The sequence below is a fragment of the Mytilus edulis genome, chromosome 7 (genome assembly GCF_963676685.1).
Source record: "Mytilus edulis chromosome 7, xbMytEdul2.2, whole genome shotgun sequence".
Lineage (NCBI taxonomy): Eukaryota > Metazoa > Mollusca > Bivalvia > Mytilida > Mytilidae > Mytilus > Mytilus edulis.
In genome coordinates this window covers 85,512,924-85,642,112 of record NC_092350.1, presented here as the reverse complement: position 1 = coordinate 85,642,112, position 129,189 = coordinate 85,512,924, and the positions used below count along the sequence as shown (strand labels likewise).

The window sequence follows — 129,189 nt, the reverse complement described above, 5'->3', positions numbered from 1 at the left end:
TTGTACTGAACACGACATGTGACATCTGATCATACAACATTCATTTACCACTCTTGTACTGAACACGACATGTGACATCTGATCATACAACATTCATTTACCACTCCTGTACTGAACATAACATGTTACACCTGATCATACAACATTCATTTACCACTCTTGTACTGAACATGACATGTGATACCTGATCATACAACATTCATTAACCACTCCTGTACTGAACATGACATGTGATACCTGATCATACAACATTCATTTACCACTCCTGTACTGAACATGACATGTGACACCTGATCATACAACATTCATTTACCACTCTTGTACTGAACACGACATGTGACATCTGATCATACAACATTCATTTACCACTCTTGTACTGAACACGACATGTGACATCTGATCATACAACATTCATTTACCACTCTTGTACTGAACACGACATGTGACATCTGATCATACAACATGCATTTACCACTCCTGTAGTGAACATGACAAGTGACATCTGAGCATACAATATGCATTTACTACTCATCTACTGAACATGACATGTGACACCTGATCATACAATATTCATTTACCACACCTGTAGTAAACACGACATGTGACATCTGATCATACAACATTCATTTACCACTCCTGTAGTGAACATGACATGTGACATCTGAGCATACAATATTCATTTACTACTCATCTACTGAACATGACATGTGACACCTGATCATACAATATTCATTTACCACACCTGTAGTGAACATGACATGTGACATCTGATCATACAATATTCATCCAACACTCATTTACTGAACATGACATGTGACATCTGATCATACAACATTCATCCACAACTCGTCTACTGAACATGACATATGACAACTGATCATATAACATTCATTGACCACTTCTGTACTGAACATGACAAGTGACACCTGATCATACAACACTCACTGACCACTTCTGTACTGAACATGACATGTGACACCTGATCATACAACATTCATTTACCACTCCTGTAGTGAACATGACATGTGACACCTGATCAAACAACATTCATTTACCACTCCTGTACTGAACATGACATGTGACACCTAATCATATAACATACATTTACTACTCCTCTACTGAACATGACATGTGACACCTGATCATACAACATTCATTTACCACTCCTGTACTGAACATGACATGTGACACCTGATCATACATCATTCATTTACCTCCTCAGTACTGAACATGACATGTGACACCTGATCATACATCATTCATTTACCTCCTCAGTACTGAACATGACATGTGACACCTGATTATATAAAATACATTTACTACTCCTCTACTGAACATGACATGTGACACCTGATCATACAACATTCATTTACCACTCTTGTACTGAACATGACATGTGACACCTGATCATATAACATACATTTACTACTCCTCTACTGAACATGACATGTGACACCTGATTATACAACATTCATTTACCACTCCTGTACTGAACATGACATGTGACACCTGATCATACATCATTCATTTACTTCCTCAGTACTGAACATGACATGTGACACCTGATCATACATCATTCATTTACCACTCCTGTACTGAACATGACAATTGACACCTGATCATACAACATTCATTTACCTTATGGTACTAAACAAGACATGTGACACCTGATCATACATCATTCAGTTACCACTTCAATATTAAACATGACATGTCATATCTGATCTTATCATATACATTAACCACTCCTGTACTGAACAACATATATTTACTACACCTGTACTAAACATGACATAGGTAACCTGGTAACATGTGACATAGCGATGACATACTTACACCAACATGTGACATAGCAATAACACTCGTATACTCAACTCCGACATGTGACATAGCAATGACACTCTTATACTTAACACCAAGACTTGACATAACCAAGACATGCTTATCCTCAGCAGCAACATCTGCATAGCACTGACACTATTTTACTAAACACCATCATTTGACCTAGCCATGACATTTTTTTTCTTAACACCAACATGTGACATTCATGGACACTCTTATACTCAACACTAATATGTCACATAGCAATAACACTCTTATACTAAGCACCAACATGTGACCTAGCAATAACACTCTTATACTCAAAACCAGCATGTGACATAGCAATTACACTCTTATACTCAACACCAATATGTGACATAGCAATAAAACTCTTATACTCAGCACCAACATGTGACATAGCAATAACACTCTTATACTCAACACCAACATGTGACATAGCAATACCACTCTTATACTCAACACCAATATGTGACATAGCAATAACACTCTCATACTCAACACCAGCATGTGACATAGCAATAACACTCTTATACTCAACATCAACACGTGACATAGCAATAACACTCTTATACTCAACACCAACATGTGACATAGCAATAACACTCTTATACTAAGAATCAACATGTGCCATAGCAATTACACTCTTATACTCAACACCAACATGTGACATAGCAATAACACTCTTATACTCAACACCAACATGTGACATATCAATGACACTCTTATACTCAGCATCGACATGTGACATAGCAATAACACTCTTATATTAAGAATCAACATGTGACATAGCAATAACACTCTTATACTCAACACCAACATGTGACATAGCAATAACACTCTTATACTTAACACCAACATGTGACATAGCAATAACACTCTTATACTCAACACCAACATGTGACCTAGCAATGATACTCTTATACTCAGCATCGACATGTGACATATCAATAACACTCTTATACTCAGCACCAACATGTGACCTAGCAATGACACTCTTATACTCAACACCAACATGTGACATAGCAATGACACTCTTATACTCAGCATCCACATGTGACATATCAATGACACTCTTATACTCAGCATCGACATATGATATAACAATAACACTCTTATACTCAGCACCAACATATGACATATCAATGGCACTCTTATACTCAACACCAACATGTGACATAGCAATAATACTCTTATACTCAACACCAATATGTGACATAGCAATAACACTCTTATACTCAACACCAACATGTGACATACCACTGACACTCTTATACTCAGCATCAACATGTGACATAGCAATAACACTCTTATACTCAACACCAACATTTGACATAGCAATAATACTCTTATACTAAGCATCAACATGTGACATAGCAATAACACTCTTATACTCAACACCAGCATGTGACATAGCAATAACACTCTTATACTAAGCATCAACATGTGACATAGCAATAACACTCTTATACTCAACACCAACATTTGACATAGCAATAACACTCTTATACTCAACACCAACATGTGACATACCACTGATACTCTTATACTCAGCATCGACATGTGACATAGCAATGACAACTCTTATACTCAACACCAAAATGTGACATAGCAATTACACTTTTACTCAACACCAGCATGTGACATACCACTGACACTCTTATACTCAGCATCATCATGTGACAGCAATTACACTCTTATACTCAACACCAATATGTGACATAGCAATAACACTCTTATACTCAGCATCAACATGTGACATACCACTGACACTCTTATACTCAGCATCATCATGTGACATAGCAATAACACTCTTATACTCAGCACCAACATGTGACATAGCAATAACACCCTTATACTCAACACCAGCATGTGACATAGCAATAACACTCTTATACTCAACACCAGCATGTGACAGCAATAACACTCTTATACTCAGCACCAACATGTGACAGCAATTACACTCTTATACTCAACACCAATATGTGACATAGCAATAACACTCTTATACTCAACACCAGCATGTGACATAGCAATAACACTCTTATACTCAACACCAATATGTGACAAAGCAATAACACTCTTATACTAAGCATCAACATGTGACATAGCAATAACACTCTTATACTCAACACCAGCATGTGACATAGCAATAACACTCTTATACTAAGCATCAACATGTGACATAGCAATAACACTCTTATACTCAACACCAAAATGTGACATAGCAATAACACTCTTATACTCAACACCAACACATGACATATCAATGACACTCTTATACTCAGCACCAACATGTGACATACCACTGACACTCTTATACTCAGGATCGACATGTGACATAGCAATTACAACTCTTATACTCAACACCAATATGTGACATAGCAATAACACTTTTACTCAACACCAGCATGTGATATAGCAATAACACTCTTATACTCAACACCAGCATGTGACATAGCAATAACACTCTTATACTCAACACCAATATGTGAGATAGCAATGCCACTGTTATACTCAACACCAATATGTGACATAGCAATAGCACTCTTATACTCAACACCAGCATGTGACATAGCAATAACACTCTTATACTCAACACCAATATGTGACAAAGCAATAACACTCTTATACTAAGCATCAACATGTGACATAGCAATAACACTATTATACTCAACACCAGCATGTGACATAGCAATAACACTCTTATACTAGCATCAACATGTGACATAGCAATAACACTCTTATACTCAACACTAAAATGTGACATAGCAATAAGACTCTTATACCCAACACCAACATGTGACATATCAATGACACTCTTATACTCAGCACCAACATGTGACATACCACTGACACTCTTATACTCAGGATCGACATGTGACATAGCAATTACAACTCTTATACTCAACACCAATATGTGACATAGCAATAACACTTTTACTCAACACCAGCATGTGACATAGCAATAACACTCTTATACTCAACACCAGCATGTGACATATCAATAACACTCTTATACTCAACACCAGCATGTGACATAGCAATAACACTTTTACTCAACACCAGCATGTGACATAGCAATAACACTCTTATACTCAACACCAGCATGTGACATAGCAATAACACTCTTATACTAAGCATCAACATGTGACATAGCAATAACACTCTTATACTCAACACTTAAATGTGACCTAGCAATAACACTCTTATACTCAACACCAACATGTGACATATCAATGACACTCTTATACTCAACACCAACATGTGACATACCACTGACACTCTTATACTCAGGATCGACATAAGACATAGCAATGACAAATCTTATACTCAACACCAATATGTGACATAGCAATAACACTTTTACTCAACACCAGCATGTGACATAACAATAACACTCTTATAGCAATAACACTTTTACTCAACACCAGCATGTGACATAACAATAACACTCTTATACTCAACACCAGCATGTGACATAGCAATAACACTCTTATACTCAACACCAACATTGACAGCAATTACACTCTTATACTCAACACCAACATGTGACAGCAATAACAATCTTTTACTCAACACCAATATGTGACATAGCAATAGCACTCTTATACCCAGAACCAACATGTGACATAGCAATAACACTCTTATACTCAGCACCAACATGTGACCTGGCAATAACACTCTTATACTCAGCACCAACATGTGACAGCAATTACACTCTTATACTCAGCACCAACATGTGACAGCAATAACACTCTTATACTCAACACCAACATGTGACCTAGCAATAACACTCTTATACTCAGCATCAATGACACTCTTATACTTAACACTAATATGTGACATATCAATAACACTCTTATACTTAACACCAACATGTGACATAGCAATTACACTCTTATACTCAACACCAATATGTGACATAGCAATTACACTCTTATACTTAACACCAATATGTGACATATCAATAACACTCTTATACTTAACACCAACATGTGACATAGCAATTACACTCTTTTACTCAGCACCAACATTTGACATATCACTAACACTCTTTTACTCAGCACCAACATGTGACAGCAATTACACTCTTATACTCAACACCAACATGTGACAGCAATAACACTCTTTTACTAAACACCAATATGTGACATAGCAATAGCACTCTTATACTCAGAACCAACATGTGACATAGCAATAACACTCTTATACTCAACACCAGCATGTGACATAGCAGTAACACTCTTATACTCAGCACCAACATGTGACATAGCAATAACACTCTTATACTCAACACCAACATGTGACCTAGCAATAACACTCTTATACTCAGCACCAACATGTGACAGCAATTACACTCTTATACTCAGCACCAACATGTGACAGCAATAACACTCTTATACTCAACACCAACATGTGACCTAGCAATAACACTCTTATACTCAGCATCAATGACACTCTTATACTTAACACTAATATGTGACATATCAATAACACTCTTATACTTAACACCAACATGTGACATAGCAATTACACTCTTATACTCAACACCAATATGTGACATAGCAATTACACTCTTATACTTAACACCAATATGTGACATATCAATAACACTCTTATACTTAACACCAACATGTGACATAGCAATTACACTCTTTTACTCAGCACCAACATTTGACATATCACTAACACTCTTATACTCAACACCAACATGTGACATAGCAATAGCACTCTTATACTCAACACCAACATTTGACATATCACTAACACTCTTATACTCAGCACCAACATGTGACATATCACTGACACTCTTATACTCAGCACCAACATGTGACATATCACTAACACTCTTATACTCAACACCAACATGTGACATAGCAATAGCACTCTTATACTCAACACCAACATTTGACATAGCAATAACACTCTTATACTCAGAACTAACATGTGACATATCACTAACACTCTTATACTCAACACCAATATGTGACATAGCAATGACACTCTTATACTCAACACCAACATTTGACATATCACTAACACTCTTATACTCAGCACCAACATGTGACATATCACTGACACTCTTATACTCAGCACCAACATGTGACATATCACTAACACATATATACTCAACACCAACATGTGACATAGCAATAGCACTCTTATACTCAACACCAACATTTGACATAGCAATAACACTCTTATACTCAGAACTAACATGTGACATATCACTAACAATTTTATACTCAACACCAGCATGTGACATAGCAGTAACACTCTTATACTCAGCACCAACATGTGACATAGCAATAACACTCTTATACTCAACACCAACATGTGACCTAGCAATAACACTCTTATACTCAACACCAGCATGTGACATAGCAGTAACACTCTTATACTCAGCACCAACATGTGACATAGCAATAACACTCTTATACTCAACACCAACATGTGACCTAGCAATAACACTCTTATACTCAGCACCAACATGTGACAGCAATTACACTCTTATACTCAGCACCAACATGTGACAGCAATAACACTCTTATACTCAACACCAACATGTGACCTAGCAATAACACTCTTATACTCAGCATCAATGACACTCTTATACTTAACACTAATATGTGACATATCAATAACACTCTTATACTTAACACCAACATGTGACATAGCAATTACACTCTTATACTCAACACCAATATGTGACATAGCAATTACACTCTTATACTTAACACCAATATGTGACATATCAATAACACTCTTATACTTAACACCAACATGTGACATAGCAATTACACTCTTTTACTCAGCACCAACATTTGACATATCACTAACACTCTTATACTCAGCACCAACATGTGACATAGCAATAGCACTCTTATACTCAACACCAACATTTGACATATCACTAACACTCTTATACTCAGCACCAACATGTGACATATCACTGACACTCTTATACTCAGCACCAACATGTGACATATCACTAACACTCTTATACTCAACACCAACATGTGACATAGCAATAGCACTCTTATACTCAACACCAACATTTGACATAGCAATAACACTCTTATACTCAGAACTAACATGTGACATATCACTAACACTCTTATACTCAACACCAATATGTGACATAGCAATGACACTCTTATACTCAACACCAACATTTGACATATCACTAACACTCTTATACTCAGCACCAACATGTGACATATCACTGACACTCTTATACTCAGCACCAACATGTGACATATCACTAACACATATATACTCAACACCAACATGTGACATAGCAATAGCACTCTTATACTCAACACCAACATTTGACATAGCAATAACACTCTTATACTCAGAACTAACATGTGACATATCACTAACAATTTTATACTCAACACCAACATGTGACATAGCAATGACACTCTTATACTGCTCACAAACATGTAACCCAATACCACTCTTATATTTAACAGAAACATATGACATAGCACATTGTAGCAATGACAACTCTTATACTCAACATCAATATGTGACATACCAATGAAACTTATACTCAGCATCAATGACACTCTTATACTGCTCACAAACATGTGACATATCAGCAACGCAAACAAAAAGTAAAAACACGGCTTATTGAAATTCTTCACTTATACTCAACACAAACATACACCACTGCTATATTACCATAATAAGCAACAGCACATATAATTTGAAGTAACTGTTCTACACCACACAAACATTTTACATGGAAATACCACTGAATTCTTTTTAAGCTTTGATCATTATTCTGAATCAACACAAAATACTGTTAATCAGACAGGTTTTAATGGACAACAAATATTTGTTAGAATTATATAAAGTAGGATCTCATTTTTCCTGTTTCATTAATATGAATCAGAAAATATAATTTGTTTTTATTTTTCTTGAAATTATTTTTTTTTAACTTCGATCATCATTGTTAATCAGACACTGAGACAGATTTAAAAAAAAAAACTTATATAAAGTGGGGTCTCATTTTATTTCTAACACAGAGCTGAATCAGAAAGTAAAGGTTTTATTTTGTTTCTTGACAAAAAAATTATTTTGTAAACATTTGATTTTAATGAGAAGTTGATGAGAATAAGTTGTGTTAACATCTTTAGTCAGATAATGTTTATTCTACAGATCTAATGTAAAAAATAACAAATAGTTGACAGAATTATATAAAGTGGGGTCTTATTTTACTTGTCTCTTTGATCTGAATCAGCAAATATTACTCGTTTTTATGTTTCTTCCAAAAAAGTTTTTTTTTTTAACCTGACAGTTCTGATGGAAGTTCTGACATCTCACAATAAAACATGTTGTTTATTTGTTGTTTATGTAGAATATAAATACAAGTGTGACTGGTCATTTTATTTAGTTTTGACCACTGATTCATGTGATATATATTTTGTTTATATTTATTACACAACATTGTCCAGTTTATGACACAAGTTTTGATGTCTGTTATATGTTGATATTACAGTTTGGAGAGACACCATTAATGTTGGCGGCTGAGGGAGGACACCTGGAGGTAGTGATGTACCTCGCCAGTCACGGCGGTCAGTTAGAGGCCACATCCACCAGGGTAATGATAGATATAATGACCTTACTCTGACAAAACACCACTTTATACAGAATCTACACAAAATCATGTTGTTAATCAGACAGGTTTAATGGACAACAAATATTTGTTAGAATTATATAAAGTGGGGTCTCATTTTATTCGTAACACAGAATGGAATCAGATAGTAAAGGATTTATTTTGTTTCCTGACGAAATTTTTTTTGTAAACATCTGATTTGAATGAGAAGTTGATGAGAACAAGTTGTGTTAATATCTTTAGTCAGATAATGTTAATTCTACAGATCTAATGTAAAACATCTTTTAAAAATAACAAATATTTGACAGAATTATATAAAGTGGGGTCTTATTTTTCTTGTCTCTTCGTACTGAATCAGAAAATATAACTCGTTTTAATGTTTCTTCAAAAAAAGTTTTTTTTGTTAACTTTGATTATTCTACAGAATCTACACAAAATCATGTTGTTAATCAGACATGTTAAATGTAAATGAAAAACATCTTTTAAAAATAACAAATACTTGACAGAATTATATAAAGTGGGGTTTCATTTTTCTTGTCTTTTCGTACTGAATCAGAAAACATAACTCGTTTTTATGTTCCTTGAAAAAAAGTTTTTTTTTTAACTTTGATTATTCTACTTAATCATTGTTAATCAGACAGATTTAATGGACAACAAATACTTAATAGAATTATATAAAGTGGGGTCTCATTTTAATTGTCTTGTCCAGCTGAGTCCATTGATATAAATATTGTTTATGTTTCTTGATAAAAGTTATTTTTTTAACCTGACAGTTCTGATGGAAGTTCTGACATCTCACAATAAAACATGTTGTTTATTTGTTGTTTATGTAGAATATAAATACAAGTGTGACTGGTCATTTTATTGAGTTTTGACCACTGATTCATGTGATATATATTTTGTTTATATTTATTACACAACATTGTCCAGTTTATGACACAAGTTTTGATGTCTGTTATATGTTGATATTACAGTTTGGATGGACACCATTAATGTGGGCGGCTCAGGAAGGACACCTGGAGGTAGTGACGTACCTCATCAGTCAGGGAAGTCAGTTAGAGGCCACAGACCCGGTAATGATAGATATAATCACCTTACTCTGACAAAACATCACTTTATACAGAATCTACACAAAATCATGTTGTTAATCAGACAGGTTTAATGGACCACCCATATTTGTTAGAATTATATAAAGTGGGGTCTCATTTTATTCGTAACACAGAACTGAATCAGATAGTAAAGGTTTTATTTTGTTTCTTGTCAAAAAATTATTTTGTAAACATTTGATTTTTTAATGAGAAGTTGATGAGAACAAGTTGTGTTAACATCTTAAGTCAGATAATGTTAATTCTACAGATCTAATGTAAAACATCTTTTAAAAATAACAAATACTTGACAGAATTATATAAAGTGGGGTCTTATTTTTCTTGTCTCTTCGTACTGAATCAGAAAATATAACTTGTTTTTATGTTTCTTGAAAACAGTTTTTTTTTTTAACCTGACAGTTCTGATGGAAGTTCTGACATCTCACAATAAAACATGTTGTTTATTTGTTGTTTATGTAGAATATAAATACAAGTGTGACTGGTCATTTTATTGAGTTTTGACCACTGATTCATGTGATATATATTTTGTTTATATTTATTACACAACATTGTCCAGTTTATGACACAAGTTTTGATGTCTGTTATATGTTGATATTACAGAGAGGATGGACACCATTAATGTGGGCGGCTATGAGAGGACACCTGGAGGTAGTGACGTACCTCATCAGTCAGGGCAGTCAGTTAGAGGCCTCATACGTGGTAATGATAGATATAATCACCTTACTCTGACAAAACAACACTTTATACAGAATCTACACAAAATCATGTTGTTAATCAGACAGGTTTAATGGACAACAAATATTTGTTAGAATTATATAAAGTGGGGTCTCATTTTATTCGTAACACAGAACTGAATCAGATAGTAAAGGTTTTATTTTGTTTCCTGACAAAAAATTATTTTGTAAACATTTGATTTTAATGAGAAGTTGATAAGAATAAGTTGTGTTAACATCTTAAGTCAGATAATGTTAATTCTACAGATCTAATGTAAAACATCTTTTAAAAATAACAAATACTTGACAGAATTATATAAAGTGGGGTCTTATTTTTCTTGTCTCTTCGTACTGAATCAGAAAATATAACTTGTTTGTATGTTTCTTGAAAAAAGTTTTTTTTTTAATCTGACAGTTCTGATGGAAGTTCATACATCTCACAAAAAACATGTTGGTTGTTTATGTAGAATATAAATACAAGTGTGACTGGTCATTTTATTGAGTTTTGACCACTGATTCATGTGATATATATTTTGTTTATATTTATTACACAACATTGTCCAGTTTATTACACAAGTTTTTGATGTCTGTTATATGTTGATATTACAGGCTGGAATGACACCATTAATGTTGGCGGCTTTGGAAGGACACCTGGAGGTAGTGACGTACCTCGTCAGTCAGGGCAGTCAGTTAGAGGCCACATCCACCAGGGTAATGATAGATATAATCACCTTACTCTGACAAAACAACACTTTATACAGAATCTACACAAAATCATGTTGTTAATCAGACAGGTTTAATGGACAACAAATATGTGTTAAAATTATATAAAGTGGGGTCTCATTTTATTCGTAACACAGAACTGAATCAGATAGTAAAGGTTTTATTTTGTTTCCTGACAAAAAGTTATTTTTATAACATCTGATTTTAATGAGAAGTTGATGAGAACAAGTTGTGTTAACATCTTTAGTCAGATAATGTTAATTCTACAGATCTAATGTAAAACATCTTTTAAAAATAACAAATACTTGACAGAATTATATAAAGTGGGGTCTTATTTTTCTTGTCTCTTCGTACTGAATCAGAAAATATAACTTGTTTTAATATTCCTTGAAAAAAAGTTTTTTTTTCACTTTGATTATTCTACTGAATCATTGTTAATCAGACAGATTTAATGGAGACCTAATATTTGACAGAATTATATAAAGTGGGGTCTTATTTTTCTTGTCTCTTTGCACTGAATCAGAAAATATAACTCGTTTCAATGTTTCTTGAATTTTTTTTTTTTTCAACTTTGATTATTCTACACTACAGACATTACAGAATCAACATAAAATCATGTTGTTAATCAGACATGTTAAATGGACAACAAATACTTGTTAGACTTATATTAAATAGGGTTTGCTATTATTTTTTCATGTTTTGTAGAACTGAATCAGAAAATATATATTTAGTTTATAATCTTAATCTACCATTTATCAGTTTATACACAAGTATAATTGGATATTTTCTTCTCGGATGTTATATTTCTTACATTTTGATCAATTGTTTGACACCTCTCTTGATTTATTGTCACACACCATTAACATGTTTATATTTTATATTGTTATAGTATGGAAAAACAGCTTTACATTGTGCTGCTCAGTATGGACGGATTGATGTAACAAAATGGCTAATAGATCAAGGATGCAGTCCGTGGGTGAAATCAAACCAGGTAACAATCATTTTTATTCTTATTCACTATCTTTATTAATGAAAAATGTATACACTTTAAATTGATATTAGAACAAAAATTCACTTGATATTATGTGAACCAAGTATTTAACATGGTGTAGTCACTTGATTAACAAACATTAATCATACCAACCCACAGACCACACTTTAAATCACCAATCAACACGGACAAATAATCAAAGTATTTAACATGGTGCAGTCACTTGATTTACAAACATTAATCATACCAACCCACAAACCACACTTTTAATCAACAATCAACAAGGACAAATAATCAAAGTATTTAACATGGTACAGTCACTTGATTTACAAACATTAATCAGACCAACCCACAGACCAAACTTTAAATCACCAATCAACACAGACAAATAATCAAAGTATTTAACATGGTACAGTCACTTGATTTACAAACATTAATCAGACCAACCCACAGACCACACTTTAAATCACCAATCAACACAGACAAACAGTCAAAGTATTTAACATGGTACAGTCACTTGATTTACAAACATTATTCAAACCAACCCATAGACCACACTTTAAATCACCAATTAAATCTTAACACACAGACAAATAATCAAAGTATTTAACATGGTGCAGTCACTTGATTTACAAACATTATTCAAACCAACCCACAGACCACACTTTAAATCATCAATCAACACAGACAAACAGTCAAAGTATTTAACAAGGTGCAGTGACTTGATTTACAAACATTAATCATACCAACCCACAGACCACACTTTAAATCACCAATCATATCTTAACACACAGATAAATAATCAAAGTATTTAACATGGTGTAGTCACTTGATTTACAAACATTAATCAAACCAACCAACAGACCACACTCTAAATCACCAATCAACACGGACAAATAATCAAAGTATTTAACATGGTGTAGTCACTTGATTTACAAACATTACTCAGACCAACCCACAGACCACACTTTAAATCAGCAATCATATCTTAACACACAGACAAATAATCAAAGTATTTAACAAGGTGCAGTCACTTGATTTACAAACATTAATCAGACCAACCCACAGACCACACTTTAAATCACCAATCAACACGGACAAATAATCAAAGTATTTAACATGGTGTAGTCACTTGATTTACAAACATTAATCAGACCAACCAACAGACCACACTCTAAATCACCAATCAACACAGACAAATAATCAAAGAGTAAACATGGTGTAGTCACTTGATTTACAAACATTAATCAGACCAACCCACAGACCACACTTTAAATCACCAATCATATCTTAACACACAGATAAATAATCAAAGTATTTAACATGGTGCAGTCACTTGATTTACGAACATTACTCAGACCAACCCACAGACCACACTTTAAATCACCAATCATATCTCAACACACAGACAAATAATCAAAGTATTTAACATGATGTAGTCACTTGATTTACAAACATTAATCAGACCAACCCACAGACCAGACTCTAAATCACCAATCAACACGGACAAATAATCAAAGTATTTAACATGGTGTAGTCACTTAATTTACAAACATTACTCAGACCAACCCACAGACCACACTTTAAATCACCAATCATATCTTAACACACAGACAAATAATCAAAGTATTTAACATGATGTAGTCACTTGATTTACAAACATTAATCAGACCAACCCACAGACCAGACTTTAAATCACCAATCAACACGGACAAATAATCAAAGTATTTAACATGGTGTAGTCACTTGATTTACAAACATTAATCATACAAACCCACAAACCACACTTTAAATCACCAATCAACATGGACAAATAATCAAAGTATTTAACATGGTGTAGTCACTTGATTTACAAACATTAATCAGACTAACCTACAGACCACACTTTAAATCACCAATCAACACAGACATATAATCAAAGTATTTAACATGGTGTAGTCACTTGATTTACAAACATTAATCAGACCAACCAACAGACCACACTTTAAATCACCAATCAACACGGACAAATAATCAAAGTATTTAACATGGTGTATTTACTTGATTTACAAACATTAATCAGACTAACCCACAAACCACACTTTAAATCACCAATCAACACGGACAAATAATCAAAGTATTTAACATGGTGTAGTCACTTGATTTACAAACATTAATCATACAAACCCACACACCACACTTTAAATCACCAATCATATCTTAACACACAGACAAATAATCAAAGTATTTCACAAGGTGCAGTCACTTGATTTACAAACATTAATCATACCAACCCACAGACCACACTTTAAATCACCAATCATATCTTAACACACAGACAAATAATCAAAGTATTTAACAAGGTGCAGTCACTTGATTTACAAACATTAATCAGACCAACCCACAGACCACACTTTAAATCACCAATCATATCTTAACACACAGACAAATAATCAAAGTATTTAACAAGGTGCAGTCACTTGATTTACAAACATTAATCAGACCAACCCACAGACCACACTTTAAATCACCAATCAACACAGACAAACAGTCAAAGTATTTAACATGGTACAGTCACTTGAATTACAAACATTAATCATACCAACCCACAAACCACACTTTAAATCACCAATCAACACGGACAAATAATCAAAGTATTTAACATGGTGTAGTCACTTGATTTACAAACATTAATCATACCAACCAACAGACTACACTTTAAATCACCAATCATATCTTAACACACAGACAAATAATCAAAGTATTTAACAAGGTGCAGTCACTTGATTTACAAACATTAATCAGACCAACCCACAGACCACACTTTAAATCACCAATCAACACAGACAAACAGTCAAAGTATTTAACATGGTACAGTTACTTGAATTACAAACATTAATCATACCAACCCACAGACCACACTTTAAATCACCAATCAACACGGACAAATAATCAAAGTATTTAACAAGGTGCAGTCACTTGATTTACAAACATTAATCATACCAACCCACAGACCACACTTTAAATCACCAATCAACACGGACAAATAATCAAAGTATTTGACATGATGTAGTCACTTGATTTACAAACATTAATCATACCAACCCACAGACCGCACTTTAAATCACCAATCAACACGGACAAATAATCAAAGTATTTGACATGATGTAGTCACTTGATTTACAAACATTAATCATACCAACCCACAGACCACACTTTAAATCACCAATCAACACGGACAAATAATCAAAGTATTTGACATGATGTAGTCACTTCATTTACAAACATTAATCATACCAACCCACAGACCACACTGTAAATCACCAATCAACACAGACAAATAATCAAAGTATTTGACATGATGTAGTCACTTGATTTACAAACATTAATCATACGAACCCACAGACCACACTTTAAATCACCAATCAACACGGACAAATAATCAAAGTATTTGACATGATGTAGTCACTTTATTTACAAACATTAATCATACCAACCCACAGACCACACTTTAAATCACCAATCAACACGGACAAATAATCAAAGTATTTAACATGGTGTAGTCACTTGATTTACATACATTAATCATACCAAACCACAGACCACACTTTAAATCACCAATCAACACAGACAAATAATCAAAGTATTTAACATGGTGCAGTCACTTGATTTACAAACATTAATCATACCAACCCACAGACCACACTTTAAATCACCAATCAACATGGACAACCAATCAAAGTATTTAACATGGTGTAGTCACTAGATTTACAAACATTAATCATACCAACCCACAGACCACACTTTTAATCACCAATCAACACGGACAAATAATCAAAGTATTTAACATGGTACAGTCACTTGAATTACAAACATTAATCATACCAACCCACAGACCGCACTTTAAATCACCAATCAACACGGACAAACAATCAAAGTATTTAACATGGTACAGTCACTTGAATTACAAACATTAATCATACCAACCCACATACCACACTTTAAATCACCAATCAACACAGACAAATAATCAAAGTATTAAACATGGTGCAGTCACTTGATTTACAAACATTAATCATACCAACCCACAAACCACACTTTAAATCACCAATCAACACGGACAAATAATCAAAGTATTTAACATGGTACAGTCACTTGATTTACAAACATTAATCAGACAAACCCACAGACCACACTTTTAATCACCAATCAACACGGACAAATAATCAAAGTATTTAACATGGTGTAGTCACTTGAATTACAAAAATTAATCATACCAACCCACAAACCACACTTTAAATCACCAATCAACACAGACAAACAATCAAAGTATTTAACATGGTACAGTCACTTGAATTACAAACATTAATCATACCAACCCACAGACGACACTTTAAATCACCAATCAACACGGACAAATAATCAAAGTATTTGACATGATGTGGTCACTTGATTTACAAACATTAATCAGACCAACCAACATACCACACTTTAAATCACCAATCAAAACGGACAAATAATCAAAGTATTTAACATGGTGTAGTCACTTGATTTACAAACATTAATCATACCAACCCACAGACCACACTTTTAATCACCAATCAACACGGAAAAATAATCAAAGTATTTAACATGGTGTAGTCACTTCATTTACAAACATTAATCATACCAACCCAAAAACCACACTTCAAATCACCAATCAACACGGACAAATAATCAAAGTATTTAACATGGTACAGTCACTTGATTTACAAACATTAATCAGACCAACCCACAGACCACACTTTAAATCAGCAATCAACACAGACAAACAATCAAAGTATTTAACATGGTGTAGTCACTTGATTTACAAACATTAATCAGACCAACCCACAGACCACACTTTAAATCACCAATCAACACGGACAAATAATCAAAGTATTTAACATGGTACAGTCACTTGATTTACAAACATTAATCAGACCAACCCACAGACCACACTTTAAATCACCAATCAACACGGACAAATAATCAAAGTATTTAACATGGTACAGTCACTTGATTTACAAACATTAATCAGACCAACCCACAGACCACACTTTAAATCACCTATCAACACAGACAACTAATGAAAGTATTTAACATGGTGCAGTCACTTGATTTACAAACATTAATCAGACCAACCCACAGACCACACTTTAAATCACCAATCAACACGGACAAATAATGAAAGTATTTAACATGGTGTAGTCACTTGATTTACAAACATTAATCAGACCAACCCACAGACCACAGTTTTAATCACCAATTAACACGGACAAATAATCAAAGTATTTAACATGGTGTAGTCACTTCATTTACAAACATTAATCATACCAACCCAAAAACCACACTTTAAATCACCAATCAACACGGACAAATAATCAAAGTATTTAACATGGTACAGTCACTTGATTTACAAACATTAATCATACCAACCCACAGACCACACTTTAAATCAGCAATCAACACAGACAAACAATCAAAGTATTTAACATGGTGTAGTCACTTGATTTACAAACATTAATCAGACCAACCCACAGACCACACTTTAAATCACCAATCAACACGGACAAATAATCAAAGTATTTAACATGGTACAGTCACTTGATTTACAAACATTAATCAGACCAACCCACAGACCACACTTTAAATCACCAATCAACACGGACAAATAATCAAAGTATTTAACATGGTACAGTCACTTGATTTACAAACATTAATCAGACCAACCCACAGACCACACTTTAAATCACCTATCAACACAGACAAATAATGAAAGTATTTAACATGGTGCAGTCACTTGATTTACAAACATTAATCAGACCAACCCACAGACCACACTTTAAATCACCAATCAACACGGACAAATAATCAAAGTATTTGACATGATGTAGTCACTTTATTTACAAACATTAATCATACCAACCCACAGACCACACTTTAAATCACCAATCAACACGGACAAATAATCAAAGTATTTAACATGGTGTAGTCACTTGATTTACATACATTAATCATACCAAACCACAGACCACACTTTAAATCACCAATCAACACAGACAAATAATCAAAGTATTTAACATGGTGCAGTCACTTGATTTACAAACATTAATCATACCAACCCACAGACCACACTTTAAATCACCAATCAACATGGACAACCAATCAAAGTATTTAACATGGTGTAGTCACTAGATTTACAAACATTAATCATACCAACCCACAGACCACACTTTTAATCACCAATCAACACGGACAAATAATCAAAGTATTTAACATGGTACAGTCACTTGAATTACAAACATTAATCATACCAACCCACAGACCGCACTTTAAATCACCAATCAACACGGACAAACAATCAAAGTATTTAACATGGTACAGTCACTTGAATTACAAACATTAATCATACCAACCCACATACCACACTTTAAATCACCAATCAACACAGACAAATAATCAAAGTATTAAACATGGTGCAGTCACTTGATTTACAAACATTAATCATACCAACCCACAAACCACACTTTAAATCACCAATCAACACGGACAAATAATCAAAGTATTTAACATGGTACAGTCACTTGATTTACAAACATTAATCAGACAAACCCACAGACCACACTTTTAATCACCAATCAACACGGACAAATAATCAAAGTATTTAACATGGTGTAGTCACTTGAATTACAAAAATTAATCATACCAACCCACAAACCACACTTTAAATCACCAATCAACACAGACAAACAATCAAAGTATTTAACATGGTACAGTCACTTGAATTACAAACATTAATCATACCAACCCACAGACGACACTTTAAATCACCAATCAACACGGACAAATAATCAAAGTATTTAACATGGTGTAGTCACTTGATTTACAAACATTAATCATACCAACCCACAGACCACACTTTTAATCACCAATCAACACGGAAAAATAATCAAAGTATTTAACATGGTGTAGTCACTTCATTTACAAACATTAATCATACCAACCCAAAAACCACACTTCAAATCACCAATCAACACGGACAAATAATCAAAGTATTTAACATGGTACAGTCACTTGATTTACAAACATTAATCAGACCAACCCACAGACCACACTTTAAATCAGCAATCAACACAGACAAACAATCAAAGTATTTAACATGGTGTAGTCACTTGATTTACAAACATTAATCAGACCAACCCACAGACCACACTTTAAATCACCAATCAACACGGACAAATAATCAAAGTATTTAACATGGTACAGTCACTTGATTTACAAACATTAATCAGACCAACCCACAGACCACACTTTAAATCACCAATCAACACGGACAAATAATCAAAGTATTTAACATGGTACAGTCACTTGATTTACAAACATTAATCAGACCAACCCACAGACCACACTTTAAATCACCTATCAACACAGACAACTAATGAAAGTATTTAACATGGTGCAGTCACTTGATTTACAAACATTAATCAGACCAACCCACAGACCACACTTTAAATCACCAATCAACACGGACAAATAATGAAAGTATTTAACATGGTGTAGTCACTTGATTTACAAACATTAATCAGACCAACCCACAGACCACAGTTTTAATCACCAATTAACACGGACAAATAATCAAAGTATTTAACATGGTGTAGTCACTTCATTTACAAACATTAATCATACCAACCCAAAAACCACACTTTAAATCACCAATCAACACGGACAAATAATCAAAGTATTTAACATGGTACAGTCACTTGATTTACAAACATTAATCATACCAACCCACAGACCACACTTTAAATCAGCAATCAACACAGACAAACAATCAAAGTATTTAACATGGTGTAGTCACTTGATTTACAAACATTAATCAGACCAACCCACAGACCACACTTTAAATCACCAATCAACACGGACAAATAATCAAAGTATTTAACATGGTACAGTCACTTGATTTACAAACATTAATCAGACCAACCCACAGACCACACTTTAAATCACCAATCAACACGGACAAATAATCAAAGTATTTAACATGGTACAGTCACTTGATTTACAAACATTAATCAGACCAACCCACAGACCACACTTTAAATCACCTATCAACACAGACAAATAATGAAAGTATTTAACATGGTGCAGTCACTTGATTTACAAACATTAATCAGACCAACCCACAGACCACACTTTAAATCACCAATCAACACAGACAAATAATGAAAGTATTTAACATGGTGTAGTCACTTGATTTACAAACATTAATCAGACCAACCCACAGACCACACTTTTAATCACCAATCAACACGGAAAAATAATCAAAGTATTTAACATGGTGTAGTCACTTCATTTACAAACATTAATCATACCAACCCAAAAACCACACTTCAAATCACCAATCAACACGGACAAATAATCAAAGTATTTAACATGGTACAGTCACTTGATTTACAAACATTAATCAGACCAACCCACAGACCACACTTTAAATCAGCAATCAACACAGACAAACAATCAAAGTATTTAACATGGTGTAGTCACTTGATTTACAAACATTAATCAGACCAACCCACAGACCACACTTTAAATCACCAATCAACACGGACAAATAATCAAAGTATTTAACATGGTACAGTCACTTGATTTACAAACATTAATCAGACCAACCCACAGACCACACTTTAAATCACCAATCAACACGGACAAATAATCAAAGTATTTAACATGGTACAGTCACTTGATTTACAAACATTAATCAGACCAACCCACAGACCACACTTTAAATCACCTATCAACACAGACAACTAATGAAAGTATTTAACATGGTGCAGTCACTTGATTTACAAACATTAATCAGACCAACCCACAGACCACACTTTAAATCACCAATCAACACGGACAAATAATGAAAGTATTTAACATGGTGTAGTCACTTGATTTACAAACATTAATCAGACCAACCCACAGACCACAGTTTTAATCACCAATTAACACGGACAAATAATCAAAGTATTTAACATGGTGTAGTCACTTCATTTACAAACATTAATCATACCAACCCAAAAACCACACTTTAAATCACCAATCAACACGGACAAATAATCAAAGTATTTAACATGGTACAGTCACTTGATTTACAAACATTAATCATACCAACCCACAGACCACACTTTAAATCAGCAATCAACACAGACAAACAATCAAAGTATTTAACATGGTGTAGTCACTTGATTTACAAACATTAATCAGACCAACCCACAGACCACACTTTAAATCACCAATCAACACGGACAAATAATCAAAGTATTTAACATGGTACAGTCACTTGATTTACAAACATTAATCAGACCAACCCACAGACCACACTTTAAATCACCAATCAACACGGACAAATAATCAAAGTATTTAACATGGTACAGTCACTTGATTTACAAACATTAATCAGACCAACCCACAGACCACACTTTAAATCACCTATCAACACAGACAAATAATGAAAGTATTTAACATGGTGCAGTCACTTGATTTACAAACATTAATCAGACCAACCCACAGACCACACTTTAAATCACCAATCAACACAGACAAATAATGAAAGTATTTAACATGGTGTAGTCACTTGATTTACAAACATTAATCAGACCAACCCACAGACCACAGTTTTAATCACCAATCAACACGGACAAATAATCAAAGTATTTAACATGGTACAGTCACTTGATTTACAAACATTAATCAGACCAACCCACAGACCACTCTTTAAATCACCAATCAACACAGACAAATAATCAAAGTATTTAACATGGTACAGTCACTTGATTTACAAACATTAATCAGACCAACCCACAGACCACACCTTAAATCACCAATCAACACAGACAAATAATCAAAGTATTTAACATGGTACAGTCACTTGATTTACAAACATTAATCATACCAACCCACAGACCACACTTTAAATCACTAATCAACATGGACACATAATCAAAGTATTTAACATGGTGCAGTCACTTGATTTACAAACATTAATCAGACCAACCCACAGACCACACTTTAAATCACCAATCAACACAGACAAATAATCAAAGTATTTAACATGGTACAGTCACTTGATTTACAAACATTAATCAGACCAACCAACAGACCACACTTTAAATCACTAATCAACACGGACACATAATCAAAGTATTTAACATGGTGCAGTCACTTGATTTACAAACATTAATCATACCAACCCACAGACCACACTTTAAATCACCAATCAACACAGACAAATAATCAAAGTATTTAACATGGTGCAGTCACAAGAATTACAAACATTAATCAGACCAACCAACAGACCACACTTTAAATCACCAATCAACACGGACAAATAATCAAAGTATTTAACATGGTGTAGTCACTTGATTTACAAACATTAATCATACCAACCCACAAACCACACTTTAAATCACCAATCAACACGGACAAATAATCAAAGTATTTAACATGGTGCAGTCACTTGATTTACAAACATTAATCATACTAACCAACAGACCACACTTAAAATAACCAATCAACACAGACAAATAATCAAAGTATTTAACATGGTGCAGTCACTTGATTTACAAACATTAATCAGACCAACCAACAGACCACACTTTAAATCACCAATCAACACGGACAAATAATCAAAGTATTTAACATGGTACAGTCACTTGATTTACAAACATTAATCAGACCAACCCACAGACCACACTTTAAATCACCAATCAACACAGACAAATAACCAAAGTATTTAACATGGTGCAGTCACTTGATTAACAAACATTAATCATACCAACCCACATACCACACTTTAAATCACCAATCAACACGGACAAATAATCAAAGTATTTAACATGATGTAGTCACTTGATTTACAAACATTAATCATACCAACCCACAGACCACACTTTAAATCACCTATCAACACAGACAAATAATGAAAGTATTTAACATGGTGCAGTCACTTGATTTACAAACATTAATCAGACCAACCCACAGACCACACCTTAAATCACCAATCAACACAGACAAATAATCAAAGTATTTAACATGGTACAGTCACTTGATTTACAAACATTAATCATACCAACCCACAGACCACATTTTAAATCACTAATCAACATGGACACATAATCAAAGTATTTAACATGGTGCAGTCACTTGATTTACAAACATTAATCAGACCAACCCACAGACCACACTTTAAATCACCAATCAACACAGACAAATAATGAAAGTATTTAACATGGTGCAGTCACTTGATTTACAAACATTAATCAGACCAACCCACAGACCACACTTTAAATCACCAATCAACACAGACAAATAATGAAAGTATTTAACATGGTGTAGTCACTTGATTTACAAACATTAATCAGACCAACCCACAGACCACAGTTTTAATCACCAATCAACACGGACAAATAATCAAAGTATTTAACATGGTACAGTCACTTGATTTACAAACATTAATCAGACCAACCCACAGACCACTCTTTAAATCACCAATCAACACAGACAAATAATCAAAGTATTTAACATGGTACAGTCACTTGATTTACAAACATTAATCAGACCAACCCACAGACCACACCTTAAATCACCAATCAACACAGACAAATAATCAAAGTATTTAACATGGTACAGTCACTTGATTTACAAACATTAATCATACCAACCCACAGACCACACTTTAAATCACTAATCAACATGGACACATAATCAAAGTATTTAACATGGTGCAGTCACTTGATTTACAAACATTAATCAGACCAACCCACAGACCACACTTTAAATCACCAATCAACACAGACAAATAATGAAAGTATTTAACATGGTGTAGTCACTTGATTTACAAACATTAATCAGACCAACCCACAGACCACAGTTTTAATCACCAATCAACACGGACAAATAATCAAAGTATTTAACATGGTACAGTCACTTGATTTACAAACATTAATCAGACCAACCCACAGACCACACTTTAAATCACCAATCAACACAGACAAATAAGCAAAGTATTTAACATGGTACAGTCACTTGATTTACAAACATTAATCAGACCAACCCACAGACCACACCTTAAATCACCAATCAACACAGACAAATAATCAAAGATTTTAACATGGTACAGTCACTTGATTTACAAACATTAATCATACCAACCCACAGACCACACTTTAAATCACTAATCAACATGGACACATAATCAAAGTATTTAACATGGTGCAGTCACTTGATTTACAAACATTAATCAGACCAACCCACAGACCACACTTTAAATCACCAATCAACACAGACAAATAATCAAAGTATTTAACATGGTACAGTCACTTGATTTACAAACATTAATCAGACCAACCAACAGACCACACTTTAAATCACTAATCAACACGGACACATAATCAAAGTATTTAACATGGTGCAGTCACTTGATTTACAAACATTAATCAGACCAACCCACAGACCACACTTTAAATCACCAATCAACACAGACAAATAATCAAAGTATTTAACATGGTGCAGTCACAAGAATTACAAACATTAATCAGACCAACCAACAGACCACACTTTAAATCACCAATCAACACGGACAAATAATCAAAGTATTTAACATGGTGTAGTCACTTGATTTACAAACATTAATCATACCAACCCACAAACCACACTTTAAATCACCAATCAACACGGACAAATAATCAAAGTATTTAACATGGTACAGTCACTTGATTTACAAACATTAATCAGACCAACCCACAGACCACACTTTAAATCACCAATCAACACAGACAAATAACCAAAGTATTTAACATGGTGCAGTCACTTGATTAACAAACATTAATCATACCAACCCACATACCACACTTTAAATCACCAATCAACACGGACAAATAATCAAAGTATTTAACATGATTTAGTCACTTGATTTACAAACATTAATCATACCAACCCACAAACCACACTTTAAATCACCAATCAACACAGACAAATAATCAAAGTATTTAACATGGTGTAGTCACTTGATTTACAAACATTAATCATACCAACCCACAGACCACACTTTAAATGACTAATCAACACGGACACATAATCAAAGTATTTAACATGGTACAGTCACTTGATTTACAAACATTAATTAGACCAACCCACAAACCACACTTTAAATCACCAATCAACACAGACAAAAAATCAAAGTATTTAACATGGTGCAGTCACAAGAATTACAAACATTAATCAGACCAACCAACAGACCACACTTTAAATCACCAATCAACACGGACAAATAATCAAAGTATTTAACATGGTGTAGTCACTTGATTTACAAACATTAATCATACCAACCCACAAACCACACTTTAAATCACCAATCAACAAAGACAAATAATGAAAGTATTTAACATGGTGTAGTCACTTGATTTACAAACATTAATCAAACCAACCTACAGACCACACTTTAAATCACCAATCAACAAAGACAAATAATCAAAGTATTTAACATGGTGTAGTCACTTGATTTACAAACATTAATCAAACCAACCCACAGACCACACTTTAAATCACCATTCAAATCTTAACACACGGACAAACAATCAAAGTATTTAACATGGTGTAGTCACTTGATTTACAAACAATTATTGCACTTACCCACAGACCACACTCTAAACCACCAATCAACATGGACAAATAATCAAAGTATTTAACATGGTGTAGTCACTTGAATTACAAACATTAATCATACCAACCCACAGACCACACCTTAAATCACCAATCAACACAGACAAATAATCAAAGTATTTAACATGGTACAGTCACTTGATTTACAAACATTAATCATACCAACCCACAAACCACATTTTAAATCACTAATCAACATGGACACATAATCAAAGTATTTAACATGGTGCAGTCACTTGATTTACAAACATTAATCAGACCAACCCACAGACCACACTTTAAATCACCAATCAACACAGACAAATAATGAAAGTATTTAACATGGTGTAGTCACTTGATTTACAAACATTAATCAGACCAACCCACAGACCACAGTTTTAATCACCAATCAACACGGACAAATAATCAAAGTATTTAACATGGTACAGTCACTTGATTTACAAACATTAATCAGACCAACCCACAGACCACACTTTAAATCACCAATCAACACAGACAAATAATCAAAGTATTTAACATGGTACAGTCACTTGATTTACAAACATTAATCAGACCAACCCACAGACCACACCTTAAATCACCAATCAACACAGACAAATAATCAAAGATTTTAACATGGTACAGTCACTTGATTTACAAACATTAATCATACCAACCCACAGACCACACTTTAAATCACTAATCAACATGGACACATAATCAAAGTATTTAACATGGTGCAGTCACTTGATTTACAAACATTAATCAGACCAACCCACAGACCACACTTTAAATCACCAATCAACACAGACAAATAATCAAAGTATTTAACATGGTACAGTCACTTGATTTACAAACATTAATCAGACCAACCAACAGACCACACTTTAAATCACTAATCAACACGGACACATAATCAAAGTATTTAACATGGTGCAGTCACTTGATTTACAAACATTAATCAGACCAACCCACAGACCACACTTTAAATCACCAATCAACACAGACAAATAATCAAAGTATTTAACATGGTGCAGTCACAAGAATTACAAACATTAATCAGACCAACCAACAGACCACACTTTAAATCACCAATCAACACGGACAAATAATCAAAGTATTTAACATGGTGTAGTCACTTGATTTACAAACATTAATCATACCAACCCACAAACCACACTTTAAATCACCAATCAACACGGACAAATAATCAAAGTATTTAACATGGTACAGTCACTTGATTTACAAACATTAATCAGACCAACCCACAGACCACACTTTAAATCACCAATCAACACAGACAAATAACCAAAGTATTTAACATGGTGCAGTCACTTGATTAACAAACATTAATCATACCAACCCACATACCACACTTTAAATCACCAATCAACACGGACAAATAATCAAAGTATTTAACATGATTTAGTCACTTGATTTACAAACATTAATCATACCAACCCACAAACCACACTTTAAATCACCAATCAACACAGACAAATAATCAAAGTATTTAACATGGTGTAGTCACTTGATTTACAAACATTAATCATACCAACCCACAGACCACACTTTAAATGACTAATCAACACGGACGCATAATCAAAGTATTTAACATGGTACAGTCACTTGATTTACAAACATTAATTAGACCAACCCACAAACCACACTTTAAATCACCAATCAACACAGACAAATAATCAAAGTATTTAACATGGTGCAGTCACAAGAATTACAAACATTAATCAGACCAACCAACAGACCACACTTTAAATCACCAATCAACACGGACAAATAATCAAAGTATTTAACATGGTGTAGTCACTTGATTTACAAACATTAATCATACCAACCCACAAACCACACTTTAAATCACCAATCAACAAAGACAAATAATGAAAGTATTTAACATGGTGTAGTCACTTGATTTACAAACATTAATCAAACCAACCCACAGACCACACTTTAAATCACCAATCAACAAAGACAAATAATCAAAGTATTTAACATGGTGTAGTCACTTGATTTACAAACATTAATCAAACCAACCCACAGACCACACTTTAAATCACCATTCAAATCTTAACACACGGACAAACAATCAAAGTATTAAACATGGTGTAGTCACTTGATTTACAAACATTAATTGCACTTACCCACAGACCACACTCTAAATCACCAATCAACATGGACAAATAATCAAAGTATTTAACATGGTGTAGTCACTTGAATTACAAACATTAATCATACCAACCCACAGACCACATTTTAAATCACCAATCAACACAAACAAATAATCAATGTATTTAACATGGTGTAGTCACTTGATTTACAAACATTAATCATACCAACCCACAGACCACACTTTAAATCACCAATCAACACAAACAAATAATCAAAGTATTTAACATGGTGTAGTCACTTGATTTACAAACATTAATCATACCAACCCACAGACCACACTTTAAATCACCAAACAACACGGACAAATAATCAAAGTATTTAACATGTTGCAGTCACTTGATTTACAAACATTAATCGTACTAACCAACAGACCCCACTTTAAATCACCAATCAACACAGACAAATAATCAAAGTAATTAACATGGTGTAGTCACTTGATTTACAAACATTAATCAGACCAACCAACAGACCACACTTTAAATCACCAATCAACACGGACAAATAATCAAAGTATTTAACATGGTGCAGTCACTTGATTTACAAACATTAATCATACTAACCAACTGACCACACTTTAAATCACCAATCAACACAGACAAATAATCAAAGTATTTAACATGGTGCAGTCACTTGATTTACAAACATTAATCATACTAACCAACAGACCACACTTTAAATCACCAATCAACACAGACAAATAATCAAAGTATTTAACATGGTGCAGTCACTTGATTTACAAACATTAATCAGACCAACCAACAGACCACACTTTAAATCACCAATCAACACGGACAAATAATCAAAGTATTTAACATGGTGCAGTCACTTGATTTACAAACATTAATCAGACCAACCAACAGACCACACTTTAAATCACCAATCAACACGAACAAATAATCAAAGTATTTAACATGGTGCAGTCACTTGATTTACAAACATTAATCAGACCAACCAACAGATCACACTTTAAATCACCAATCAACACGGACAAATAATCAAAGTATTTAACATGGTGCAGTCACTTGATTTACAAACATTAATCGAACTTACCCACAGACTCGTAGATATTTTTGATTTGTCATCGTAGGAAATTTGCAGTCCTGGTGGGTCATATCGAACCTTCGATCCGGCGTAGTGCAAACCAATGACAATTATCATGTCATCGATGTCGTGATTTATACTAAACACAACAGAACAAAGTGAAAACCAATGCATGCAAACTTTATAAATGTATTATCATAAAAATGTACACTTGAGTGTCGCTTATCGTGGAAAAAATCTGTGATGGAATGTTTCATCTTCAACAACAAATGTTTTTAGCGACCTTGACATGGCACGACTTTTGCATATACTCGATATCTCTCGGGATTTTCCAAATAAGTCTCTTACGATGGATAACGGCCGCGTGTTCTGATAGAAATACAAACTGGAACTCTCAAACGTAAATAAAACCTAGATAATAATAAAGTTACGACGCATAAAATAATCGTATAAGTAAAATATGCACCCAAATTATTTTGACTGATGACGATTGCACCGGCCAACAAACTGCTTGAAATGGTCAATTTGGCCGGCGGCCAGTTCTAATGGAAAACACTGTTTGATATGCTGAATCTAAACCTGTATTTAGATTTTTGATTATAGGCCCAGTTTTCTAGTTGGTCCAAATCGGGGTCCAAAATAAACTTTGTTTGATATCAACAAAAATTGAATATATGGGGTTCTTTGATATATGCTGAATCTAACCATGTATTTAGATTTTTGATATTTGGGCCCGGTTATCAAATTGGTCCACATTGAGGTCTAAAGGGTCCAAAATTGAAATTTATTTGATTTCATCAAAAATTGAATTCTTGGGGTTCTTTGATATGCTGAATCTAATCATGTATTTAGATTTTGGATATTGTACCATAATCAAGTCAGGGGCGTTACTTAAACAAGTTATTTTTTTAAGTTACTTATATAAGTAATTTTTGTTTCTAAAAATAAAAAAAATTACTTAATAGAGTTATTTTAATTTTTAATAGAAACATAGACTAAATGTAGTTTTCATGAATTTTTACATCACTGTATATCATAAAACAAAGAATTTATTCGATTTGAGAGGAGTAAAGAAATAAAGGGTTAATTTAAAAATAATGACAAAAATATGACTTGAGTAAGTTATTTTATACATTTTTGAAAAAAATTAGTAATTACACTTATTTTAGGAACATATGTGATTGATTTTGATTACAAATTATAAATAACTTCGTCTTAATTAATTCTCAAGTATCTATCTATTTATATCAGTCTACCTTCAAGATTTTGGAGGAAAATGATAATTTAATAGTCCCAAGTGACTAATCTTTGACCAAAAAGCGTCGGTATGAAAGATAAGTGCGTCAGAAAGTTAATTAGTGTTTCAGAAGAATTAGATTTTATATTTCATTGGAAAAATAACCAGATGACTGTGAAAATTTGTTAAAGTTAGTAAAATCTGTATTATTGGACACCTATAAAAATATTATTCAGAAAAGTTACTTATATAAGTTATATTTAAAATAGCCTCGTTTTCAACATTACTTGTATAGGTAATTTTAATTGTTACTTGTTTAAGTAATGCCCCTGACTGATAATAGGTAAATGTCCAATTTAAAATGTTTAAGTTTTTAAGTTTAAGTTCTTAGACCACATTCTTTCTGTGTCAGAAACCTATGTTGTGTCAACTATTTAAACACAATCCAAATTCAGAGCTGTATCAAGCTTGAATGTTGTGTCCATACTTGCCCCAACTGTTCAGGGTTCGACCTCAGCGGTCTTATAAAGCTGTGCCCTGCGGAGCATCTGGTTAATGATTAGATTTATTCTATTTCCACCCAATCAGTTACAATTATTTACCATACTTTAAGTAGTGAAGTTACCACTGTCTTGCAGCGCTAATTTGTGTTGACGTTTATTAAAGCGGCCTTTTATCTTTTTTGCAATTCATTATACAAATTATCATAATCTCTGTATATTTCCTTATGCAATCATCTGAAAAAGCTGATAACCACAACATAAGATTTCAGTAAACAGAAATATAGTTTTTAAACAAAATGAATTCAAGTGATCCATATTTTGGATTATATTTTTGCAAAATATGTGCATTAGGTTTACATTAAGGATAGAAATTTTGGCAGAGAAAAATTGGATCGTCATTAAAGTCCACGACGTGCTAGGGGTCAAAGGTCAAATGATTGTCTGAAACCATGTACGTTAAATTTCTTCTGCTATAGGGATCATTCAAATAATACATGGATATTAAATATAAAGTACCTCTACATAAATCCCACAGAGTCCCTAGTACACTACCAGTTTTATAGTACCACTACACCTACATACACTCATACTACCAGTTGTGTACTACCACCACACCTACTTACACCCATACTACCAGTTGTATACTACCACCACATCTACTTACACCCATACTACCAGTTATGTACTACCACCACACCTACTTACACCCATACTACCAGTTATGTACTACCACCACACCTACTTACACCCATACTACTAGTTGTATACTACCACCACATCTACTTACACCAATACTACCAGTTGTATACTACCACCACACCTACTTACACCCATACTACCAGTTATGTACTACCACCACACCTACTTACACCTATACTACCAGTTGTATACTACCACCACATCTACTTACACCCATACTACCAGTTATGTACTACCACCACATCTACTTACACCCATACTACCAGTTGAATACTACCACCACACCTACTTACACCCATACTACCAGTTATGTACTACCACCACACCTACTTACACCCATACTACCAGTTGTAAACTACCACCACACCTACTTACACTTATATTACCAGTTGTATACTACCACCACACCTACTTACACCCATACTACCAGTTGTATACTACCACCACATCTACTTAAACCAATACTACCAGTTATATACTACCACTACACCTACTTACACCCATACTACCAGTTATGTACTACCACTACACCTACCTACACACCTATACTACCAGTTGTATACTACCACCACACCTACTTACACCCATACTACCAGTTGTATACTACCACCACATTTACTTACACCCATACTTCTAGTTGTATACTACCACTACACCTATACTACCAGTTGTATACTACCACCACATCTACTTACACCCATACTACTAGTTATGTACTACCACCCCATCTACTTACACCCATACTACCAGTTGTATACTACCACCACACCTACCTACACACCCATACTACAGGTTGTATACTACCACTACACCTACCTACACACCTATACTACCAGTTGTATACTACCACCACATCTACTTACACCCATACTACCAGTTATGTACTAACACCACAACTACTTACACCTATACTACTAGTTGTATACTACCACCACATCTACTTACACCCATACTACCAGTTGTATACTACCACTACACCTACCTACACACCCATACTACCAGTTGTACACTACCACCACATCTACTTACACCCATACTACCAGTTGTATACTACTGTGGATTCATTTTTATTCTTGGTATACCAATTTTCGTGGATTTCGTGGGTAACAGCAAACCACGAATTTAATAATTCAACGAAGAATAATCCCGAGAAATGTGTATTGAGTCGGATGTTCATTTCCGGTTATGTTATGCAGTTCTAGTATAGTGTTGACTAGCGATAAACATATATTGTAACATAACACGTGTTTTTTATTGAAAGAAGATACAAGTATTTTGATTAAATCTATAATAAAAATATCTAATATCAGTGATAATTTACTTTTTAAAATTGATTAAAACTGTGAATGGAAAATAACTGCAAGTTGTTAATTACCGTGTCATAGTTTGGTTTACCAGTGATTAAACATCAATAGGATTAAGTACTGGGATATTGCCCGTAGGTAATATTGTTTATGACAGGAACATTTATTTTCACACCTTATACTTATATCACTGTGTATTATATCATGATTAGGGAAATGAGCTTTCAATCATTAAGTTTTGAATGCCTTATAGAATTCAGACCAGAATTTATAAATTGTAAAACAAACAAATAATTAGTTGTCTCTGTCCATTATTGTAATCGAAGTTATCAATGAACACTTTAACCTAGAATGACCAAGCGAGCTTTTTCAATGAATTCCTTCTTTTTTTGTTTTGTTTTATTATTGATCAAACCAAGGAGGTTATATGATCTCCTAAATCAAAAAGAAATCCACGAATTACGTATCTAATTTTTTGTTGTTGTAATCAGCGATCCACGAATTTACATATACCACAAAACGTCTTTTTTTCTCTATCCACGAAAATTGATACCCACGAAAATAAATGAATCCACAGTACCACAACATCTACTTATACCCACACTACCAGTTGTATACTACCACTACACCTACCTACACACCTATACTACTAGTTGTATACTACCACCACATCTACTTACACCCATACTACCAGTTGTATACTACCACTACACCTACCTACACACCTATACTACTAGTTGTATACTACCACCACATCTACTTACACCCATACTACCAGTTATGTACTACCACCACACCTACATACTCCCATACTACTAGTTGTATACTACCACCATACCTACTTACACCCATACTACCAGTTGTATACTACCACTACACCTACATACACACCTATACTACTAGTTGTATACTACCACCACATCTACTTACACCCATACTACCAGTTGTATACTACCACTACACCTACCTACACACCCATACTACCAGTTGTATACTACCACCACATCTACTTACACCCATACTACCAGTTATGTACTACCACCACATCTACTTACACCCATACTACCAGTTGTATACTACCACCACATCTACTTACACCCATACTACCAGTTGTATACTACCACCACACCTACTTACACCCATACTACCAGTTGTATACTACCACCACATCTACTTACACCCATACTACCAGTTGTATACTACCACCACACCTACCTACACACCTATACTACCAGTTGTATACTACCACCACACCTACTTACACCCATACTACTAGTTGTATACTACCACCACATCTACTTACACCCATACTACCAGTTGTATACTACCACTTCACCTACTTACACCTATACTACCAGTTGTATACTACCACCATACCTACTTACACCTATACTACCAGTTGTATACTACCACGACATCTACTTACACCCATACTTCCAGTTGTATACTACCACCACACCTACCTACACACCTATACTACCAGTTGTATACTACTACCACTCCTACCTACACACCTATACTACCAGTTGTACACTACCACTGCACCTACTTACACCTATACTTCCAGTTGTATACTACCACCACACCTACTTACACCCATACTACTAGTTGTATACTACCACCACACCTACCTACACACCTATACTACCAGTTGTATACTACCACCACACCTACTTACACCCATACTACTAATTGTATACTACCACTACACCTACATACACACCTATACTACTAGTTGTATACTACCACCACATCTACTTACACCCATACTACCAGTTGTATACTACCACTACACCTACCTACACACCCATACTACCAGTTGTATACTACCACCACATCTACTTACACCCATACTACCAGTTATGTACTACCACCACATCTACTTACACCCATACTACCAGTTGTATACTACCACCACATCTACTTACACCCATACTACCAGTTGTATACTACCACCACACCTACTTACACCCATACTACCAGTTGTATACTACCACCACATCTACTTACACCCATACTACCAGTTGTATACTACCACCACACCTACCTACACACCTATACTACCAGTTGTATACTACCACCACACCTACTTACACCCATACTACTAGTTGTATACTACCACCACATCTACTTACACCCATACTACCAGTTGTATACTACCACTTCACCTACTTACACCTATACTACCAGTTGTATACTACCACCATACCTACTTACACCTATACTACCAGTTGTATACTACCACGACATCTACTTACACCCATACTTCCAGTTGTATACTACCACCACACCTACCTACACACCTATACTACCAGTTGTATACTACCACCACTCCTACCTACACACCTATACTACCAGTTGTACACTACCACTGCACCTACTTACACCTATACTTCCAGTTGTATACTACCACCACACCTACTTACACCCATACTACTAGTTGTATACTACCACCACACCTACCTACACACCTATACTACCAGTTGTATACTACCACCACACCTACTTACACCCATACTACTAGTTGTATACTACCACCACACCTACTTACACCCATACTTCTAGTTGTATAATACCACCACACCTACCTACACACCTATACTACCAGTTGTAAACTACCACACCTACCTACACACCTATACTACCAGTTGTATATTACTACTACACCTACTTACACCCATACTACCAGTTCTGTACTACCACCACATCTACTTACACCCATACTACCAGTTGTATACTACCACCACATCTACTTACACCTATACTACCAGTTATGTACTACCACCACACTTACTTACACCCATACTACCAGTTGTATACTACCACTACACCTACCTACACACCTATACTACTAGTTGTATACTACCACCACATCTACTTACACCCATACTACCAGTTGTATACTAACACAACATCTACTTATACCCACACTACCAGTTGTATACTACCACTACACCTACCTACACACCTATACAACTAGTTGTATACTACCACCACATCTACTTACACCCATACTACCAGTTGTATACTACCTCTACACCTACCTACAAACCCATACTACCAGTTGTATACTACCACCACATCTACTTACACCTATACTACCAGTTATGTACTACCACCACACCTACTTACACCTATACTACCAGTTGTATACTACCACTACACCTACCTACACCCCTATACTACTAGTTGTATACTACCACCACATCGACTTACACCAATACTACCAGTTGTATACTACCACCACATCTACTTACACCCATACTACCAGTTGTATACTACCACTACACCTACCTACACACCTATACTACTAGTTGTATACTACCACCACATCTACTTACACCCATACTACCAGTTGTATACTACCACTACACCTACCTACACACCCATACTACCAGTTGTATACTACCACCACATCTACTTACACCCATACTACCAGTTATGTACTACCACCACATCTACTTACACCCATACTACCAGTTGTATACTACCACTACACCTACCTACACACCCATACTACCAGTTGTATACTACCACCACATCTACTTACACCCATACTACCAGTTATGTACTACCACCACATCTACTTACACCCATACTACCAGTTGTATACTACCACAACATCTACTTATACCCACACTACCAGTTGTATCCTACCACTACACCTACCTACATACCTATACTACCAGTTTTATACTACCACCACACCTACCTACACACCTATACTACCAGTTATGTACTACCACCACACCTACTTACACCCATACTACTAGTTGTATACTACCACCACATCTACTTACACCCATACTACCAGTTGTATACTACCACCACACCTACCTACACACCTATACTACCAGTTGTATACTACCACCACACCTACTTACACCCATACTACTAGTTGTATACTACCACCACATCTACTTACACCCATATTACCAGTTGTATACTACCACTACACCTACTTACACCTATACTACCAGTTGTATACTACCACCATACCTACTTACACCTATACTACCAGTTGTATACTACCACCACATCTACTTACACCCATACTACCAGTTGTATACTACCACCACACCTACCTACACACCTATACTACCAGTTGTATACTACCACCACTCCTACCTACACACCTATACTACCAGTTGTACACTACCACTACACCTACTTACACCTATACTTCCAGTTGTATACTACCACCACACCTACTTACACCCATACTACTAGTTGTATACTACCACCACACCTACCTACACACCTATACTACCAGTTGTATACTACCACCACACCTACTTACACCCATACTACCAGTTGTATACTACCACTACACCTACCTACACACCCATACTACCAGTTGTATACTACCACCACATCTACTTACACCTATACTACCAGTTGTATACTACCACCACACCTACTTACACCCATACTACTAGTTGTATACTACCACCACACCTACCTACACACCTATACTACCAGTTGTAAACTCCCACACCTACCTACCCACCTATACTACCAGTTGTATACTACCACTACACCTACTTACACCCATACTACCAGTTATGTACTACCACCACATCTACTTACACCCATACTACCAGTTGTATACTACCACCACATCTACTTACACCTATACTACCAGTTATGTACTACCACCACACTTACTTACACCCATACTACCAGTTGTATACTACCACTACACCTACCTACACACCTATACTACTAGTTGTATACTACCACCACATCTACTTACACCCATACTACCAGTTGTATACTACCACTACACCTACCTACACACCCATACTACCAGTTGTATACTACCACCACATCTACTTACACCCATACTACCAGTTATGTACTACCACCACATCTACTTACACCCATACTACCAGTTATGTACTACCACCACATCTACTTACACCCATAATACCAGTTGTATACTACTACAACTACCTACACACCTATACTACCAGTTGTATACTACCACCACATCTACTTACACCCATACTACCAGTTGTATACTACCACAACATCTACTTATACCCACACTACCAGTTGTATACTACCACTTCACCTACCTACACACCTATACTACCAGTTTTATACTACCACCACACCTACCTACACACCTATACTACCAGTTATGTACTACCACCACACCTACCTACACACATATACTACTAGTTGTATACTACAACCACATCTACTTACACCTATACTACCAGTTGTATACTACCACTACACCTACTTACACCCATACAACCAGTTTTGTACTACCACCACACTTACTTACACCAAAACTACCAGTTGTACACTACCACCACACCTACTTACACCAAAACTACCAGTTGTACACTACCACCACACCTACTTACACCAAAACTACCAGTTGTACACTACCACCACACCTACTTGCACCAAAACTACCAGTTGTACACTACCACCACACCTACTTACACCTATACTACCAGTTGTACACTACCACCACACCTACTTACTCCAAAACTACCAGTTGTACACTACCACCACACCTACTTACACTCATACTACCAGTTGTTTACTACCATCACGCCTACTTACACTCATACTTCAAGTTGTATAATACCACTACACCTTCTTAAACTCATACTACAAGTTGTATAATACTGTTACACCTACTCACACCTATATTACCAGTTGTGTACTACCACTTCACCTTACTACACCCATACTACCAGTTATGTACTACCACCACACCTACTTACACCCATACTACCAGTTGTACACTACCACCACACCCACTTACACTCATATACTACCAGTTTTACACTACCACCACACCTACTTATACCCATACTACCAATTGTATACTACAACCACACCTATGTACATCTATTACTAGTTGTACACTACCACCACATCTACTTACACCCATACTACCAGTTATGTACTACCACCACACCTACTTACACCCATACTACCAGTTGTATACTACAACCACACCTATGTACATCTAATCATAGTTGTACACTACCACCACACCTACTATTAATCACCATTAAGTACAACTACCAACTATGAGAACAGACACTCAAACCACCAACCATTTACATTTTAATCACCATTTACAGGAGACACCTCACCAACCAATCTTGCATAGTTTTCACAACAAAAATTAACCATATATACTACACTGAATATTACCACCAACCATGACTAGACACTCCAACAACCAACTATTTACCATATACACCTTTATCACGGTTTACAGCATACACCTCACAAAACAATCTTGCACAGATTTCACAAATATTACACATTCTATACTGCAATCAGCACAACCACAAACCTTGACTTTGGACACTCCAACCACCAAACCATTTACATCAATGGTGTATGTTAATCTTGAACAGCCTTCACAACAACAAAAAGCCACATACCTAAATCAGCACAACTACCAACAATTAATGACCACAGACACTACAACCGCCAACCATACAGAACAATGTAATATTTAAATTTTGATTCATTCACTATTTAAAGAGGTTTATTTGGAAAACATAAATTAGAAGAGTAACAAGATATGATTTGTTTGTATTGTCTGTCCTTTCTTGTAATAGAGGATGATTTAGAATTGGATGATAGATATCAGTCCTAGAATGTTTGATTATATTTCAGGGTGATACTCCATATGATTTGGCGGCTTCAGTACTAAATTTTGATGGTAAGAAAAAGGATAAGAAGAAAGTAGCAGACATACTAAAGGTACATTTTATGTTATAATTAACCAGTAGATAACCTTTATAAAATATTTAAAAAAAAACATCCATTCATTATTTGTTTTTTGTGGGTATCAATTTACGTGGATTGAAGAAAAGTTGCTTGACCAAAGTTGAACATCAAATTCATGGTTGACCTTTATGCACTAATTTGAATGTTGGTATTCATGATGAATTAATCAACAGTACTGGATATTTTTTTACAAACATCTTAGATTAATTAGAGAAAACAAAATAGAAAGCAATAGAAAGCTTGTCATTGAATAATTGATTTCATGGACAGATGCCTTCACATACATGAAATATTTGCAAGGTGTTCTCTCATAAAATCATACTGATGTCAATATAACAATGCAGTGTATTGAATTCGTTTGAATAAAAGCGATTATAAGATAAACGTCAGTGAGACACCACTCTACAAACATTACTAAACAAAAACAAACCAGTGGCAGTCAATGATTGCCTTCATTAGTTGACAAAGTGTCCGTAGAGTATGATAAGATGATATATTTAGGTTGATTTTTTTGTTTGATAACTGTCTCGTATGCTAGTCTGGATAGTAAAACATAAACTTATCAAATGATTGTCGAAACACTATATTATTTATTTGACAGACTGTTCAAAATATAACTTCTTTATGTGGGTGAGGTCTTCTTATGGGGATTACATGATTCAGCTGATCTGCGGAACCAAGTAAGAGGTTCTCTTTGCTAAGCGTCAGTCGTGTGTCCTTTTAACTTTTACAAAAAGTTCATCTTAAGCAAAGGGGCCAATTTGAGCAAACATAGTTGTCGTCCCTTAATTTTTAGATTCCGAATAATTCAGTCATTCTATTCTGATACCCTGCGGTAGCTAAATTAACACCTGAATGCCTAGTAAATGAAGAATCGTCGATCAATCTTTCTGAAGTAACTTAGGATTTACTCAAAGAGCGCCAATTAACCAGTAAAGAGCGCCAATTAACCTCCAGGAATCATGCCAAATTTTAATTGAAACTAACTAAATGGATACAGACTTGGCCACAATCATCATATTTTTGTTTGGAGACATTGGTATAACTATCCGACTGTGTTGGCGGCGTAAACTATTTGTATAAAGCTTTATATTTCAGAAGGTAGAACACTTGGATGCTTCATATCTTGTATGCAGATACCTTATGTTACGAAGTTTTCGTCAACCAGATGTCCATAATTTGTCCTTGGCCTCAATTTCATGGTTCAGCGAGTGCTTGAAAAAAAAATTGAGTAAATTTTGTCATGAGAAATTCTCATTTATTATGAGTAATTGGATAACTATATTTGGTATATGGGTTCCTTGCAACGTTTATATGTCTGTCAGTCAGAGTTCACCTGACCTCGACTTCATGTCATGGATCAGTGATCACGGTTAAAGTTACATGATTAGGTCTGTTTCTCAAATACTATTAGCAGTGAGTCAACTAGTTTTGGTGTATGGAATGATTTCAGTGGGTACATGTCAGTCTTCAGGTTTCATCTGACTTTGACTTCATTTTCATGGCTCATTGGTCAATGTTTAGTTTTTTGTGTTTTCGTCTGTTTTTCAAGTACTGTAAGCAATAGATCAACTATATTTGGTGTATCGAATGATTGAAAAGTGGACATGTCTGTCTGGTGGGTATCATCAGACCTTGAACTGTCTGGCAGATATTATCTAAGCTTGACCTAATTTTTATGTGCATTGGTCAATGTTAAGTTTTTGTGTTTTTGTCTGTTTTTCAAGTACTATAAGCAATAGAGCATCTATATATGGTGTATTGAATGATTAAAAGGTGTACATGTCTGCCTGGCAGGTATCATCTGACCTTGACCTCATTGTCATAGATCTTTAAAAATGTTCAGTTTCTGTAATCCTTTTAGTAAAATGTTATCTTCAAGACTTTCAACATATAATCAATGGCCAGTAAAGCAGGCGAGACATTTCAGCGTTGGCACTCTTTTTTGTTAAAATGTCCATGCTTTCCAATGTCCATTGAAATACATAGGCCAAAAATGTTACATAGAAAACAAAGTTAGTGTTACCCAAAATTGTTAATATAAATTTATACAGGAGATATTACATGTATCCTAAAATGGTGATCTTAATACATTTTTCACGTGTTTTGCTATAAACTTGAAAACTTTAATAGAAAGAGAAAATCTGTAATCAGGAGGAGATATGTTTTAAGTCAATATTGTAGAAACTGTCTGTCGTCTACTTAAAAAATGTTTGCCCTTTATAGAGGGATATAACAATGTTTACCTGTTGTGATGTTACACTATTGTTTCAGATAATGGTGAAGGTTTGGTACCATTAAAACGTTTAAACCCGCTGCAATTGTTTGCACCTGTCCTAAGTCAGGAATCTGATGTTCAGTAGTTGTCGTTTGTTGATGTGGTCCATAAGTGTTTCTTGTTTCTTGTTTCTCGTTTTTTTTTATATAGACTAGACTGTTTGTTTTTACACTAGTAATTTTTTGGGGCCCTTTATAGCTTGTTGTTCGGTGTGAGTCAAGGCTCCGTGTTGAAGACTGTACCTTGACCTATAATGGTTTACTTTTATAAATTGTCACTTGGATGGAGTGTTGTCTCATTGGCAATTATACCACATCTTCCTATATCTATTGACACTCAATTATTATGCCCCCGCGGTAGCGGAGGGGGCATTAAGATTTACCCTTGTCCGTCTGTTCGTACGTACGTCCCGTACGTCCCTTAATTGATTTTCGTTCTCTTACTTGAGTATGCCTTAACTAAATGTTATTAAACTTATACACAATGCTTATTACCACTTAATACAGATCAAGATTGAATTTTGGTAGCGTCACTCTAACCATTATAGAGTTATGCCCCTTTATAAATGGAAAAATTGCAAAATTTTAGTTTCCGTTCTCTAACTTAAGTTTGCCTCATTCAAATGTTATGAAACTTATACACAATGCTAATTACCATAAAACACGGATCAAGGTTGTATTTTGGTGGCGTAATTTGAAAGGTTCTAGAGTTATGCCCCTTTATAATTGAAAAATTGCTTAATTTTTAGTTTCTGACCTCTAACTTAAGTTTGCCTCAACCAAATGTTATGAAACTTATACACAATGCTTATTATCACAAAATATAAATCAAGGATGAATTTTGGTGGTGTCATTCAAACCGTTCTAGAGAAATGCCCCTTTATAAATTGAGAAATTGCAAAATGTTTAGTTATTGTTCTCTAACTTAAGTTTGCCTCAACCAAATGTTATGAGACTTTTACTCAATGCTTATTACCACATGTACCACAAAACTCAGATCAAGTTCAAATTTTGGTAGCGTCACTTTTACCGTTCTTCAGTTATGTCCCTTTATAACTATATGATATGCAAATATATATAAATCCACATTAATTGTTTTTGCGAAAAAGTAGAGTAGGAAAACAAATGTTCCGGTAAATGACAAAAATAACCATCAAAATAAGATCTATGATAATATAAAGATAAAGAGATATGATATGATTGCCATTGAGAATACTATCTACTGGAGGTCAAAGGACACTAAGGATCAACTGTAAGTAAAAGTATGGCCTCCAACAATGACCATATTCAGCTTAAATCAACATATCAAAATGTAAAACTAATCAAAAGAGAAACCCAATAGCCCATCTGATGCTAACATACTAAGCATAAAACAACTATCATATACAGCAAAAAACAACAACAACTGAATTGATGGTTCTGGACTTGGAACAGGCACGTAAAGCATATTTTTGGGTAAAACATGCAACTGGAAGCTGTACTCCAATCCTAACATGAAACAGTGGTCTAAAAGAATAACATGGAAACACACGGTAAACATATGTTGAAAAGGACCTAACTCAGTGTTGGCAGTAAGAAGAAAACACAACATACACAAAGACGGAATATACAAACTGCTGATGAAAGAATATTGGCCGTAAATACAAAATGTTTTACAACTAAATACCAACAATACAATCATTGAAGATAAAATTAATCAGAATAATTAAAGACCCATTAATGTTTTTGTCACTATCAAGCAAATTAAAAAAATAATCATCAGGCTCAGACTCAGAGGTATCGTTGTGAAATTAGAAAATAATTATAGTACTTACATGTATATTACAACTTCAGAGGCAAACCACATCCTTGATTTGGATCAATGTTCACTAATAAACATCATGAATCCAATCAACTACAAACATAATGATAGTGGTCGTGACAGGAAATATAAATGACTATCTTGGTTTCTTGTAGTGTGTGCAGATACAATTATAATCTTGTCCTAAGACATTAATGTATACATATTCACACTAATTGTCTGTCTTTCCCAAACTCATCAATACTCAGAGACATTTTAGACATGAAGCTTAAACACTTAGCATGCTTAGTATGATTATTTATCGTCATACTTTCTTGACCATGCTTTATCGTCAATTTTCTTTGAGACTTTGACCCTTGTTTAAGTATCTCTGAGTCCGTTCATTTTACTGAAAGTTTTATTGAGATATTTTTGTATTTTCTATGCCGCAGTCACAAAAAAAAACCACTTTCTGGAGTTACGGTTTACTTTTGGGTTATCGGCAGAACAAAAATACCCCAAAAACAATATTCAGGAAGGGTCTTTGAGTTTCAATGACTGCGAAGAGTAACTATAAGCACTTCTTAACAATTCAAATTACAGAATGCATACATTAAGAATTCATTTTGAATTCAGGTCTTTAAGTAAACTATGCAAACTGTAAACTGTAAATTTATGCTGAGTCATCATAGTTAGAGCCCAAATTTTCTCAATCTTCATGAAATATCTTAAAACTTTGAATTTGATTAAATTTCATTTAAATCTCTCAGATAAACAAGATTTAGTGAACTTATATATGTTTTCTGCTTTCCTCCTATATAGGTTGCAATGTTGTTAATATAGACAATGCAATTTCCCTTATGAACTCCCTTTGTGGCTAAAGCTGTGCCACTTTTACTAGGAAGTTTCGTGAAAAATTATATCCCAAAACGGAAAGTTGATATGCACTACTATTTTATTCAAAAGTCAAAATATAGGGCTGTGCGGTATAAGAGTTCAAACTTGTACTAAATTTCTATACTACCCCTCCCTCCACTTGTTGACCTCCTAAGAACTAAATGTTAGGCACTTTCCTTTTTTCCATACTGATAACATTCTCAAGTCTTGTCCTTATGAGATGAAACACAGATATCATATGTGGTAACCAGTCCATTAACAAATTGACATAACTATGAATATTATATTTCTCCCCTAAGGAGGCGTTGCTTGCGAAACAGCAGTATTTACAAAGTGCAACCTATATAATATAAAAAAAGAGGATGTGGTATGATTGCCAATGAGACAACTATCCACAAAAGACAAACATGACACAGATATTAACATATATAGGTCGCCGTACGGCCTTCAACAATGAGCAAAGCCCATACCGCATAGTCAGCTATAAAAGGCCCCGATAAGACAATGTAAAACAATTCAAACGAGAAAACTAAAGGCCTTATTTTTGTAAAAAAAATTGAACGAAAATCAAATATGTAACACATAAACAAACGACAACCACCGAATTACAGGCTCCTGACTTGGGACAGACACATACATCAATAATGTGGAGGGGTTAAACATGTTAGCGGGATCCCAACCCTCCCCCTAACCTGGCACAGTGGTATAACAGTACAACATAAGAACGAACTATCAAAATCAGTTGAAAAAGGCTAAACTCATCAGATGGACAAACATACAAGTGGACATAAGTCAATATTTTTACCATTTTTTTTTTGTTTATAAGAAAATGATAGATACAGAATTTTTTTTTTAACATAAACAAATTATCAGCAATACAAAATCAACAAAAAATGAAGTTTGCAATGTTGGGTGAGTGGCAATTTTTGAAGATGCTCATTGATCAATGTGAGCGAGACATGCTTTTTAGAGCCTCTACTTTTAGAAATCTAAACGTTGTACTTGAGGGGGGGGATCCATCTTACTGTTATAACGATTTAATAAAATTATTAATATATTTGGTATTAGAACTCTTATTGAAACCAACAATCTGCTAAAATAATATCTTCACAAAGTGATCCGATTCTCAGATGGCTAAATTCCATTACAGGTCTTTCTTATTCAATTTTCAACAATGATAGTTTGAAATAATAGTATTGTTTGATTCTGTGTTTGTTTGTTAATATTTGTCTTCACGTAAAGATGTTTCTTCTCATTTTTTCTCAAAAACATTATTTCAAATGTATCAATACATAAAACCATTTTTTTTTAATATTTCTAGGATTATGAAAATTGGTTGCGATTAGGTAAGTGTTCCTGTGATAATGCTTTTACCTTAATTTGTTGTATTGTTTGTTTCACCTGCTTGATAACCTAATGACTCGTTCATTTATGATATTTGTGTTATCTTACTGCTTTCTGTGCTTTTTAATTTCCTGTATCATGTGTTTATGGTTTTAATTATTAGCTCACATGGCCCGAAGGGCCAAGTGAGCTTTTCTCACCACTTGGCGTCCGTCGTCCGTCGTCATCGTCGTCCGGCGTCGTCCGTCGTCATCGTCGTCCGTCGTCGTCGTTAACAATTTACATTTTGAACTTCTTCTAGAGAACCACTGAATGGAATGGAACCAAACATGGCATGAATGTTCCTTATGAGGTGCTGACCAAGTGTTGTTACTTTGTAGCCGATCCATCATCCAAGATGGCCACCAGCGGGGGACTTAGTTTAACATGGGACGCTATGGGAAATGCATACAAATGACTTCTTTAAGAGAACCACTAAATGGAATAAAACCAAACATGGCATGAATGTTCCTTATGAGGTGCTGACCAAGTGTTGTTACTTTGTAGCCGATCCATCATCCAAGATGGCCGCCAGCGGGGGACTTAGTTTAACATAGGACCCTATGGGAAATGCATACAAATGACTTCTTTAAGAGAACCACTGAATGGAATAAAACCAAACCTAGCATGAATTATCCTTATGGGGTGCTGACCAAGTGTTGTTACTTTGTAGCCGATCCATCATCCAAGATGGCCGCCAGCGGGGGACTTAGTTTAACATAGGACCCTATGGGAAATGCATACAAATGACTTCTTCTAGAGAACCACTAAATGGAATGAAACCAAACATAGCATGAATGTTCCTTATGGAGTGCTGACCAAGTGTTGTTACTTTGTAGCCGATCCATTATCCAAGATGGCCGCCAGCGGGGACTTAGTTTAACAGAGGACCCTATTGGAAATGCATACAAATGACTTCTTCTAGTGAACCACTGAATGGAATGAAACCAAACATGGCATGAATGTTCCTTGTGTGGTACTGACCAAGTGTTGTTACTTTGTAGCCGATCCATCATCAAAGATGGCCGCCAGCAGGGGACTTAGTTTAACATAGGACCCTATGGGAAATGCATACAAATGACTTCTTTTAGAGAACCACTGAATGGAATAAAACCAAACATAGCATGAATGTTCCTTATGGGATGCTGACCAAGTGTTGTTACTTTGTAGCCGATCCATCATCCAAGATGGCCGCCAGCGGGGGACTTAGTTTAACATAGGACCCTATGGGAAATGCATACAAATGACTTCTTTTAGAGAACCACTAAATGGAATAAAACCAAACCTAGCATGAATTATCCTTATGGGGTGCTGACCAAGTGTTGTTCCTTTGTAGCCGATCCATCATCCAAGATGGCCGCCAGCGGGGGACTTAGTTTAACATAGGACCCTATGGGAAATGCATACAAATGACTTCTTCTAGAGAAACACTAAATGGAATGAAACCAAACATAGCATGAGTGTTCTTATGGAGTGCTGACCAAGTGTTGTTACTTTGTAGCTGATCCATTATCCAAGATGGCCGCCAGCGGGGGACTTAGTTTAACATAGGACCCTATTGGAAATGCATACAAATCACTTTTTCTAGTGAACCACTGAATGGAATAAAACCAAACATGGCATGAATGTTCCTGATGTGGTGCTGACCAAGTGTTGTTACTTTGTAGCCGATCCATCATCCAAGATGGCTGCCAGCGTGGGACTTAGTTTAACATAGGACCCTATGGGAAATGCATACACATGACTTCTTTTAGAGACCACTGAATGGAATGAAATCAAACATGGCATGAATGTTCCTAATGTGGTGCAGACCAAGTGTTGTTACTTTGTAGCCGATCCATTATCCAAGATTGCCGCCAGCGGGGGACTTAGTTTAACATAGGACCCTATGGGAAATGCATACAAATGACTTCTTTTAGTGAACCACTGAATGGAATGAAACCAAACATGGCATGAATGTTCCTTATGTGGTGCTGACCAAGTGTTGTTACTTTGTAGCCGATCCATCATCCAAGATGGCCGCCAGCGTGGGACTTAGTTTAACATAGGACCCTATAGGAAATGCATACACATGACTTCTTTTAGAGACCACTGAATGGAATGAAATCAAACATGGCATGAATGTTCCGAATGTGGTGCAGACCAAGTGTTGTTACTTTGTAGCCGATCCATCATCCAAGATGGCCGCCAGCGGGGGACTTAGTTTAACATGGGACGCTATGGGAAATGCATACAAATGACTTCTTTTAGAGAACCACTAAATGGAATAAAACCAAACATGGCATGAATGTTCCTTATGAGGTGCTGACCAAGTGTTGTTACTTTGTAGCCGATCCATCATCCAAGATGGCCACCAGCGGGGGACTTAGTTTAACATGGGACGCTAAGGGAAATGCATACAAATGACTTCTTTTAGAGAACCACTAAATGGAATAAAACCAAACATGGCATGAATGTTCCTTATGAGGTGCTGACCAAGTGTTGTTCCTTTGTAGCCGATCCTTCATCCAAGATGGCCGCCAGCGGGGGACTTAGTTTAACATAGGACCCTATGGGAAATGCATACAAATGACTTCTTTTAGAGAACCACTGAATGGAATAAAACCAAACCTAGCATGAATTATCCTTATGGGGTGCTGACCAAGTGTTGTTACTTTGTAGCCGATCCATCATCCAAGATGGCCGCCAGCGGGGGACTTAGTTTAACATAGGACCCTATGGGAAATGCATATAAATGACTTCTTCTAGAGAACCACTAAATGGAATGAAACCAAACATAGCATGAATGTTCCTTATGGAGTGCTGACCAAGTGTTGTTACTTTGTAGCCGATCCATTATCCAAGATGGCCGCCAGCGGGGACTTAGTTTAACAGAGGACCCTATTGGAAATGCATACAAATGACTTCTTCTAGTGAACCACTGAATGGAATGAAACCAAACATGGCATGAATGTTCCTTGTGTGGTACTGACCAAGTGTTGTTACTTTGTAGCCGATCCATCATCAAAGATGGCCGCCAGCAGGGGACTTAGTTTAACATAGGACCCTATGGGAAATGCATACAAATGACTTCTTTTAGAGAACCACTGAATGGAATAAAACCAAACATAGCATGAATGTTCCTTATGGGATGCTGACCAAGTGTTGTTACTTTGTAGCCGATCCATCATCCAAGATGGCCGCCAGCGGGGGACTTAGTTTAACATAGGACCCTATGGGAAATGCATACAAATGACTTCTTTTAGAGAACCACTGAATGGAATAAAACCAAACCTAGCATGAATTATCCTTATGGGGTGCTGACCAAGTGTTGTTCCTTTGTAGCCGATCCAACATCCAAGATGGCCGCCAGCGGGGGACTTAGTTTAACATAGGACCCTATGGGAAATGCATACAAATGACTTCTTCTAGGGAAACACTAAATGGAATGAAACCAAACATAGCATGAATGTTCCTTATGGAGTGCTGACCAAGTGTTGTTACTTTGTAGCTGATCCATTATCCAAGATGGCCGCCAGCGGGGGACTTAGTTTAACATAGGACCCTATTGGAAATGCATACAAATCACTTTTTCTAGTGAACCACTGAATGGAATGAAACCAAACATGGCATGAATGTTCCTTATGTGATGCTGACCAAGTGTTGTTACTTTGTAGCCGATCCATCATCCAAGATGGCCGCCAGCGTGGGACTTAGTATAACATAGGACCCTATGGGAAATGCATACACATGACTTCTTTTAGAGACCACTGAATGGAATGAAATCAAACATGGCATGAATGTTCCTAATGTGGTGCAGACCAAGTGTTGTTACTTTGTAGCCGATCCATTATCCAAGATTGCCGCCAGCGGGGGACTTAGTTTAACATAGGACCCTATGGGAAATGCATACAAATGACTTCTTTTAGAGAACCACTGAATGGAATAAAACCAAACCCAGCATGAATTATCCTTATGGGGTGCTGACCAAGTGTTGTTACTTTGTAGCCGATCCATCATCCAAGATGGCCGCCAGCGGGGGACTTAGTTTAACATAGGACCCTATGGGAAATGCATACAAATGACTTCTTTTAGAGAACCACTAAATGGAATGAAACCAAACATAGCATGAATGTTCCTTATGGAGTGCTGACCAAGTGTTGTTACTTTGTAGCCGATCCATTATCCAAGATGGCCGCCAGCGGGGACTTAGTTTAACATAGGACCCTATTGGAAATGCATACAAATGACTTCTTCTAGTGAACCACTGAATGGAATGAAACCAAACATGGCATGAATGTTCCTTATGTGGTGCTGACCAAGTGTTGTTACTTTGTAGCCGATCCATCATCAAAGATGGCCGCCAGTGGGGGACTTAGTTTAACATAGGACCCTATCGGAAATACATACAAATGACTTCTTTTAGAGAACCACTGAATGGAATGAAACCAAACATGGCATGAATGTTCCGTATGATATGCTGACCAAGTGTTGTTACTTTGTCGCCATTCCAACGTCCAAAATTGCCGCCAGTTGGGGACTTAGTTTAACATAGGACCCTATGGGAAATACATACAAGTTTCTTCTTTTAGAGAACCACTGAATGGAATGAAACAAAACATGACATGAATGTTCCTTATGAGGTACTGACCAAGTGTTGTTACTTTGTAGTCGATCCATTATCCAAGATGACCGTCAGTTGGGGACTTAGTTTAACATAGGACCCTATAGGAAATACATACAAGTTTCTTCTTTTAGAGAACCACTGAATGAAATGAAACAAAACATGACATGAATGTTCCTTATGAGGTGCTGGCCAAGTGTTGTTACTTTGTAGCCCATCCATCATCCAAGTTGGCCGCCAGCGGGGGACTAAGTTTAGCATAGGACCCTACGGGAAATACATACAAATGTCTTCTTTTAGGGAACCACTGAATGGAATGAAACCAAACATAGCATGAATGTTCCTAATGAGATACTGACCAAGTGTTGTTACTATGTCGCCATTCCAACATCCAAAATGGCCGCCAGTTGGAGACTTAGTTTAACATAGGACCCTATGGGAAATACATACAAGTGTCTTCTGATAGAGAACCATTAAATGGAATGAAACAAAACAAAGCATAAATGTTCCTTATGAGTTGCTGACCAAATGTTGTTACTTTGTAGCCGATCCATCATCCAAGATGGCTGCCAGTGGGGGACTTAGTTTAACATAGGACCCTATCGGAAATACATACAAATGTCTTCTTTTAGTGAACCACTGAATGAAATGAAACCAAACATAGCATGAATGTTCCTAATGAGATGCTGACCAAGTGTTGTTACTTTGTTGTTATTGCAACATCCAAGATGGCCGCCAGTGGGGGGGGACTTAGTTTAACACAAGACCCTAAGGGAAATGCATACAAAAATCTTCTTCTAAATAACCACTGAATTGAATGAAATCAAACATAGCATCAATGTTCCTTTCCTTATGAGGTGCTTGCCAAGTGTTGTTACTTTTAGCCAAATTTTATATTTTTTTTATCTGATTTCAATAACCCAAGTAGAATCAGGTGAGCGATACAGGCTCTTGAGAGCCTCTAGTTATGCATAATTCTAGTTTGAGGGAACTAGCTGGTTTCTTCCTTTAGAAAATTAGGATTCAGTTTTCAACAATAACAGTCACATATAACAATCACATAGGGTCATGAGAAATGTATATAACAATATGTCCAGCAACTATCAAATAACTGATTGTCCGTAATTAAAAATGCTCAACTTATTTATATATATTGTGTTTTTCATTTTTTAATTTACACAACATTAGTTCTCAATATATTTACTTTACATATTAATGATAATTGATCCATGTTCCTAAAGATCAGGTCTTTGTTACATAAACTGAACTAATCTTATAAAGTTAGAAAGTATAAAATACTTCTCCTAATACTAATCCTTATATCTAGATTGTCATTTGGTCACCTGGAGTTAACATAATACTTTACTTTAGACCTACCAAAAATTGTAAATACTTATTTTCATTCTTTATCAAGTGATTCATTAAATTTCTTAAGCTGGTGTTAATCATATAACTCATACTGCAATATAAGAATCATAAAAAAATCCCACTTATATTATGACATCTAAAATACACTGAATATAGTACATCAAATTATATTTTTCCCGTGAAGGAAGGTGGTTCCCTTTAGGCCTTCTATTTACTTTATCAATGAATACTGATCACAATGATATAGCCAATGGTACGGGAAGTGGCGTTCAACGCCAACAACCTATCAATTCAATTATATTAGGTATCATGGAATGTTAATCGATTCAATAGCGGATGACCTTTAACTTCCTGGGGACTCACTACCACTGTTTAAGGGCATAATATCATGACTAGCTCATACGTTCATATTTTGTACGCATGATATTTTTTGACATTGATACTACAAATATTGTCATTAGAAATTACTGCTTTGATATTTATGAGATACAATGGTTATATTTTATAACAAACATACTATTTCTGAATAGCGGGGAATGTTCTTTAAACACTTATATGACAGACAACAAAAAATATCAAATATATTTAGAGGGCATCACAAACATCTAAGCTGGTTCAAGCGTGGTAATGAGCAAACATGTTTAGATTTACCTTTAATCGGAATGCCAAAACCTACAATTATAAAGACAATGATGTCTACGTGTATATACATGACTAAGGGAAAAGCTTTACAAGGAAAATAAACAAGTTAATGTTAGGTCAATTTTTCCTGAGAAAGTTGTAACAGTAGTTTTTTTAATACTTATTTTCTTTATCAAAGAATAATTGAAGAAAACTATGTTGTAAATACTCCACTTGGCTGTTTATTGTTCAGGTCTAAGTAAGGAGGAAAACAGCGTATTTCCACTTACTTATATATCTTGTTATTTTTAAATGATTTAATGTTATGTTAAACCGCAGTCCCACTAGGCCACGATCGCACTATGATCTGTGAAAAAAAATGCAAATTTTGATGATCGTAGTACGGTCGTATCACGGTCGTGGTGAGGTCTTCAAGATCGTGATGAGCGTGGCCAACTTTGAACATGTTCAAAACAATAGTGGTGCGGTCGTGGCGAAATCAGGTCATAGTAAAAGCGTAGGAAGAGCGCACTAAGATCGTAGTAAGATCGCAAAGGTCGCTGAAGCAATGTAGCGAGAGCGTAGCGAAAGCGTGATTCTATTTGGACAGGCTGCGCTACGATTTCACAGCGACGTTATTACGACCTCACTACGACCATCACGTTCTCACCGCGACCCAACTACGCCTCCACTACGACTATACCACGCAGTTCACGACCATAGTACGATTCTAGCACGTCCTTGCCGTGCTCCTCACGCTCTTATAACGACCTGACTACGTTCATACTACGACCATCATTCTCATTGTCATTGTCACATAAAATATATTAAATCTCTCCAGGTTTTGTTTTTTGTATGTAATTAGGACTTCTTGTCCATTTTCTCTAACAGCTCAACCATGCTTCTCGTTTTTATATAGATTAGACCATTGGTTTTCCCGTTTGAATGGTTTTATACTACTAATTTTTGGGTCCTTAATAGCTTGCAGTTCGGTGTGCACCAAGGCTGCGTGTTGAAGGCCGTACCTTCGCCTATGATAGTTTTCTTTTGTAAAGTGTTACTTGGATGGAGAGTTGTCTTATAGGCACGCGTACCACATATTCCTATATTATTTGACACATCTGTGTCATCTCTGCTATCATTCACCGAAATATCGTTATTTGAGCTTTATGGACCAGCAGTAGGTTGTAATTTATGTTGGATTGGTCGGTCCGAAATATCTGCTTGATCTAGATTCGTTACTATCACAGACGTTTGCCTCTACATCAACCCCTACTACCACACCCACGTGTTCTGGTAGATTTTGGTGGCATGACTGTATTGTTTCCGAGAAATCTACGTATAAATCAGAAATATTAGTAGAAGGAATAGAACTGTATTGATATGGAACACGATGTTGACGTTATTGCTGAGAACGTAGTAAGATCGCGGTAGGACCGTAGTATAATCGTAGTAGAAGCGTGGTAAGATCGTGTTGCAATCGGACAACTCGTTGTTTTGTCTAGTGAGAACGTAATGAGCGCAGAAAGATCTTAATAAGCGTAGTGAGGTCGCAGAATAAGCGCGGTGAGAACATGGTATACTCGTTGCGGGATCGTTGTAGAAGCGTAATGAGGGCGTAGTAGCATCGTGTAAGCAACGAAAATTTACATTTTAATGCCGCTCATACCGCGATCTCACCACGATCTGAATTTATTTTAGATCGCGGTGAGCGTGGTGCGATCGTGGTCTAGTGGGACTGGGGCTTTATAAAACATAGTAAAATAAATTTAAAATTTAAAATTAACAATAGGGTTTTAAATTACTTTATTCATTCTATTTTGCCTAAAATGTTAGTTCTACTGAAATATAATTTCTGTTGAAAAAGTTATCTGATATTATGCACTTTAGTTATGACATTATAATCAGAGTAAATATCACGATGTGATTCATTTTAGTTATGATATCATGATCATGAACAACAGTATGCGTTTTTGTCATATTATCATGCTATTAAGTGTTATGCATTTTTTATACTGCATAATGTGGTTTGTCTTTTGGTAACTTCACTTTGTTTTTCGACATACATGTTTGAGTTTGAATGTATCTTTGGTATCTTTCTCATGTCTTTTAGTTATGACATCATACAAGGTAAACACCATGCGATTATGCATTCTTGTTATAACTTCATTATGATAACAAATGAATATTTCCATTTAAGTGCAAGTTTAATTTTCACGATTTTAACTTTTCTCGTTATTGAGTTATCGTCCTTTTTAATATCCATAAATGGTACTATTTTTGAGATTGAGTTATTTCCCTTTAAACAGAAATTTTCAATTATATACACAAACTTTGATTACATTTTATAAATAATGTTCACCTGTTATCAGTTTAATACATACATGTAGCATATGGCTTATGTTTTATCTCACAATTATAATTGGAGTGACAGATTTATTTGAAAATTTTCTGTTATTTTTAAGTGTTGATGATTAAAAGCTATATAGAAGTTGTATAGATAATTACAGATAAGTTTTATAGATTTTTAACAGACATTGTATTATTGATAAATACAAATTTGGATTTTGTTGTTTTCTTTGGTAAATTGATTGAAGAATTTTGGGGTAGGTGATTTTCTGTATAAATTAATTTTCTGAGTGCTATATATAGATATATTTTGTGTGTGTGTGTGTGTGTGTGTGTGTGTTAATTTTAATTTGATCCTGTTTGCAAATTCATTACATCTTTTTTATAACTTAAAAAGTTGAAGTTAAGATAAGTTGCAGTTCTAGATTAGTTTGTTATAAATGAACAAAATAAATATTGGGAACTATCAACTATATATATTATAAAGTTTGATTACACCTTTTATCAAGTTAACATAATGTGACCATCTGTTATCTGTCAATCACTCAATTATAATTGGAGTGACAGATTTATTTGCAAAATATTAATTATACTTGATTATTATTTAAAAATAAATATAACATCATTTATAATTAAATTATATCTAATTTAAGAGTCTATGGTTAAATCATGAGTAATTTTAGATTTACATTATTGGTTCATGGAATTAAATGTTGAGTTATTTACTTTTGAACAGAAATGGTTTAACTTAGAAGTATTTAATCAAACATGGAATCATTGGGGTTCTTTTATATGCTGATTCTAGCAATTTTTTTTTTATATTGGACCATAATAGGTAAATGTCCAATTTCAAATTGTTCAGTTCTTTGACCACATTTATTTTGAGTCACAATTCCATGCTGTATCAAATATTCAATCACAATCCAAATTCAGACTTGTTTTTAAGCTTAAATGTTGTGTCCATACTTTTATCAACTGTTCAGGGTTCGACCTCTGCAGGAAAATCCGGTGTAATGTCTCTCTGACAGCTTCTTGTTAATTGATATTCAGCTTATATGACTCAAAGGTTCAATTAAACTATTTTCATTGATTTGCGTCTGTCATCCCTTTGCGTGTTGCTTTATATATTTTTTTAACATCGTCTCCCTTGAAACTACCTGTTCATTTGGAAAAAAAGAATTGTTCAAAATCATGAGTGGGTATCTATTGTAAATAAATAATGTCTGTTGATGCTGTCTGCTAAACAACATGATCTGTATGACCAAAAATATATGAAAGTTGTGTGCATTATCGTGAAACCCCCTATTGCAGAATGTCAAGATATGCCTACTGTTCATTTACACGTAAAACTGTTAGATGACTCCCTAAAAGAGTTTTTGCTTTTAAATGTAATTTTTACCAATTTTGTTCATTTTTGTTAAAATGATATATAAATAAGTAAGCAAAAATTACAAGCAAGACACATTCTATAAGAAGGTTAGCATAGCTTAAATTGTCAGGGATCCCCTCATTTGAGTTATTTTCCTTCATAACAAGTTACCCCTTTTTAGGTGTTTGCTCAAACTGTAGTACCGGAATTTATAAAATTGGAAGAAATTATCAGCGGTACAAGTTCAGCCAACAGGAGATTTAAATCATACATTATATTGTAGTCTGTAATGGTAAAATATAAAAAAAAAGATGTGCTATGATTGCCAATGAGACAACTGTCCACAAGAAACCAAAATGACACAGACATTAACAACTATAGGTCATCGTACTTCAATGAACAAAGCACATATATCCAGGCGAGGGAACCATACTTTTTTAAGTCTCCTGTTTACTTGGGTTTTTTCTCTTATTAGGACGTCACCCCCTGTTACTTATTTGAGTTTCTTAAATTGACATATTTTCAAATAATGCGACGCTTTCTAGGTTTACCCCTGGAGGTTAATCAGTTTGACAAAAGATCAGCTGGTGTATTTGCAAGTTTATTAGAGGAAGAAGGATACTGCCATTATGAAGCTCGAGTTATGTTAGCAGGTGAACAAGGCACCGGTAAAACTTCAATTGCAAGATATCTTGTGGGCAAAGGTCCAACCATGAGGAGATTATCAACTGATGGGATTGATTTATACAATGGTTTGTCATTTATAGACCGTGAGGCCGAAGAATGGATGCATGGCAAACAAGGTATTTTAATATATAAAGTATAAATACATTATCAATCAATCGTATCTTGACAGAAGACATCTCTGTTTTATGCCATATAATCGTTTCCTGTCAGAAAACATTTCTGTTCTATGCCATAGAACATGTAGAACCGTGTCTTGTCAGAAAACATGTCTGTTGTATGCCATATAGAATCGTATATTGTCATTGTATTATTGGTCAATATAACTTAATATATACAATGTGATTCAGTGAAATGTTACTAAAAACGACCAATAGGGAAAAGTATACATACTTCTTTATGGAAATGAATCTTTAAAAGATATGTAGATTATCTAAATCTAAAGTATCAAATAAACCAAAAATGATCACATTGTTCAATTTATTTGGACAATATCTTTATTCACCAAGTACAGTTATTCATTGGTTACAAAATAGTTAAGTAGCTTGTTTAAATTGATATTTAGCAAGTGGCTGGATTAAACATGTTTATGATCGTTAGAATTGTTAAACCTTCTTTATTTTTGAACAATGGTGTAACAGCACAACATTGGATAAATACTAAAAATAAGTTTATCAATATATTTTTAGATTTTACATTATCAGAAGTAGCTATCAGTAGATCTTTACCTCAAAGTAGAGATACTTTGACAAAGCACAAAGGGAAAGGTCAGTCGTCATCTAAAGATGAAGTTGTTCCTGATGGACAAGCTCAACGTCTGTTAACATCGGAAAGTAGAGATACCTTGACAAAGCACAAAGGGAAAGGTCAGTCGTCATCTAAAGATGAAGTTGTTCCTGATGGACAAGCTCAACGTCTGTTAACATCGCAAAGTAGAGATACCTTGACAAAGCACAAAGGGAAAGGTCAGTCGTCATCTCAAGATGAAGTTGTTCCTGATGGACAAACTCAACGCCCGTTAACATTGGAAAGTAGAGATACTTTGACAAAGCACAAAGGGAAAGGTCAGTCGTCATCTAAAGATGTAGTTGTTCCTGATGGACAAGCTCAAAGCACAATAACATCGGAAAGTCTTTCACCAGTGTCTGATAATGCTACACCGGACATATTGAATGATGCTGTGGTTCCAACAACCGAATTATCTGTCCCTTCGAAAGAAACAGAAGAGTGTACTTATCCAAGTAAGCCTTTAAGAATCAAGATTCATTCAATTGCGATTTTCACCCATTTTACATTATTCGAATTCTTGAGTGAAATGTAGACTAGAACAGTCAAAATAACGTATATCGTAAATACAAATACGAAAGAAAGTCATACTTAATAAATTTGATCGAAGAATTTTCATACAAAAAGGAGAAGTTCAGATAACTGTAATGTCAATCATTACTCATTCTGAGTTATCTTTGAATTTCTTATAACAGACAAACCAGAAGAACTTCAGTGAAATGGGCTGTAATCCTGCTCGCATATCTTAATAACAGGAGCCCAGTTCATAACGCTGTTACTGTTATTCCTTTATTCAATTCGTCATCATATGGTTGGTAATGAATTCAAATCTTGAGTATGTGATATATCTATCTGTAAAAACAATACATGATCATTTTTTCATTAGGATATGTGTTATCAAAAGTTATAGCAATTGCAGAATAATGTATTAATACACGTGTTTCCCTTTATATGACTTGAATCTCTATGTACACACTATTCCACTACAAAGACGTTATTTAAATGAAGACGGCACAATTCTTCAAGACTAATATATTATTGGACAGATGAAATCTGTCAAACAAATAATATTTAACATTTCTTGCATTTTTTTTTTATTTCTGTGGGGCTGCTGCTGAAAATGAATAAGTCTAAAGTTCCGCTAATACATGACTGAAACATTTTCTGAGAGGATAACTCCTGATTATTGATTCTATTTAAAAGTTTATTGCCCTCAAACATCATGTCGTACTATTTTTTAGCTCACCTGGCCTAAAAGGCCAAGTGAGCTTTTCTCATCACTTGGCGTCCGTCGTCCATCGTCATTAACTGTTACAAAAATCTTCTTCTCTGAAACTACTGGGACAAATTTCACCAAACTTGGCCACAATCATCATTGGGGTATCTAGTTTGAAAAATGTGTCCGGTGACACGGCCAACCAACCAAGATGGCCGTCATGACTAAAAATTGAACATAGGGGTAAAATGTAGATTTTGGCTTATAACTCTGAAACCGAAGCATTTAGAGCAAATCTGACATGGGGGTTAAATTGTTAATCAAGTTAAGATCTATCTGCCCTGAAATTTTCAGACGAATCGGACAACCAGTTGTTGGGTTGCTGCCCCTGAATTGGCAATTTTAAGGACATTTTGCGTTTTTGGTTATTATCTTGAATATTATTACAGATAGATATTAACTGTAAACAGCAATGATGTTCAGCAAAATAAGATTTACAATAAGTCAACATGACCAAAATAGTTAGTTTATCGCTTGAGGAGTTATTGCTCTTTATAGTAATTTTTTACCAATTTTTTGTAAATTTTTGTAATCTTTTACAAACATCTTCTCCTCTGAAACTACTGGGTCAAATTAAACCCTACTTGGCCACAATCATCATTGAGGTATCTAGTTTTAAAAACGTGTGCGGTGACCCGGCCAACCAACCAAGATGGCCGCCATTGCTAAAAATAGAACATAGGGGTAAAATGTAGATTTTGGCTTATGACTCTGAAACCAAAGCATTTAGAGCAAATCAGACTGGGGTTTAATTGCTAATCAAGTCAAGATCTATCTGCCCTGAAATTTTCAGATGAATCGTACAACCAGTTGTTGGGTTGCTGCCCCTGAATTGGTAATTTTAAAGAAATTTGCTGTTTTTGGTTATTATTTGAATATTATTATAGATAGAGATAAACTGTAAACAGCAATAATGTTCAGCAAAGTAAGATCTAAAAATAAGTCAAATGACCAAAAATGGTCAGTTGACCCCTTAATGAGTTATTGCCCTTTACAGTCATTTTTTAACAATTTTCATAAACGTAATTTTTTGTAAATTTTTAAGAAAATATTTTCCTCTGTAACTAATGGGCCAAGTTCATTTAAAATAGAGATAATTGTATGTAGCAAGAATGTTCAGTAAAGTAAGATCTACAAACACATCACCATCACCAAAACACAATTTTGTCATCAATCCATCTGTGTCTTTGTTTAATATGCACATAGACCAAGGTGAGCGACACAGGCTCTTAAGAGCCTTTAGTTTGTTATCATCATTACAAACAGTACATTTTGGAATTTTAAAATTAAAGGAAAAGAGCAACTGGAAAATAACCCCAGTATAAGAAGAAGTACTTGTCCGGCTCATATCAAACTGAACTTTTCAAAGTTAGGATGGAAAACGTCACTGATTAGTCTTTTGTAGACGAAACGCGCGTCTGGTGCAAATATGAAATTTCAATCCTGGTATCTATGATGATTTTATTTATATCTAGATGCACTGCAATATTTGTTTTACCAAAGCTAAATGCAATCAAGGCAAGCATTCTATCGAAGATTCTTCCGAAGACATCGTCTTGTACGATACGAGAGAGTACTTGACAAATAGATTTAAACACTTTTATGATTTTCTTAAGTCATACTGCCAAAGGAACGGGAATAGAATACTGAACATTATCTGCTATACATTTTCTCTTTAAACGTTTAGTCCTTGGCTCACTCAAATAAGCTGTCTGTCATGTCTGTCAGAAAAAAAAGATCGATGTAAAAAATCAAAAACATGTTTTGTTTAATTAAAGATATCAGTTAGCTTTAAGGGGGTTCGCGGGTCTAAATCATTTATATAGGATTTCTCTATATTTTTCTATGAATGAACTTTATCTTATAGTTAATAGAAAAATAAAATAAAAAAGTGGGGTCACCGTTCATTTGCGCTCACAATCTGCCTTCAAAAGAAGCATACATTTTTGTAAAGGTGGTTTTTTTCTGTTGAAGTAATAGGAGAAATAAAGGTAATATCGAAATAAAAAAAAGAAATTTATTACAGAAATCGTTAAAATTTTACAATAATTTAGTTTAAGTACAGCTTATATGGAAATTATATTAAAAAGATAGGTCACCGATGAGTTGAAAAAGATATTTCAATTTTAGAGCCAAAAAATGGCATTTTTCCACCAAAGGGAGATAATTTGGAACTTTTTCAATGATGTATACATTTTGAAAGTCATCTGGGGGGCAACACGAATTTATTGTTTTGAATGATTTTTGTACCATATGATAAAGTAACAACTACAAAAGGAAATAAATAAAACTTGTAAAGAAAAACAAATGTTTGATTTTTTTCTGAAATTTTTATACCCTCGAGCCTCCTTAAATAAAAAAAAAACGACATTTATAATTACAAAGATGTTTCCGTAGTGAACTGACCTTTAATTGTTAAACCGGTGCGTATGTGCTGTGGTACTACACACAAGCCTCCAACAATCAAGGCTTGATTGACAGTCTAATTGAATGGTCATAACTTTCTTAAACCTTACAACATGTACAATGCAGTAAACTCCATTATTCTGCCGCATTCGAACATCTTCAGGATGGGAATTCATCAACCAGTTTTATGTTATTCGAATCTCAATACTCTGATACAGCCTTGTATTTGCTATCTGAGGGAATCTGACTAATTATACTGCTAAAAAAAATGGAATGATGTGGAAACACTTTTCAACCCTTATGATGCAACACATTTCGTTCTCAAAACCCTTTTCAAAATATATGTAAAAGGTTTTTATTACTCTATTATATTGTTGATTATCCATCACTCCATATGGATGTAGAGTTTAAATTATTTAATAAATAGCACCTCTTTTGATCTCGAAAATTTCTAGATAATCCAATTAAAGAGCCCATTCAAACAACAATTGGCTCATGATGACAAACATTATTTTTCATTCATGCAGAGAATTATTTGTTACCTGTCCATCTTGAAAAATCTCAAGCCAGAAGTTACGTAGAGGATACTGAGAAGCCCGTTACTGACAATCCAATTGAAGAAAAGCAACCTGAAATCAAAGCAGCAAACGAACCTCTCCCTGTTCTGTCAAAGGGATCTGTCAAAGAAATAAGCATACCAAGAGGAAAGAAAATTGTTAGTTCTTTGCCAGTCCTTTCTGAAACTACACCAGGTATATATAATGGTAATGTTATTCTAACATTTGATTAATTTGTCCATGCTGTAGAAAAAGACGTCTCTCATTGGCGACTTTCTACAGTTTAAATATCATATGAAACGAAAGGAAAGTTTAGGCAGAAACATGTCAGTATTAATTATTACATTTGTAGACCATTGTTAATTATAGTAATGTAATGGGGAAAATGACATGTTTACTTCTCGTTTTGATATTAAACGATATTTTTAACAAGATGTTTCAAGAATATAGGTGTGTCAGGGTGAAGATTGATACAAACATGAACAAATATTGGATACATTTTTAAAACATTGTCAGTTTTGAATTCCGCATTATTATTTTTCATTTGAATAAGGTTTTCGTTGTAAATTGATTCGATTCGTGGTATACCATACTTTAGAACTGAAACATGTATACTGTTCTACTGCATCGAGTGAATATGATATTTCTGCACTGGAGACAATTAAATGTCTAGATTTATCACGTCAGACACGCATTTAAGAATAAACTGTTGAGGTTGGATACATATCATGTAGCACAAGATTTGGTAGTAAAGTCTGTTACTGTAATGTGGTTTCTTATGATATGCAGACAAATGTAATCCCTTTTCCCAATCTTCTGCAAAAAGATGTGGTTTTTCTACATATCTTCATCAAGCATGGTTGGCTTTTGTCTTGAAGTCAAAATAGGACATGCAGAGGAAAGCAAGAAAAATGTAAGGCAAAATTGATTTTAAATTAATGAAGAACTGAGATCAAACGAACGACACGTTTATTTAATACAAATAATCAATATATAAAGAAAATATAAATCAGATAAAAATTAAAGAACCCGTATACACTACTACTTGTCTCAATTGTATAGCTTATGTAATTATTCCAGAGTGTCATTTAGAAACTGAAACCAAATCACCAGAAACAACTTCTACTACAGAAGTAGTACGAAACCCTGGTATCATTGGAAAGTTAAAGAAGCTATTTGGTGTCCAAAGAGATGTTGATGAAATAAAGGTGGTGATGACAAAAGAAAGATTTTGGGACAAAACCGTTAAAGCTGGAAAGAAGAAGCTACATCACAGGAAAATAGCTCCAGTCATCATTTGGGACTTCGGAGGGCAAGATGTATTCTATAGTACCCACCAAACGTTTTTGACATATCGAGCTATTTACTTGCTAGTATTGGATGGTAGTAGAAACCTTGATGATCCCTGTGTGTTTGAACAGTATCTGCCTGGAAAAAGTGGACATAAAACAGCTCGAGGTAATATATAGCGATTTGTAAGAAATATCTCAGTTGCTATTACCCTAACACATTTAGTGTGTGTACTCCCCCACCACATCCCCCACTTATGCATATTAATTGTTTATAAATGTACTATTGATTTGCAAAGAATGCTCTAATGTCTATTACCCTTATACATGTGTACCTATCAACATTGAACCCCTTTCTTGACACTCCTACATATATGCATTGTACATATGGATGTGTTTGTGTGTGTGTGTTCATATTTGTGTGGAAGTCATTAAGTGATTCCATGTATTCTTGGGATATCTCTCTTTTGTCATGTATATCAGCTACTTTATCGCTTTCGATAAAAAAAAAATTAAGTCCTCGCCGTTGCGGAGGGGCATTATGTTTTACCTTTGTCCGTCTGTTCGTAGGTCCACAAAATTTGTTCCGTTCTCTTAAATTTTTTGGCCTCAACCAATTGTTATGAAATTATACACAAAGCTTAATATGAGGCAGGTATGACCCGTGAAAGGGGACGAGGTCTGTATATTATATATTTTATTTTAATACAAACATATTTTAATTTTCAAATCTGTTAAAAAAGTAACAGAAATACCGTAACGTTTCCGATTTTTGTCGATCCTGCAACTTTTGCTGCAAATTGCTCGACATAGGGATAGTGATCCGGCGGCGGCGGCTACGGCGGCGGCGTTAGCTAACTTCTTAAAAGGTTTATATTTTAGAAGGTGAAAGACCTGGATGCTTCATACTTTGTATATGCCTCATGTTACGAAGTTTCGGTCAGTCACATGTCCAATGTCCTTGACCTCATTTTCATGGTTCAGTGACCACTTGAAAAAAAAGTTCAGAATTTTTGTAATGTTGAATTCTCTCTTATTATAAGTAATAGCATAACTATATTTGGTATGTGCGTATTTGCAAGGTCTTCATGCCCGTCAGACAGTTTTCAATGGTCAAAGTTAAGTTTTTAAGTTTTGGTCTTTTTATCTAATATTATATGCCAAAAGTCAGCTTTATATATTTGGTGTATGGAAATATATTATGATCTATATGTCAGTCCGGCAGGTTTATTTGACCATGACCTAAATTGCACGGTTCATTGCACAGTGTTAATGTTTTTGTGTTTTGGTCTATTTTTCTTAAACTATAAGTACAAAATGTAATAGGTCAACTATATTTGTTGTATGAAAGCTTTGTTAGCTGTACATGTGTGCCTGGCATGGTTCATCTGAACTTGACCTCATTTTCATGGTTCATTGGTCTTTGTTTAGCTATTTTGGTTAATGTTAAGTTTATGTGACAGTTGTAATAAAGCTTTATTCTTAGGACTATCAACATAATATCAATGATTTGTACAGAAGGCGAGACATTTCAGTGTGTGCACTCTTGTGGTTCTCTTGTTAGGGATTTTAGTCGTCACGTTATTTGAGTTATGACGTCATATTCAACGTAAACAAAGAAACGCTATCATCAGGTTACGTTTTTTTATATCAAAGAAAAATAAGAAACGGGTTATGTCTATAATTATGTTAAACTCATTTGGTGTACTGTTGCATTGGTTTTAGTAAATTATTGGCATAACTTGCATTTCTCTCGGTACTCTCTTTGAATATGGATTAAAACAATTACTGTCTTTTGTTTCGGTAAAAATTTCGGTTTAATTGACTTTTGAAAACGAGTCCGTTGTCCGCTGACCTCAGTAAATATCAGTTTTCAAAAGTCAGTAAATTCAAATTAACCTATACAAAATACAGTAATTATATATTATTGTCCCTGAGCAGACGAAACATAGAAATACCAGTCAACGCTCTGTTACTCTGTCTGTCAGATCGATAGTGTAAGTAATCCAATGCATACAACTCTTGCCCATATAATTATGAAATGTATATTGGCAATATCTCGGAAGCATTCGAATACAATGCCGATTAAGTTTATTCAGTATAGTTATGGCCATTGAATGTATAAATCTTCTGAAAAATTGCATGGAAATGTCAACATTCTGAATCTCAAGCCCATATTTCTAGTCAGATATTTTTTTGAAGTTAATATCAATGATTTATATCAGCAAGTACTCCAATGCATAAACTATATCGGCACTATCTATAAATAATTCGAAAAATTGTGCCGATTAAGTATGTTCAATATAATAATGACCATTGCATGTATAAATCTTTTAAAAAATTGCATTGAAAATGCTGTCAAGTTTACATTCTGTCATGTTTGTTTTGACATTTATTCATTTGGTAACTATTTTTTTAGGAAATCCCAATCGTGCATTTCCAGTCAGATTTGTATGAAATTAATATCAAAGGTTTATATCAGTAAATGGCTCGGACAAATTTAAAAATCGCTGCCATTCAACTTATTTTACGTAAATCTTGTTCCTTTGAAATGCAATTAATATTGAGTATTACATTATTAACATTTTCAAAATGTACATTTGATATTGTATTTGTATGAACATTTATTAAAAAAAGTACTCCTTTAACACATCACATAGTTATTTTTTCTTGAATTTGAATTCTTTGAGAAAATATATTACTTATGAGTATACTTATTATGTGCATGATGTGTAGTGAATTACTTGAAAATAATTAACTGATCTTTCAAATCAAGTTAAGTAATAACTAAAGGTTGAAGTACATTAAAAAAATACTAAAAATTTCTGGTTTTTATACGCTCTTTTACGGGACTTATTATGGTATACCGATGTCTGGTCGTCCCTCTGTCAGTCAGTCTGTTCGTCCGTCTGATCGTATGTCGTCAAAATGTCGGACAATAACTCAAAAACGCTTCCACTAATTTGCACGAAAATGTTTGTTTATATCTATTGACGTAAGCCCCCTTTAGATTTTTATAAATTTTGGATTTTGATTTTCCGATTTTTGCTTTGAGCATTTTACATGAAACTTTGGTGATTGGTTATGCTTAATCAAATTATGACGTTTGAACAGCGGTCAACTACTGTTACCTTTACTTATATCTATTCACTTAGTTGACTTTCGAATTTATAAATTTAGGATTTTACGTTTCCGAGTTATGGAATTTTATTATAAAAAATGGGGGATTTTCCAGATTTCAGACAACAACTCAAAAGTCCTTCGATCAGTTTTTATGGAAATTTGGTGGCTGCTTTATATCTATTAAAATAACTCGCTTTTTTTTTTATAAATTTCTGATATGACATTGAGGAGTTATGGAACTTGGTCTGTTGAAAAAGCGACGGGTATTTTATGCACTCATGGTGCATCTCTTTATAACTAATGTAGACACTTTTCATAATTGCATACCATTTATTACTAAAACAAAAAAAAAAGATTATAAATCCCAGCTTGAAAAACTAGTATAATTAGAGTTGAGACTAAGATTTAAAAATGCAGCACTTCAGAGTCGAGCTTTCATTCAAACTTTGATAAGCTGTTTTAAGAAAATTGAAGGACCTCATATAGCATGTTCCGATTAGAATTTTAATATTTGAACAATTCTGAAGTGGATAAAGAAAAGACGTCTGGCTTCTGTTTTTATACTATTTGAAATGAATAAAAAATGCAGAACCAAAGAGTGGTTTGAGAGAAATCGAATTTTGAACATAACAGCAAATGAGAATAGAAATTGACTAAAATCTTGAAAGGTGAATACAGACAGCATATCTCCTTGGTCTAAAGGACAATATGATAGGACAAAAAATTAAAACTTAATAATTTTTTTTTGTTCGAAGTGCTTTTCTTAATTCACCTTTATTAAGCACGCCTAACGCTGATAATTTTAAAGTAAAACAGGTATAGGAACCGAGTTGTATGACCAAAAAAAGGACCTAAATAAATAGCTGAATCCACCTGAGTTCAATGTTGTCTGAGGGAGTTGAAACTTAACGTCTCCATAATTTCACAATTTATAAATTGACAATTTAGGAAAGGTTTGATTTAATCATGTCGGTATATAAGTACTGGCTATCAAGCTGATGATACCCTTGGTGACAGATAGTCTACCAATTTTATAAACTTCATGTGTCCGAAGCATTTTTCCGAATTTACCTTCAACTGGAACCCCCAAGGGCGAATATTTGAATATTTAAGCCAAAGACTTGAGAGCTATTTGACGAATAGATAAATAGCAAATAAAAAACCGGCTTTCGACTTCGCCTGAAGTAGCTTCTTTATGCTTTAAAAATCTTCAAGCGGACAATTTTAGAGAGCTTTGTTCTGAATCAGGTCAGTACCGAATAACTGACAAATGGGCTGATTAAAACACTCAAGGACAGCGGTAACTACCTATTGCTGCAAAAAATATGACAACACTTTATAAAATGTATGTGTCCGAAGCGCTGTTCTAAATTAACCGTCATCAGGAACGCTCGAGGATAAATTTGAAAGCGTATGAATTATAAGATTCGAAAAGAAGTATTTTTCCAAAGATGCCAAAAAATTTATTTGGAAGTTTTCTGTACCTATATCCCATGTATGTTATAATGATTTTGACCCGTCTGTCCGTCTGTCAGTCCATCATTCCGTCAGTCGGTTTGTCCATCAGTCTTGTTATTGTCATCGCAACTCCTCTGAAACCACACAACATAATTCATGAAACTTTGTAGATGATAAGTACATACTATGTAGATGTGCATATCGACAGAAAATTACGATTATTTTTTTTATACGACTGCCAAAAAATGTTTGCATTCGTATAATGCTATCATGTCGTCGACTGCGTCGTCCGAAGACACATTTGGTTTCCGGACAATCACTTTAGTTTTAGTATATGGATCTGTATGACATTTTACCAGATGGTTCAAAACCACAAAAGAAAGGTTAGGTTCGATTTTGGGGATATTTGCCCGAAGAGTTTAGGAATTAGGGGCACACAAATGGACCAAAACAAGTATTTTTGTAGTTTCTAGACAATAACTTGTGTGTGAGTGTATGGATCTCTCTGACATTGTAAAAGATCCTATATCACAAAGGGAAGGCTGGGATAGAGTTTGGGGGTAATCGTCCATACCGTTTATGAATAAGAGGCAACAAAGGTGCCAAATCAGCATGTTTCTAGTTTCCAGACAATAGCGTGTGTTAAAGTGAATGGATCTTTCTAAAATTGTACTACAAGGTTCCATACCTTAAAGGGAAGCTGTGATTGAGTTTAGGGATAATTACCCCAGGAGGGGATTAAAAGTTTTTTTTGGGGGGGTTCCATTTTTTTGCGGGGTTTATATTTGCACAAAAGCACAATATTATGCAGTAGCAAGAACTCTTAAATTGTACAGTATTGCGCAATAGCACAGTGTTGCACAATAGCACAGTATTGGGCAATAGCACAGTTTCGCGCAACAGCACAGTAATGCACAGTAGCACATTATTGCATATAAATAGCACAGTATTGCGCAATAGCAAGAAAACGTCAATTGAAAAAAATACAAATTTCAATGGGATTGATTTACAGTCTTTAATGTTTTGGGCTTCTAATCTTGTATTACTATTTTGAACATTAGACCCAATTTTTTTTTACATTGAGGTCAAAAGGGTCCAAAATTACACTTTCCAAAACTGAATTATTGTGGCTGTATGATATGCTGAATCTTATAGTGCATTTACTTTTTAGCTCACCTGGCCCAAAGGGTCAAGTGAGCTTTTCTCATCATTTGGCGTCCGTCGTCCGTGGTCCGTCGTCCGGCGTCCGTAAACTTTTACCAAAATGACCAGTTGACCCCTTACAGAGTTATTGTCCTTGATAGTCAATTTTTAACACTTTTTGGTTAATTTTTGTGATCTTTTAGAAAAATCTGCTCCTCTGAAACTACTAAGACAAATTTAACCAAACTTGTCCACAATCATCATTAGGTATCATGTTTAAAATGTGTCCGGTGACCAAGCCCGCGAACCAAGATGGCCGACCTGGCTAAAAATGGATATAAAGAACTAAATGGTGGCCCCGTTGCCGGCAATGCTATTTTTAGCAATTATCTCCTAATAAGGCGTTTTCATTAAACTAATTATGGAAAATCTGTTGTTGTCTAATTGAAGCTCTATATCTATTTGTGATTTTACCGCACTCAAATATATATGGTCCCATGGCTTTTCTTGGTGAATTTTGGGGTTTTTCACGATACCTGACGATTTCGCAGAAAATTTTCCCTAATTTTGAGCAACATAAAAAAATTATTTTCGGCATTTCATACTATACATTTTAGGACAAATTTGTGCTTGCATGAAACTTCATTCATAATGCTTTCCAGAAGAAAAAATTATAAAAGATATAACAACCAATCACAGAGAGCCATCTATTTTTATCTCTATGTCATGTTCCCTTCATAAAATGGCTGCGCCCATGTAATTTTATTTGGTACATTGTAACCAAATAGTACATATGGTAAAATGTAGATTTTGGCTTATATCTCTGCAACCAAAGCATATAGAGCAAATCTGACAGGGAAAATTGTTTATCAAGTAATGATCTATCTGCCCTGAAATTTTAAGATGAATCAGACAACCCGTTGTTGGGTTGCTGCCCCTGAATTGGTAATTTTAAGGAAATTTTGCCGTTTTTGGTTAGTGTCTTGAATATTATTATAGATAGTGATAAACTGCAAAAAAGCAATAATGTTCAGCAAAGTAGGATCTACAAATAAGTATGCATGACCAAAATGGTCAGTTGATCCCTTAAGGAGTTAATGCCCTTTATAGTCAATTTTTAACAATTTTTCGTAAATTTTTGTAATCTTTAAAAAAAATCTTTTCCTCTGAAACTATAAAGACAAATTTAACGAAACTTGTCCACAATCATCAGTAGGGTATCTAGTTTTAAAAAATGTGTCCGATGACCCCGACTGCGAACCAAGATTGCCGACATGGCTGAAAATAGTGCATAGGGTAAAATGCAATTTGTGGCTCATATTTCTGAAACCAAAGCATTTAGAGCAAATCTGACATGGATTAAATTGTTCATTAGGTCAAGATCTGTCTGTCCTGAAATTTTCAGACCTATCAGGCAACCCGTTGTTGGGTGGCTACCCCTGAATTGTTAATTTAAAAAAAAAATTGCAGCTTTTTGTTATTTAAATATTTTGAATATTATTATAGATAGAGATAAACTGAAAACAGCAATAATGTACAGTATAGTAAGACCTACAAATAAGTCAACATGATCAAAATGGTCAATTGACCCGTTAAGGAGTTGTTGCCCTTTATAGTAATTTTTTAACAATTTTCATAAATATTGTAAATTTTGGTAAATATTTACAAACTATTTTCCACTGTAACTACTTGGCCAAGTTTATTATAGATAAAGCTAATTGTAAGTAGCAAGAATGTTCAGATCTACAAACACACCACCATCACCAAAACACAATTTTGTCATGAATGTCAACCCATCTGTGTCCTTTGTTTAATATGCACATAGACCAAGGTGAGGGACACAGGCTCTTTAGAGCCTCTAGTTTTTATATTTTAGGCCCTGTTTTCAGATTAGTCCATATTATGTTAAATATCAACTAAAATAAAATGTATGGTGTTTTTATACATGTATGCTAAATCTTACCATGTTGTTAGATTTTGGATATCAGACCATTCTTTGTAAATTGAATGTCCCATTTTAATTTTTTAAGATCGTTGACCACATTCATTTTGTGTCAGAAACCTATAGTATTTCAAAATTTTTATCACAATCCATATTCTAACAGTATCAAGCTTGAATACTGTGTCCAAACTTGCCCCAACTGTTCAGGGTTCGACCTTTGCAATCGTATCAGGCTGCGCTCAGCGAAGCATTTATTTCTTAGAGTTATGCCTTTTAAACTGATAATTTTGGCCTAATTATACTACTACAACAGTTTGTGATTGCAACTCCTCTGAACCCACACAACTTTATTATAGTAAATTTTGTAGATAGTTAGGACTTAATATGTAGATGTGCATATCGAGAGGAAGTTATGATTACATTTTTTAAAGAGGATGAATGCCGCTTTGAACTTTTGGTCAAAATATACTTCTGCATCAATTTGTCAAATGACACAACTGATTTTCATGAAACTTTTTTATAGATAATTAGGACATAATATGTAAATGTGCATATCCACAAGAAGTTTTTATAGGTTAACTTTTAAAAGAGTTAGGAGTCTTTGAACTTTGAAAGCTGATGAGATTGTGTTTGCCCAGTGACAATATGGGGCCAAGGAGTATGTGAGCTGGTTCTTTTATCGCCAACAGGATAGCCGTCCTCATTTTAACAGTGATATCGATGTTGATTACCAAACCTGTAAATTTAGATACAATTCTTTAAATAAAATTATCCTAGAGGGTTATTAATTCAACACTGAAAATAGATCTTTGAACATTGTTTTCCAGTAGAAATATTGATTTTAAAATCATTTAAGTAAAGCAAAACTCATTATCATTTTATACCCATTCATGGTCCTATAATCGTCAATACCTTTGCCATTGTGCAAGGTCATATTTTTCTCTGACGTCTTTACACGAAATCCATTTGATGTTAGATGTGTAGTAATTGATATTTTAGTTTTAGATACATGATTTGTTGTTTGGTTATCATTGCTTTGCAACTAGCTTTCAGTAACTGCGAATACTTTCAGATCTGTTCTTGAGTCTTTTGTGTTTTTGTAAGGGTTTTGTGTGATTTGTATCGATCTAATGAGTTAAGCCGTTTTCAACTGTTTTTGTTTAGCCTGCGACTTCTGTCGCCGAAAGCAAGATAGTTGGATAGAGATCTGACAGCGGTGTTAACTTACTTTTCAAAAGCTTAATATTTAAGAAGGTAGAAGACCAGAATGCTTCATACTTTGTATATAAATGCCTAACGTTATAAATTGTTTGTCGTCATCTGTTTATTGTCATTGACCTCATTTTTATGGTTCAGTGAATACATGAAAAAAAGTTCAGCTTTTTTGTAACTTAAATTTCTTTCTTATTATAAGTACATTGTAATAGGATAACTATATTTTTTATGTGTGTAACTTGCAAGGTCCTCGTGGCTGTCAGACAGTTTTCACTTGACCTTGTCCTCATTTCATGGATCAGTGAACAAGGTTATCTTTTCGTGGTCAAGTCCTTGTCTCAGATACTTTAAGCAATAGGTCTACTATATTTGGTGTATGGAATGATTGTAAGGTGTTCATATCCAACTGACTGGTGTCATCTGACCTTGACCTCATTTTCATGGGTCAGTTGTTAAAGTTATTGTTTTGGTGTTTTGGTCTGTTTTCTAATACTGTACACAATAAGTCAACTATATTTGGTGTATGGAAATATTTTACGATGTACATTTCAGGCAGGAACGTTTTATTTCACCTTGATCTCTTTTTCATGGTTCATTGCTCAATGTTAAGTGTTTGTGCTTTGTTCTGTTTTTCTTCAACTATAACAAGTATAAGCAATAGGTCAACTATATTTGTGTATGGAATGATTTCTATGTGTATATGTCTGCCTGGCATGTATCATCTGACCTTGACATCATTTGCATGTTAAGTTTTCCTGGTTAATTTTGATTCGTAGTTACTTTATGCAATATGTCAACTACACATGTATATATGTGATGCATTTAATGATTGTAAGGTTTACATGTCTGTCTGGTAGGGTTCATCTGACCTTGACCTCATTTTCATGGTTCATAGGTCAGTATAAAATTTCAAGGGTTTGGTTTATTTCTTGTATATAAACTATCAGCAATACGTCAACTACATTCGGTGTATAGAATGATTGTAAGGTGTGCATGTATTTCTAGCTAGGTTTATCTGACTTTTACCGCATTTTCTTGGACAATGTTGGATCATGTTAAGTTTATATGATACTTGTAGTACAGATTTATATTTAGGACTATCAACAAGTGGTTGTCTATTGTCGCTGTATATCACATCTGTTTTTCGTTAAATATTTTGTACATAAATCAGGCCGTTTGTCGTTTTAGGGCCTTTCATAGCTAACTATGTAGTATATGTTTTGCTCATTGTTGAAGGCAGTGAAGATACATGGTTTGACTAATATGTAAAAGTTTACTTGGGTTATTTCTTTGAATTACTTGTGAGACTTGCACCTACTTATAATACTTGAAATTACAAAGACTATTACTCGTAATTACTGATTTGCGTATTACTAGAAATTATTAATATTGATTACTCAAAATTACTGAAATAGACTACTTAAAAGTTGAACGAATTTCTCAGAAATAAATTACTAGTTTCTGCCAGTCATTACTTATAATTACTACTGACGATCAATAGTTTTGACAAATTCAATTAATTGAATGGATTAATTTTATTATTTATTTTTTTGGGGTAATTCTAAGAAAAAGTAAAACAACAAATATACTGAACTACAAAGAAAAATCAAAACAGAAAGTCCCTTTACGATTGGCAAAATCAAAAGATCAAACACATCAAATGAATATAAAACAACTGTCATCTTCCTGACTTGGTACAAGTTTAATAATTGTATTTGTGGTCAATTTGAGATATGCAGGAGAGCAATGCAAAAAAATAAGACTTTAACTTAAACAAAATATCATCCTTTTTACTTTTCATTTTTTTTTTAGAAATGTTAGACTGCCTAAATAATTATCCATAAAAGATAAAAATACATGGACATTCTTTCACTAATTGTTGTTATTTATACAACATCTTTCTTTTAGACTACCTCAGATTTTGGATAAACACCATAGTCACATACTGTAAAGGAAGTGGACCAGGATTTCCTAAAATCATGATTGTTCTAACTCACAAGGATAAATTGAGAGCTGTAAGTTTGTTAACAGAAATTTATTTTTTTAGTTTAGATGTTAAATGACATGATTGTATCTGTGTTGTTGATTTGCTGTCTCAAATGCATATGTTTGCCTTATATCTCATTTTGTTAAATACGAAACTATAGTGATAGTATTTGCTAGAAGCTAGTATCATTTTCTTTTCCGTCAGGAAACTACTTATTGCTCTTTCTTGTCATTTTGTAAGACTTTTGACAGACAGGCAAAATGTGGAACAATATTTGAAAATGTGTTTACATGAAAAAGGTAAAATCATGCATCATGAAACAAGTGCTCAAATTTCATTAAATAAAAGTAAAAGAAACTGACAAGTTATCACTTCTGCCTCTGCCATTTATATACACTTTTTTGGGGGAAGACAAGCACTTGAATAATAGTATTTATACAAGCAAAAGCTAATTCACAAGATTCAAGATAAGATGTTTATTTACAGATGGAAGTTGAACCCAGACGTCAACAATTATTCCATGCTATAGAAGAGATGTTTTCTGGAAGTCCCTTGCTGTCCCATTTAGTCATTAAAGACCAAATTTTTGTAAATGCAAGGGACAAATCTGATCCAGAAATGGCGAAGATTAAAAAGAACATTATCGAACAAGCCATAGTGCAACCAACATGGGGTCAAGAACTTCCAAAATGTTTTATTCCTCTCGAACTCGAATTTGACTCACTTTTAAACCGCAACATTCCTTTAATAACCATGGACCATATGATGAAGATAAATTCTGCTCAGCCCGTTCGACCACTGACAGATGAAGAATTGAAAGTATTTCTCAAGTTTCAGCATTCTGTAGGACGAATCTTGTATTTTGATGAATCAGGCTTGGATCAACACATCATTCTTTCACCGACGCACCTGATTGATGCCTTTAAGTCAATCGTTACTGATAGAAGATTCTGTGAAGGTGACACACTTAGACAGGTATCATGGGAATTAATGAGTCAGAAGGGTGTAATAGCAAAAAAGTCAGTAGCCGATATCTGGCAGAAGAAAAAATACAAGTCTTTTCAAAAACATAAAGATTATTTACTGGGAGTCATGACACATCTTGATATACTGGTTGAACCAAGGCGATATGACAAGACACACAAACGTATACCAGCTGAATTCTACTACGTTGCTAGCATGGTTAGAACCAATGATACAACTGGGTATCTTAAATCCACTAATTTCGTTCAGAGAAATATCGCAATAGCATTCAGCTCATCTTCGTCAATGATTCCCCCAGCGTTGTCCTTTAGATTCATCAGTTACTGCTTGAGCATATTTGCAGTGAAAACATACGGACAGCAAAACGATGAAATGCTGTTCCATAGGTCAGCGGTTTTTAATATAGACCCATCTCTAGATATGTGCGTTAACTGTGATGATGAGATGATTGTTGTTCGTCTTGTTCACCTAACGAATAGAAAACTTATAATGAGATATCTAGCATCGTGTATTAGGGAATGTTTAGCTATTGCACTCGAAAAAATTAGTCAGCTTTACGTCAAGACAAGCAGTACAGGATCTGTTATAAATGAAGGCTCTTTTAATCTGAGTTTGTGTTGCAGTTCACCGGAAAATCCTTGTCTTCTGCCAATGTCAGAACATCAAGAACAAGATGGTTCATGGATATGTCCAGAACACAGAATTGAGCACACCAATGAGATCTTATCTTCCTGGGCCTTACAAAAGGTAAATACCAGTAAAGGACAAAAATATAGTTATGTTGTATATAAAACAAATAAAGTTTAACTGATATTTTATTATTTAATAATTTATTTTGTGTAGCATTTCCTTAAATGCAGCTTCTATTACCTTCATGTAGTCTACAAAATGACAAAAATAAGCATTGTAAAACGATAAATATTTAGGTATCAATATATATCAATTATGAAATGATAAAAAGCAAATTTTAATCTTTGTTATACAGTTTGATAATGAAATGTAAACACAACATTTTAAGAACAAAACTTGCAGACATTTTCGGAAACTTATCAGAAAACTGATTACATAAAAAACAAAAACATAATAGTGAAAATATGATAATAACACTTAGCACAAGATACCAAAACTAGAACAATAGCAATCGTTCATCAAATGCTAAAAAAAAATATGTGGACGTATTTCAAGCAAACTTTTTTTTTAATTTGTTTTCAATTAACTTATTTTCTGATAACTTTTCAGGCAGAAATTACATGTGGAGTAGCATGCCCAGGTAATGTATACTTTATTGTATATTTATCTGATACTGTAAATTCTGAAATTATTATGAGTTTTTTATTAATTAAAAATGCGACTGATTGAGTATCGCAATAATAAAAACTCGCATTGTGATATCTGATATAAAATACTGTATGCATATTTTCCTAAAATCGCAATGATTAATTTCGCATTATTGTCCATTTTTTTTCATAAGTTCAGAATTTACAATAGCTGAGTTCATGCATATAGTACCTCTTTGGTTTAAGCTCCCACATCCATAACACGATGCAACATGAAACCATATACTTAATACACCATACACTTTAACCATATACATAATGTACAGTTACACCATTACACTATCATAACGAACAACATTACATAATATACAATTCCACCAAACACTTTTAAACCATACATCATTCCCTTTCCAATTTACCCATCCCCATTTGAATCAATCATGAACAGTCTCATTCTATAAACTTATCATATGTGTTCAAGCCTGCCATGAATCTTGCTTTCACGAGACAAATTAATGTTGCATGTTGTCGTCAGTATTGGTGTCCATGTCGGCAATAGGTGAGTACAGTCTGTTGCTAATGCGTTTAAGGTATCAATAACTTTGTCATACATCGGCGGTATTTAAGGATGTTGAATAGAAGCTTTTTGATGATCAAGCGACAGTTTCTAGAGCAAAGTTAAGCAACATTTTTAACTAAATTCTGTTCACTATTCTGTTTGTTTAAATCTATAGACAGACATAGTTTTAGCCAGTTCAGATTCTTGATTACATTGATAGCTGTTTAATTCTCAATTACTTTTAAGATAGAGTCAATGTTTATTATTCTCCCAAATTAGCGGAGGGGGCATTACATCTAACCCTTGTCCATCTATATGTCAGTCCGTCCGTATGTCCCAAAATATGTTTCCGTTCTCTAACTTTATTTTGCTTCAAACAAATGTTATGAAAATTATACACAAAGCCTATTACTACAAAACACAGATCAAGTCTGAATTTTGGTGGCATCACTTTTTACTGTTCTAGAATTATGACCCTTTACAAATGAAATAAATGCTGAATGTTTTGTTTCCATTATCTTAATTTAGTTTGCCTCAACCGAATGTTATGAAACTTACACATAATGCTTATTACCCCATAACACAGATAAAATTTGAATTTGGTTGTGTCACTTTTACCGTTCTAGAGTTATGCCCCTGTACAAATGAAAAAATACTGAATTTTTCGTTTCCGTTCTCTATATGTCTAAAGTTAGTTTGCCTTAACCAAATGCTATGAAACTTATACACAATGGTTATTACCACACAACACAAATCAAGTTTGAATGTTGGTGGCATCACTTTTACTGTTTAAGAGTTATGCCCTTTACACATGGAAATATTGCTGAATTTTTCGTTTATGTTCTCTCACTTAAGTTCTCCTAAACCAAATGTTATGAAACTTATACATGTTATACACAAGGCTTATTACCACAAAACGCAAACCAGGTACAAACTTGGGTAGCGTCACTCTTACTGTTCTGGATTTATGTGTCCCGTTATAATGTTTAATGCAAGCAGGGGGATCATCTGTGTCCCATGGACACATTTTCTATTTATTTTTAGAATAATATAGAAGAGGATTTCATTTGAATAAATAATTCATAGTCAATATAAATGTATTGAATCATATTCAAACTAGTTAACAATTAAATTAAGTCTGTCATTTGTAATTGTTGATACTAAGATCTGTCCTTTTTTTACATATATTGGAGTGGGTTTGCAATAAGCAGTTTAAAAAACAGAACATTGTGGTTTGTCTTCCAGCACAGGCTGATGATTCTTTAACTTACAAAATGCATATTTACCTGTGACGTCACTTTTTGTGGCGTTAATGCACTCGTCTGATGCACAGTTTATAATTATATTTTGCTGGACTTGTGTACTGTTGTAAATTTATATGAGGTGTTCTTTGTTATTTTGAGGTTTACATGTTCTAATGTACTATTATATTATTTATTTATGTATTTCTCTGTCCTGAGTGTTCTTGCGTTCATTTGTACTGTATTCCTGTCACGTAAAGTTGTTATTTCGTTGTATTTTTCATATTGTCATATAAGCGGGAGGTTTTGCTAGCCATAATACCAGGTTCAACCCACCTTTTTTTAAAAGTGACCTGTACCAAGTCAGGAATATGGCAGTTGTTATCAAATAGTTCGTTTTTATGTATGTTGGCGTTTGTTTTAATAGCAGTTCATTGTTTCTGTTTTCCTCTTATAACTCATGTGTTTCTCTCGGTTTTGGTTTGTGACCCGTATTTGTTTCAGTTAAATCGATTTATGACTATTGAACAGCTTGAAGTGCATGAAAACTCAAAATTAAAACTTAACATCAACTGGATCAAAATAGTTGACCGCCATTAAAGTAACTAAAAGTATCAGTTAATCACTACCGAATCACTATATAGCTAGCTTAGGTTAAATGATTAGTAAAAGATGTTTTTTTTCCCAACCTACAGTGTGATTTCAGAATAACTAGTTTTCAAATAAGGAAAACTATTTAACTAATGACAAAACAACACATTCATTGACGGTTTGATTTTTCGTAAGATAAGTTATTCATTTTATAACATTGGCTTTGAAGTGGATTTAGAATAAGTAATGCTAGGAACTATACTTGTCTTTGCATTCTCAGTTTAGTTTTATACAAGGTCAAGGCCAACGTCTGGACAACACCGGCATTATTGTATGACATTAGAGGAATGATTTCTCATTTTTTCCTTGGAAATAAATCACAGTATTTCAATGCAACTGATGTAACAAAATGTTATTATTCTTTGGATTTGGTAAAACTTTATTTTTTTTCATTTTCCCTGTTTGTATTTTATTACGATTCGAAAAAAAGCAAACTTTAACGTCATATAATCACATACACAACACCATTCCTCAATACAATATATGTCCATTGTCTGAAGGTACGTTGTCAACCTCCATTGCGTAGTTTGTATTAAAACTCCATGTGCACCCTACACCTATCTGCATTTGAACAAAACACCATTCCACCTGTCATGCTATTTTGGGAAATTAACAGCATTTAAGAAATAAATATTAATAACACAACTTCTGGCATAACCTTCAGTAAAGATTAAAATCTAACAAATTTTGAGAAATTCAGAAACTTAATATTCTATTTCAGTGACGGACAACGAGTTCTTAAAGCAGACTCCAAAAGATATTCACCTACGTCGATTGTCAATGGAGTACAGCATACACGAAACCAAAGAGTTATCTATTCATCTTGGAATGAAGTATAATATATGGGAGAGTTTGTATGATACATTAGGGGAAGAAGCAGAAAGATTAAATTTTGAAATACTGCATAGGTGTATTGACAGTTCTTCCATTACATTTGATGACATCAGGAAAGCTGCTGCAATCGGCAACATACAGAACCCACACACTCTTTGCAAAGTAAGGGGAATTTTAATTGTACATTACTACTTCTTACACTTATATGCTACGGTACACAATTAATTCTTATAACCAGACGATATAGTTCTTAATCTATATAAAGCTGGTTTCTATTCAGTATTAATCGTATGTTTTTTCAATTACTGATTGCTCTGACCTTTTAAAATGCCTTAAAGTATTTGCTTTATTTTTAATCAATTATTTTCATCATTATTCTTTAAGGTGGTGAGAGACAAGCTAATTGACTTCGGTAAGTGCAACAATTAACATATTAGATATACAAATATATATAGAGATATTTACATTTATTATTTCCTTTTTTAGCTGACCTGGCCCGAAGGGCCAAGTGAGCTTTTCTCATCACTTTGCATCCATCGTCCGTCGTCGTGGTCGTTAACTTTTACAAAAATCTTCTCCTCTGAAACTACTGGGCCAAATTAAATCAAACTTGGCCACATTCATCATTTGGTTATCTAGTTTAAAAAATGTGTCCGGTGAAGCCATGGCTAAAAATAGAACATAGCAATATTTTTGTGATCTTTTACAAAAATCTTTTCCTCTGAAACTACTTAGACAAATTTAACCAAACTTGTCCACAATCATTATTAGGGTATCTTGTTTGAAAAATGTGTCCGGTGACTTCGCCCGCGAACCAAGATGGCCAACATGGCTAAAAATAGAACATAGAGTATAATGCAGATGTTTGGCTTATATCTCTGAAACCAAATAATTTAGATCAATCTGACATAGGTTAAAATTGTTTATCAAGTTTAGATCTATCTGCCCTGAAATTTTCAGATGAATCGGACAACCAGTTGTTGGGCTACTATACCTTACTTGGTACTTTTAAAGAAATTTTGCCATTTGTATACGACCGGAAAAATTTTTGGTCGTATATTGGTATCACGTTTGCGTCGTCGTCGTCGTTGTAGTCTGAAGACTTTTGGTTTTCGCACTATAACTTTAGTTGAAGTAAATAGAAATCTATGAAATTTAAACACAAGGTTTATGACCACAAAAGGAAGGTTGGGATTGATTTTGGAAGTTTTGGTCTCAACAGTTTAGGAATTAGGGGCCAAAAAAAAGGGCCCAAATAAGCATTTTCTTGGTTTTCGCACAATAACTTTAGTACAAGTAAATAGAAATCAATAAAATTTAAACACAAGGTTTATGAACACAAAAGGAAGGTTGGGATTGATTTTAGGAGTTGTGATCCCAACAGTTTAGGAATTAGGGGCCAAAAAGGGGCCCAACTAAGCATTTTTCTTGGTTTTCGTACCATAACTTTAGTATAAGTAAATAGAAATCTATGAAATTTAAACACAAGGTTTATGACCATAAAAGTTAGGTTGGGATTGATTTTGGGAGTTTTGATCCCAACAGTTTAGGAATAAGGGAGCCAAAGGGTCCAAAATTAAACTTTGTTTGATTTCACCAAAATTTGAATAATTGGGGTTCTTTGATATGCCAAATCTAACTGTGTATATAGATTCTTAATTTTTGGTCCCGTTTTCAAATTGGTATACATTAAAGTCCAAAGGGTCCAAAATTAAACTGAGTTTGATTTTAACAAAAATTGAATCCTTGGGGTTCTTTGATTTGCAAAATCTAAAAATGTACTTAAATTTTTGATTATTGGCCCAGTTTTAAGGTTGGTCCAAATCGGGGTCCAAAATTAAACTATGTTTGATTTCACCAAAATTTGAATAATTGGGGTTCTTTGATATGCCAAATCTAACTGTGTATATAGATTCTTAATTTTTGGTCCCGTTTTCAAATTGGTATACATTAAAGTCCAAAGGGTCCAAAATTACACTAAGTTTGATTTTAACAAAATTTGAATTCTTGCGCTCCTTTGATATCCTGAACCTAAACATGCACTTAGATTTTTGATTATGGGCCCAGTTTTCAAGTTGGTCCAAATCAGGATCCAAAATTATTATATTAAGTATTGTGCAATAGCAAGAAATTTTCAAATGCACAGTATTCAGCAATAGCAAGAAATCTTCAATTGCACAGTATTGTGCAATAGCAAGACATTTTCAATTGCACAGTATTGCGCAATAGCAAGAAATCTTCAATTGGAGTTATCTTTCTTTGTCCAGAATAGTAGTTGAATCAACTTAAATCATTGTTTTAAACAATATACAATGTATATTCACTTTTACTACCAACTGATAAATTGATAAATTAAAACAATCTTTACTATTCAGTGATAACAAACACTTTTTTTACATTTTAATATTCTATGATGTATTTAAATGAGTAGTTATTGTTTCAAACTCCATTCGAAATTTGAATTGAGATCAGTTTTTGAATAAGGGAAAGGGGGATGTGAAAAAGAATTAGGGGGGGGGGTAAATTTTGTCATTTCAGATTTCATATATAGAAAGAAAATTTCTTCAAACATTTTTTTGTGAGGATTAATATTCAACAGCATAGTGAATTGCACAAAGGCAAAAAACAAATTTTAAGTTTATTAGCCCACATTCATTCTGTGTCAGAAACCTTTGCTGTGTCAACTATTTAATCACAATCCAAATTTAGAACTGAATCCAGCTTGAATGTTGTGTCCATACTTGCCCCAACCGTTCAGGGTTCAACCTCTGCGGTCGTATAAAGCTGCGCCCTGTGGAGCATCTGGTTGGTTATTATCTTGAACATTATTATAGATAGAGATAAACTGTCAACAGCAATAATGTTCGGCAAAGTATGATCTACAAATAAGTAAAATGACCAAAATGGTCAGTTGACCCCTTCAGGAGTTATTAAACTGTATAGTCAATTTTACCAATTTTTCTTAAATTTTTGTAATCTTTTACAAAAATCTTCTCCTCTGAAACTATTAAGACAAAATGTAACCAAACTTGTCCACTATCATCATAAGAGTATCTAAGTTTAAAAAATGTGTCCGATGACCTTGCCTGCGAACCAAGATGGCAGACATGGCTAAAAATAGTACATAGGGTAAAATGAAGTTTTTGGTTTATATCTCAGAAACTGAAGCATTTAGAGCAAATCTGACTGGTGGCAAAAATGTTCATCAGATTTCGCTATATCGGCCCTGAAATTTTCAGACAAATCCAACAACCAGTTGTTGGGTTGCTGCCCCTGAGTTAGTAATTTTATGGAAATTTTGCAGTTTTTTGCTATTATCTTAGATATTATTATAGTATATAATAATATCTTATACTATAAATTATGATTTTAACCTTATTTTACATGATTTCCAAAGCATCAGTAAATACAGGTGAGCGACACATGCTCTTTAGAGCCTCTAGTTTAATATTGGTGTTGTCTTGTACACTTTTTTAGGCGTATACATATACACGTCTAAACATGAGACATTCTCAATCGGATAGCACTGGTTATACAGGTCTAACACTATAATAAAAATATATATATTTATATAAATATATAAGTGCCTATAAGTAGCATCATATGACTTACAAGTCTATGGGAGTTTGGATTAATCAGTTTAGAGAATAATACAATTACACAAATAAGATTATAGATTGCCTTATGTAATCTTAACACTTTATTTAGTAAACTATTTTAAACATTCTAATATTTACATACTAAATAATGTATAATTTTTATATATATATATATATTATATATAAGGAAGTCTAAAAGGGTACAACAGCACAAAAAAACATGAACTCATATACAAATGTTAAATATTTTAGATAACTTATATCCTTCATCAGTAGGATGTCTAATTATACATATATATGTTTTGTTGAACTTTGTTCACAATCAGTGTAAACTGCAGTAACATGTAACTACTTTCATATACACAGCCTTTTCTTTAAATGAAAATGTTGTAAAGGTTAAAATAGAATTCAATAAAAGTACATGTTATTTAAGGCAAATAATTAATATAAACAAAACCCAAAAATAACAATTTACTTTTTTGCATTAGACCAGGAACCAGAAATTTGGGACTATGAACCTTCAGAAGAGCACTTCGACAGACTCGCCCCGTTTGTAGGAAACAACTCGCTGCCATTTCTTATTGAGCTTGGAATGGAATTCAAAACCTGGGAGCAGATTCGATTCCGACAAAAGGAAAGAGATTTGGTGAAACTTAACCGAGACATTATGCAAGAGTGGAAGTCTTCATTCTGTAAGCTTCATGCTATCAGACCATCTCTGAGACATATTGGTCAGGCGTTCAACAACATTGGTAAAAATATAAAAATCATCGAAAATGTTTTGGCAGACTTCTCTTGAATAATGTTGACTAGTTTGGTGTTTTGAAGTTTGACAACCTAGGAATTTTTTTGAACAATTAGTGAAAATACATTTGCATTTACATTTAAAATGAAAACGATCACTTGTATATTGCCCCCTTTTCAGTGCAATTCTTATTGATTTTTTTTAATACTTCTATCTGCTTAGGGTAACGTAGCATTTTTTAAATTACCTTCCTAATGGTTTTTGGAAGAAAAAAGTAATTGTAAATACTTTTATATAAATTTGTAAATATTTCGAAATACATTATTTAACTGTATGCATCTTTTGTAGAATTTTGCTTAGTCAAAAAAACTCTTGTATTTATAACGTCTAAGAACATAGTTAATTAAGGATGTACTTAGGTGAAATTAAAAAAATCTAGAATTTCAAATTGATATAATTAGTCAGAAGAGCATTAGTTTAGGATCCAAATAGGAGCTAAAAAATAGTGATAGGTTATGAAACTCCTTTTTGAGATATTTGGTTTTGAAAAAATGTTGGGAAACGTCTGACTTGGACTTATATTTAGCATTGGAATTATTTGGGTCTCAAATCATAAGAAAAGAAATCTGATTAAATATTGGTAAGTGACCTTTTATGAGCTATTGAAGTCTTATATGAAAAGAAAAATAAACTCATCATAGACACCAGGATTGAAAAAGTGGGTGTTATGAGGCAAAATATTTTACCCTTTATTTGAGGAAAAAAACCCAACAAGTCCGAACATTTGACCAATTTTCCTAAACCTGACATCAGCACATCCTTAACTTTTTTTCAATTGTTTACACGATGAACTGATTCAATTTTTTTCATGCAATTTTTTACCAAAGTTTGTCTTTGTTTAACATGTTATGGTTACTCTGTTTGTATGCCACATCTGTCCAGGTTATTGTATATAAATAACTATGAAATGGTATGTCGACATGAATCGTAAATGATTTATTGCTATTAATCATATTTGTTTAGCAGTTTCATTAAACTGGTCTCCTTTTTTTGTCATAACTTTCCAGGAATGATTTTGATATTCCCTGATTCTTAACAGTTAGTTGTGTTGCTCAAAACGCTGATATGAGACTTTTTTTCAATTTTATTGTAACATTTAGTTGAATGATATTTAAAGATGATTTTATGTGTGATGAAATAGAGGCGGAATACAAATGACACAATCAAACTCATAAGTCGAAGAAAAAAACGGGCAACACCATGGCAAAAAAATGAAACATAACGGAAAGAGGAACAAGTCTACAAAAAACACTACATAGAAAACTGATGACTTAGCTTATGTGAATTTTATATACATTTTGTATTTCATACATGTTACCCCTAGTTTTGGTGGGGTTTGTGGTGCTCAAGATAAAGCTTTCTATTGCTTGTATACAACATGAGGTTGCATGCTTGGTGCGCTTTTTAGGTTATTTCGTTGTTTTCCTCTTACAGTTGATGTGTTTCCCTCTGTTTTAGTTTGTAACCCAGATTTGTTTTCTCTAAATCGATTTATGACTTTTGAACAGCGGTATACTACTATTGCCTTTATTAATACACGTTATTAAATATTAGTATTTGATGGTGTAGTTTGTAAATAATGTTTAATTGCATATATTGCTTAAGTCAATTCTATAGTGTTATATGCATGATGTATTCATATTATTTTTCTACTTCTTTAATTTGTATGTTATATAAGATATGAATAAAAAGTAGAATAAACAAAATTACCAAACTCCAAGGAAAATTCAAAACGGAAAGTCCTTTATCAAATGGCAAAATCAAAAGCTCAAACACATCAAACGAATAGAAAACAATTGTCATTTTTTCCTGACTTAGTACAGGCATTTCCAAGTGTAGATAAATGGTGGATTACACCTGGTTTTATTCTTTTTTTTAAAGATAACAGGAAGAAGAAATGTACTTTTATTTCTTTCCACAACTGTCTTCTCTGGGTTTTTTTTATGTTTTTTTTTTGGTACCATTGAATTGCGATATTAAAAGAAAAACCCATCATGTCTCCTCTTTTATGGAAGGATTCGGCAAAACATTTCTCAATTTGAGAAGTCTTTATACGTTGAACAAAAATAAAGTGTGTATACATCATCTTCGGGATCAGGGTGTGCAGTTGTGTATGTAACTATTTACTAGTACACCCATTGACAGACTTGTTAAGATCACAGTCAATTGAAGAAAAATCATGCTTATTACTGTTGTTAATGTTGATGGTACTAAATTTTTTAGATATATTTTTATTCTTATTATGCATAGTCAATAGTCTTTAAAACTTGTAATTATCAACATAATTGTTTTATAATGCATAACCATCCGTATCAATTTAAGGTGATACTTTGGTTAAAATTCAAATATTTTATATTAAAAACAATATTAGATTTCTATATAAAATGTAAATATAAAAAAAAATGAAATAAATGTCTCATCTTATAAAAATTTATTCGTTTGAGGCAAACTTTTTTATTTCCCACCTTTTATATTATTTAAAAAATTATAAACATTTATGAATTACACTGAATTCATATATATCTTTATTTTTATTACTTGTAAATATTTTATATATAGGGGGCCGATCGTCTTTAAATATGGACCAGATCGATTTGGGCAGGATCGACATAGGACGTTGGGACGGATCGACTTGGGGCCGGATCATCATGAAAGCTTTTTGTCTAATAGTAATTACATTTACATTGAACACTATTTATATAAATACTGTTTAATCATTTTTTTGAATTTTATGTGCATCAGACCCAGTTGGCCTTTGAAATTTTAAAAGTATACAGTCTTCTATGGCTTGTCTGCATTTCATTGGTTTATGTTTATCGGTCTTCTAAAATATTTCCATTTGCGTTCAAATATAAAAAATCTTCCATGAAAATGCCTCATACAAAGGGAATGTGGTAAGCTGGACCTTCAATTCAAATTATTGCTTTCTTTTTTATTTTAGAAAATTGATGTAAGCATACATTTCTATACAAAGTCAAAACATTTAAACGTACGCAAACATGTCTTATCTTTTTAAAAAGGATTGTATATTGCCACATAATGCATGATACATTTTTGTCGAGCATGCAACATTTTGTAACCAAATTGATAAATAGCGATTCTCTAATATGTTGTCCGTCGCATCAACGCATTTGTTTAGTCTGTGGTTAAAATGTTGTCAAACTTTCTGAGAATTTACTAAAAATAGTACAGAGCTTTCTTACGATAAAATGACAGCATCCAGAGTAAGATTTTGAAGGTATTTGTTTTCATTTTCCCGTATTTTACTGAGAAAGGACTGTCTTTTTTAGCAGTTAGGATTAATATATAATGTATGGTCAGTTACTATTTACTATTGTATGATGTGTACTAATTTTATATGTGATGTATACCAATTTTATACTACCTAATAAGTAAATGTTAAAGTTGTATGTATAGTGCACTTGATAAAAGTTAGTATTTACTGTTGTGGTGTGTAATTATTTGATAGTAGTTTATATTGCATATGTAAATGTTATAGTGGTGTGAGTAGTGCCCTTGACAAAAGTTAGTATTTACTGGTGCGATGTGTACTCATTTAAACTAGTTTATATTGTATATGTAAATGTTATAGTTGTATGCATAATGTTCTTGATAGGTGATATATCTAATGGTTTTTTTCTACATCAAATTTAATTAATTAAAGATACGAAAGTTATGTTTTGCATGTGTTTCATTCAATGATTATGCCATAACAAATCTCTATAAAAGCAATCTTGATATTTCCCTAAATAAAATATAAAGTACTCAATTTTGAATCTCCTGCAGCCAATCTTTATAAAAAAAAAACAGTTGACCTTATACGTTTAGTCTGTATGCTTCTTTGAATAATCTGCCTTTTATTTGTTTATGCATAACTATTTTTTTTTGTAAATGTCTATTAACGTTAAAAATCAAAGTTTGTCAATGTAATTGCCTCAAACAAAGCGAATTTGGTCTGTTTGACTCTCAATTCAAATTTTTGTTATCTTTTTGATAAGTTCAATATGTGTGACTCTCGGCAACTTTTTTTTTTAAGTCAAAACTTTCTTTAACATATACAAAAATGTCTTATCTTTCTTAAAAGTATTGATTATTGACACATAATGCAAGATACATTTGTTGAGCCTGCGACAATTTGTCCAAAAAGCGAGACATAGCGATACAACATTCCATCTACAGCATCAACACATATGTTCAAAATTTCGTTTAGACGTCAACAACTTTAACCCAAACCTTCTTGGAATAGAACTACACACCAACAAGCTGTATATGATCAGAAGACAGTATCCATCTGTATGTCACTGATAAATGGACGTAGTTATCGTTCGCAGATAACATTACGATACAGTTTAAGATTAAAATAGGATTTAAACCATAACATACATCACATTTCTTGCTGTGTTGAAGACCCATTGGTTGCCTTCAGTTGTTTTTTTTACTCTTTGGTCGGGTTGCTGTCTCTTTGACACATTCTCCATGACCATACTCTACATTATCAGCATATGCACACCATTATTCAAACAGAAAATATATTTCATCGTTGAGGAACCCTAAGGGTGACTGAGGAATATAAGTATGGTCATTCTTGGTCTCTTACCAACCGGCAAAAAAAACATTGCTAAAGCGTCATCGGATCTGAATTGGGACGTTAAATATGATGAATGGTGTAAAAAGTGTGCAGGGCTCTCTACCCGTTATGAACCCTTGCAACAACTCTCTGAGGTGTCGGTTGTTGGCCTGTTGCAAAGTTAGTCAAGAAATGAGACAGATTTAACGGTATCAGTTAACTGAAGTCTTTATCCCAAGTTCGATGAGATGTATGGTTCATCATAGTCACAACATTTTGAATTATTTAGCGAGAGATCATTATCTATATAGGGGAGAGTGAAGTTAAAGGAGACTGCTGGAGTAATACTACCTAATCATATCCGTCACATCCGGTTGCATACGAAAAAGGTTGAAAAAAATGATTCCCTTGAATTTGATAGTTGTAGGTAATTAATCTTGCCTTTCATTGCAGTAAAAAATGTCTTGGTCATAAGGCAGCAACCATTTGATTTTCCGGGGGGGGGGGGGGGGGGGACTATGTTTTTTTTTTGAAAAAAAAGTTTGTTTCCAGTTTTTGGAGAAAAAAATAATTTGTTTTGAATTCTGAAAAAAGAAAAATTGTTTGTTACCATCTCAGCTGCCACTATATGTAATGCTAAAATTGAAAGAAAAAAATTGTTTTCGACTTGTCGCGAAAAAAATAGATTGTTTGTACATAAAAAAAAACATAGCCCCCCCTCCAGAAAATCAAATGGTTGCTGTCTAAACATATATCTTGGGTGTTTCAAAGCACCATTGTTTTTTTATTTGACGACTTTTCTATATAGAATATTTTGAAACTTGAGGTTACATGGTTACTAAAGCTTTTACACAGGTAAAAAAGAGGTGAACATTTGATTGGTTAACTTCCAGTGATTGTTTTTTTCTGATATGCAATGGAATATTATGTGAGCCTTTGTCTATAGTACTGCACATGATACGACTTTATTCATGCCAAGTATTTCTTTATTTCAAAAAAAGATGAATTCTGCACAATTTTTTAAAAAGTGCAAATTTAGCAAAGACTAAAAGAGGAAAATCAATGATGGTATTACACCTGCTTATTTCTTTTCTTTTTAACATAGCCAGTCGCATTATTCGAATTAACAAAAACCTCGCAATAATATCTGAATTTACAGTAGTCAATGTCTTCATGTATCATCACGGTTTACATGTTTATTTCTTTAAAAAAAAGTACCAAAAAAGAGGGGGACAGTCGTCCCCATAGCTCCTATACTCTTGAACTATGTTTTGGGTACTAGTCTGGGACTATACTAATTATGTTATCAAGTAAGTCACCTGGTCAAAGGGAATCTTTAAAGAAATATGTAATTGCTTTCTTTCCCAGTATACTAGTAGGTTGTTTTTTTTGGCATCAGTACACAAACATTTTCCTATTACTAGTCCCAGACTAATTTTCTGACATTTTTCTTCTCATTTGTCGAAAAAATTTTCTGCAAATACTTGCTTGCCAAGGACAAGTGGCTTACAGTGCAATAATAAAAACTCGCATTCACAATTTCAGTAATGATTTTCCTGAGCAAAATGTTTGCAATTAATAAGTCTTCACGTTTTACAAGTAATCAGTGATATGCAAGAATAAATGCACATATTAAGGTAGATAGGGTGTCTTCCTCCATCTTGGATTTGAAAATACCAGAAAACAAGGTCTAAATCTTTAATAGAATGTGCAAATTTTTAGAGTAGTAGGTAATTCATGTGTAAGAACTTCCACTTCGATATAGAAAATGACATGTTTTATCATATTTATTGTTGTCTTTTACAAAAAACAGAAAAAATTTGTTTAATCAATTTATTTCCAACTTTGCAACATAAGGGGAGGCAACTCAAATGCAAGGGCAGATAATTCAGATTAAGGTACATTTACTATAGAATGTGTTAGGAATTTACCTATTTTATAATGTAGCAAGAAAACGGGTCCGGTGACCCCATCGTTTCTTTTTCTTAACTGAAAGCATACTATTAAATCCATCTTCTCATATGTTATCTCAAAATTCTATGGTGTAGATTACACTTTATTGCAGAAAATTGGGTTTTCCATGTATAATCTATACAAAATTTGTCAATTTTGAACACCGTGTAGCGTGAATATAAACCCGGTGACTCATTCTTTTTATTATTTTTTTCAAAAAAGCATGATATAAACTACATTTTGGCAAATTATTAAAAAATTCTATGGATTATAATTTAGACACCCCATCTACCTTAAGTCTGAATTTACAGCATTTGACTTTAAATGTCTTATGGTAATTTTTATTGTTAGGCTGATGTATAACCCACATCTCTTTTTATTCATGTACATGTATATACAAGTTGTTTTTTACAACCCCTGCATTTCTTCTCAATTGTCTAATAATTATCCAGGTCTGTAATAGATTGTCAAAAGCTAACACAGCCGCCAGATTTAAATCCCTATGTCTCCCATTCTGAGCGAGGTATTCAGGAATTTTGCCAAAAAATACATATTTTCAACTTTTCTGAATATGGGATGTTTGCGAAATTTTCAAATTTTCTTCGGTGTTTTTTTTAGAAAAGTGCAAATGTGTACAGCATAGATTTAAATCCCTATGTCTCCCATTCTGAGCGAGATAATCAGGAATTTATAGAAAGATAAACATGTTGCAATGTACTACAAGGAATGTTGACCTAAATAGTAGTCGTTATTGCACGTGCTGAAATGTCTCGCCTGCTTTACTGACCATTGATTGTATGTTAAAAGATAAGGTTTTATAGTAAAACTTTTACTACAAGTATCAGATAAACATCTTTAGGTACAGCTCTTTATAAGAACCAGGCAGAGTGCCATATATATGTGAAATATGAGGGTTTCAGATTTTATCTATAAATGGTCTAGAAGGAGCAGTAACTGAATACTGCTAAAAAAATAAATGTGAGTGGAAATATACGAGTGGTTGCCATGGTAACGGACACTCTATTGTTTGGTTGTGAAGCTGAGTAAAATCTTTCAAAAATCAACTAGATCACTACAATTCAGAGCCTGACTATGAATAGAATCAAGCGTTTTTCATTAATTTTCATATATTTCATTGATACAACTTGGTTTAAGCTTCATTTTAGTTAATATTGCATGTAAACCAAATTTGTAAATTTTTGAAAAATTTTGCCAAAAAATGCATATTTTCAACTTTTCTGAATTTGGGATTTTTGCGAAATTTTCAAATTTTCTTCGGTATTTTTTTAGAAAAGTGCAAATGTGTACAGCATAGTAAGCACTGTAGTTATGAAGTTTGGATACTACTTCAGCAAATTAAATAGAAAAATGCGTGGGACTTTCTTTAGTTTTATCACCATAGCAACCGATTTTTCCCTTGGAAACGGAGTTATTATTTGCAGAATATTGCAGTTTAAGCTAACACAGCCGCCCAATTTAAATCCCTATGTCTCCCATTTTGAGCGAGATTATCAGGAATTTATAGAAAGATCAACATGTTACAATGTACTACAAGGAATGTTGACCTAAAGCCTCGGTCACACTTTACCGGATAGCTCGAACGGATAACTTTTTTTCAATCCGTTCATGTCCGTTAGACGTCCGTTCTTATCCGTTAGACGTCCGTCCATATCCGTTGCATGTTCGTTAAGCGTACGTTTTATCCGTTGACGTCCGTTCTGTCCGGTTGAAAATTTTGAGCATTTTGAGCATGTTCAAAACTTTGAACGGACGTCCAACGGTGAAAATGTCCGTTGAACGTCCGTTAGGTGTCCGTTTTGTACGGTACTCGTCCGTTTCGTTTCCGTTTTGTATCCGTTACGTGTTCGTTATACATTCGTTGGAGGTCTGGAAGATAAATTCTACCGGACGTTTAACAGATAAAACGGATGTTGAACGGACGAGAAACGGACTTCTACCGGACGTATAACGGATAAAACCGATGATGAACGGATCTGAAACGGATAAATGCTAATTGAAAATTTTGCGTCAGAAAAGCCAATTATTGGTATGTCAGATTTCTTAAGGTTCATGTATTCTTATTATTCATAATCGATCTTAGAGTATAGGCACGTCTTCACAATCAAGCAGTTCTTATTCAGGCCAGACACTGCCCTTTGGCGAAATTTTGAAGAACAAACCAAAACCAGTTACACAGAAACATTTTGAATATTTATGCGATTTACATGTATTATTATTGTCGCCTTTGATTTTTCCGTATAAATTATCTTGTTCATCCGTTTTATCCGGTACGCTTCCGTTAGGTGTCCGTTTTATGCGTTACTCGTCCGTTGGATGTACGTTCGACATCCGTTCTGTCCGGTACGTGTCCGTTTCTCGTACGTTACATACCCGGTGTGTGTCCGTTATGCATCCGTTACACGTCCGTTTTATTCGGTCAGTACATCAATGGACTCCGAATGGATAACAATTTTGTCAACGGACAACATTTATTTTCATCCGTTAGGCGTCCGTTCGTGCTATCCGGTAAGGTGTGACCGAGGCTTAAATAGTAGTCGTTATTGCACGTGCTGAAATGTCTCACCTGCTTTACTGACCATTGATTGTATGTTAAAAGATAAGGTTTTACAGTGAAACTTTTACTACAAGTATCAGATAAACATATAGTTTCTAAAACTGTTGTTAAAAACTTTCTCATGGTCGTAGGACAAATCGCAATCAATGAAAATTTCGGATTAATCATACCAATATTTCGGACCTAATTTCTATTTCAAATTATCTGTTAACAACACTCTGTTCATTGCCGGTTAATAAGTTAAATAAAATTTTGGAGGATTGCAACACAATTTCATATACTGTGAAAGTACTTTTATTCGTGGGGTACCAATTTTCGTGGTTTTCGTGGATGACTTTATCCACGAATTTAAGTGTCCAACGAAATAAAACAATCATTGTCAAAAATCAAGACATGGAAAGATCCCTATCGGTAGGTTTGACTACTGATATGATCTAGAGAATATATGGAAAACGCCAAATCTGAGAATACTTTAATAGCAGTCACAGAACTATAAATGCATGCAGGATTATACCCATTTAATCTTAAATAACCTGAACTGTACATTTAATTCTCATAAAAAATATTTATGATCAATGAAAGTCAGATTTCTGGTATTGATATGCTAGTATGATAAAGTGTTCATTTTATATCCTCATTAGTTCTCGTACATATGGGAAATAATAATTTCATGCTGGGCTTGATTTTGATAAGAATTATTTGACAATTAAAGATACGTTTATAGCATTTGTGTATGTTACTGTTTTCTTTAGGTGACATGTTTATGGCATTAATAACACCTTTCGTCGTCTTCAATCTGTTGATCACTTTATTACGAGTTAATTAGTGTTATCACTACGATTTACACGACGGTCAATGTTTATTTTGCAATTTCCTTCAATCCAGGCTATTTGTAACCTTCGTTTCTTACGGTATTAATTTTAATTTGTTTTTTAGAAAACTAAAATCCACGAATTTAAAAACCCACGAACATGTAAATATTGCTCAAACCACGAAAATTGATACCCACGAATTAAAGTACTTTCACAGTAGCAGTCCTAAGTATGAAATTGTTCAAATTATAATGGCATATTGTTATTCTAAACTATTTCCCAAAATTAATCGCCCTGAAGATCATAAAAAAACATTTTATTGAAATAAAGTATGTCAATAAAGGTTTTGATTTTGTAAATATTGCCGGTATATTTAACGACCATTCTGTTAAAGAACAAATTCCTGGATATTTTGACAATACTGACCTACCTCTTATTTGTTATCTTTACAAGAAATCTACCCGGAAATTTGTGTTTAATTAAAGTCAACTGTGTAAAGATGTTAATATCAAGGAAAATACACCTACTTCATGTAATTGTAGTACCTCCGAATATATTTATGGACCCATTTCCCATGTTATAACAGGAGATCTTAACATCGTTCAAGACCGAGAGTTAAAATCATTCCTCAGTAAAGGACCTAAATATCGTTCCCCGTCAATTATTAATTGAAATGAGTGTCGTAATATCATCCACGACTCACTCCATACTTACTGTATGAAATGGATAAAACGGGAAAAAGCTGACAAAAAATCTTTGGACTCTTTTTTTAATTCAGTAATGCAGATAGTTGATAAACGTATTCAACATTTTAAAGAACATTTTACTATTAACAATAACCACAAAAAACTATTTCTCGTATCAAACATAAACTAAAAGAACTAGCCAAGAAATTTGTTTTTGTCCCTGCCGATAAAGCTGCTAATAATATTATTATTGTTTGACGTAAATTTTACATTGAGGTTCTGAAAAAAGAAATCACCAATTCACCAACATTCCAACTGACTCCTTTTTCAGAAAACGACATCTGTAACAAACATAAACTTTTAGCTACCGCTTTAGAAGCAGAGCCAAATACAATGAAAGTCCTAACTATGTACTGGCTTCCGAAGCTACACAAAACACCTTATAAATATAGATTTATTTTGTCTTCAAGCCATTGTTCCACTACTAAATTGTCTATTCTTCTTACCAGCACACTTGGTACAATAAAAAACCTGATAATAAATTGTTCAAATAAGGCCTTCGAAAATAGTGGAATTAATTACTTTTGGAGTGTCAGGAACTCGTTGGAAGTACTTGATAAATTGCATGCTTATATTGGTGATTTTAAATCTGTTCAAAGTTTTGATTTTTCTACACTGTATACCACATTGCATCACATTCTCATTAAGAAAAAATTCACACACCTAATTAAATGGGCATTTAAAAAGTCAGAATGTGAATATATATGTTCAAACTCTTTTAGGTCATTTTTTAGTAGCAATAAACAAAAAAAAAACTATGTCAATTGGACATGCTTTGATACTATATATGCCCTTGAATTTTTACTAGATAACATTTTTGTTCGCTTTGGGGATTCCGTAAATCGTCAGATTATCGGAATTCCAATGGGGACTAACTGTGCACCACTTATTGCGGACCTGTTTTTGTATTGCTATGAGTAACAATTTATGACAAAAATAAGCAAAGACCTATCGAAACAACATCTGATAAACAAATTTAATAATACTTTTAGATATTTGAATGATAGTTTGGCTCTCAATAATGACGACTTCAGTGTGTATATTAAAGAAATTTATCCTGTTGAACTTACTTTAAATAAAGCTAATACTAACAAGGACCACTGCCCTTTCCTCGATCTTGATATCTATATCACTAACGGAGAGCTGAATACTAAAATTTATGATAAAAGAGATGATTTTTCATTTCCTATCGTTAATTATCCATTTTTAGATGGTGACGTTCCCTTGTCACCATCTTACGGTGTTTATATATCTCATTTTGTACGATTCGCTCGTATATGTAACAATGTTTTAGATTTGAACGAGAGAAATTTATATATTACTGAAAAATTATTACACCAGGGTTTTCGATATCACACACTAGTCAAAACATTTACTAAATTTTATTATCGGTATAAGGACATCATTCGTAAATATAGCTCAACATGCAGACTTCTTATACGTTCAAATATTTCACATCCAATTTTTTATGGAAATATTCTTTATAAAGCACAAAGGTGTCAGTATTCACCTCAAAAACTAACAAAACCTTTGAATAGACTTATTAAGAAGGGATATAGTTACAATACTGTTGTCAGGTCATTAAAGATTGCATATTTTGGCGTTAATATTGATTGACTTATAAGGTCTTTGCATCGGAACTAAACACATTTATTCGAAAAACCAGTTGTTGGCATGACACGGGTTATGTTCTTCTCATGTATGTTATGATGGTATGATACTAAACCCCTAACGGGAAGGATTGTGCCTGATGTTCATATGATGAAATCATAATCTTTCAGTCAGTTTAATTGAAGTCTGGAGCTGGCATGTTAGTTAACTGCTAGTAGTCTGTTGTTATTTATGTATTATTGTCATTTTGTTTATTTTCTTTGGTTACATCTTCTGACATCAGACTCGGACTTCTCTTGAACTGAATTTTAATGTGCGTATTGTTATGCATTTACTTTTGTACATTGACTAGAGTTATAGGGGGAGGGTTGAGATCCAAATTGTACACAAGTAACTAAAATTAAAATAATACAAGACTAACAAAGGCCAGAGGCTCTTGACTTGGGACAGGCGCAAAAATGCGGCGGGGTTAAACATGTTTGTGAGATCTCAACCCTCCCCCTATACCTCTAACCAATGTAGAAAAGTAAACGGATTGTCTACATTATATCTTTATTTCCCTGGTCGATAGGTCTAAGTCATCTTTTTTATTCCAATAACATCATATTAGGCAATGCGTCATTGCAGTATGTTTCATCTTCAACTAAATCACTACAATTTATAGCCTGACTATAAATAGAATCAAGCATTTTTCATTAATTTCCATATATAACATTGATACAACTTGGTTTAAGCTTCAATTTAGTTAATATTGCATGAAAACCAAATTTGTAAATTTTTGAAAAATTTTGCCAAAAAATGCATATTTTCAACTTTTCTGAATTTGGGATTTTTACGAAATTATCAAATTTTCTTCGGTGTTTTTTTTTTTAGAAAAGTACAAATGTGTACAGCATAGTTAGCACTGTAGTTATGAAGTTTGGATACTACTTTAGCAAATTAAATAGAAAAAATGCGTGGGACTTTTTTTAGTTCTATCACCATAGCAACCGCTTTTTCCCTTGGATACGGATTTTTTTTTGCAGAATATTGCAGTTTTAGAGCTTTAATGTACTGATTTGTTTCAAAACTGATAAGAAAATACATATAAGCATATGCTAACTCTAAATTACCATCGTTAAGAGTTGCTGACTTCATTGGTTACCATGGAAATACATATTACCCATAACAACATCTATTTTAAGATAGATCAATAGAAATTCATGTAAAAAATACATATATAGAGGGTGTTTATATTCAAATTGGAATATGACTGCATGTTATGCTTGACTCACAGTCTTGTCTGTTCTTTTCAGAATGTTCAACAAATGTAATATATAATGTAACATTGGGGTTGGAACCGAAGGTTTGGAAAAAAAGCGGGGGGGGGGGGTGTAGGTTTTAAAAAAAAAATCATACATGATGTAGATTCTTGAAAAGATAACGTTTGGTCGGAGAGCCTGATTATGAATAGAATCAATTTTTTTTCAAGAAATTTCATAAATAACATCGATATTACTTGGTTCTAGTTTCAGAGCTTACTTAATATTGCAGTTCAACCACGACTTTTTGTTTTTTTCTTAAAATGTACAAAAAAAACATTAATTTTAGCTCACCTGGCCCGAAGGGCCAAGTAAGCTTTCTCATCACTTTGCGTCCGGCGTCCGTCGTCGTCCGTCGTTAGCTTTTACAAAAATCTTCTCCTCTGAAACTACTGGGCCAAATTAAACCAAACTTGGCCACAATCATCACTGGGGTATCTAGTTTAAAAAATGTGTGGCGTGACCCGGCCAACCAACCAAGATGGTCGCCATGGCTAAAAATAGAACATAGGGGTAAAATGTAGATTTTGGCTTATAACTCTAAAACCAACGCATATAGAGCAAATCTGACATGAGGGTTAAATTGTTTTGCAAGTCAAGATCTATCTGCCCTGAAATTTTCAGACGAATCGGACAACGGGTTGTTGGGTTGCTGCCCCTAAATAGGCAATTCTAAGGAAAATATACCGTTTTTTGGCTATTATCTTGAATATTATTATAGATAGAGATAAACTGTAAACTGCAATAATGTTCAGCAAAGTAAGATCTACAAATAAGTCAAATGACTAAAATGGTCAGTTGACCCCTCAAGGAGTTATTGCCCTTTATAGTTATTTTTGTCGAGCCTGCAACTTTTGTTGCAGAAAGCTCGACATAGGGATAGTGATCCGGCGGCGGCGTTAGCTCACTTCTTAAAAGCTTTATATTTTAGAAGGTGGAAGACCTGGATGCTTCATACTTTGTATATAGATACTTCATGTTACGAAGTTTCTGTCAGTCACATGTCCAATGTCCTTGACCTCATTTTCATGGTTCAGTGACCACTTGAAAAAAAAGTTCAAATTTTTTGTAATGTTGAATTCTCTCTTATTATAAGTAATAGGATAACTATATTTGATGTGTGCGTACCTTGCAAGGTCCTCATGCCCGTCAGACAGTTTTCACTTGACCTCGACCTCATTTCATGGATCAGTGAACAAGGTTAAGTTTTGGTGGTCAAGTCCATATCTCAGATACTATAAGCAATAGGGCTAGTATATTCGGTGTATGGAAGGACTGTAAGGTGTACATGTCCAACTGGCAGGTGTCATCTGACCTTGACCTCATTTTCATGGTTCAGTGGTTATAGTTAAATTTTTGTGTTTTGGTCTGTTTTTCTCATACCATATGCAATAGGTCTACTATATTTGTTGTATGGAATGATTGTTAAGTGTACATGTCTAGCGGCAGATGTCATGTGACCTTGACCTCATTTTCATGGTTCAGTGGTCAAAGTTAAGTTTTTGAGTTTTGGTCTTTTTATCTAATGCTATATGCCATAGGTCAACTATATTTGGTGTATGGAAATATTTTATGATCTTTATGTCAGTCGAGCAGGTTTTATTTAACCGTGACCTCATTTTCACGGTTCATTGCACAGTGTTAAGTTTTTGTGTTTTGGTCTATTTTTCTTAAACTATAAGTAATGTGTCAACTATATATGTTGTATAGAAGCATTGTTAGCTGTACCTGTCTGCCTGGCATGGTTCATCTGACCTGGACCTCTTTTTCAAGGTTCATTGGTCTTTTTTTAGTTATTTTGGTTAATGTAAAGTTTATGTGACAGTTGTAATAAAGCTTAGATTTATACTTAAGACTATCAACATAATATCAATGATTAGTATAGAAGGCGAGACATTTCAGCGTGTGCACTCTTGTTTACAAATTTTTCCTAATTTATTCTAATCTTTTACAAAAAACTTCTCCTCTAAAACTACTGGTCCAAATTTAACCATACTTGGCCATAATCACCATTACAGAATCTAGTTTAAAAACTGTGTGCGGTGACCCTGCCAACCAACCAAGATGGCCACAATGGCTAAAAATAAAACAATGGGGTAAAATGTAGATTTTGGCTTATAACTCTGAAACCAAAGCATTAAGAGCAATTCAGACATGAGGGTAACATTGTTTTGCAAGTCAAGATCTATCTGCCCTGAAATTTACAGATGAATCGGACAACTGGTTGTTGGGTTGCTGCCCCTAAATTGGAAATTTTTAAGGAAATTTTGCTGTTTTTAGTTATTATCTTGAATATTATTATAGATAGATATAAACTGTAAACAGCAATAATTTTCAGTAAAGTAAAATCCACAAATAAGTCAAAATGACCAAAAAGGTCAGTTGACCCCTTACGGAGTTATAGCCCTTTAAAGTCAATTTTTGTAAATTTTGTAAATTTTTGTAAATTTTATCAAAATATTTTCTTCTGTAACTAATGGGCCAAGTTCATTATAAATTGAGATAATTGTAAGAAGCAAGAATGTTCAGTAAAGTAAGATCTACAAACACATCACCATCACCAACACACAATTTTGTCATTAATCCATCTGTGTCGCACATAGACAAAGGTGAGCGACACAGGCTCTTCAGAGCCTCTAGTTTCTGAATCATGAAGTTTTGTGAAATTATCAAATTTTCTCGTTTGTTTTTCCGAAAAATGAAAATATGTAAAGCTAGCATTGTACTAACAAAGTTTGAATACTAACTGACCAAAATAAATAAAACATTGCTTGGGGCTCTCTTGAATTTTATCACCATGTTAACGTATTTTCCCCTTGGAAACAGAGTTATTATTTGTTGAATTCTGCAGTATAAGAAATTCAATGTTCTCAATTGTTTCCAAACCTTTATGAAAATACATAGAAGCATATATAAACTCTAAATACAATCGTTAGTATTCTTACAACAGTTGCCATGGTAACAAATATCACCCATAATAGCCAATCAAATGATATATAATATAATTTTATGTAAAAAAATATATATGATTAGGTTAATAATGTTCATTTTTCTAATGGGAATATAACTGCATGCTTTGCTTTGTTTCACTCTCAGCACTGTCATGGCTGCCGTTGCTCCTTGACAAGACTATATACACTGTAGCATTTTGGGGGAGGAGTGGAGGTTGGGAAGTTTTTCGTTGAATCTTTCATAGATCCTTATAAGGAAAATTGAAAGGTTTAGCTATAAAACCAGGTTTAAAGAGGCACTAGCTGTCCAATTCATGTTCACCGATTTTAGTCTAATTTCCAATATTTGATTTATAACAATGTAAAATATTTACCCAAACTATTAAAAGTCTAAAATAAACAATAATCCGGGCACTGGCATGAAAATACGTAGCTTCGTTTCGTGTTTATTTGAGTGTAGCACATTCTAGCTATTGTCAAGGTACATATAATTTTTGAAAGTATTGCTATAATGTCCTTTACCACTGGTAAGAAATTAAGAAATGTTGGCAAAATTCTAATTTTCCTAGCGCAATAACTCTCACAAATTTAATTCAAACAGAAGAGACTCAACTTGAAAGATCACTTATAAATATAAGCTTACAAACCATTAATAGAAACATTTGATTTAAGCATTTCCTAACTGAAACTGGAGTGACAAGGACAGACAGATGGACAGACAGACCCAAAAAAACATATAAAGTCATGGTGTTTTAAGAACACTTCACACATAACAAAGGTAAAATCTCTTTGTTATTACTGTGCTACAATCAGGATAAGGCACAGCTAAGGTGTACATTAACTACCTCAGGGGGGGGGGGGGGGGGGGGTGTAGGTTTAAAAAAAAAATCATACATGATGTAGATTCTTGAAAAGATAACGTTTGGTCGGAGAGCCTGCTTATGAATAGAATCAATTTTTTTTCAAGAAATTTCATAAATAACATCGATATTACTTGGTTCTAGTTTCAGAGCTTACTTAATATTGCAGTTCAACCACGACTTTTTGTTTTTTTCTTAAAATGTACAAAAAAAACATTAATTTTAGCTCACCTGGCCCGAAGGGCCAAGTAAGCTTTCTCATCACTTTGCGTCCGGCGTCCGTCGTCGTCCTTCGTTAGCTTTTACAAAAATCTTCTCCTCTGAAACTACTGGGCCAAATTAAACCAAACTTGGCCACAATCATCACTGGGGTATCTAGTTTAAAAAATGTGTGGCGTGACCCGGCCAACCAACCAAGATGGTCGCCATGGCTAAAAATAGAACATAGGGGTAAAATGTAGATTTTGGCTTATAACTCTAAAACCAACGCATATAGAGCAAATCTGACATGAGGGTTAAATTTTTTTGCAAGTCAAGATCTATCTGCCCTGAAATTTTCAGACGAATCGGACAACGGGTTGTTAGGTTGCTGCCCCTAAATAGGCAATTCTAAGGAAAATATACCGTTTTTTGGCTATTATCTTGAATATTATTATAGATAGAGATAAACTGTAAACTGCAATAATGTTCAGCAAAGTAAGATCTACAAATAAGTCAAATGACTAAAATGGTCAGTTGACCCCTCAAGGAGTTATTGCCCTTTATAGTCATTTTTGTCGAGCCTGCAACTTTTGTTGCAGAAAGCTCGACATAGGGATAGTGATCCGGCGGCGGCGGCGGCTACGGCGGCGGCGTTAGCTCACTTCTTAAAAGCTTTATATTTTAGAAGGTGGAAGACCTGGATGCTTCATACTTTGTATATAGATGCTTCATGTTACGAAGTTTCCGTCAGTCACATGTCCAATGTCCTTGACCTCATTTTCATGGTTCAGTGACCACTTGAAAAAAAAGTTCAAATTTTTTGTAATGTTGAATTCTCTCTTATTATAAGTAATAGGATAACTATATTTGATGTGTGCGTACCTTGCAAGGTCCTCATGCCCGTCAGACAGTTTTCACTTGACCTCGACCTCATTTCATGGATCAGTGAACAAGGTTAAGTTTTGGTGGTCAAGTCCATATCTCAGATACTATAAGCAATAGGGCTAGTATATTCGGTGTATGGAAGGACTGTAAGGTGTACATGTCCAACTGGCAGGTGTCATCTGACCTTGACCTCATTTTCATGGTTCAGTGGTTATAGTTAAATTTTTGTGTTTTGGTCTGTTTTTCTCATACCATATGCAATAGGTCTACTATATTTGTTGTATGGAATGATTGTTAAGTGTACATGTCTAGCGGCAGATGTCATGTGACCTTGACCTCATTTTCATGGTTCAGTGGTCAAAGTTAAGTTTTTGAGTTTTGGTCTTTTTATCTAATGCTATATGCCATAGGTCAACTATATTTGGTGTATGGAAATATTTTATGATCTTTATGTCAGTCGAGCAGGTTTTATTTAACCGTGACCTCATTTTCACGGTTCATTGCACAGTGTTAAGTTTTTGTGTTTTGGTCTATTTTTCTTAAACTATAAGTAATGTGTCAACTATATATGTTGTATAGAAGCATTGTTAGCTGTACCTGTCTGCCTGGCATGGTTCATCTGACCTGGACCTCTTTTTCAAGGTTCATTGGTCTTTGTTTAGTTATCTTGGTTAATGTAAAGTTTATGTGACAGTTGTAATAAAGCTTAGATTTATACTTAAGACTATCAACATAATATCAATGATTAGTATAGAAGGCGAGACATTTCAGCGTGTGCACTCTTGTTTACAAATTTTTCCTAATTTATTCTAATCTTTTACAAAAAACTTCTCCTCTAAAACTACTGGTCCAAATTTAACCATACTTTGCCATAATCACCATTACAGAATCTAGTTTAAAAACTGTGTGCGGTGACCCTGCCAACTAACCAAGATGGCCACAATGGCTAAAAATAAAACATAGGGGTAAAATGTAGATTTTGGCTTATAACTCTGAAACCAAAGCATTAAGAGCAATTCAGACATGAGGGTTACATTGTTTTGCAAGTCAAGATCTATCTGCCCTGAAATTTACAGATGAATCGGACAACTGGTTGTTGGGTTGCTGCCCCTAAATTGGAAATTTTTAAGGAAATTTTGCTGTTTTTAGTTATTATCTTGAATATTATTATAGATAGATATAAACTGTAAACAGCAATAATTTTCAGTAAAGTAAGATCCACAAATAAGTCAAAATGACCAAAAAGGTCAGTTGACCCCTTACGGAGTTATAGCCCTTTAAAGTCAATTTTTGTAAATTTTGTAAATTTTTGTAAATTTTATCAAAATAATTTCTTCTGTAACTAATGGGCCAAGTTCATTATAAATTGAGATAATTGTAAGAAGCAAGAATGTTCAGTAAAGTAAGATCTACAAACACATCACCATCACCAACACACAATTTTGTCATTAATCCATCTGTGTCGCACATAGACAAAGGTGAGCGACACAGGCTCTTCAGAGCCTCTAGTTTCTGAATCATGAAGTTTTGTGAAATTATCAAATTTTCTCGTTTGTTTTTCCGAAAAATGAAAATATGTAAAGCTAGCATTGTACTAACAAAGTTTGAATACTAACTGACCAAAATAAATAAAACATTGCTTGGGGCTCTCTTGAATTTTATCACCATGTTAACGTATTTTCCCCTTGGAAACAGAGTTATTATTTGTTGAATTCTGCAGTATAAGAAATTCAATGTTCTCAATTGTTTCCAAACCTTTATGAAAATACATAGAAGCATATATAAACTCTAAATACAATCGTTAGTATTCTTACAACAGTTGCCATGGTAACAAATATCACCCATAATAGCCAATCAAATGATATATAATATAATTTTATGTAAAAAAATATATATGATTAGGTTAATAATGTTAATTTTTCTAATGGGAATATAACTGCATGCTTTGCTTTGTTTCACTCTCAGCACTGTCATGGCTGCCGTTGCTCCTTGACAAGACTATATACACTGTAGCATTTTGGGGGAGGAGTGGAGGTTGGGAAGTTTTTCGTTGAATCTTTCATAGATCCTTATAAGGAAAATTGAAAGGTTTAGCTATAAAACCAGGTTTAAAGAGGCACTAGCTGTCCAATTCATGTTCACCGATTTTAGTCTAATTTCCAATATTTGATTTATAACAATGTAAAATATTTACCCAAACTATTAAAAGTCTAAAATAAACAATAATCCGGGCACTGGCATGAAAATACGTAGCTTCGTTTCGTGTTTATTTGAGTGTAGCACATTCTAGCTATTGTCAAGGTACATACAATTTTTGAAAGTATTGCTATAATGTCCTTTACCACTGGTAAGAAATTAAGAAATGTTGGCAAAATTCTAATTTTCCTAGCGCAATAACTCTCACAAATTTAATTCAAACAGAAGAGACTCAACTTGAAAGATCACTTATAAATATAAGCTTACAAACCATTAATAGAAACATTTGATTTAAGCATTTCCTAACTGAAACTGGAGTGACAAGGACAGACAGATGGACAGACAGACCCAAAAAAACATATAAAGTCATGGTGTTTTAAGAACACTTCACACATAACAAAGGTAAAATCTCTTTGTTATTACTGTGCTACAATCAGGATAAGGCACAGCTAAGGTGTACATTAACTACCTCAGGGGGGGGGGGGGGGGGGTGTAGGTTTTAAAAAAAAAAATCATACATGATGTAGATTCTTGAAAAGATAACGTTTGGTCGGAGAGCCTGATTATGAATAGAATCAATTTTTTTTCAAGAAATTTCATAAATAACATCGATATTACTTGGTTCTAGTTTCAGAGCTTACTTAATATTGCAGTTCAACCACGACTTTTTGTTTTTTTCTTAAAATGTACAAAAAAAACATTAATTTTAGCTCACCTGGCCCGAAGGGCCAAGTAAGCTTTCTCATCACTTTGCGTCCGGCGTCCGTCGTCGTCCGTCGTTAGCTTTTACAAAAATCTTCTCCTCTGAAACTACTGGGCCAAATTAAACCAAACTTGGCCACAATCATCACTGGGGTATCTAGTTTAAAAAATGTGTGGCGTGACCCGGCCAACCAACCAAGATGGTTGCCATGGCTAAAAATAGAACATAGGGGTAAAATGTAGATTTTGGCTTATAACTCTAAAACCAACGCATATAGAGCAAATCTGACATGAGGGTTAAATTGTTTTGCAAGTCAAGATCTATCTGCCCTGAAATTTTCAGACGAATCGGACAACGGGTTGTTGGGTTGCTGCCCCTAAATAGGCAATTCTAAGGAAAATATACCGTTTTTTGGCTATTATCTTGAATATTATTATAGATAGAGATAAACTGTAAACTGCAATAATGTTCAGCAAAGTAAGATCTACAAATAAGTCAAATGACTAAAATGGTCAGTTGACCCCTTAAGGAGTTATTGCCCTTTATAGTCATTTTTGTCGAGCCTGCAACTTTTGTTGCAGAAAGCTCGACATAGGGATAGTGATCCGGCGGCGGCGGCGGCTACGGCGGCGGCGTTAGCTCACTTCTTAAAAGCTTTATATTTTAGAAGGTGGAAGACCTGGATGCTTCATACTTTGTATATAGATGCTTCATGTTACGAAGTTTCCGTCAGTCACATGTCCAATGTCCTTGACCTCATTTTCATGGTTCAGTGACCACTTGAAAAAAAAGTTCAATTTTTTTGTAATGTTGAATTCTCTCTTATTATAAGTAATAGGATAACTATATTTGATGTGTGCGTACCTTGCAAGGTCCTCATGCCCGTCAGACAGTTTTCACTTGACCTCGACCTCATTTCATGGATCAGTGAACAAGGTTAAGTTTTGGTGGTCAAGTCCATATCTCAGATACTATAAGCAATAGGGCTAGTATATTCGGTGTATGGAAGGACTGTAAGGTGTACATGTCCAACTGGCAGGTGTCATCTGACCTTGACCTCATTTTCATGGTTCAGTGGTTATAGTTAAATTTTTGTGTTTTGGTCTGTTTTTCTCATACCATATGCAATAGGTCTACTATATTTGTTGTATGGAATGATTGTTAAGTGTACATGTCTAGCGGCAGATGTCATGTGACCTTGACCTCATTTTCATGGTTCAGTGGTCAAAGTTAAGTTTTTGAGTTTTGGTCTTTTTATCTAATGCTATATGCCATAGGTCAACTATATTTGGTGTATGGAAATATTTTATGATCTTTCTGTCAGTCGAGCAGGTTTTATTTAACCGTGACCTCATTCTCACGGTTCATTGCACAGTGTTAAGTTTTTGTGTTTTGGTCTATTTTTCTTAAACTATAAGTAATGTGTCAACTATATATGTTGTATAGAAGCATTGTTAGCTGTACCTGTCTGCCTGGCATGGTTCATCTGACCTGGACCTCTTTTTCAAGGTTCATTGGTCTTTGTTTAGTTATCTTGGTTAATGTAAAGTTTATGTGACAGTTGTAATAAAGCTTAGATTTATACTTAAGACTATCAACATAATATCAATGATTAGTATAGAAGGCGAGACATTTCAGCGTGTGCACTCTTGTTTACAAATTTTTCCTAATTTATTCTAATCTTTTACAAAAAACTTCTCCTCTAAAACTACTGGTCCAAATTTAACCATACTTGGCCATAATCACCATTACAGAATCTAGTTTAAAAACTGTGTGCGGTGACCCTGCCAACCAACCAAGATGGCCACAATGGCTAAAAATAAAACATAGGGGTAAAATGTAGATTTTGGCTTATAACTCTGAAACCAAAGCATTAAGAGCAATTCAGACATGAGGGTTACATTGTTTTGCAAGTCAAGATCTATCTGCCCTGAAATTTACAGATGAATCGGACAACTGGTTGTTGGGTTGCTGCCCCTAAATTGGAAATTTTTAAGGAAATTTTGCTGTTTTTAGTTATTATCTTGATTATTATTATAGATAGATATAAACTGTAAACAGCAATAATTTTCAGTAAAGTAAGATCCACAAATAAGTCAAAATGACCAAAAAGGTCAGTTGACCCCTTACGGAGTTATAGCCCTTTAAAGTCAATTTTTGTAAATTTTGTAAATTTTTGTAAATTTTATCAAAATATTTTCTTCTGTAACTAATGGGCCAAGTTCATTATAAATTGAGATAATTGTAAGAAGCAAGAATGTTCAGTAAAGTAAGATCTACAAACACATCACCATCACCAACACACAATTTTGTCATTAATCCATCTGTGTCGCACATAGACAAAGGTGAGCGACACAGGCTCTTCAGAGCCTCTAGTTTCTGAATCATGAAGTTTTGTGAAATTATCAAATTTTCTCGTTTGTTTTTCCGAAAAATGAAAATATGTAAAGCTAGCATTGTACTAACAAAGTTTGAATACTAACTGACCAAAATAAATAAAACATTGCTTGGGGCTCTCTTGAATTTTATCACCATGTTAACGTATTTTCCCCTTGGAAACAGAGTTATTATTTGTTGAATTCTGCAGTATAAGAAATTCAATGTTCTCAATTGTTTCCAAACCTTTATGAAAATACATAGAAGCATATATAAACTCTAAATACAATCGTTAGTATTCTTACAACAGTTGCCATGGTAACAAATATCACCCATAATAGCCAATCAAATGATATATAATATAATTTTATGTAAAAAAATATATATGATTAGGTTAATAATGTTCATTTTTCTAATGGGAATATAACTGCATGCTTTGCTTTGTTTCACTCTCAGCACTGTCATGGCTGCCGTTGCTCCTTGACAAGACTATATACACTGTAGCATTTTGGGGGAGGAGTGGAGGTTGGGAAGTTTTTCGTTGAATCTTTCATAGATCCTTATAAGGAAAATTGAAAGGTTTAGCTATAAAACCAGGTTTAAAGAGGCACTAGCTGTCCAATTCATGTTCACCGATTTTAGTCTAATTTCCAATATTTGATTTATAACAATGTAAAATATTTACCCAAACTATTAAAAGTCTAAAATAAACAATAATCCGGGCACTGGCATGAAAATACGTAGCTTCGTTTCGTGTTTATTTGAGTGTAGCACATTCTAGCTATTGTCAAGGTACATATAATTTTTGAAAGTATTGCTATAATGTCCTTTACCACTGGTAAGAAATTAAGAAGTGTTGGCAAAATTCTAATTTTCCTAGCGCAATAACTCTCACAAATTTAATTCAAACAGAAGAGACTCAACTTGAAAGATCACTTATAAATATAAGCTTACAAACCATTAATAGAAACATTTGATTTAAGCATTTCCTAACTGAAACTGGAGTGACAAGGACAGACAGATGGACAGACAGACCCAAAAAAACATATAAAGTCATGGTGTTTTAAGAACACTTCACACATAACAAAGGTAAAATCTCTTTGTTATTACTGTGCTACAATCAGGATAAGGCACAGCTAAGGTGTACATTAACTACCTCAGATATACTGCACTGTTCAAATGTACTCTTACCTTAAGGGGCTAATCCTAGACTTTAAAAGGGGCCGAATTCCATAAAATAAAAATAAACAGCTGTGCCATGAGCGCATGTCACGCCCGTCAATTTTTCAAAGAATAAGTTTAATAACTTCTCAATGTCAAATCACAAATTCATGAAAAACTAAAGGGAGGTTATGTTAATAGATATAAACCCGTCACCAAAGTTTCATAACTGCTCAAAGCATTGTCTGAAAACTGGAATTTCCCCCCTTTTTTATGAAAAAAATCACATTTCTCCGTAACCTAAAACGTATACAAATTTAAAGTGAGCTCCCGTCAATAAATATAAACAATTCACCAAAGTTTTATGAAAAATGCTAAAAGCATTTTTGAGTTATTGAACGATAAATGGAAAAAAATAGGGAGAGTTTAAGATTGGAAAGTGAAACCCTTTTTTTTCTGTTTATTTAACTTTCTAAATTGAGTTACATTTCTCCTTGGTTCATCTTTCTCTAAGCATATTATTGAGGGAAAGAAAAGCAATAAATCTATATTCAGTTATGATTTTTCATACACCTATTTGAAAGTACACCAAAACGGAACTAAAACTGTAGGAGATGTAGGTTATACCTAAATAACACAGCAATCAAACGACAGAAACAACTTATGACATTTAGCAGGCAACATACAGATTTCAACAATACTATTAGTTATAGGTGTATACACAATATGTCAAATTCTTAATCATTACTAATTTGTCTATATGAAGATTTACTTGAGAATGAATTTATATATAGTTGGGATCCTGCTTACATATTTAACCCCGCTACATGCTCTACATGTATGTGCCTGTCCCAAGCTAGGAGCCTGTAATTCAGTTGTTGTCGTCTGTGTATGTGTTTTTCATTCACTTTTTGTACATAAATTAGGCCGCTAGGTTTTCTTGTTTGAATTGTTTTACATTGTCATTTCGGGACCTTTTACAGCTGACTATGCAGCATGGGCTTTGCTCATTGTTGAAGACCGTATGATACTTTATAGTTGTTAATTTCTGTGTCATTTTGGTCTCTTGTGAAGAGTTGTCTCATTGGCAATTATACCACATCTTCTTTTTTATATTAACAGAAATGATAAAAAAAATTCTACATGAAAGTCGAAAAATATTATTTGGTATGTATGACAGAAAAAAGGGCTCCAGAAAGGATTTCCTAAGATCAAATGGTCACTTTTAAAAATTTATTAAGTTAACCAGGCTATTTAAGGCAAACTATACTGTTCTTAACTGATCTGGTTCTCGGTTTTAACCATTTCTCAAGTAAAGCAAAACAGGCATAACTCGGTAACAGTTAAAGTGACGCCATCAAAATTCAAACTTGATCTCTGTTTTGTTGTAATAAGCATTGTGTATCTGTTTCATAACATTCGGTTGAGGCAAACTAAAATTAGAAAATGGAAACCAACTTCGTGACGACTAACGTACTGCCGGGTGTTGCTATACGGCGGAAACAGAAAATGGAATGGAAACGGAAAGAAATATTTTTATGGACGGAATTAAAGGGGGGAAATGGAAAGAACTACGAAAATCAATAACGACTGATGGAACGAAATCACATGTAACAATTATGTTGACAATAGAATATGAGTTCGATATCAAAAAAATAGCAAACAGTTTTGGAAATACATAACAGCTATAAAAAAAATACAAGGCTTTAAATAGCACGTGTCATTCATCTAGGTTTATGTGCATTTAAACATTAGAAACCCTCCAACATTATAGACTTGAATAGTTCATGACAAAAATCACTCTATCTTTTTTAGTTTTTAACCCAAAACACAAGAGAGGATAAAAAACAAGTCGTCATTTAAGGGCAATCATTACTTTAAAAAGTCTACTTACTATAACGGAAATTTTGACTTGTCAGTAGATCTTATCTTGCTGATAATTTTTTGTTTGAAAGTGTCTTGCTATATTCTTCTATAATAAAAAGAAAGAACTTTTAAAAGCAAAAAATACAACCAAGACAAGATCTACAAGGTCAAAATGTCCGGCGAAATTGTTAGTCGACTCGTTATTCAATATAATAGGCAATCATGGAATGTGGTAAAATTCGTTATATCAGGGCGATAACTTCTATCAGAAACCATTTGACCGTTTTGACGTAAATGGACATTAGGTAGAGCTCAACATTCTAAACATGTCTTTCACATAAGGTTTTAACTATTCATAACGGTTTTCGATAGACAGCACTCGCATTTTATCCCTATGTTTTAATTATAGCCATGTCGGCTATCTTGGCTGGCAGCAGTTGCAGGCAGGGTTATCCAGCACACTTTTAAAACTAGATACACAGTAACACCAAAGATGATTGTTGCCAAGTTTAACCAAAGCTGTCAGACGACTTCCTTTAAGACAAGTGTTCTGTAACATATATTTGGCCCAGTAATTTCCGAAAAGATTTTTGAAAAGTTAATTAAGACGAAAACGGAAGAGTCACGAGTGACGAGAAAAGCTCACTCGGTAGGACCAGTTCAGCTCACGAAAACGAACTTTCAAAGTAAACCACAACTAAACACTGAAGCAAATATAAAAAAAAGAAGATGTGGTATGATTGCCAATGAATCAAATCTTCATGAGAGACCAAATGACACAGAAATTAACAACTATAGGTCACTGTACGACCTTCAACCATGAGCAAAGCCCATACCGCATAGTCAGCTATAAAATGCCCCGAAATGACAATGTAAAACAATTTATACGAGAAAAATAACGGTCTAATTCATGTACAAAAAATGAACGAAAAACAATTATGTAACACTTAAACAAACGACAACCACTGAATTACAGGCTACTGACGTCGGACAGGCACTGATATATACAGAATGTGGCAAGGTTAAACATGTTAGCGGGATCCCAATCCTCCCCCTAACCTGGGACAATAGTGTAACAGTACAACATAAGAACGAACTATAACAATCAGTTGAAAAAGGCTTAACTCATTAGATGGATAAAAATAAAAATACTAAAAATACAAGTGGACGTGGCCGGGTAAGTCCGCCAGCAGTACACGTCCATGACAGAGCAGAAACATTGAATGAACTATTCACTATAATTGTATCAACTATGAAGACATCAACTAAATATGTACCACTAAACAAACAGTTATCTCCAAAATGGAAAGATATAATTACTTAAGTAGGGACCAGAAAAAAATTAGAATACATCAAAATTATGAGGGCCAGAAGAAAACAAGCCATAGATTGTCCAAAACATATAAAATGAATTAAAAGGTATCATATCATTCCTTACCAATTTTTCAACAGTCATTAATACAAGCTTAATACCTGATGAATGAACAACAGCAGACATTTGTGTATTTGCGCTAAGTATCTCAAGCATGCATTCTCTGCAAGATGATCTTACATCAAGTATGCTCCAACATAATGTGTAACCGGCTAGAATATTATAATATCATCGATGCTTTTCGTAAATATCCCAGTTGCAACTATGTGCTGTCAACAATGACTGCGCCAATAACATCGGTAAGAACACGTTATAGATATATTCATGTTATATTTTGAAAAAGCCCCATATAAACTACTTAAATCGAAATTAAACAGTAACAGGATACCAGGTTAAACACAATGTTTACTCTTTCATATGCGTTGTTATTTTCGAGCTGTGAGTTTGAATGTCCCTTTTGGTATCTTTCGACTGTCTTTTAATGTTTTCAACTGTAGTAAAAAGTAAAATCACAAAAATACTGAACTCCGAGGAAAATTCAAAACGGAAAGTCCCTAATAAAATGGCAAAATCAAAAGCTCAAACACACCAAACGAATAGATAACAACTTTCATATTCCTGACTTGGTACAGAATTTTCTTATGTAGAAAATAGTTGATTAACCATGGTTTTTAAGCTAGCTTAACCTCTCACTTGTATGACAGTCGAATCAAATACCATTATATTGACAACGATGTGTGAACAAAATGAACACAATAGGTAAAAATGTCACAAATAGGGGTACTTTAAAGGGATTGAATTTTCAAAGAAGAACCGGTTAGCGGCATGATATTTAAAGCAATGTGGACAATTTTAGTTTGAAAACCCTAGAACATGACTACGACTTACTTGGTAAGGGCACTATGCAAATCTTTATCCATGTAGGCTACTAATTTTCCGCCACTTGTTTCACATCAATTCGTATTTATTGATTTGAAATTTCAGGAGATGTAATGCGTTTCCGACGTTAATACCAAACAGCGTACTTCAGTATTGTAATCGGCTGAGAAAGGCTTTGTATAGTGAGTGATTTTGTCAATTTTAAGTGTATTCCAGTTTCGATTCTACTTCCAGGGTTTCCTTATCGGTTGTTGTCCATGCAAAATCGTCCCATTCGGTTTCTTTAACGTTTTCTTTCCATTATACAAGAAAAGATACAACGAAAATAACCAATGCAGAACAACGCAACAAGATACACCACATCACTAATTTTGATGCAAGGCAAATTAAAAAAAGAAACAAAGAAAAGCCGATCAAAAGCATTTCCCCAAAATTGTATTACTTTACAACCTATCTATAGAATCGAGGCCAATGTCCATCTTTTTAGGCCGTTTGAATTTTTTTCGTGTTGTTGGGTTACTATCTTAATGACATTTATCCAACATTTTTCAATAAGAAAAGACGAGCAGACTATACTGAATCGCATGAACGACGAACGTATAACCTTATCAGATATTTCAAAAACATAGTCTCATCATCTCCTCCTAATTATTTCAATACTTTATGCTTTAAAATCTTTCATTTTGATTTGATTCATGTTTTTCTTTCTTGTAAACATGTGTTTTACTATATAAAACATGTCTATGTAGATAAAATAACCAAAAAGAAAAGATTCAAGACAATAATGTCAAGGTCAGATAAATCTTTTCAGAAAGACATGTCCACCTTACAATTATTCCATTCGCCAAATATAGTGACGTTTTACTTATGGTAATTAAAACACAGACAAGAAACACACTAACTTAACATTGACCAATGAACCATGAAGGTATGGTCAAGGTCCGATGTTACCTGCCAGACAGACATATACATTTTATAATTATTCCAAATACCAATTAAAGCTGACAAGTTGCTATTAGTAATTGAAAACTGACAAAAACACAAAAAAATCTTAACAATGAACCATGAAAACAAGTTCAAGGTCAGATGATACTGGCTTGACAGACATGTAAATCTCACAATCATTCTATACACCAAAGAAAGTTTACATATAACTTTTGGTACTGAAAAAATAGACCAAAACACAAAACCGAACATTGACCAATAAACCATAAAAATGAGGAAAACGGTAAAGGTTTGATAAAAACCTGCCAGACTGACATGTACCCCTTGCAATCATTCCATACACCATTTAATTGTACTACTGCTTGTAATATCCGAGAGACAGACCTTACTGTAAACATATTTTATTAAAGAAATCATTATATATATATATATAGCTACAAGGGTAAAGCCATAAATACGAAATATACAAAAGATTCAAAAATTGGGATTAGGAAACAAGAGCAGTGCTCTTATATAAATCCGTCTCCCTAAATTCGAAAATACAATTACAAGCTATGAACACATGCTAAATAGCAAACGAATAAATATTTAACAGAATAGAGTCAATGATAACAGTAACAAAAGGAAATTCATAAGAAAAAAAATTTGTATAGCAAAGGAAAGGAGTTAAAGGTGTTTTTAAAGTGATATTGAAGAATGAAACAATATTTTTTATATAGGGGAGGAGTGAGTAATTAGAATTATTTGATTGTGAATGTGTCTTTTGCGAGGTACGTTGAATATTTTGCATTTTAATAGATAGTGATCCGTTGTTTCAGGGTCTTCACAAACACACTTCGGGGATTGTATCAAGTTTCTGTCACAGAGGTGTATGTTGAGTCCACTACAGTTCATTCTTATTCTCGCATGATATATTTGACCGGATCTGGAACCACAATAACAAAATACCGCCTTAATTTCACGGTTACTTTTTTTGAAAGCGAGAAGGGACGGACTGTTTTGTAGTTCAATTGTCTGCGAGTTCCAGGATTTTACTGTTGATGAGAGAAAATAGTTAGAGTAAAATGTTGTTCTAGCTGCAATAGGTTGAAAATCATTCGCATTACGCGTATTATAATCATGTACATTACGGAACCGTTCAGGTAAAATATTATTAAGATAAGATGGCGTAATATTGTTAGACATTTTGTACAAATATGTAAGTCTGTGGGCCTCTCGTCTATTTTTTAGTTGTTCCCATTCCGTTTCCTATAAAGTAAATAAATAGATGTTAACCGTGTTCCTCCAGTCACAATCCTTGCAGCCTCTATTTGGACGCTTTCTACTTAATGAACTAAAATTAATGTAGATGTATCCCAACCTACATCAGCATATTCAAGAACCGGCTTTCTATAAGAGTAATAAAATTGTTCTTAAGTTTTACTATTTAAAATGAATGAAATTTTCTAAGTATATTTAAGCGGGAATAAGCTTTCTTAACCATCACATCGATATGCTTGTGCCAATGACCGTCGTTTGACAGTATCACACCAAGATGCTTGTGTTCATTTACAGAGTTTAAGGGGAAATTATTGATGAAAAGCTGTGGATGCAATGGTTTTTTAAGTTTCATGCTCTCATTTTTTTTTGCATTAAAATTAACCAACCACTTCTCAGACCAGTAGTGAATTTTCTCTAAATCTTCATTTATCTTTAATGCATCATTTACTGGATTGTCCACTATAAATTACAGGTTTGTGTCATCTGCAAAAAGTTTTATTTCTGACTGAATTTAAGCTACAATATCATTTATAGATATTAAAAAGAAGAGAGGACCAAGGATTGATCCCCGAGAAACACCGGCATTAATGTCTCGCCATCCTGACGTTTTATTGTTAATAACCACTGTTGCTTCCTGCCTCTTAAGTAGTCTTTGACCCAGTGAAGCAACTGACCTGATATACCAATTGCTTCTAATTTACGAATCAACCCCTTATGCCAAACTCTATCAAAAGCTTTACTTATATCACAAAATATAACCCGAATTTCCTTACCCTCATCTAAAGCCCTCCCAAATTCATTTGTCAAATATAATAATTGATTGATAACCTAGTCACCAGGTGTAAATCCTGACTGGTTGTCCGTCAAAATATTATTTTCAAGCAAGAAATTGTAAATATGCTTAAATACACATCTTTCCATAACTTTACCGAGAACACTTTTTTTTTGAAAACAGGAATAACATTGGCAAGTTTCCAGTCACTGGAAAACCTACCAACAGAAAGAGACATGTTAAATAATTTACAAAAAAGACGTTTAACAATATTACTTGCTTCTTTCAATAACCGAGGACTTACGCAATCGGGTCCACTAGCCTTTAGACGTGTCTAAAATTAACAATATGTCCTCAACCTCTTTTTCTGTAATTTCTATTGTGGTTAATTCTGAAGTAAACGTTTCTAAATTTGGCAGTTGGACGTTACAATCATCGATGTTCGACTGATCACTAAAATATACATAAAAAATATCAGCCATTTTTTACGATCATCTATTAATTCGTCATTTACTTTTAGTAAAGGAATTTCTTTATGTTGCTTTCCAAATAATGATTTGACCATTTTAGACCAGTTTTTACTATTAACGGGTTCGTTCATAACTTTATCAGATAATTTCTTCTTGTAATCTGTTTTGGCGTTTATAACAGCAGTATCACATTTATTTCTAATTTTTTTAATTTTTCCCACTGATAGGGTGTGTTAGATTGTTTAGCTTTCTTATGGGATCTATTTGTTTTTTTTATAATTTTTTTCAGCATTGTAGTTACCCATGGGGGGTCGCCTTTTTTACATTTATAAATCGGTTATGGATTACTTGCTCGGCTATTTCGAGAATAACTTTAGTTATGTTTATGGTAGTTTTTTCAACATCATCTGCGATGAACAAAGAGTCCCAATTTATGTCCGAAAGGCGTTGTCTATATGTTTCATAATCACCACGATCGTACAGGTAAATTTTTCGCCTAATGGGATGATCATTCTTTTTAATACAATTAATAATACCTATAACTGGCAAATGATAACGCGTTTGTTCAAGTTTATATACCTATATGGAGTAATTTTCTTTCAGAACGATACCATCTTTCAATGACAATGGCATAAAATAATGACCTGTGTGAGGTCATTATTTTCCTTGATAAACATGCAATCTATGATTTACTTCAAAGCTTTATTCGTCTAACAGTTTTTTTGTTGCCTATTTCTTGTATTTGGAAATTTATTTTTTAAAGTTCAATCGATAATAGGTGTAAAAGAAACCGTCATTGTAGTCCCGCATTTTAATTTAAGAGGCAAATAACTTGAAGTTTTGCTAATTTATCGCTACAATAAAGAAACATTATCATATATGTCAGATGAATTTTAATGTAGACTTTCATAGAATAAATCCAGATGTAACATATTCGTGTGTAAGTTTCAAACTGAATAGGTTGATTGATTTTTGGTTGCTTGCTTAACGTCCAGTGGCAAATATTTCAAGCATGTTTTTGACGATACACACTGAATAGGAAATCATACTGTGACCTACATGTATTTATATTCGTCTTCGTGTCAGTTCTTAACTTTTTAAAATTTATGTATACCTTTTACTCAAATGATCAACTAATAAGATAATCTTATATTCTATTGAATGACATTAACGTAACTCACGAAAGGGTCGGGTGCGGAGTGTATATAATTATATCCTGATTATCTTTTAATAAAATGTATTGCTATTCAAGAGACAATCTTTTTGAATTTTTCATTCGATTCATGTAAAATTGTTAAAAAAATAACAACTTTTCCGCGATAGAAATAACATAACAAATAGAAAAAAAATACCCCCTCCCCTTTTTCATAAGCTTAGTGGTACAATAAAGTACTTACAATGTGTCTTGTATTTGTCATACACTGTTATCGGATGGTAAAAATACATTTGTGTCTTACTTCATGCAGTTAAAGTAATATGTTAATTGTGTATGGATAATATTTTTAAAAGGTTTATATCTAAATTATTTAGTAAGTTTTATTTCACATTCTAAATAAGCCACAGGGAGTATTTAAACCTGAACGCATTAGAAAGAAATATCCCACTTTAGTGTTGTCGGTAACATAGGATACTAAATTTTACAAATCTTTATAATTTTTTTTTTTTACGGTATATAAGTCAGATGATGCATATTTTAAGGTTTTTCTTGTCGTAGAACACGCCTCAGGGTGTCAGGATTGTTCAAAGAAAGACCTCCCTCCGGTCGGTCTTTCAATTGATCAATCCTGACACCCCTCGGTGTGTTCTACGACAAGAAAAACCTTAAAATATGCATTATCTATAACAGAGGTGGACCGACATCTGTGTAATTACATCCCAGCTTCTTTGTTCTAACAGGGGTGATCCGGCTCTGATCACTCATGTTAGAACAAAGGAGCTAGAGCCGGATCACCCCTACCAGATCACCCCAGTTTGAGTTTCTTTGTTATGCATGCTTTCCTTTGTTCTGTAACATTTTGGTGGGAATGTCAAATCCACTATAAACTTATAATTGATTATACGAAAAAGACTATCTATCAAAATTTACGTACAGAAAAACCAATGTATATGCTGGGATTCGAACTCAGGACCTTTAGCATATCAAGCCACGACACATACCACTACACCAGGAGATTGGGTACAAACTAAGAGTAATTTGACATACATAAAGGAAGCAAGATCTGTTTATAAGTGGGGCGAGTTGTCAGACCTTTATTCAGTGGGGTTTAAATTTTTTGCGTTAATAAGTGTCTTTTCAGACTGATTGTTCAATTTGATTTTACACTTTTTCAAAAGTGGGGCGAGTCGGTAAACAAGAGTGGGGCGACTTTTTTATAAAGTGGCGATATAGTGTGGGCCGACTGCAAGTGGGGCGAGTTGACATTGTTTGATATCTACTCATCGTGTTTGGGGGTCATAAAGGGTATACATCATATAGTAATATATAAAGTATATTGTAATGGTTGTGTGGTGTTCTGAACTAGATTTTATGAATTGTAAATGGTTTTTCATCTAACTTAAACAACTGGGATGTAAAATAGTTATCCCGTTCAGACTCGGTGTGTCAGTGTTAGATCACCCTCTGGCCACCGGCCATCGGGGTGATCTTACACTGACACACTCCGTCCTCATGGGATAACTATTAAAGAATACTATTTGGATTGCTTGTGTAAGGATTTTATAGGGTTATGACTTTTCTGTATGTGTTATATTACTTAAGTATAACAATCCTAGGCTTGAGTCATTTGTCATCTAGAAGGTCGATCATCAATGTGGGGACGTCTGATCTGGATAACAACTAGGTTATGACTGTCAAATATATCATGGGGAACTCCGGAATTCCTTAATATGACGTGGTTGTCTTCCGAGTGTAGATTTGTTATAGTATTATGTAGTTCCTAGTATGCCATATTCATAACATTCCTTCCTCTTTCGTAGAATTGGACCCGTTCTGTAGAATTACTGTTTGAAGTTTATATGCGAGAAAATATATCCTTAATTTGAAACCACTAGACAGTACAGTTGTAGTTGATACATGTAGATGAATTATCAAATGTGATGCCGTATGCATACCGCTTTAATAATAGAATTTCAGTCAACCTTGTTCTTCTGTACACACATATATATATATATAAAACAATCTCCATATATACAAAATTGATTATGAAGATTATGAAATATAATGTATTGTCAATGCTTATTTTAAAACGTCTATACAATTATATTAAAAACACAGCTTAATTTTCATCACGGCATCTTGTGGTTGCTGAACAAGTTGAACTTCGTCTATCCGGAGGATAACATATATTTGGTGGAAGTAGAATTATCCAAAGAATACAGGATGCATGTCTTTTAAAACGTAAATGCAAAATATGACTTTGAAATAAATATCCTTTCCACTTCCTCCCTCTTCAATAACAATAACGATTCTACTCCAAAAACATTAGCTGGGTACGCATACATGAATACAACTTTAATTGCGTTGGGGTGAAATAGTTCACTTCGTCGTTGTCATGATCCTACCAGTAGAAATCTTGGAAGATAGGATATTAGAAAGAACCACATCAATGATTAATATGAATAAAATGATTGCCGACATAAACCATGATTAAGCTCAAATTAGTGATGCTTCCATTGATACATTACTTTGAAATGAATATTTGGATGGATTGTCTTTTGCTCATTCAAATCCAGTGACGAATATCTAAAGAAATTTATGTCATAAACTTATATATATACATTGTAATTATATATCTCAAATATCAATTCAAATAAATTATACGCTAGTATTCAGAACCAACACTAGCACACGTATGCATGGCAGTAACTATAGCAATCAATATAAATTTAATTCTGATAAAATTAATACAGTAACTATATACATCTATGTTAAATCAAATTAAAACCATAAAAACACAACTCAAGAAACTAATGCTTGGCAACAGTATCTCAATCGTCGATTGTAGCAATACCAAATGGTGTGCCCGTCACCAAACATTCAGTATGAACATCATTTTTGTCAAGGTTCAAGTTCCAATCCGATCTCCCCAATGTTTTACTATGGAATCTTTTAGCCTTAGGTCTCTTCCAACTAAGTTTCACGTCTTTACCCCAACTCATTGTTTTTGGTAACACTCTCATTTCTACGAGTTTGTCCTTTCTTTTAATTGTGCTCATCATATTTCTTTTACTTGTATAACTTTCTTTTTTGTCGGTGATTAACTTGTGCTTTATCTTTTTAATCTGTTGTTCCTTTTTTATTTTCTTGTAGTTGGACGTTTTAGTCTTTACGTAAGCTTTCTTTTCTGTATGTTTCAAACTATCTCGACCTATATTGTTGTTCTCGTATGCTCTTGTACATCTCTTTGCTTCCTGAAGTTTTTCTGTACGTGTTTTTCCTTTTAATTGTGTTCCTTCAAGAAAACCAGGATCAATATGTTCATCTCCTGCTTTGACTGTATTGCGATGGTTGATGGCTGTCTGAGCAAAATGCATGTTCCATTCATGTTCTTGATCAAAGTGTATTGGAGTTTGTTTATCATCTGATGTTTGTGTACTTTGATCGTTCACCTCCTTTCTTTTTGTAAGATTGGATGTTTTTTCCAATGATAGGTCATCAGTTTGTGTATATTGTGCTTTCTTTAGAATTTGTTTTTTGACGCAGTTACTCAGAGTATCTTCAAAACTGTTTCCCTCTTTATTACTATCTCTTTCCCTATCTTCTCCTTCATCATGCTTACCGGGTCATCCAGTAACGATAGTGTTTATACTTGAGTTCAAGAGTCAACAGGTTATTTTGGCAGTATATATTATTTGGAGTAAGGCGGTCAATGGTGTTACTAAGCAATTCTAGTTCTGATTGACTTAACTGATTTTGGGATGAATTTAACTTGATAAAATGTTTCAAGTCTTTATGTCCTCCTTCCTCGTGTTTGGGTTGCGATTGCATGACCTGGTCGTATTTTAGTATACACTGTGAATCTTCATTGATATTTATGTTTTCTTCTAAAATATGTTCCTGTCTGTTTGTTGACTTCTTTTTATCTATGTCATTATTGTCTTTAACCATTGCTTGAACAAGTAGATGGAGGTTGTGTCGAGTTATTAACATCGATGTTTCTTTGCATGGTTAAACTGCATTGACTTTACTTATATTTATTTTGTTATCACAATCACGTTTTTGTTCGTTCAGTTTTTTCTGTCCCTTTTCCTCGGTATCACATATTGCACCTGACTTGCAGTTGGAACTGGGAGTTTCATCTGTTTGTATTTTATCATCATCTTCACCTAAACAATCTGTGTCGTACTTGGAACTGGAACTTTCCTCTGTGTGCATTTTATCATCATCCTCACCTAACCAATACGCTTCGTAATTGGGATTGGGACTTTCGATTGTGTAAACTGTATCTTCCTTCACAATGTTGGAATGACATGGTGTTGCATGGTGTTCTATTACTGGGTCTAATACTTTCTCGATTGTCTTTCCTTGATCCGTTTTCTCTGTTCCTTGTCCTATCATAACGGGACTGTGGACTTCCGTCTTTTCTATCAAATTGGTATCAGCTCCTTTCTTTTTCATTGCTCCATTACATTCCACTTCACTCCAATGTTTAGATGGGGTATAACATTCTGGTTCATTGATGTTAATTGTTCTAGTTATCATAGGATACTAAATTTTACAAATCTTTATAATTTTTTTTTTTTACGGTATATAAGTCAGATGATGCATATTTTAAGGTTTTTCTTGTCGTAGAACACACCTCAGGGTGTCAGGATTGTTCAAAGAAAGACCTCCCTCCGGTCGGTCTTTCAATTGATCAATCCTGACACCCCTCGGTGTGTTCTACGACAAGAAAAACCTTAAAATATGCATTATCTATAACAGAGGTGGACCGACATCTAAGTAATTACATCCCAGCTTCTTTGTTCTAACAGGGGTGATCCGGCTCTGATCACTCATGTTAGAACAAAGGAGCTAGAGCCGGATCACCCCTACCAGATCACCCCAGTTTGAATTTCTTTGTTATGCATGCTTTCCTTTGTTCTGTAACATTTTGGTGGGAATGTCAAATCCACTATAAACTTATAATTGATTATACGAAAAAGACTATCTATCAAAATTCACGTACAGAAAAACCAATGTATATGCTGGGATTCGAACTCAGGACCTTTAGCATATCAAGCCACGACACATACCACTACACCAGGAGATTGGGTACAAACTAAGAGTAATTTGACATACATAAAGGAAGCAAGATCTGTTTATAAGTGGGGCGAGTTGTCAGACCTTTATTCAGTGGGGTTTAAATTTTTTGCGTTAATAAGTGACTTTTCAGACTGATTGTTCAATTTGATTTTACACTTTTTCAAAAGTGGGGCGAGTCGGTAAACAAGAGTGGGGCGACTTTTTTATAAAGTGGCGATATAGTGTGGGCCGACTGCAAGTGGGGCGAGTTGACATTGTTTGATATCTACTCATCGTGTTTGGGGGTCATAAAGGGTATACATCATATAGTAATATATAAAGTATATTGTAATGGTTGTGTGGTGTTCTGAACTAGATTTTATGAATTGTAAATGGTTTTTCATCTAACTTAAACAACTGGGATGTAAAATAGTTATCCCACTCAGACTCGGTGTGTCAGTGTTAGATCACCCTCTGGCCACCGGCCATCGGGGTGATCTTACACTGACACACTCCGTCCTCATGGGATAACTATTAAAGAATACTATTTGGATTGCTTGTGTAAGGATTTTATAGGGTTATGACTTTTCTGTATGTGTTATATTACTTAAGTATAACAATCCTAGGCTTGAGTCATTTGTCATCTAGAAGGTCGATCATCAATGTGGGGACGTCTGATCTGGATAACAACTAGGTTATGACTGTCAAATATATCATGGGGAACTCCGGAATTCCTTAATATGACGTGGTTGTCTTCCGAGTGTAGATTTGTTATAGTATTATGTAGTTCCTAGTATGCCATATTCATAACATTCCTTCCTCTTTCGTAGAATTGGACCCGTTCTGTAGAATTACTGTTTGAAGTTTATATGCGAGAAAATATATCCTTAATTTGAAACCACTAGAGAGTACAGTTGTAGTTGATACATGTAGATGATTTATCAAATGTGATGCCGTATGCATACCGCTTTAATAATAGAATTTCAGTCAACCTTGTTCTTCTGTACACACATATATATATATATAAAACAATCTCCATATATACAAAATTGATTATGAAGATTATGAAATATAATGTATTGTCAATGCTTATTTTAAAACGTCTATACAATTATATTAAAAACACAGCTTAATTTTCATCACGGCATCTTGTGGTTGCTGAACAAGTTGAACTTCGTCTATCCGGAGGATAACATATATTTGGTGGAAGTAGAATTATCCAAAGAATACAGGATGCATGTCTTTTAAAACGTAAATGCAAAATATGACTTTGAAATAAATATCCTTTCCACTTCCTCCCTCTTCAATAACAATAACGATTCTACTCCAAAAACATTAGCTGGGTACGCATACATGAATACAACTTTAATTGCGTTGGGGTGAAATAGTTCACTTCGTCGTTGTCATGATCCTACCAGTAGAAATCTTGGAAGATAGGATATTAGAAAGAACCACATCAATGATTAATATGAATAAAATGATTGCCGACATAAACCATGATTAAGCTCAAATTAGTGATGCTTCCATTGATACATTACTTTGAAATGAATATTTGGATGGATTGTCTTTTGCTCATTCAAGTCCAGTGACGAATATCTAAAGAAATTTATGTCATAAACTTATATATATACATTGTAATTATATATCTCAAATATCAATTCAAATAAATTATACGCTAGTATTCAGAACCAACACTAGCACACGTATGCATGGCAGTAACTATAACAATCAATATAAATTTAATTCTGATAAAATTAATACAGTAACTATATACATCTATGTTAAATCAAATTAAAACCATAAAAACACAACTCAAGAAACTAATGCTTGGCAACAGTATCTCAATCGTTGATTGTAGCAATACCAAATGGTGTGCCCGTCACCAAACATTCAGTATGAACATCATTTTTGTCAAGGTTCAAGTTCCAATCCGATCTCCCCAATGTTTTACTATGGAATCTTTTAGCCTTAGGTCTCTTCCATCTAAGTTTCACGTCTTTACCCCAACTCATTGTTTTTGGTAACACTCTCATTTCTACGAGTTTGTCCTTTCTTTTAATTGTGCTCATCATATTTCTTTTACTTGTATAACTTTCTTTTTTGTCGGTGATTAACTTGTGCTTTATCTTTTTAATCTGTTGTTCCTTTTTTATTTTCTTGTAGTTGGACGTTTTAGTCTTTACGTAAGCTTTCTTTTCTGTATGTTTCAAACTATCTCGACCTATATTGTTGTTCTCGTATGCTCTTGTACATCTCTTTGCTTCCTGAAGTTTTTCTGTACGTGTTTTTCCTTTTAATTGTGTTCCTTCAAGAAAACCAGGATCAATATGTTCATCTCCTGCTTTGACTGTATTGCGATGGTTGATGGCTGTCTGAGCAAAATGCATGTTCCATTCATGTTCTTGATCAAAGTGTATTGGAGTTTGTTTATCATTTGATGTTTGTGTACTTTGATCGTTCACCTCCTTTCTTTTTGTAAGATTGGATGTTTTTTCCAATGATAGGTCATCAGTTTGTGTATATTGTGCTTTCTTTAGAATTTGTTTTTTGACGCAGTTACTCAGAGTATCTTCAAAACTGTTTCCCTCTTTATTACTATCTCTTTCCCTATCTTCTCCTTCATCATGCTTACGGGTCATCCAGTAACGATATTGTTTATACTTGAGTTCAAGAGTCAACAGGTTATTTTGGCAGTATATATTATTTGGAGTAAGGCGGTCAATGGTGTTACTAAGCAATTCTAGTTCTGATTGACTTAACTGATTTTGGGATGAATTTAACTTGATAAAATGTTTCAAGTCTTTATGTCCTCCTTCCTCGTGTTTGGGTTGCGATTGCATGACCTGGTCGTATTTTAGTATACACTGTGAATCTTCATTGATATTTATGTTTTCTTCTAAAATATGTTCCTGTCTGTTTGTTGACTTCTTTTTATCTATGTCATTATTGTCTTTAACCATTGCTTGAACAAGTAGATGGAGGTTGTGTCGAGTTATTAACATCGATGTTTCTTTGCATGGTTAAACTGCATTGACTTTACTTATATTTATTTTGTTATCACAATCACGTTTTTGTTCGTTCAGTTTTTTCTGTCCCTTTTCCTCGGTATCACATATTGCACCTGACTTGCAGTTGGAACTGGGAGTTTCATCTGTTTGTATTTTATCATCATCTTCACCTAAACAATCTGTGTCGTACTTGGAACTGGAACTTTCCTCTGTGTGCATTTTATCATCATCCTCACCTAACCAATACGCTTCGTAATTGGGATTGGGACTTTCGATTGTGTAAACTGTATCTTCCTTCACAATGTTGGAATGGCATGGTGTTGCATGGTGTTCTATTACTGGGTCTAATACTTTCTCGATTGTCTTTCCTTGATCCGTTTTCTCTGTTCCTTGTCCTATCATAACGGGACTGTGGACTTCCGTCTTTTCTATCAAATTGGTATCAGCTCCTTTCTTTTTCATTGCTCCATTACATTTCACTTCACTCCAATGTTTAGATGGGGTATAACATTCTGGTTCATTGATGTTAATTGTTCTAGTTATCTCTTTGGAATCAACAATTTCATCTGTTTCTTGTCTTCTTACAATAGGATCATGGTCTTCGGTCTTTTCAATCTTGAAATTAATATCATCTATTATTTGTCATTTTAGGTTTTCATAAACTTTTCAGTTTTAAATATCTCTTAGATGGTACTTTACTTAATGTACAGAGGTAACATTTTGCCTCGTAAACTGAACCTTCGGCGACAGCTTGTACTAGTTATTTTCCTTCTTCCTCACAAAAAGCATTAGAAAGATATTCTATAATCAGATGTTCTTCTACATTTTCTGATTCATTTTGGAATGCCCCTTCTACCAACGCTTCAATCCGGTCTGTAAATTCGTCCAACAACTCATCTGGATATGGATAGATATTCTCTAGATTTTCCCTAATGAGTAATGGGTTGCCAACTGAGTCAAATCGGTCGTTAAAGAGTTTGCAAAATGTGTCGTAGTCTGCTTCTACTGTATATGACCTGTTATTATAGAACTTCAGTGCTTTTCCAGAAATTCTCAAAACCAATGTTTGCAATTTTATTTTACTATTCCATCCTTTCACGAAAGCTGTAGATTCAATATCGGCTTTCAGCAGAGACCATCCGAGTGGCACTGTTCCGTCAAAATTACTTGAGCTACTCATATTTTGAATTGAGTTGTGATTTACTAACTAAGATTACAATAAAAGCTTTAAAAAACAAAAATTACAAGGAATTACACACAAAATATATACAATACAAATTGTGTAACACTACAATATACAATAACACTACACCCACAAACAAGATTTAAAAACAAAATCACAAACACCTGTACATACAATCACAATTTTAGACAAATTGGTATTTTGATTTTATTCTGATTTTCAAATTAAAACACAAGTGTATCATGTGTATATAACAAAAAATAATCTGAAAACACCTATGACATCAGAGGATCTGACGTGCAAAGCTGATTCAGAAATTTACTAATTTTAATAACCCTGATTATATCATCATATAAGTCAATGGACCTAAATATTAAAAACTTCCACATATGCATAAATGTAAATAAACATATAATATGCACAAGCAAATATGTTAATATTTGTCTTTCTCATTAATATCAAACATACAAATTCATAAACTCAGATAAAAAAAAACTATTTAAACACAGGCATGAAATTGTAAACAATGACAATTAACAACAAGTAGTAGTACAGTACAAGTTTTATTATCGACACATTCTTTAATGAGTGAAAACTTTTCAGACGGTAAAACCGACAAGACAATTACACAAAATGAAAAAAAAAATTGATAACAACTATGACATTAGAAGATCTGACGCACAGTTGTATCAATAATTTATGACAAACAAAAGAAAAACATATAAATGATATCTGACATCAGAAGATCTGACGCTCAACGGAATATCAATGAATGAAAAAAAATATGTTGGTTTGTATTAATATAAATAAACAAAACCTGAAATAAACCAAATGGATAATCAAAAACTATCCACTAGTAGTTTGTTTATAAGGTTATTTTGTCTTTTTCTCAAGGTGTATGCAAATCTGTGTATTTGGTAAATGTGTTACAAAAAGGGGGATGGGATTTATTATCACACGGAAAGTCTGATAATCACAATGAAAATATGAAACGAATATATCACTCGCGCAAATATCAATAGTACTGATAAATCAGCGCGCCATAAAATAATACAATCGCGGAAGAGAAGAAACAAAGATTTTCCTCTCGCGAAAACAAAGAAAAAATATGGCGCGAATGGATGTCACCGATTATTAGTGTATATCAGTGTATTCGTGCCCACTTCTGACACCACTGTAATGATTTTATAGGATTATGTGTATGTGTTATATTACCTAAGTATAACAATCCTAGGTTTGAGTCATTTGTCATCTAGAAGGTCGCTCATCAATGTGGGGACGTCCGATCTGGATAACAACTGGGGTAATGAATGTCAAATATATCATGGGAAACCCCGGAATTCCTTAATATGACGTGGTAGTCTTCCGAGTGTACATGGGTAATAATATATGTAGTTCCGAGTATACCATATTCATAACA

General features: G+C 34.0%; 2 protein-coding genes across 2 annotated transcripts; one reads left to right on the top strand and one right to left on the bottom strand.

Annotated features, from left to right (window-relative positions):
• The first annotated feature begins 11,915 nt into the window (after positions 1–11,915).
• Positions 11,916–87,084, top strand: LOC139483468 (uncharacterized). The gene is made up of 14 exons (XM_071267489.1): positions 11,916–11,999; positions 12,901–13,002; positions 40,317–40,403; positions 46,706–46,730; positions 57,623–57,880; positions 58,451–59,002; positions 62,757–62,981; positions 63,867–64,244; positions 74,865–74,971; positions 75,430–76,674; positions 77,167–77,197; positions 80,377–80,651; positions 80,874–80,901; positions 84,577–87,084. The coding sequence occupies exons 1-14, from the start codon at positions 11,916–11,918 to the stop codon at positions 84,885–84,887; spliced, it is 3,708 nt and encodes a 1,235-aa protein (XP_071123590.1). The 3' UTR covers positions 84,888–87,084.
• A 38,335-nt stretch (positions 87,085–125,419) lies between these two features.
• On the bottom strand, positions 125,420–126,538 carry LOC139483467 (uncharacterized). The gene has a single exon (XM_071267488.1). The coding sequence runs from the start codon at positions 126,536–126,538 to the stop codon at positions 125,420–125,422; it is 1,119 nt and encodes a 372-aa protein (XP_071123589.1).
• Between the last annotated feature and the right edge of the window lie 2,651 nt (positions 126,539–129,189).

Excerpts from the sequence above, each read along its gene's own strand:
- LOC139483468 (XM_071267489.1), top strand. The coding sequence starts at position 11,916 with ATGTTGGCGGCTTTGGAAGGACACCTGGAGGTAGTGACGTACCTCGTC. Across the intron at positions 13,003-40,316 it reads CGTGGGTGAAATCAAACCAG|GGTGATACTCCATATGATTT; the intron begins GTAACAATCATT and ends ATTATATTTCAG. Across the intron at positions 62,982-63,866 it reads CCTTTCTGAAACTACACCAG|AGTGTCATTTAGAAACTGAA; the intron begins GTATATATAATG and ends TAATTATTCCAG.
- LOC139483467 (XM_071267488.1), bottom strand. The coding sequence starts at position 126,538 with ATGGTTAAAGACAATAATGACATAGATAAAAAGAAGTCAACAAACAGA.